General features: G+C 39.6%; 1 protein-coding gene across 2 annotated transcripts; it reads left to right on the top strand.

Annotated features, from left to right (window-relative positions):
* The first annotated feature begins 36592 nt into the window (after positions 1–36592).
* FERMT2 (FERM domain containing kindlin 2) lies at positions 36593–110829 on the top strand. 2 transcript variants are annotated; one of them, XM_068966595.1, is made up of 16 exons: positions 36593–36720; positions 37122–37287; positions 65575–65808; positions 80321–80455; positions 87090–87315; positions 87681–87783; positions 90158–90265; positions 93708–93842; positions 94539–94588; positions 95785–95909; positions 104310–104416; positions 104683–104904; positions 107425–107445; positions 108023–108147; positions 108474–108615; positions 109572–110829. In XM_068966595.1, exons 2-16 carry the CDS (start codon positions 37131–37133, stop codon positions 109743–109745), a joined length of 2064 nt encoding a protein of 687 aa, XP_068822696.1. In that variant the 5' UTR covers positions 36593–36720; positions 37122–37130; the 3' UTR covers positions 109746–110829. The 2 variants fall into 2 exon arrangements, with proteins under 2 accessions (XP_068822696.1, XP_068822695.1); XM_068966594.1 differs by lacking the exon at positions 107425–107445.
* The last annotated feature ends 33350 nt before the right edge of the window (positions 110830–144179 follow it).

The raw sequence follows: 144179 nt of genomic DNA on the forward strand, positions 1-144179 counted from the left end.
TGCCGCTCCTCAGGGCCACCTGGAAACTCCTGCGGCCCCCCTAAACCAGCCTGTTCACATCCCTTTCTGACAGGGGAGTGTGGAATTCTCCATCACGTGGAGGCGTACCACATGTGGGAATCTGTCTGGGAGCCATCCTGCAGGCCTCCTCCTGGTACCTTCACCACCCCTCACTGATCCTCACTGCATCTGGCCTCCATTTCCATTGTTGTAGATCAGGGTTTGTGGTTCTCACTTTTGGTTGCCTACTCAGTATCGTTTCCCATTGCCCTCCTTCTAGTAGAACATCAATTTTTTTCAGGCATCCCAAACACCCACACACAGCCCGGGAGTTCCCAGGGAAGATGGCTCCATCCTCTCTATTCTCAGTCAAGGAAAAGGCTATGGTTGGCCTAAACGCATTTCAATAGGAGTGACTTGAACTCCTTTACCTGTATTTAGTTAAGTAACCAAAGTTTGAGCCAAACAGCATGTGGCAATCTCTTTGGTGATGCTTACTGATCCAGGCAGGCAGGTGAACTAACGTGGCATCAGGACTTTCACGGCTCTCTCAGCTAGAGGATGTGAACAGGGAATCAGGTAGCCATAACTGCTGGGCAGCCACAGGGGGAACACAGTGGGGAGCAACCTTTAGATGAATCCTTAGGACAACAGCAAAGAGAGGCAGAAAAAATAGCACTGATGATACTGTCCAGCCTGACGTCTCTTTGGAGTTCCTATTACATGACTTAATGCATTTCCTTATTTTTTAAGCCAGTCTGAGTCAGACTTTCTATTACTTGTAGTCAAAAGCTTCCTAATCAGTACAGAATTAAAGAAGTTGCCTAAGTTGGTCAAAGACGTACCTTGTGTTTTTTATTGTTTTAGCTTTTCCACTTATTTTTGAAGATGTTCAAAAAACTAAAGAATCCGCCTGCCAATGCAGGTGATGCAAGAGATGCAGGTCCAATCCCTGGGTCGAGAAGGTCCCCTGGAGGAGGGCATGGCAACCCACTCCAGTATTCTTGCCTGGAGAATCCCCAGGGACAGAGGAGCCTGGCGGGCTACAGTCTGTGGGGCCCCAAAGAGTAGGACACAACTGAGTGACTGAACCGCAGAGCAGAGCAGTTCAAATTACCTTCATGAACTCGACTAGTTCAATCAGAATTGTAAACCATTAAAAAATATGATTAGCTTCAAAACACAGAGCAAAAGCATTGGCCAGGGAAAACTCAGCCTTGCAGTAATTGTCATACTCAAGGAAGCAGGGGCATCCTACAGTGTTACATATGGATAGGCCACATTGGACTTTCTTGCCGCATTTCTCTCTATGTGTCAGTCACCCACCACCAGGGGATGTGGCATGCTAGTGGCAGGAACTGGGTTCTCCTTGTCCAGTGGTCCAGTGTCTTAGTATAGTACCGTCAGCTTGGGAATGAGTGCCAAGCATGAGGCACTCCACATGTCAGAGTAATTCTGAAGGCCCTTAAGATATCCCAGGTACAAAAACTGAAATCAGAATACTAAAGAAGAGGTGCTCAGTAAAAACTTCTTTGAATTTTCAAAACCCATAGGCATGGTGGAGCGGAGGAAGAAATGTTAAATCTGTGTTTTCCTTCCTCAATTATTTGTTGTGTTGTGTGTGCTAAATTTGTTGTCTCTGAGTGGTCCTTTCTACTCTTTTTCTCCTAAAGAAAAGTAAAGAGCTTTTGTACTTCAAGGCCAGCATGGAGGATTGATGTAAATGAGTCCAGAGGAGGATGGGATAAGGCTCGGCTTGGAACTGGGCATTTCCCCAAACATGAGTGGCTGGGAATGGGCAGCTTTCGCAGTCTCCCAGGAAGTGACAGGGTAGGACTGCATTTGCACAATGTCTCAGATAAGGAATTGAGGGGATGCCTGCATCTCTGCAATAAGTTTACCCGTCAGCAGAGTGGACCACTCTGAAGAGCTACCAGGTTGGCGCAGATAAAATTGAGTGGATGACCCTGGAGGCCCAGCCCTTGACAGCTGGAGCAGGGAGTAGAAAGGACAACCTCAGTAATGTCAAGCGAATCTCGTTTCCTCTCACGGTTTGTGCATTTTGCATTTTAAGAAATCCTTTTCCACACATAGGTCGCAAGGATCCACATATATATTTTTTTTCTATTAGCTTCATGATAGCTTTGAAAATAAGTCTTTAACCTATTGGGAGCCAACACTCATTTATGTAATAGACAGGGATTCGGCTTAGTTTTTCTCGATACAGTGAGCAAGTTTTCCCATCTGATAAACAGTCCATCCTTTCCCATACATATGTTCCAATCTAAACACAGTTGTACCTCTGCGTTCTATCATTCTGTTCCAGTTATTCATTTTGTCTGTTCCTGTACCAGTACCATAATGTTTGAGTCATTATGGCTTAGTATTCTTAGTATTCCTAAATATTCCCTCTTTGCCTTTCTTTCTCAAAGCGGACGTCACTGAATCATGGACATGTCTCTTCAAATTCATTTTAGGATAAATTTACAGTGTTTCTCAGAAAACAAACAAACCCTGACATTTTGATAGAGATTAAATTTATGGATTAATTTGGAGAAAATCTGCATTCTCTTATTATGCCATTCTACTCATGAGTATGGAATACCTTTTCATCTATTCAGATCTTCTCTTATGTACTCTAATAGAGTTTAAAATTTTTTCTTATAGAGCTCTAGTATATTCTTTGTTAATTCCTAGATATTCTGATAGTCTCAGTTGCTACTGTGAAATATGTTATTTTTCCCATTATATATTTTCTAGTTGCTTACTGTTAGTATAAAGAAATGCTATTGACTTGTATCTCATCAATTATTTATACCTTACTGGAAACAAGTTCCATAGATTTTTCCCTGGGAGAGATTTTAGTCGGTAAAAGGGGGGAGGAAAAAGAGCATGAAGATACATGTGAGGACAAGAGGCTCTGCAAGAAGCCCAAAGGACAGGGAAGAGGCTGCCAGGTGCTTTGGAAAGCAATTTTATTGCTTTGTCTTTTTCCCTGCATTTTCATAGAATCATCCTAATTCTCGCAAACAGACCAGCCTCTTCACAATTGTGCCACTCTTTCCCCTAGTTCCACCATCAGAATCTATCTGGATTCCAGTTTCCTCTCAGCACCGTCACCACCACCTCTGTAGCCCAAGTCCTCTCCTCTAATCCAAGCGGTCACTTATGACGCTAACCTTCCAATGGGTCTCCCACATTTGACACTTTCCCTCTACGGTCTCTCCTATCAAGCCTGTCCTTTCACCATGTCACCCACCCGCTCATAACTCTGCACTCTGGATCCTCACCTCATTAGGTGCCCAATTAGAAGCCTGAGTGTTACTGTTGCTCATGAGACTCCATAGAGCTGGCCTCCCCGTCTGCTCTCTGACATTATCACCTACCATGCTCCCTCCTGCTCACTCTGTTCCAGCCACGTTCCAACTTGGCAAGCAAGCTGCAGCCTTGGGGCCTTAATGAATTACACTTTGCTGCATAACAAATTACCCCAACACTTAGCATCTTGAAATAACAAAGCTGTATTATTTCTCAGTTCTTGAGGGTCAGAAAGCCCAGAGTGGCTGAGCTGGGGGGTTCTGACTTAAAATCTCCGAAAAGGTTGCTGTCAAGCTTTCGTCTGTGGTTACAGCGTCAACTGAAGGTTGACCTGGGGAAGGATATATCAGTACTTCGAAGCTCACTCACGAGGTTGTTGACAAGCCTCAGGTCCTTGTGGATTTGGGGACTAAGGACTTCCTTTCCTCCTTGATGGCTGGCCAGACACAGCACTCAGTGTCTTGCCACGTGAGCCTCTCTGTAGAGCAGAGAGCAAGTTTCCTGGCAGCTCCCCAAGGAGAGTGATCTGAGAGAAATGAGCACCCAGAGTGGAAGCTGTAATCATTTTAAAAGCTAATCTCAGAAATAACACGCCATCAGTTCTGCCATATTCTATTTATTTCAAATCCAGCACACACTCCAGGAGAGGGGAGTCAAGCTCCACTTCTTAAAGAGTGCCAAGCATTGATGACATAGTTTTTATAACCATCACGAACTTTGCACCCATTCCATCTGCTCTGGGGTCTCACTGCAAGGCTGACTCCTCTCATTCAGGTCTCTGCTCATCAAAGAGACTTCTCGTTACCTTCCTGTCTAAAATAGCATTATTCTCTGTTCCCTTCCTCTGTATTTTTCATAGCCTTTATCATCTGACATATGAAGTTTTATTTGTTTATAATTTGTCTCCCCACTAGACTATTAGCTTGAGAAAGGTAGGAACTTGGCTTGGCTTGCTGTTGAATCCCAATACCCTAGAACTTTGACTGGCATATACTAAGCACTCAATAAATACTTGTAGGGCAAGAGGGGAGAAGGGAATCCCAGAAAGGGGGCCCCTGTCTTTAGTGTCTTCCTGTTGGAGACCTTGTTCAAGTCTGGAGCCAACTCTCCGACCCCTTTGGTCTGGAGGAATCCCAAGTGTCAGATGAAAGGTCAGAAATGTCCAAATCCATGGGATTTCCCTGGTGGTCCAGTGGTCCTGGTGGTCCTTGCAATGCAGGGGATGTGGATTCAATCCCTTGTTGGGGAACTAAGACCCCTCCTGCTGATTAGCAACTAAGCCCCTGCGCCATAACTGGAGAGTCTGTGGGACACAACAAAAGATCCCACAGGACGCGTGCCATGACTAAGACCAGACACAGCCAAATTATTTAATCAATCAACTTAAAAAATATCTTCTGGGGTGAGTTTTAACAAAATAAGAAAAAGACATGTCTAAGTCCTAACCTCTACTACCTATGAATGTGACTTTATTTGAAAATAAAGTCTCTACAGATGCAATTAAGTTAAAGATCTCAAGATGAGATCATTGTGGAGTTAGGGTGGGCCCTAAATTCGAAAGCTGGCATCCTTATAAGAGGAAAAGGGAAATCTGTAATACAAAGACACAAAGAGAAGAAGGCCAAGTGAAGACGGAGGCAGAGATTGTGTTTTTGCTGTGGTTAAACCAAGGAATGCCTGAAGCCACCAGAAGCCAGAAGGAATAAGGCAGGATTTTCCCCTGAGCCTTCCAAGGGAGTGCAGCTCTGCCAACATCTTAATTGCAGACATCAAGCCTCCAAAACCAAGGGAGAATGCATTTCTATTGTTTAAAGCTACCCAGTGTATGGTAATTTATTAAGGCAGCTCTAGGAAGCTAATACAGGATTTAAGCACTTTGAAACCCTCTCCTTGGGCCTCTGATTATAAGTGATTAAAAGAATCATCTCCAAGACACAGATAAAAATTAATGACTCAGATCAGTTTCCATAACTTACATGCCAGATAAAAACCCTTTAGAATCGTATTGGAGAAGGAAATGGCAACCCACTTCAGTATTCTTGCCTGGAAAATCCCATGGACAGAGGAGCCTGGTGCCATGGGGCTGCAAAGAGTCCGACAGGACTTGGCGACTGAGCAAAATCATATTGCTAACTACACATATAACTCTTTGAATACAACTTGCTTTACCTGTTAAGTTGCTTCAGTCATGTCCAACTCTGCAACCCTATGGACTGTAGCCTGCAAGGCTCCTCTGTCAATGGGATTCTCCAGGCAAGATTACTGAAGTGGGTTGCTGTGTCCTACTCCAGGGTATATTCCCAACCCAGGGACTGAACCCGTGTCTCCTGTGTCTCCTGCATTGGCAGGCAGACTCTTTACAACTATAGCCATCTGGGAAGCCCCAACTTGTTTACACATGCTCAGAAAGAAAGTGAAAGTGAAAGCTGCTCTGTTGTGTTTGACTCTGCGACCCATAGACTATACAGTCCATGGAATTCTCCAGGCCAGAATAGTGGAGTGGGTAGCCTTTCCCTTCTCCAATCCAGTGATCGAACCTAGGTCTCCCACATTGCAGGCAAATTCTTTACCAGCTGAACCACCAGGGAAGCCCAAGAATACTGGCATGGGTAGCTTATCCCTTCTCCAGCAGATCTGCCAGACCCAGGGATCCAACTGGGGTCTCCTGCATTGCAGGCAGATTCTTTAACAACTGAGCTATCAGGGAAGCATGTTCAGAATTCTCTCTAAATTCAGGATATACAAGAAATGGTATCATTTGATGTCTCTGCTGAAGGGGACAAGGATGGAGGAGCAAAGGCAGGAGGCAGACACTTTGAAGTAAATACCCTTTTGTGCTACTTGAGGTTTTATCTAGCACCTTCTTTTTTTTAACCTGCAAATGCACAATTAAGAAAAAAACAACAAAGCATTCCTATTGCTTCTATAAACTGCGATATAGTTTTCACAGAGGTATGTAAGAGTATCTTTTAGCCAACAACTGCTTAATCAAAAGCAAACATCTATCAATCTGTTCACTTGTTTATTTAAAAAAAAAAAAGAACTGCAACAGAAGCAGAGAATAGAATGGTGGTTACTAGGGACAGGGAGAAGGTGAAATTGGGAGATGTTGGTTGAAGGGTACATAGTTTCGATTTGTAAGATGAAAAATTTCTAGAGAATCCACTCTATAGTATAGTGCATATAGTTAATAATACTGTTCTGCATATTCCAGAACTTGTTAAGAAGGTAGATCTTGTATCAAATGTTCTTATCACAAAAACAGAGGCAAGGAGGAAGTGTTTAGAGTTGATGGTCATATTTCCAGCAGTGTTGATTGTGGTAATGGTTTCACAGCTGTACCCTTACTTTCAAACTCATCAAGGAGTACACAGCAAATATGTATGGCTTTCTTTTGTATGTCAAGCATTCTTCAATTTAAAAATATTTTTAAAAGGGGCTTCCCTGGTGGTCCAGTGGCTAAGACCCTGTTCTCTCAATGCAGGGGGCCCAAGTTCAATTCCCTGATCAGGGAACTAGATCCCACCTGCTGCAATGCAGGCAGATAAATTATTTTTAAAAAAATTTTAAAGGACTGTGATATTACTAATAACAGTTTGGCACACAGCAGTGAGAATATAGCAAAGGCGATGCTTTGTTACATTGCTACTGCCTGAAATCTGTTTACAAATCAAATTTGTCTCCTTCCCCTTACTTAACTTGTTTGTCTTAGCTTAGGATTGTCAGGGTATGCTTGCACCTTCTACAGTGTGGTTAGATCGAAGTGAGGGCACGCTGAATGATGGTTACCACTAGATTCTCTTTAAATAAAGAAAAGACAGGGACTTGCTGGCAGTCCAGCAGTTAAGACTCTGCACTTCCATCCCAGGCACAGCACCCCCCCAAAAAGATGGTAACCGCAGAACACAGGCCATTTTTTGGTGTTTGTTTGTTTGTTTTCCAAATAGAAAGGTGAGATAGGCTTACGTGTGAATGTTAACGTAAGGATAATGATTTTTATATCTGTCAATAAGTCAGTGTTTTGGGAGATCCAAGACAAAAAGGCACTCACTGATACTCACTTCTTTCTTTAATTCAAGTGTAGTGCCTGCATGTGCCTTGAAATGTATCAGAGGCTAAGGATAAAAGCAATAAGGCAGGGAATCTGCTCTCAAGATGGGGACAGACTTGTAACTGAGTGTGCATGACTCACAATGATGGGCTTAGTGTGCCCACAAGGAAGGGGTGAACTGCCATACCAGGGACCTTCATGGAGCTTCACAGGAGACTTAAGACAGTAAAAGTTACAGTTCAGTTCAGTTGTTCAGTCGCTCAGTCGTGTCTGACTCTTTGCGAACCCATGAATCACAGCACGCCAGGCCTCCCTGTTCATCACCATCTCCCGGAGTTCACTCAGACTCACGTCCATCAAGTCCGTGATGCCATCCAGCCATCTCATCCTGGGTCGTCCCCTTCTCCTCCTGCCCCCAATCTCTCCCAGCATCAGAGTCTTTTCCAATGAGTCAACTCTTCGCGTGAGGTGTCCAAAGTACTGGAGCTTCAGCTTTAGCATCATTCCTTCCAAAGAAATCCCAGGGTTGATCTCCTTCAGAATGGATTGGTTGGATCTCCTTGCAGTCCAAGGCACTCTCAAGAGCCTTCTCCAACACCACAGTTCAAACGCATCAATTCTTCGGTGCTCAGCCTTCTTCACAGTCCAACTCTCACATCCATACATGACCACAGGAAAAACCATAGCCTTGACTAGGCAGACCTTTGTTGGCAAAGTAATGTCTCTGCTTTTTAATATACTATCTAGGTTGGTCATAACTTTTCTTCCAAGGAGTCTTTTAATTTCATGGCTGCAGTCACCATCTGCACTGATTTTGGAGCCCAAAAAAATAAAGTCTGACACTGTTTCTACTGTTTCCCCATCTATTTCCCATGAAGTGATGGGACCAGATACCATAATCTTAGTTTTCTGAATGTTGAGCTTTAAGCCAACTTTTTCACTCTCCTCTTTCACTTTCATCAAGAGGCTTTTTAGCTCCTCTTCACTTTCTGCCATAAGGGTGGTGTCATCTGCATATCTGAGGTTATTGATATTTCTCCTGGCAATCTTGATTCCAGCTTGTGTTTCTTCCAGTCCAGCATTTCTCATGATGTACTCTGCATATAAGTTAAATAAGCAGGGTGACAATATACAGCCTTGACGTACTGCTTTTCCTGTTTGGAACCAGTCTGTTGTTCCATGTCCAGTTCTAACTGTTGCTTCCTGACCTGCATACAGATTTCTCAAGAGGCAGGTCAGGTGGTCTGGTATTCCCATCTCTTTCAGAATTTTCCACAGTTTATTGCAATCCACACAGTCAAAGGCTTTGGCATAGTCAATGAAGCAGAAATAGATGTTTTTCTGGAACTCTCTTGCTTTTTCGATGATCCCGCAGATGTTGGCAATTTGATCTCTGGTTCCTCTGCCTTTTCTAAAACCAGCTTGAACATCAGGGATTTCATCATTCATGTATTGCTGAAGTCTGGCTTGGAGAATTTCGAGCATTACTTTACTAGCATGTGAGATGAGTGCAATTGTGCGGTAGTTTGAGCATTCTTTGACATTGCCTTTCTTTGGAATTGGAATGAAAACTGACCTTTTCCAGTCCTGTGGCCACTGCTGAGTTTTGCAGCACTTTCACAGCATCATCTTTCAGGATTTGAAACAGCTCAACTGGAATTCCATCACCTCCACTAGCTTCGTTCGTAGTGATGCTTTCTAAGGCCCACTTGACTTCACATTCCAAGATATCTGGCTCTAGATTAGTGATCACACCATCATGATTATCTGGGTCATGAAGATCTTTTTTGTATAGTTCTTCTGTGTATTCTTGCCACCTCTTCTTAATATCTTCTGCTTCTGTTAGGTCCCTACCATTTCTGTCCTTTATCGAGCCCATCTTTGCATGAAATGTTCCCTTGGTATCTCTAATTTTCTTGAAGAGATCTCTAGTCTTTCCCATTCTGTTGTTTTCCTCTATTTCTTTGCATTGATCACTGAAAAAGGCTTTCTTATCTCTTCTTGCCATTCTTTGGAACTCTGCATTCAGATGCTTATATCTTTCCTTTTCTCCTTTGCTTTTCACCTCTCTTCTTTTCACAGCTATTTGTAAGGCCTCCCCAGACAGCCATTTTACTTTTTTGCATTTCTTTTCCATGAAAAGTCACAGAGATGATTAATTTTGTTAATGGCTCCGTAATGTGCGATATTTCTGTACAATAACTATAATCTTGGCCATCTAAACAGAATTGTTTTTTCCTCTTATTTTAGTAATGTCTGTGATTCTTGGCAGTGTATATTCCTGATGCACTCTTCAGTTCAGTTCAGTTCAGTCGCTCAGTCATGTCCGACTCTTTGGGACCCCATGAATCATAGCACGCCAGGCCTCCCTGTCCATCACCAACTCCCGGAGTTCACTCAGACTCATGTCCGTCAAGTCGATAATGCCATCCAGCCATCTCATCCTCTGTCTTTCCCTTCTCCTCCTGCCCCCAATCCCTCCCAGCATCAGGGTCTTTTCCAATGAGTCAACTCTTCACATGAGGTGGCCAAAGTATTAGAGTTTCAGCCTCAGCACCAGTCCTTCCAATAAACACCCAGGACTGGTCTCCTTTTGGATGGACTGGTTAGATCTCCTTGCAGTCCAAGGGACTCTCAAGAGTCTTCTCCAACACCACAGTTCAAATGCATCAATTCTTCAGCGCTCAGCTTTCTTCACAGTCCAACTCTCACATCTATACATGACCACTGGAGAAACCATAGCCTTGACTAGATGGACCTTTGCTGGCAAAGTAATATCTCTGCTTTTCAATATGCTATATAGGTTGGTCATAACTTTCCTTCCAAGCAGTAAGTGTCTTTTAATTTCATGGATGAAATCACCATCTGCAGTGATTTTGGAGCCTGAAAAAATAAAGTCTGACACTATTTCTACTGTTTCCACATCTATTTGCCATGAAGTGATGTGACCAGATGCCATGATCTTAGTTTTCTCAATGTTGAGGTTTAAGCCAACTTTTTCACTCTCCTCTCTCACTTTCATCAAGAGGCTTTTAAGCTCCTCTTCTCTTTCTGCCATAAGGGTGGTGTCAATCTGCATATCTGCTGCTAAGTCGCTTCAGTCGTGTCCGACTCTGTGTGACCCCATACGCGGCAGCCCACCAGGCTCCCTCATCCCTGGGATTCTCCAGGCAAGAACAATGGAGTGGGTTGCCATTTCCTTCTCCAATGCATGAAAGTGAAAGTGAAGTTGCTCAGTCGTGTCCGACTCCTAGTGACCCCATGGACTGCAGCCTACCAGGCTCCTCCATCCATGGGATGCATATCTGAGATTATTGATATTTCTCCCGGCAGTCTTGATTCCAGCTTGTGCTTCTTCCAGCCCAGCGTTTCTCATGATGTATCTGCATATAAGTTAAATAAGCTCTTAGCAAATTTCAAAGACTTCACTGGGTTCAATCATATACATCATGGGAGAATGATGACCATCCAACAAGAGGTATAAATTGGAAGCAGAGAGAGATTCCTCTGTAAGGAAGTAAAACTTAGGAGCTATACATTTTGCCATTAAAATCTGACATTGTTGGCTAATCGAGAAATGTACTGCACTACACTTTACGTTCTCACTGTTAAGAGCTACAGAGAAACTGTATAGAACCATTTTGAATAGTGGCGTTCTAGCAAGAGTTTAGTCTTGGTTTTACAATTTAAAATTTTAAAAGAATTTCTTAAATTAAAAATACTGTAGTACAGCAACTTCCCTCGTGATCCAGGGGTTAAGATGCAGAGGGCACAGGTTCGATCTCTGGTTGAGGACCTAAGATCCCATAGGCCATGCAGCACAGCCAAAAGATTTTTAAAAATTAGTATATTATAGTACAAACTTGGGAGAAAGCAATGGCAACCCACTCCAGTACTCTTGCCTGGAAAATCCCATGGATGGAAGAGCCTGGTAGGCTGCAGTCCATGGGGTTGCTAAGAGTCGGGCACAGCTGAGCAACTTCATTTTCACTTTTCACTTTCATACATTGGAGAAGGAAATGGCAACCCACTCCAGTATTCTTGCCTGGAGAATCCCGGGGACAGAGGAGCCTAGTGGGCTGCCGTCTATGGGGTCACACAGAGTCGGACACGACTGAAGCGACTTAGCAGCAGCAGCAGTACAAACTTAGTACAAACTAATTTTGTAAAAGGACTTCATTTCCATTTCATGGCTAAGAAGCTAGCCACTTTTCTTTTTGGGCATATGGTTGTACCACATGGCCCAGCTCCCCACTTACAAACAGGAGGAGCCCTGTGACTGTGCCCCAGCCAGTGGGAGGGGCTAAAGGGGTTGTGCCACAATCAGGCCTGGTCCATGAAACCCCATGCTCTTTGCCCCTTGCAGCTGGCTGGAATGCAGATGACCCGCCAGGAACATCGTGGAAGCCACCAGTTAAAGACTGGCTGCCCAAATGATACACAAGGAGGAGCCCTACTGACTCAGGCCGTTTACCCAGTCCTATTCTGAGAACAAGAAATCACTCCGTGGTATTTCAGTCATAATATATTTAGGGTCAGTTTGTTGCAATAGGTAGCCTTTTCTAAGTCATATACTTGCCTAGCAAAATTCTTCCCTTTTGCTTTTTTGGGGGAGGGAGGAGATGCACAAGATAGGACAAACAGGGAAATTTAATTATACTGCTTGTGCTGAGCCTCTGTCATTTGCCCCTTTAAACCCATGCTCCATCTTTCCATACCCTGCTTTCAGTCCCTGAAGACTGACCCACATCTCCGGGCCTCTGAGAGCCTGGGAGATGAGTGGGAGGGAGTGGAGGGAGGTCTTGCCCTGGTTTGCTCCCTGTGAGGTCCTGACCGAAGCTCTCTGCCGCTCCCAATCTGACTGTTTCCCATGACTATCTCACACTTCTGGATTCAAGCAGTGGCTCCCTGGCCTTGTCCACGTGGGCTTTGCGTTAGTCAGCTCAGCTTAGTCAGCTTCGGCTGCCATACGGAAATACCATGGACTGGGTGGCTTCAAAAACAGATATTTGTTTCTCACAGTCTGGAAATTGGAAAGTCTGAGATCAGGATGCCAGCATGGTCAACTTCTGGTGGAAGCCCACTTCCTGGCTTGCAGACAGCTGCCTTCTTGCCCTGTCCTCACATGGCAGTGGGGAGAGAGAGGGAGAGAGGGAGAGGAAGAGAGTAAGTCCTGTCCCTTCTCATAAGGGTAGTAATCCCACCATGAGGTCCCTACATGCATAATCTCATCTAAACCTAATTACCTCCCAAAGGCCCCACCTCTTGATGCCTGCACACTGGGGGTTAGGGGCTGCCTGGGGGAGTGGGGGGTGGGGGGATCACAGCGTTTAGTCCATAACAGGCCTAAGCATGTGTTGTCGGCCAGGTTGCTATGAGACCCAGGTCACTGTAGCATCCCTTGAACACACCTACCCTGCGCCCACACCTGTATGTTGCCCATCTGTAAACAAACCCTCCTAGAATCATCCTCCTTTGATTGTGCCATCTGTTTCCTGTTAGCACTCCGACTGAAACAATATTGTTTTGTTTTAACTTTCAAAGATGACAGTAATAAATACTGTACATATCACCAGAACCTAGTAAGGCAATGGTACGTTTTAGGACAATAACAATCACAAGCAGTAATTCACAGGCAAAGTATTCCATCTCCCCCTTCAGTATAGCAGAATTGTCTCCACAACCCAGCCCAAACCTAGTATGTCAGTTCCCTTAGCCTTTCTGCCAGAATTGAAACCCTTAGCCCAGCCTTCAAGGCCCTTCATTATCTGATCTCTTCTCTCCAGTGTTATCGATGGCTTTTCCTGCCCCCTTCTCCCTACTTCCTCATGCCCCAAGCCCTCCCTCTGAATCCCCTCCTGTCTTCCTCTTCACTTTGTGCCAGGTAGTCCTTTAAAACTCAGCTCACCTCTCTCCTGCTAAGGGAATCCTGACACCTAAACCCCCATCCCTCCCCATCTTCACACACACATCCCTTCCTAGGCTGAGAGACACTCATGTCCCTCTACCCCACACCACTTTATTTTCCTGTCCCCTGACTCCTGGATCATAATCCTTTTAAGGACTGGAGTTGACTGTTATTAATGTCTGTAAGCTCATAGTAGGTACTTTAAAATTTGTTGAATGCATGTCTCCAGTGGCTTTACACTTTTGTTAAAAGCCTGCATGTGAACTGGACTTCCCATAGGAGACCTGGATAAATCTGGGACCAAGATAGTTACATGTTCCTCTTCTATCCCCACTCACCTTCTGCAAGAGCTGGAGACTTGGGAGAAGAGTCTATTTCTCTCACAGCATTTCAGCACTCCCTCCTCCTCATGGAATGAAAACATAGCTCACCATCCTTGTCTTTAACGTGTCTGGCTCTTTCCAACCCCACGGACTGTAGCCCACCAGGCTTCTGTGTCCATGGAATTTTCCAGGCAAGAATGCTAGAGCAGGTTGCCATTTCCTCCTCCAGAGGATCTTCCCAACCTGGGGCTCAACCCACCTCTCCTGCATCTCCTGCATTGGCAGGCATGTTCTTTACCACCGCACCACCTGGGAAGCCCTTTAACTTGTTCAACTCACTGCAAATTCCATATGAATAGGACCTGAGTTTACTCAAGGTTTTACTCTTACACACTTCTAGGCATTTTTTTTTTAATTTAGATTTCTGAATAGGTAATACATTATTATTGGTCAAAACCAAAACATATACAAAGTTATATTTATAGCAAAATTTCTCCCCTCACTCACCCCATGTTTCCATGAACCCAGTTCATACCCTCCATATGTAACCACTCTTCTTAATTTCTTATATATACTTAGTTCCAGAGTTGTTTAGAGCACATACAAACAAATTTCAAATATACATTCTTATATTTCTCTCTTCTTTACCAAAGCATGACATACTTTTTTGAACTGTGGGGTTTTTTTAAACTTAATATGTTTTAGAAAACTTTCCTTACCTGTCCATAACTAGCTTCCTTGTTCTTTTGTACAGCTGCACAGTATTCCAGTGTGTGAATTTACTTAACTAAACCTTTATTGATAAACATTTGAATTGTTTCTAATCTTTCTTTGTAAGTAATGCCTATAGTGATGCAAATTTTAAATTTTTAAATTTACTTTTTAATTGAAATACAGTTGATTTACAATATTGTATTAGTTTCAGGTATACAGCAAAGGGGTTCATTTATATCTATGTATATATTCATATCCTTTAAAAATTTTTTCCATTATAGTTTATTCCAATATATTGAATATAGTTCCCTGTGCTATATAGTAAATCTTTGTTTACGTATTTTATATACAGTAGTGTGCATCTGTTAATCCCATACTCCCAATTTATCCCTCCCCCCCCTTCTCCTTTGGTAGCCATAAGTTTGTTTTCTAGGATAATGATGCATATCCAATCTTGATATGATGCTATATGATTCTATGTATAATTCTTTTTAACATTTTGACTTTATTCTTTATTTCAGAAACTTTTAATCTGTTGACCAATCAATACGTGACATTTGCTAAAGGGTAAATTAAGGCTAGACCACAAATCAATGACCTGAAAAAGTTGTTTAACTTTATGAGTTCATTTCTGGGCATTTATCCATAGAATGTTGGACGATATAGCAGAGTATGAGTTCATTTCAATGGAGCAGGCGGGTGGATGTGTAAACTTTGCAATTTCTGCCAAGGTCATTTGGACAAAGAAGCATTCTGGATTCCCCTTGGGAAAAACCCTCAATTGTTTTAGTACTTCTGATGATCAGTAATATTTTTAATATTTGTTGTTCAGTCACTCAGTCGTGTCCGACTCTTTGAGAAGCGACGGATGCGGCAGCCAGCCTTCCCTGCCCTTCACCATCTCCTGGGACTTGCTCAGACTCGTGTCCTTTGAGTTGGTGAAGCCATCCAGTCATCTTGTCCTCTCTCTTCCCTTTCTCCTCCTGCCTTCAATCTTTCCCAGCATCAGGGTCTTTTCTAATAACTCAGCTCCTCACATCAGGTGGTCAAAGTATTGGAGCTTCAGCATCAGTCCTTCCAATGAATATTCAGGGTTGATTTCCTTTAGCATGGACTGGTTTGATCTTCTTGCAGTCCAAGGGACTCTCAAGAGTCTTCTCCAGCACCACAGTTCAAAAGCATCAGTTCTTTGGTGTTCAGCCTTCTTTATGGTCCAACTCTCACAACTATACATGACTACTGGAAAAACTATAGCTTTGACTATATGGACTTTTGTCAGCAAAGTATTGTCTCTGCTTTTTAATATGCTGTCCAGTTTTGTCATAGCTTTTCTTTCAAGATGCAAGCATTTTTTAATTTCACGCCTGCAGTCACCATCTGTAGTGATTTTGGAGCCTAAAGAAATAAAGTCTGTCACTCTTTCCATTGTTTCCCCATCTCTTTGCCATGAAGTGATGGGACTTGGAATATTAATGTGCTGTATTCAGCAGAAGTTACAAGAAAGGGAAGGACTGAGCTTGTCCAACCACATCCAGGGCACCGTGAGCCCTTGAAGGAAAGCACGCTGCTTCAGGAGTGCACTCTGCCCTCTGCTTCAAGACCATGCTCATTCCAGAGGCTGAGAGGTCAGTTGTGGGTTCCTTGTCTGCTCCCCAGGACATGATGGGGATTCTGTATGTTTATCCTGCTGCTATACAGACGGGTGTCCCACTTGGCCACAAGGAATTCTGTCCAGCTGCCCCCTGGCAGGGTTGATTAGTGAGGCAAGCCTTTGGGCATGGTACATGCTGCATCTGCTAGAGGGCAGTGGTGGGCTGGAAGGGGCCAATAGACTATTACTAGGACTTACTAATGGCTTGTAAGAGCTCCTTTCCTCAAAGAGAAGGACTGTGGATCTTATGAAGCTGTTCAGTCTAAACAGTGTCTGGCCTTAGACCTAACCTCAAGATGAGACACGTTTTTCTTCAGGAAGGCTGGGCCTCTAGGCCCTCTGCCTAAACCAGCTGAGAACACTCAGTGGGGCCATGCCATCCTCTGCTAAACCTTGCTTTGGGGCCAAGAGACCTAAACCCCTCTAAAACAGTGAGATGCTCCATCTCCTGTATCTCTTTTATTAATTTATTTATTTTTGGCTGCCGTGAGTCTTTGTTGCATGCTTTGGGTTCTGGGGCGAACAGGCTCAGTAGTTGCAGCACACAGGCTTAGCTGCCCCATAGCATATATGATCTTAGTTCCCCGACCAAATATTGAACCTGCATCCCCTGCATTGGAAGACAGATTCTCAACCACTGGGCCACCAGGGAAGTCTCTTCCTGTATCTCTTTGCATGTGTATTTTATACTTTCCAAAGTGAAAGCCTTTTTTCTGAGAAAATAAATTTAAAAAAAATTTTACCGTCATCTTTTTCTTTCTGACAAAAGAAAAATGTGAAGATAAAATTAGAGGTCTAAATCAGAGAGAACTGTGGCTAAAAAACACAGGCTTAAAGCCTTTTTATGAATAGTTTTCACAAACCTTGCTTTTATTCTCACCATTAGCCTTCCTGACCCTTCAAAGTCTCTGGTAATGGTTTTTTATCTCTTTTATAGGTTTCTGGAACTTTCTCCAATTAACTCATTCCACCTCTTCCCATCTTATCATGTTGGAAACCCTAAATTGGATGAACTACTCTATTTCACTTCTGATATTTAGTGGGTAAAATTTTTAAATTATAGTATGGTTTTCGTGTGTGTTTATTTCCTGCCACAAGTCTTCAGTGAGCACTTATGAGTTCCTGTTCCAGTCATCTAGGGATGCATCAGTGAGCAAAACCAGTGAAATCATGCCTGTACCAATTTCTCCACTGAAGGGTGGGGTGGTAGATAAATGCTTTTTTTATGACCAATAGTTGAACACAGGTCAGTTTAGTAAACTGATTTCCAATTCTCAAGTTCAAATATGATCCTGAGAAAAAAGTGAGCCCCTCTGTTCACTATTTTCCTTTTTTTCTTTCTCCTTCAGTTTTCCCAGACATCTCTTTGACTTTCCCCCAATACACACACACACACACACACACACACACACACACACACCTATTTTTTAAAATCTCCTGCCTGAAAACTCATGCAATTAAGTGATTAATTAAGGTTTTGTATTGTGATGATGTTTCTACATTTCAGTTATCTATTGCTGTGTAATAAATAGCCCCGTGATATAGTGGCTTAAAATAATAGCCATTTTATTTGCTCAGGATTCTGTGGATCAGGAATTTGGGCTGGGCTCAGCTGGTGGTCCTGCTTCATATAACATTGTCTGGCTCACTCATGAGGTTACGTTCAGCTGGCAGTTTGGTCAGGGCTGGAGTGATCAAGATGTCTTCAGGATTCTCTCCATTGGTCTCTCTCCAGCAGAGCAGAGGGTTTCTTACGTGGCAGCTGGCTTCCAAGATGGAAGACCAGCCTTGAAAATTACATATCACTTCTGTCACATTTTATTGGTCAAAAGACATCTCAGAGCCAGCACAGATTCAAAGAGAGAGGAAACATATGCCACTCACTTATTGTTGGGGGAATAGCAAATTCACAATGCAAAAGAGCATGTGGGAGGGAAGATGTCATTACAGCCATCTTTGGAACATGAACTACTGTACAGATCTATTTTATGTTAGCTGGTAATCCACCAGAAACAACAGTTATAGTCAGTAGTAATGAATCAAGTATTAGTTTGTTTTCTCTCTGTGTGTCTGTCTGCTTTTTACTAACAGTATCTGAGCTATAAAGAATGACTTGAACAATAATCCTGGGTTTCATGAGTATCCATCAGTATTGTTATTAATAGCTCCTTTAGTTCCAAGGAAGCAATTCTGGCTAGCTTTGTTAGTCACTAAGTTGTGTCCAGCTCTTTTGCAACCCCACGGACTATGGCCCACAAGGCTCCTCTGTCCATGGAATTCTCCAACCAACAATATTGGAATGGGTTGCCAATTTACTTCTCAGGGGATCTTACTGACCCAGTGGACACTGCTGGCATGGGGTCTCACTGCAACCACACCTGTGACAAAGGCTTTCTCATGCTTCCAAGTCCTGAGTAAGAACAATCAATTGTCAAGTCTACCTGCTCCCTCATTGACCAGGAAGTGAGGAGAGGGTCCTTTCCCCCTTCAAAGGTTGGGGTTTAAAGTCAATAAAGTGTCCTGATCTGGCCTCTGCTACTTCTCTGACCTTCCTGTTCATTCTGCTGCAGCCTCAATGCAGAACACCAAGTATGCTCCTGCCTCAGGACCTTTGCACATGCCGTTTTCACGTCTAAAGTGCTCTTACCTAAGTATCTGCATGACTCTCTCTCACCTCATTCAAATCTTTACACAAACATCATCTTTTCATAAGGCCTTCCAATGGCCATTCTATCTAAAATTTAAGGCTTTTCCCCATATTTCCTATCCTCCATCGCTTTTTTTTTTTTTTTGCCTCTTAACATTATCTAACAAAGCACATGTATATATTCTCTTCCCTCTAGGATGTAAACTCCACAGAGGCAAGAATTTTAGTCTTTTTATTCAATATTATGTCCTCGGCATCTAGAATAGAGCCTGGAAAACATTAAGTGTTCAATAAACATGTCTTGCTTAAAATGAATGTAGAGCCAGTATCTACATAATCCCTTTAAAATTACTTTAAAACACATTTGTTGTAAGGTTGACAATGATTCTTCTTAGAGTTTAATCCTTCTACCAGTATATCTGCCTAGAATATGTTTTTCTCATTTTAATTTGTTAAAATGAAAATTTTTCTTAGGTTAAAAAATTGTTTAATTTATTGTTTCTTTTCCTTCAGCCAGGCTTATCCCTCTGCCTAAAAGGAAATTAGATGAGTTGGACAAGGATCATTTATTATAAAACCATACCTTATGCTTTGTTCACTTCTCAGTGCTTCCAAAGTGATATTTGGCCGATTTATTGCACTACTTTTCAGGATATTGCCTCAGGCTTAATACTTTTCAAAGTCATCTCCTTCATCCCTCATTCAGAAAGACATGAAGTTGGCCTTTTTCCCATTTTCAGAAATGTATTAGTCCTCAGGAGCTGCCGCAAGCAAAGCAGCACCACTGTGACCTTAACTAATTCATGATGTGTCCCAAGAGACAAAAGACCCCGCCCAGAGATTAGAATCCATTGATAGCGTCCAAGTAGTCATCAGTGAGTCAAAAACATGTACTGATTGCAAAGCAGTGCTAGCTCCTCCCTTTTCTGTGCTTTAATGTCCAGCCTTCTCATCAGCAGAGAAGTTCATCAAGCTCTGCCTCGTGCACACTTGTGCAAACTGGACGCAAAAGGGAGAGGATTCAGCTGGCTTTAACAAACACATTGTGACATCTCACATTTGTGTCCCTGGCACAGGGCCCAATTTCAATAGCCCTGTATCAGATGATAGCATATTTCCCTCTTTGTATAATTGATGAAGATAAACTCTCATTCATTCATTCACAGAACATGTTCAAATAAATGAAATGTTTCAATAAGTAGAATGGTCTCTATATCCACAAGGAGAAATCAATTTAAACAGATGAGTTTTGGGTGTTAGAAATGTTAATTTTTAAAACTACAGAAAATGACAACCATTACAACGAAACCCATATTCATTCCTATCAGCCAGAATTAGTGACCATTATTATTATTTTTTGTTTGTTTCCAGCCTTTAAAAAAAGGTCATGCAGTGCATGATAGAATAATATGACAGGGCTTAAAGTAAGTCAGTTCCTTACCCCTAGACCCCTAATCTTCTATTTCAAGGCAACCTCTACTGCAAATTTTTTGTATTTCCTTACAAAGATATTCTATGCACATAGAAGTGAAGTAAAGTGAAAGTCACTCAGTCTTGTCCAACTCTTTACGACCCCATGGACTCTATAGTCCATGGAATTCTCCAGGCCAGGATACTGCAGTGGGTAGCCTTTCCCTTCTCCAGGGGATCTTCCCAACCCAGGGATCGAACCCAGGTCTCCTGCACTGCAGGTGGATTCTTTACCAACTGAGCCACAAGGGAAGCCCATGCACATAGAAACTTATATGTAAATGTATTCTCCATTTTTCTTTTTTTTTTCCCACAAATGGAAGCTCATGATATACAATATTCTGTATCTTAATTTTTGCAAGCAATACATCTTGGAGACCTTTGAAACAAGAGAGTTGTAAGTCTAACATGAGAAAGTACTTTTTAACATCCATGATAATAAAATTTTGAAATAAGTCACTAAAATTGATAATATCAGTTTCAGCTCTCTCAAACCACTTCCGGCACCTCTGTCGTTGAGGATCCTGAGAAGCCAACTCTGAAACAGATTAATGTGCAGGAATTTCATTGGGAAGTGCTCTTGGAATTAATACCTATGGAAGAGAACAGAAGAGGGAACAAAGCAGAAATAAGCAGAGAGGAAGTTTGGGTTGCAATGCAGTTTCAGCTACGGCCTCGTGATTGCTTGGGGAGCTAAAGCTGGAATGATCCTTCCGAGTTGTCCTCAGTCAGGAAGGAGTCCAGGCTTTTAAACCTCTACATTAATCAGTCATGGGATGCAGATGGCCCCTAAAAGGTTGTGACCTTGGGCTACGCGGTCTTCCCAGCCAAGACAACTTCCAGGGAAGGCCAACAGCTAAGGGCTACCTGCCAGAGGCACTCCCAAAATAGGGGGGAATAAGTTCTTCATCCCTGAAGGGGAATCCAGGGAAAGCATCATAGTGTCTACTCTGCTTTTTAAAAGTTCTCTTTTTAAATATTCATTTATTATTTTTGGCTGTGCTGGGTCTTCATTGCAGCACGCAGGCCTTCTCTAGTTGTGGTAAACAGGGACTATTTTAGCTGTGGTGTGCCAGCTTCTCATTACTGTGGCTTCTCTTGTGAAGAGCACGTGCTCTAGGGCACATGTGCTCAGTAGGCTGTGCACAGCCTGCTGTGGGATCTTCCCAGATTAGGGATTGAACCTGTGTCCCTTGCACTGGCAGGTGTATTCTTAACCACTGGACCACCAAGGAAACCCAAACCTTCCTATTTTTAAGACTACATGTCAGTATTTAGGAGTGAAATTTCATAATAAATATAATTAACTTTCAAATGGCTCCAGAAAATATACTTGTGGGAATTGGAGAAAGAGATAAAGCAAATTTACAAAATGATAACAGCTAGTGAATCTAAGCAGAATATATGTGGGTATTCATAGTATTAATTTTTGCAATTTTCCTGTGGCGTTGGTGACACAGTATAAGAGGTTGCACCTGGAACCCAAATGCTGGAACCAGGTGACATAAGTTGTTAAAGGTGGATAACTATTTAAGGTCATTATTCTAGAGTCTCATGGTGACCCTCTCAGGTCTTCTCCCAACTTTCAGACCTCATTTTGGACAGGAAAGATTTTCCACCAACATAAACATGCCTTTAGTAAAGATAGTGGGGAGATTTGAGAACACACACTCTCTGCATATCACTGTAAAGAAAAGCATCCCAAACTTAAATAAAACAGAAAGTACTGTTTGCCCTTTCAATATTCTCCTAGAGCATTATTTCTAATAAGACTGCTTAACAAGCCTGATGGTCTAGGAAATGTAATTTTGTTTGGTTGGCCATTTACTGCTGATTCGAGCCTAGACTCTGTGAAGTTATATATTACCATAGAAAATTGATGATGATTTTTGCCCAATCAATCAATATAATAATCTCAAAGATCATGGTTTTACTCTTAGGACATCTACCAGTTTTGTATCTAATTTTGCCATCTTATTCCAGCATTCTTTTTTTAACCAATCCTATATATCAGCTTCCTAGATCCTCTTTGGATCAATTTCACCATCCTCCTATTCTTCATTAATAATTAAATAAATCTTTGACATATTGTGTATTTCTGTAAAAGTCTTGTTTTTGAATCTTATATTGCGACCTCCTCCAGACTGCTATCTCCTAGTTTTCTTTGGAAAAAAAAAAATATGTTTCTTTTGTTTATCACCATAAATTCTCTTAATAGAATTTATAGATCAGAATGCTTTTTTACACCAAGCCTTCAACTCTGTCTTGCATGGGATGACTCCAATGAAGTTTTCTTACCCATCATTCTCCTTGAGACATGTAACTTATTTCTCTCCCTGGAGTATTTTAAAGGATTAAAATTCCATTAGTCCTGCAAAAAAAAAAAAATCTATAAAGCCAATAAAATCAACTGCACAATTATATTACATGAAAATAAAATACCTAAAAATATAATACAAACAGCGACGTTAGAAGAGTAAATTATATGAGCAACAAAGAGTTGCCGTGGAGCTGTAGGAACAGGCTAGACTGTGCTGTTCTTTACATCCATCAACCCCGCTGCCTGGGCTGAGCTTTGTTCTCAGTGTCCAGTGTCACTGCCATGCCAGTTGTTAGTGTTAGTCACTCAACTGTGTCCAACTCTTTGCAACTCCATGGATCCTCTGTCCCTGGATCCCGCCAGGATCCAGGATCCCTGGAATGCCAGTTGTTAACTATTTTGGCTATCACTCTCGAATTAATACAACTGTAATAAGGTTATCTTTATTTTTGTCATCATTTAAAATCATGGTATGTTAGAGTTTAGAGGTGTTAGTCCCTTAAAGAAATAAAAATGAACTTACATGAAGTGACTATAATAGTCAAATTCTAAGAGGCAGAAAGTAAAACAGCTAGGGGATGTTGAGGGGATGGCAAGTTAGTGCTTCATGGGTACAGAGTTTCAATTTAGGAAGATGAAAAAGCTCTGGAGACAGATGGTGGTGCTGGTTGCAGGACAATGTGTATGTAGTTAATGCTACTAAATTGTACACTGAAAAATGGCTAAAATGGTAAATTTTATCTTATGCTATTTTACTACCAAAAAGTCACTACTAAAAATAGGTAATTTAAAAAAAAGAATCAGGGACTTCTTTGGTGGTTCAGTGACTAAGACTCCACATTCCCAATGCAGGGGGCCCAGGTTGGATCCTGGGTCAGGGAACTAGATCCCATGGGTTGCAGCTAAGACCCAGTGCAGCTAAATAAATAAATATTTGAAAACAAACAAACAGAAAGTCTTCTGATTATCTGTATCATTTTCTAAAAATTTAAATAAAATAATGAGACTACAAGTAGAAAATAAGTTCATATAGATGTGAGAAGGATAAAAAAAATGATAGGTGTTCAGAAAAAACAATAAAAACAAATGGTTGAGGGTATTAATTTCACTGAAGAGACTACAGAAACATTGTTGGTATCCTTATACCATATATAAAAATTGTATCTTCTCCCAGAGAGGAAATAACCTCCAAGAGAACAAGATGAAAGTTAGAAATTTGGGTTGATTACTGGAAACACTCCCTGTCTAGGAGATAAATATTGAATTATGAAATGGTCTCCTCAGGGAAATTGTGAAAGTCATCATCCAAAATATTAAAAATTAAATCAGATAAAACATCAGACAGGCCTAATGTAGGAAATGATCCTGTCCTAGTTTTGGGGAGACAGACTGGAAGACTTGTTGGGGCTTTTCTATTATTTATCTGAAAACTTCTGCCAAGCAGCAAAATCCATATGTTCAACTTAGGCATAAGCTCTGAAACTGCTATTCAGAGTTCCTGAAAAAAAAAAGCAGTATGTTAATAGAGACTGGAGACAGGGCTGTTGTTGTTCATTGGCAAAGTCATGTCCAACTCTTTGCAACCTCATGAACTACAGCACACTAGACCCCCCTGTCCTCCACTATTTTCTGGAGATTTTTCAGATTCACGTCCATTGAGTCGGTGATGCTACCTAACCATCTTCCCCTTTTGCCCTTCAATCTTTCCCAGCATCAGGGTCTTTTCCAGTGAGTTGGCTCTTTGCATCAGATGGCCAAAATATTGGAGCTTCAGCTTCAGCATCCACTGGAGTTCTATTTTGAATGTATTAAACTAGAGACCCAGGCATGCCCAGATCTTGCACTGCCGAGCATCCTTCATGCTTAGTTGGTTCAATCACACGAAAAGAAAAGAGCCAAATTCAAAGCAAAGTTCTGTTTCATTACCATCTGAGCCAGCACTTCATACTCCCACAGAGAGGGAGGGAGTCTCTGGCTGGATTGGAGAATGTGGCTTCTGCTTAAGGTTTCATTTCTTTCTTCCAAATAGGAGGAGACTGCACCTCTGGAGGGCATATAGAATGGAAGAGAGGAGGCACGGAGTCTGCCCCAAGTGGAGAAAGGCTACCACACAAAAGATACTGGAGATAGAGTCCAGCTTGGACAAACACTAAACTTGCCTGTTAATAAACCTCCCCAGCTAATAACGTGGGCTATAATCTACATATTAACAACTCTTCCCCTGTGGGCAAAGACCTAGGAGTTGTGGGGAGAAGGAAGATGTGTCCTTTCCCCATTTTCTCACACTCAAAAATAAATTATGTATGAGGGCCAATTCTCAGGAATGCAAAATTATTTAATATTGGAACGACTGATGTTGAAGCTGAGGCTCCAATACTTTGGCCATCTGATGCAAAGAGCCAACTCATTAGAAAAGACCCTGATGCTGGGAAAGACTGAAGGCAAAAGAAGAAGGGGACGACAGAGGATTAAATGATTGGATGGCATCACAGACTCAATGGACATGAGTTTGAGGAAACTCCGAGAGATAGTGAAGGACAGGCAAGCCTGGCATGCTGTAGTCCATGGGTTGCAAAGAATCGGACACAACTTAGTGCCTGAACAACAACAAATTCACATGTTCACCTCCTGTAGAATTGTGAATGCCAATAGTGTGTTAGTTGCTCAATCGTGTCTGACTGCAATCCCACGGACTGTAGTCTGCCAGGGTCCTCTGTCCATGGGATGCTCCAGGCAAGTATACTGGAGTGGAATGCCAGTGCTGCTAAGTCGCTTCAGTCGTGTCCGACTCTGTGCAACCCCATAGACGGCAGCCCACCAGGCTCCACCATCCCTGGGATTCTCCAGGCAAGAACACTGGAGTGTGTTGCCATTTCCTTCTCCAATGCATGAAAGTGAAAAGTGAAAGTGAAGTCGTTCAGTCACGTCTGACTCTTTGCGACCCCATGGACTGCAGTCTACCAGGCTCCTCTGTCCATGGGATTTTCCAGGCAAGAGTACTGGAAAGCCAATAGAAGCCTGCAATTAAAAGCCTTTATACTCTGATTCATGTTGAGGTTTGACAGAAAACAATAAAATTCTGTAAAGAAATTATTCTTCAATAAAAATTTTTTAAAAAAGCTTTTCTAGGCTTTGAGGATGGATGTCCAGAAATATTGTGACTTGAAATTTAAAGTCCTATCACAGAAGGAGTTGTTTCTATAGTCTGGAGGGCAAATATTTTGGATGGAAAGGAGATAAGATAAATTTGGATCAAATTAAGGGAGAGTCCTAGTATTATGTGGAAAATGTTATTTTCCTAAACATAAAATGAAAACATTGAAATTTATTAAAGGAAAGAGAAGGATACTAGAAGGAATGTAAAAGAAAAATATGTTGAAATGTAATGACAGAAAACCTTAGAATTTCTCAGCTAGACCTTCAGCAAGTTATGAGTGAAAACATACTATCCATTGGCTGTCATTCATTCAATAGATACCAATAGGTATCTATTGGTATCCACTGGTATCTATTTTTGTGCCAGGTACTGGCAGGTGTTGAGGATAAAACAGGGTGGAATAGACACTGTTCCTTCAAGGTAGGGATGGCATACATTAACCAAAGAATCATACAAATATCTAATTGTAAACTGTGAGCAGTGCTGTGATATGAAAGAAGAGGACTTAAAAACAGCCTGTAGCAGAGTAAACCAGTTTAGTCTGGGAATGAAGGAAAGCTTCCCTTACATGGGGTATTTGCACTGTGTATCTTAGTCTGCATTTTCTCAAATGCAGACCCTAAGACAAGGGTTTGGGCACAAGTAACTTATTTAAGAGTGAAAGAAAATTTCATGGGCAGGCTACAGTCATGGGGGTCACAAAGAGTCGGACATGACTTAGCAACCAAGCACGCACGTGTAACTTACTTAAGAGTGAATGAGTAGGTTAAGGAAGGAAAACTTTTCTATTAAAAAGGAAGGAAGGGCCAGGAAAATATGGTGTGACAGGAGGCAAGGGAAATGTTGCAAGGAGAAAGTGATGGCCAATGTTAAGAACTGCCAATAAATAAAGACGAGGGTTAAAAATGCCTTTTGAGTTTAGTGACATGGAGGCAATTCTGACAACATGAGCCACTTCAGTGAAGTAAGGAGGCAGACACAAGAATGAGATGGGTTCAGTAGTAGGAGAGTAGTAAGGAAAGGAAGACAAAATGTTCTCTGACTGGAGACAGTGAGCAGAGGACAGCCATTTAAGCCATCATTGTAAGGAGTTCCATTTTATTCTGAGCACAGTGGAAAGCTGTTGATGTTTCTAAGAGAAGAGTAAATCTTGTGATTTACAAATTTAGAGGATCATTCTAAGTACTCTGTATGAAATGGACTGGAGAGGGGAAGAGTGGAGAGACCACTTAGGAGGCTCTTAAGTAAATAACCCAACTGAGAAGCTGGTGGGCAGCCCCAGGATGGTGATGGTGAAGTTGTAGAGAGCTGGATGAATTCAGGATCTGTTTTACAGATGGATTTAGCATGTTCTTAGTCACTGGAGTAGTGGTGGTGAAGGAATGTGGAAAACCCAGCTTTTAGGCTCAGCAAATGGATGAATGATGGTGTCATTTACTGAGATGGGAAACTCTGCAGCGGGAATAGATATTGAAGGAAAGTCAGTGTCAATTGCACACATGAGTGTGCAATATTTTTTATGCATGAATGTCTAAGTCTGGAGCTCCAAGGACAGATCTGGGCTAGAGACGTGGAATCATCAGCATAGAGACAACATTTTAAGTCTCAAAGTAGAAGGTAGGTTAGAGAGAGAATGCATATAGAAAAGAAAAGAGGTCCCAGGTTGAATTTAGGGCTTGGCTAGAGGCTAAGGAGCCAGCAAGGGAGACTGAAAAAAGAAGACAGAAAGGTAGAATGAAAATAAGGAGATGGTGATTTCCAGAGTCCAAGAGGAGCAAGAAATCAGAAAGAGAGCAGACAGCATCTAATGCTGCTGAAAGTTTGAGTGAGAAGAAGATGGAAAAGGCACTGCATGTTTTGTAACAGAGAAGTCATGAGTGTCAGTGGAGAGGTGATCAGAGAGACTAATTTGAGGGTGAATTAAAAAGTAATTTAGACTCGAGGAAATAGATACGTTGCACATAAGTATCTCATATAAGTGGTTTTGTAGTCAAGGGGACCACAGCAGGATGGCTAGTGGAGGGATATATGTCATCAAGAAAGACTTTCTTCTTTCTTTAAATGAAAAATGGTAGAGGCATCCCAGGTGGCACAAGTGGTAAAGAACCCACCTACCAGTGCAAGAGACGCAAGAGACGGGTTCAATCCCTGGGTTGGGAAGATCCCCCGGAGTAGGAAACGGCAGCCCACTCCAGTATTCTTGCCTGGAGAATCCTATGGATAGAGGAGCCTGGCATGCTACAGTCCATAAGGTCGAAGAGTCCGACAAGACTGAGCAACTAAGCACAAAGCACAGCATGGAGTTGGTCTACATGGTGATGGCAATGATTTGAAGCAAGTGGAGAATTAGATGAAGCAGGAGAAACTGCTCATGCGGGAATAGTGTGGATATCTCCAAGAGCACAGTCCTAAAAAAAAATGAGATCCCAAAATGAAGAGTTTATATTTTCATAGATGCATTTTTTTTCCATTTGCTCACTAATTTCATAATGAAATTTATGTTGAATTTAATTCAACGGGGAGAAATATTTGCAGTGACACCTCCCAGGCACCAGGTGGTGATGTTCAGCTGTGGTCAAGTCTCTGTCACCTGAGCACCTGTTTAGGAACAAGTGGATAAAAACAATTTTGTCCTTCCAAGTTGAACTGAGTTGGCCTCACGGCAACTGGAATTGTGGGTGACTTTCTTGTTTGGCTCTTTTAGTGGAATTGCAGCTCCTAGTTTGGGAAGAATAGAGGGTTTATGCATTTGAAGAGAGCATTGTGATACAAAGCACAAAGGGGAGGGATCCTTCCTCCAAATGAGGTTGAGAGTCAGCAATTTACCTGCCACTAAAAACAGGGCGGAACTGGCTAGAGAGTAAATAACACTGAAAATCAGGGAGGAGCCTAGTGTGTTCATTAACAGGGAAACACTTATCAAGTGGGAGTTTTTGCTGTGTTGCAGGAATTGACTGCAGAAGGCAGCTGTGGGGGTTGACCTCCTGACCTGTAGCCTTCCAGTGACTTACACGTGACAGCTATACTGTCCTCAGGCCAGCTGACCCCCTGCAGCATCTCTGGAGCAGGCAAGTTGGCATCTGTGCTGCTACCACTGGTTTTCGCTTACAGGCCTCTGAATTTCTGTCCTTGTCGTACTGAAATAATCTCTTAATCACATCCTTCCTTTCTTACATCCTGGCCCCAATCTGACCTCCTGGGAGGGCGTCCATCCGAGTAGCACAATAACTCAGCCAGCCCCACCCTCTTCTTGACTAATTTAGACATTATTTATTTAAATAAGTTTATGCACCAATTTGCTGTATCCTGCCATGCGTTTCCGCTCTTATAAGGTGGTTAGAACCTTCCAAGAAACCAGTTCTATCCTTGCAAGTTTGTGAGTGTATTCTCTCTTGGCAAGGGCTGCTCCTATTCCCCCTGAAGCTTTGGTAATCCCAGATAATCCCAGAGGTAATTTGGTTTTGGTGTTAAGCAACCAGTTCCCTCTTATGTCTTCCATGGTCTTTATGAATGCTCAGGTCCTCTTTGTTTTGAAAAAGCATCTTTGCTCCTGTGGCACCTCCAAATTACCATCCTATTTCTTGCTTTCCTTTTATTGATAAACTTCCCTTTCTTTAACTGTCTGAACCCTGTCTTCAGTGGGTTAGCTGGAAAGTGATCTCTCCAAGGTGAGCAATGATTCTCACCAGACTCGTCTTCTTTTGGCAGTCTATTCTCCTGGACTTCTCGGCATCACTTGATACTGCTGACCACCTTTCCTTCTTGGAATGGCTTCTTTCTTTCTTTGTTTTGGTTGGCATGACACTGGACTAACTTGATTCTTTTCCCTACTCTGATCCTTTCTTCTCTGTTGCCTTAGACGTCTCTTCTTGCTTCCATCCTTGCAGAGCAGTTCCCCAAGGGTCAGTCTCATTGGGGAAGCTGAGACACTCATGCAGGCTTGCCTCAATGTTAATGATTTTTCTCTGTGTGATCTGATCCTCTCACAAGATTACTAGGCTTGTTTATCTAATTGTCCTCCAAGCGTTTACACTGGGATGTACAGTTCTCACCTCAAGTTCAATATTTCTTTAAAAAAAAAAAAAAAAGCTTCACATTTCCCTTGGTCCCTGAAATCAGCTCCTCCCAATTTTTCTTTTCCAGTTCAGTAACTCCACTGTTTTTTCTGATCACCCAATGGTAAAAACTTTGATGGTAAAATGGTAAAAAGCATTTATGATCTTCTATTTTCAAACCTGTTTTAAACCCTCTTGTTCCAAGTACCAACCATGTGATTTAGAACAAATTAGACAACCAGATAATCAGTTTGGCTATCAGTTAACTCACATTAAATAAGGATAATAAGAAAAACTCAAGGTTATTGTAAGGTACATGTAAAGTGTCCTGCACAGCACTTAGAACATCAAAAATGCACAAAAACTTTTGACACATTGAATTCTCTCCATCTCTCACCCCCTATAACTTACCTTACCAGCCAAAGACTTTCCCTTGCATATAAGTAATAAGCAAGCAAACTTCTGGACTTTAGTCTCTTGTTCTTCCATCATGCATATTTTTCTTGGATTAATCTCATTTGAACATTGCTTTCATGATGTTACCATTGTGAGCCAGTCTTTTAATGGCTCCCCATTCTCTTTCTCAGACTCTGAACTCACTAGTCAGCCTCACTCCATGGTCATTCTTCCCCAGTGCAACTCTGTGGCATTTCTTCCTTTCTTCTCTCTGTCCGGTGATCATGCCAGGCTCACTTTTGCCTCATGATTTCACATACCACAGCTCTGGATAGGCCTAACTCCATCTACTATTTCAGATCTGTTTAGATTTATCTTCAGAACACGTTCCCAAGACTCTCTTGACTCTTTCAGAGGCTAGGTTATCACAATCTTCAAAGTGGGTCTGTACTTCACAATTTAGTCATGACAGTAATAGAATTTTTATCACTCCTGATTTTTTAATGTCATTGTAAAATAATTTATTTTATTTTTGGCTGTGCTGGGCCTTCGTTGCTGCGTGGACTTTTCTCTGGGTACAGCAAGCACGGGTTACTCCCTAGCTGTGGTGCAGGGGCTTCTCATTGTGGTGGCTCTCAGGGACGCAGGCTTCAGTAGCTGTGGCGCATGGGCTCAGTAGTTGCAGTTCCTGGGCTCTAGAGCACAAGCTCAAAAGTTGCAGCTTACTTAGTTGCCCTAAGGCATGAGGGATCTTCTCTGATCAGGGATTGAACCTCTGTTTCCTGCATTGGTGGGCGGATTCTTTACCACTGAGCCACCAGAGAAGCCCCTCCCCTTTAATTTTTTAATGAATCACTAAGAAATACTTCTATATGAATATTAATAATAGTCAAAAGGTGGAAATAACCCAAATGTCTTTCATTTATCACTTGAAAGACATTTGGTTGTTTCTATCTTTTGGCTATTATTAATGTAGCTGGATCGTAAAGAAGGCAGAGCACCAAAGAATTGATGCCTTCAAACTATGGCGCTGGAGAACACAGCTGAGAGTCCCTTGGACAGCAAGGAGATCAAACCAGTCTTAAGGGAAATCAACCCTGGATACTCGCTGAAAGGACTGATACTGAAGCTGAAACTCCAGTATTATGTTCATCTGATGCAAACAGCTGACTCATTGGAAAAGTCCCTGATGCTGGGAAAGATTGAGGGCAGAAGGAGAAGAGGTCATCAGAGGATGAGATGGCTGGATGGCATCACCGATGCAATGGACGTGAGCTTGGGCAAACTTCAGGAAATGGTGGTGAACAGAGAGAACTGGCATGCTGCACAGTCCATGGGGTCGCAAAGAGTCGGACATGACTGGGTGACTGAACAAAAACAACAATCTTTGTATACAAGTAATTGTGTGGACATATGTTTCCAATTCTCCTGGGTATATATCTAGGAGCAGAATTGCTAGGTTTTATGGGAATTCCATATTTAACATTCTAAAGAACTGCCAAATCATTTTTCAAAACAGCTGACCATTTTGCATTCCCACCAGCAATGTGTGAGGGTTGTAATTTCTCCACATCTTAGCCAATACTTGTTACTGTCATCTTTTTTATTATATCATTTTAGTGGATGGAAAGTGTTACCACATTGCAGTTTTGATTAGCATTTCCCTGATGCTTAATAACGCTGAGCATCTCATTACATGCTTTTTGCCTATTTCTACATCTTCTTTGAACAACTGTCTACTCATATCATTTCCCCATTCTAAACTTAATATTATTCGGCTGTGTTAGGTCTTAGTTACCACCCTCAGGATCTTTGTGGTGTCACATGGGATCTCTCGTTGCATCTTTTGCTGTGGCATACAGGCTCTAGCTTGTGGGCTCAGTAGTAGGAGCATATGTGCTAAGCTGCTCTGCAGCACATGAGATGTTCGTTTCCTGACCAGGGATGAACTCAGGCACCCCTGCAGTAGAAGCACAGAGTCCTAACCACTGGACCGTCAGAGAATTCCCTCTTTTCACATTTTTAAAATGAAATTTAAAATTTTTTTATTTTATATTGGAGTATACCTGATTTACAATGCTGTGATAGTTTAAGGTGGGCAGAAAAGGGACCAGTCATAGATATACATATATCCATTCACCCTGAAATTCCCCTCCCATCTAGACTGCCACAAAACATTGAACAGAGTTCCCTGTGTTATACAGTAGGTCCTTGCTGGTTTTCCATTTTAAATAAAGCAGTGTGTTCATGTTGAAGACAAACCCCCTACCTAACCCTTCCCCACCTCTTTTCACATTTTTGTTACTGTCTTTGAAATACTGACATTTTTTATTTTGATAAAAACCCAGCTTAGTTTTTCTTTCATTGTTTTTGCTTTGAAGTCCTGTTTAAGAAGGCATTATTTAATCTATGGTGGCAAAGGTTTACTCCTATGCTTTCTTCTAAGAATTTTACTAATTTTTATAAATGGTATGAGGTCTAATTTAACTCTTTATGCATATGGATAGCCTTTCTGGTGTTTTAAATATTCTGCTATTAGAAACATGTTCCTTAAGAGCTTGTGACATGTGTTATGCATCTGCAGATGTGTCTCAGGGCCCTGCACTCTGCTAAGCACACAGTTAGCCACCTTGTTTGTACATGTGTGTGTGAACAGTTCATTTGTCTGTCAGAGGCAGAACATTTCACAAGATGATGTGATGTTTAAAACCTGTTGCCTAAGGATCAACCAGCATGATTTTCTACCAAATAGCTTTCTGTAATCTAGAGCAGTAAATACAAGAGTGTATTTCTGTCCCCTTGAAGTAGAGATTTCAATGTTATCTCAGAGGCTTTCTTTAGGTCTGTGTCAAAACAGCCCCACCCTGAAGCAAGTCTTCCTTGTTGCTCATTTTCCCAGACTTGAATACCACTTCTATCAAAAAAGTAGCCCCTGCAACCTTCCTTCCCATTATTAGTTCACACTCCATGCCCCTTGATTTCTACCTCCTTAGTAGCTTTCACAGGGAGCTCCATTTTTGGTAATCCCTGAGACAGAGAATTCTGCTCACCTGGTATTTGACAGGAATAATTCATTATCTTGCTGGCCTCAAATGGCATTTTTAAATGCATTTTAAAATACTTCTACACATTCCTACTCACACAAACCTTCCCTTATGTTCTTCTATCCCCCAACCTCTCTATATTTCTAACTCAGTGGTTATATTTGCTACAAACCTTTTAAGACTGTAAAACACAGTTTAAGTGGGCTCAGAGAAAAAGCTGAAGTCAACCTGCGGACTACCAAGTCAGAGGGCTGCATTTGACGGCAGATCTGTGAGGTATCATTTGGTCTAAACCTAAGCCCAGTGCTTGGTACCTTATTTGGATATTGCTGCTTTCAATGCTTGAGCTGTTCTTCCAAACACTGGAGTTCTCGGCTACTTTTCAGTATGATGTAAGTACCACAAGCATTGCATTGTCTTAAAGGTTCTAGTGGGGGATTTCAGATAAGATTCCACATCTGAACACACTGGGAAATGTTACGTGGAAGTAAACATTTAAGAAATGTATTTGAAGGTCTCACTCAATAATCGAGAAAAAAAATCCCCAGTTTCAGAGATTCAAGTCTGACTCCTCTTTAATCTTCAAAACAAGCAACAGCTTGAAACACTCAAAAAGAGGGCCTACAGGGACCAGCTGCACCCAACTCAGCCTAACTATTCCTCTAATAGTTCTTTTAGGGGGTCACTGCCTACCCTGTGCTTCCAGTTGGCTCGAACACCAACTGCTGAGTATCTGAAGCTAGTAAAGTCGCTTGTAAAGCTATAATTAAGCTGTTTCAATGCTAAGAAACGGGACTGATATTTGCAATATTAACACCCCACTCCCAGCTCTCCATCCTAATGTAGGAAACATTCACAGAAGTCAGCAGCAGTCAGAGTGGTAAGGCATTGTGGTGGGAGGCTGTTCAGAAAGTAACTCACTGGAGAGTTCGAAAAAGAGAACTAGAATGTGGAAACTGAGCACTGAAAGAGTTTCTGAGACACAACAGTTGGCTGAGACAAATTTGCCTGAAGGAAAGGGAATATTCAGAAAGGACGTGGATATTTTTGGTTCTACAAAGGCATGCTTAAGAAGTCATAGTAATTCAGAGCTTGCTGGAGCACTTGCAAAATTTGTTGAGGTACAATTCTCAGCCTCATTCCTGGCTCTATTTTAAGTCTCTAATCTTCCACTTCCCACGTCTTTTCCTTGTTGTTTTGTGCCCTTTATAATGTATGCTATCTCATAGTTTGTACATCATGATATATCTTTGGAGGATAAGGTGTAGAAATAAGCACATACATTTCCAAGCCAGGATTTCCCCCTAAAATGAAATATCTCCATGGGGACAGACATAGTGTTTCCTAGCCTTTTGAGTTGATTTGACCCTAGCATGTCTTTCGTTTTCTTTGTGCCAAGGTATTTGTAAATTTGTGGGCAAGACAAAGAACTTGAAGTCCCTGCTCTCAAAGAACTCATGTCTTATTTGGGGATATTTAAAAACACAAAAGGAACCCCCGAAGGTCCTGTCCAGGTGTCCAGCAGCTGCTCTATCAGTTGCGTCTATCACTGTGATGGTAATCCCATGCCCAGAGAAACTAAGATGCTGGATGTAATTAAAGGTGGTGACAGACAAGTCCTGAATGCAAAGCTTTGGAATTTTTAGAAAATAAAAAATTGAGAGGCAAAACAACCTCCCTTGATTCTAACACCCAGAGAGCTTGTTAACATTTTGGTGTATTTCCTTTCGCTCTTTTTTCTCTTAATAATTAGAACTAGATACGCTTGTGATTTTTTACAGTTGCATGTACAGTTCTGCATAGTTTCTTTTTTTACCCTAACAAGTTACTATTTTATTAAAAACATTTTCCTATTATATTTGCAACACCATAATTTAAATAAACATCACCTCCTCTCTGGGACGTTCATACTGCTTCCAAGTGAACTATTTAGAACCTCCATGAGAAGAAATGATTGGAGAGTGGAGAGTCTACAGACTCCGAGGCATCAATTTCTCCATGATGACTAGCTGAAAATACTGTAGTGGTTTTCCCTATTTTTGGTGCCAAACCTCTGGGATCTGACTAAACTTCGCTGCTTTTCTTTTACTCCTTTATGGGTCCCACCCCTTTCTTGAGGCCTCTAACCTCGTTTCCCAATAGTGTTGCTGAACACAGGATTATTTGCCTAGGGTGGGGGTGGGGATGTCCTCTTTGAAGAGTCTGACACAGTTCAAGAAGACTTGGAGGCTTTTAAAACCGGGGGTCTTTTATGGGATCTGGGATATCTTATCTGCGTCTTCCTGACCTAAATTCGTCGAGCCCTCTATTTGCCAGCGAGGCAGTTTTCCAGTAGCCGTTTTTGACTGGAGCCTTCTCGGTTGAGTGCGATAGTATAAGGGGGAAGTGGAAGTGAAGTGGGAAGCTGGAGGACCGTTCTCCATCACTGGTCAGTCTCAACAGGTAACATTCTTTAGTTCTTCCCGTACCTGCTGGCACCGGTTCAGAGCTATTAAAATTCCTTCAAGGTGTGCCTGAGGGTGGGGTAGACGGATGTCCAGCCATCTAAATAACTTAGTAGACTGGGATTGCTAAAATGCAAATAAAAATACACAAATACGTACACAGAGTCGAAAAGGCTGGAGAAAAGAGTTTCTGAATAAATCTCACTGCCCTGATTCCACCACACCCCCATCGCCCCGAACTACAGCATCGTGGACCTAAATGACTCACTTCGGGTTGCAGCTTCCGAATGGGTTAAGAGCGCAAGTAAACTCTTGGGAGTCCGGTAGGAGTTGCTGATTGTGCCGGACCTTGCTTGCAAAGCAACTTTGCGGTTCACCTCTCCGCTTTTTCTCATTCTTTTGTTGGATGTTCGCGGAGTTGGCTTGGGCATTTACTTTTTTTAAAGTTTCTACGTCCCCAATCCGCTGTCTTCAGCTCCCTGAGTGTGGCACTTCTCACCGCCCCGAGACTTTTGGGCTCGCTCCAGCCGTGGGGAGGGGGCGGGGGGACTTTGTTCCCCGAAAACGACCTTGCCCTGGGAATTTCCTGTGGCCATTTCTCATAGACGAGCCCCCTCCTCCGGCTGGAAGCCCGCTGCATGCCCTCCCGGAGCCAGAGACGCGAGCGTGGAAGGGAGCGCCCGGCGCCCTCCCGCACCCGGGTGGGAAGCAGCCGCGCTGTCCGGGCTCCCCCTCCTCAGGTCTCGCCGCCAAGAGCCCGGATGTTGGATTCAATCCCTACGCCGGGTGCTTCATTTCCATAAAAGGGCAGCGACTCGGCGGGGCCGAGATTGCTGCCGCCGCGGGCGCCCCCGCCTCCCCCGCACGGCTTGCCTCCGCGCCGCGGGCCACCCCTCCCCAGCCCGCGAGTTCGCGCGGCCTCGGCCCCGAGAGCGGTGGCGGGGGGCGGCGGGGGAGGGGCGAGGCGGCCGGACCCGCGGAGGGCGGCTCGGCGGGGCGGGGAGGAGGGAGCTGGTCTCGGACTGAGGGGGCGGGGAGAGAGGGGTGGAGCGCGGAGGGAGAGGCGAGGGGCCGCGACGGCTGGACTCCATTAGTCGCTCGGGCCAGGACGCAGCGTTTCGCCGGCTGAGGAGGGGACCCGACACCACCGCCGCTGCCGGGCGAGCCCCCGCTCCGCGCCTGTTGCTGCTCCAGTCTGGGCCGGGAGCGCAAGAAGCGCGCGGTGAGGGGCCGGGCCCGGCAGGGACTGGGGAAGCGCGGGTTGGGAGGAGGACCGTGGAGCCCGCGGACGGCCTCTCCCGGGCCTGGGTGCGGCCGGCAGGCAGGCAGGTGAAGCCCGCCGCGGTCCGCTAGGCGAGGGCCGCTAGGCTGGGGCCGCGCGGAACGGGCGGCGCCGTGTCCGCCGAGGGCCGCCGCGGGGCGGGAGCCGGGGTGGCCGCGGGAATGGGCGCGGGGCGCAGAGTCCTGCCGGCAGCTGGCCTCGCCGCCGGCTCTCCAGAATTCGTGCGGAAACCCTCGCGTTCTCCACCTTCTCTCACCCGCGGCTGACTCTGCGAGTTCGGTGGGATTTGCTTTCCTTTGGGGGAGTGACGCTGACGAGAGCCATTTCCTCCGTGCTCGCAGGAAGGAGCCATGGCTCTGGACGGGATAAGGATGCCAGATGGCTGCTATGCGGATGGGACGTGGGAACTGAGCGTTCATGTGACGGACCTGAACCGCGATGTCACCCTGAGAGTGACTGGGGAGGTGCACATTGGAGGGGTGATGCTCAAATTGGTGGAAAAACTCGGTGAGTAGCATCCCGGCCGCGTCAAAGTAACGACTTCTCAGACTGGGCGCGCGGGTGGGAAGGGGGGCACTTTAAGGCGGGAGGAGGGGTGGATTTTGGAAGTCTTGCTTGGCATCCCGCAAATGCTTTTTTTTCCTAATGTAAGACTCCCTTAATATTTAAAGAAGTAGGGTTTCCCCTTTTGCCTCTTTTTTTGTATTGCTACTCTGAAATTTTAATAATTTGGTGATTTCAGTCGAACTAGTACTCTTAATTGCGTAGGAAATAGAAAAAACTTAATTCTTAAAGGAAGTGAGAAGAGTGCGCAAGTGAAGGTTGGAGGGTTATATTACAGGGTTTGTGGTTATCAGTTCCTTACCTTCAGTGTACCTGAATGTTGGTGACGTTTGACATTGAGGATGATGCAAAATCTATATAAAATTAAATTCTGTTGAAAAATGTTCAACTTCTGGCGTTAATATGAAAGTTTTGTAGCAGTGCTACTACGTGATGGAGTATATTAAAATGTTCCAGTCATCCACTCTTAGAAGGGGTGGGGCAGTGTTTGACTGTCTATAATAGTCCGTGCTTTTAAGTTATTTCGAGCGTTGGATTTTATGTAAATAACAATCTAGTGAAAGAATTTTGTTTTAAAACGCAGATATTATTGACTGTAGATTGGCAATATTTGATTAGGTACAAATATATTGATTTAATACTGTTAAGTTGATTGATTTTAACACTGACTCACTCATACTAACATATCCAACAGTGTGAAGTGTAAGAAAATTTTTCAGTACACATTTGTGATGGATGAAACCATTTTCAGATGGCAGAATCAACTAAAACTATTCAGTAGATGCTTTTATTACAAGAGAAATGCTTGGAGGACTGTTCCTGAGTTTTAATGTGTCATTTGTTTGTAGTACAAGTTCTGATAAGTGTTGGCATTATCTTTTTAGGCTTTGTATGTGTGTCTTTTTAAAACACAGCAGTCCTTCTTCAGGCCACTCTGGAAAAGTAGAAAAACGGTTATTTATCAGGAAATGTATTTCTTATCAAGGATTAGTGTATACCTTCTGTATAAACTTAACGAAATTGTGCCCCAATGTAATTGCATTATAAGACAGCATTCATTTAGGTGGACCTTTTTTGGATCAGTGCAGGGAGTTTAATTATTGAAGGACCATAAAGAAGCTCCTTAGAGGGAAACCTCCTTAGGAATGCGCATTGTTTGACTCTCTGCGACAGAGCCCAGGAGGGAGTCCCCCTGCTTTGTAACCCTTTCAAAATTAGATTCTGCTGTGTGTTTACCTACATAACTGTTAGTTATCATTGTTCTTATCTGATTTGACTAAGTCAGTCACTGTGCAAAATATTTGAGTCTTTTTTGTCCAGCACTAGTAAGGGATTGTTTAAGGAAGAAAATATCAAATATAATTGTTTGTACTTCCTTTGTTTTCAAAGGGAGTAAGCATTTGCTTCAGAGATTGCTTTGTATATGACAAATGGGCCTTATTAATACACTGGTTTCAATAAGAGATATTATTGTGAAAAAGCTGTTGAAGGTGACTGAGAAAACTTGTAGTTCTTGAAAGCCAGGCTTTATCTAATGAATAAATAATGACTATGTTGCATTGATTGGAGCTGTTTATTATAGAATCACAGGTCTAAATAGAAATACAGAGAATAAAGTATTTGCAGACAGAACTGATGTTAATTTGCAGTGACTATAATGTTAATCTTTTAATGTTGATATATTTAAATTTTTTATGCAGTGAAAAGAAACCCAGTAAGGTAGGAAATGTATACATGAAAGCCTTACATCTTTCTTGAACTGAACAATATTGATCCTCTTAGATTTTGATTTTCAAGTAGAAAATGTTCTTTAGCGTAATTCTGACTTTCCCGTTTGGTAAAAGTAGGGCTTAGTGAATTTTTGCTCCTGGTTTTAGGATTAGATATTTTGAATGGCAAGCTATTTTGTTACCTATTGGCAAGTAAATAGAGGAGAAATTCTGGACAGCATTTTGACTTACAAATAAGGCTCGTCAGATTAGAAAAGAACTTTTTAATTCTTCAGAGTTGCCTAAAACTGGAATGGCCTACCTTCTGAAGCTGTAAGTTGTGTTACTGAAGATATTGGGCAGACTGGATGGTTACTTGTCAACAGCTGAAGTGGATCAAAGAAGCTTGCAGAGTTTAGATGAAAAGACATGGAGGTCATGGCACAGATCAGATGGTGCAGGGTCTCGTGTCTGAGGGGGTTGTAGAGCAGGGATGGACGGTTAGCAGAACCAGGCTGCTCTGCACTCGGAGCAGTTACGGTACCGAAGAACAGCCTTCACCTATGTTTTCAGACTCCACATGCCTTCTTATTTTCATCATAGTGTGTATGAATAAATATCAGAGCATTATGTTTTAAGGCTGTCTTGCACATAATCAGTGATAACAGTTATTTCTCTGGGATTGGTAGATTTTATGATGACTCCTTCCTTCAACATTGTGTTAAAAATTTTGTGTGTATGTGCACACATGAAATTTTCTGCGAAGAGTCTTAGCTTTCATTAGGTTTTTGAAGAGGTCTATGATCAAAGATTTGGCCCTTGAAAGTTAGCCTTATTTTGAAGGTACAGTGTTCATCCCAGACTCAGGCACTTTAATGAAGCAAGCTAAAAAAGTAAATAATGCTTCCAGCAACATCTTTATATTTAGAATTTTATAAAGAATTTGGGTGCTTCAGGTAAGGTCATTCAACCGTGATTCTTAGATTTATGACCTTAATTCAAAGATCTACGTGATCCCTTTTAAATTTTAGTACACAAGACATTTGTTATTCTGCTCAGATCTTTTAAAAGAAAATAGAGTGTACACCATGGAAAAGTGGGATTTAGGGAATTATATCCTGATGTCACAGAAACTTCTTGAATCTGTGACTTTAGGTTGGTACTAGACAAGTAATTTCCATATCAATCTTCCCAATGTTTATACCCCATTCTGAAAATGAAAAGTTATTACACTTGATTTTTTTAATCCATATTGAAAGCTTTAAGTAGAATTTTTAAAACTTACTTTACTGTTTGTTGAAAACAATTTTCAAAGCTAATAGTTTTTTTTTTTTTTAAGAAAAGAGTTAAAATATAAAATATCAAGGTTAAGGATTATAAAAATAAGATACCGGAGAATAAAATTATAAAAATAGTTGCATTTAAAAATAAACGTTGCAGGTAGGGAGGAGGCTCAGTTTTATGGGATTCCCTGATGTACCTTTGGAGATCACCAAGAAATATTAAAACTGTTCTACTCTGTAGAATTCAGAGCTTAGTTAAGTATTGAGGATTCAAAATGCCAAAAGATGCTTTGTTTCACTGCATAGCAAAAGGCTACTGTTTCTGGATGTAGCCTTTGGAAAGAAGTCATCCTCACTTTATTGTGTATCATGTTCTTGCTATAATAATGAAACAGAATACATTTATGTTGGAGTTGTGTGTTAGGATTAAGTTAAACTGTGAATTTAGCATATATGATGCCACCCGCCAAAGATTTTGGTTCAGATTACCTTAAAAATCCCTTAAAGTGATAAATGATGGTGAAGTATGGTTTCCATTCATTCATTCCATCTCATAGAATTATAAAATAGCTAGTTTTTCCTTCAGAAATTCCAAAAATAAATTTCTTTAGTTGGACCACAGATGAAGAAAGTGGCTTGCATTTGGGGCTTTGTTATACAAAAATACTTTAAATACTGGGATCAGAGCTTGGCGAGATGCACATGGGGAGAAACGCTTACTTTACTGGACAGCTCCCTTATACTCCTGCTTAGTGCTCCTTGGGGAGGGTGTGCTTATTTAGTGAAATGGTGTCTATGTTGTTGAAATCCTCAGTTTTTTTCCTCTGAGGGCTTATGATTGAATTCATGGAAGTGAAATGTCAGCATGATGCAGCGTCAGTGCATTCATAGTGGACTATATCAAGATAAAAATTTCTGAACATCTTTTGAAGTAGGGTGGGAGAAGCACTTCATGGTGAAATCATATATATTAGAATAAGTTGAATTTTAGTTAAATATGTACTGTCTTAGAGCAAGTTTACTCAGTATTTGCTGCTAAGTCACTTCAGTTGTGTCTGACTCTGTGCGACCCCATAGATGTCAGCCCACCAGGCTCCCCTGTCCCTGGGATTCTCCAGGCAAGAACACTGGAGTGGGTTGCCATTTCCTTCTCCAGTGCGTGAAAGTGAAGTCGCTCAGTCGTGTCCGACTCTTAGCAACCCCATGGACTGCAGCCTACCAGGCTCCTCCGTCCATAGGATTTTCCAGGCAAGAGTACTGGAGTGGGTTGCCATTGCCTTCTCCTTACTCAGTATTTAGAGTACTCTTAATGATCCATAAGAACTGGACATTGAATTTAATCTGTTTCTCAGCACATCTGAAGCTCTTTAAAAATAAAGGACACTATGTGAATTGTACTAAAATTCTCATAGCATGTAATAAAGTTCAAGCTATTCTTTGGATACATTATGGGTTGTTTGCTGCTGTGTTTTATACCCAGTTTTTAAAAAGTCAATAAATACTGTTTGATTCCAAGTAGAGTTAACTTATATTTATAGAGGCACTAAAAAGAATGTATCTTTTTTATTCAGTTTGTTAGAAAAGATAGTGTTGGAAATGTCTATTAGCTATTAAAAACAGAAAATTTGAAGTTTTGTTTCTTTTATCTTCAACTCTTTATTTTTTGTAATTTCAAACTTACACGTTCAAGAATGATAACTGAATACTATAATCTTCATTTAGATCATCTGTTAGCATTTTTCATTTGATTTCTCTGTGCACATACACACATACTTTTGGGAACCATTTGAGGAAGTTACACACATCATAACCCTCCATCTCTAAGTACTTAAAATATGTATCACCTAAGAACAAGGACTTTCTCTTTCATATTACATTACAGTTATCAAGTTCAGGAAATTAAACATTGATTTGATACTGTTGTCTAACATGCATCCAGATTCATATTTGGCAGTTGTTCCAGTATTGGCCTTTGTTTTTTTCCATCCAAGATCTCATTCTACATTTAGCTGTCAGTAAATTGCCTTCTTTACTTAGTTTCCTTTAATATACACAATCGCTACCAAGTTTAGGACCATAAGAGATTATGTAATATGTGGCTTATTAATATAACATTGAAATACATATAAAGTAATAGTACCTGTCTCCAGACTTCACAGCCATCCTATGGAATAGTTCCTTAGCATTTGTCTTTTCAAGACATTGTTTTACCTTTTTTTCACAATAAAATTGTTTATCAGTGTGAATTTCACTTCAGAATGATTGTAGGGTCTTCATACACCTTTATCTTTAAAACTTAGTTGTCTTCTTAGCTTACTATTGGATAAGGTATACAATATTTTTACACATCATTGGGTATAGGTTTCCATCATATTAGTTTTCTTTAGGCTAGTAGACACTAATAGATAAACAGAATAATAAATAATATTCTGGCTCTGCCACTTATTAGCTTGTGTGATCTTGGACAACTAATCTAATCTTCTAAGTGAGTTTTGGCATCTGTAAAATTCCAATTTTAAAAAACTTTCTCTTAGATCTTGGTGAGAAAAGAGATAATACATGCGAAAATGCATTATATGGACTATTTGTGCTATACGGATAAGAGTGGCTGTTTTCTCAGTGGCATTGAGAGTCCCTGAATATCCTGAAGTGGAGGCAGGGGTCGGGGAGGAACTCCTTTTAAAAGGAGTTCAGATGTAATCTAGACTGTTTAAAAGGTTCCAGCTTTAATCGTGGAGAATTACGCCACTCAGAAGAAGCCTAGTTTGGGACTGCTTTGTGCTCTCAACCCCCAACAGCTAGGAAAATAGCTATCATTCCACCCTTTCGCTCACTTCCAAGCATACATGCCTCTGTAATGTAGCAAAGAGCTATTTAACTACTGTTTTCATGAGATTTCTGAAATGGAGTGGACCAGTAAGTGGACAATGGTATTCCAGAGATTTGAAATATTTATAACCATGAAGCCCTCAGTAGTATGTTTTTTATTGATTTGTAACAAAGGAATGATATACCATTGTGTCTTGGCTTGTGAAAACATTGAGCCCATTTAGAAATTAATGGAAATGGTTTAAGAAAAAAGCTAATATGTGCAATATTTTTGTTTAGATAATTGTCTTACTGAAATAATTTAAAAATTATGCTGATGCCGTAGTATATTACAAAGTGGTATATATGCCCAGTGTGAGGTAAACAGATACTCTAAAAAAATATTTTAAGATAACTTTTTAATTGAGATATAATATTCTGCACTCATATTTGTGGTTACAAAGTCATATCTACTATAATTCTTTTGTAACAAATTTTTGCATAATTACTGCATTTTTTGCTTATTAATTTTTCTTAAAATCAGGCTTACTGAGGTATAATTTACATACAATAAAATTCATACTTTTTAGTATACTGTGCTGAGTTTTAGCAAATGCATGCAGTCATAAAACAACCACAGTCAAGACATAGAACTTTTCCAACACCCCAAAAACTTGTCTTTGTGTTTCTTTATAATGAGCCCACCCCTTCAACTCCAGCTCCTGAAAAACCACTGGATGTCTTTTCCAGAATGTCATATAAATGGAGCTTTGAGGGTGGATTCTTTCACTCTGGTGACTCAGCTAAAGAATCCCCCTGCAATCCAGGAGACATGGGTTTGATCTCTGGGTTGGGACGATCTCCTGGAAAAGAAAATGGTAACTCACTCCAGTATTCTTGCCTGGGAAATTCATGGATTGGGGAGCTATGCAGGCTACATACAGGTCATGAGGTCACAAAAGAATTGGATACAACTTAGCGACTAGTACATTTTAGTAGTGAAAGTGAAGTTGCTCAGTAGTGTTCGACTCTTTGCAACCCCATTGGCTGTAGCCTGTCAGGCTCCTCAGTCCATGGTATTTTCCAGGCAAGAGTACTGGAGTGGGTTGCCGTTTCCTTTTCCACCAGATCTTCCCGACCCAGGGATCAAACCTGGGTCTCCTGCATTGCGGGCAGACGCTTTACCGTCTGAGCCACCAGGGAAGCTCTTTACATTTTAGTAGTACATTTTATTTAAAAATAATTGTTCAGTTCAGTCGCTCAGTTGTGTCCGACTCTTTGCGACCCCATGAATCTCAGCACACCAGGCCTCCCTGTCCATCACCAACTCCCGGAGTTCACTCAGACTCACGTCCATCGAGTCAGTGATGCCATCCAGCCATCTCATTCTCTGTCATCCCCTTCTCCTCCTACCCCCAATCCCTCCCAGCGTCAGAGTCTTCTCCAGTGAGTCAACTCTTTGCATGAGGTGGCCAGAGTACTGGAGTTTCAGCTTTAGCATCATTCCCTCCAAAGAAATCCCAGGGCTGATCTCCTTCAGAATGGATTGGTTGGATCTCTTTGCAGTCCAAGGGACTCTCAAGAGTCTTCTCCAACACCGCAGTTCAGAAGCATCAATTCTTCGGCGCTCAGCCTTCTTCACAGTCCAACTCTCACATCCATACATGACCACTCGAAAAAAGCATAGCCTTGACTAGACGGACCTCAGTCGGCAAAGTAATGTCTCTGCTTTTGAATATACTATCTAGGTTGGTCATAACTTTTCTTCCAAGGAGTAAGCGTCTTTTAATTTCATGGCTGCAGTCACCATCTGCACTGATTTTGGAGCCCCAAAAAATAAAGTCAGCCACTGTTTCCCCATCTATTTCCCGTGAAGTGATGGGACCAGATGCTGTGATCTTAGTTTTCTCATTGTTGAGCTTTAAGTCAACTTTTTCACTCTTCTTTCAGTTTCATCAAGAGGCTTTTTAGCTCCTCTTCACTTTCTGCCATAAGGGTGGTGTCATCTGCATATCTGAGGTGATTGATATTTCTCCCAGCAATCTTGATTCTAGCTTGTGCTTCTTCCCGTCCAGCGTTTCTCATGATGTACTCTGCATAGAAGTTAAATAAGCAGGGTGACAATGTATAGCCTTGACGTCCTCCTTTTTTTATTTGGAACCAGTCTGTTGTTCCATGTCCAGTTCTAACTGTTGCTTCCTGACCTGCATACACATTTCTCAAGAGGCAGGTCAGGTGGTCTGGTATGCCCATCTCTTTCAGAATTTTCCACAGTTTATTGTGATCCACAGTGTCAAAGGCTTTGGCATAATCAATAAAGCAGAAATAGATGTTTAGCGTAATACATTTTAGATTCTTGTGTGTGAGTAGTTGTTTTTATTGTTCAGTTGTAGTTCATTTTATGAATGTGTACCACAGTTTGTCTGTCTACCAGTTGTTTCCAGTGTTTTCAGAGTACCACTGTTGTTTCTAGTTTGCGGAGATTTTATGAGAATTAACAATTGTTCCGAGTCCTCCAGTAGCATTTGGTATTGTCAGGTGTTTTTGGTTTTATTTTTGTTTAATTTTATTCAGTCTAATAAAGTATGTAATGATATCTTACGATGATTGTAAGTCACACTTAATGGGTATGATGGGAAGCTTTTTACAGGCTTATATGCCATGTGTATATCTTAGTAAATTGTCTTCATATCATTTGCTTATTTTTTTAATTGTTTGTTTTCTTGTTGAGTTTTAAGATTACTTAATAAATTCCAGATACAAGTACTTTATCTGATAGGTGTTTTGTAGTATTTTCTCCCAGTCTGTGGCTTGTCTTTTTATTTTCTTAACAGTATCTTTCAAAGAGCAAAACTTTTAAATTTTGAGGAAATCCAATTTTATCAGGTTTTTTCTGGATTGAACTTTTGAAAAATTGTCTTCCACAAGGGAATTGGTTAGTCAGAATTTGAAACTTTTTGCCCTATAAGTTGTATAGCTTCTGTTTATTTTTGTATGTTGAAAGGAGAAATACATGAAGTATAGTAGTGATCATGTATCAGAAGGGGAATAATTGCATCATATCAGTTTGAAATAATGTAATTACAACTTTTATGTGGTAAAATCTGAGCTATAAAATAATAGGCCAGTGAAAACTGATTTATCAGCAATCCATTAGAAGACCTAGATATTTTAGAACATTAGTCATAAAAATAGATCTGTAATAAAGCATCATTGAATAATTAAAATTTTAGGGTGTAATGTTATCAAAAGAATTAAGTCTGGATTATAATCCTGACCATGCTACTTAATAGCTTTGTGATTTTTAGAAAGTTTTTAAGTCAGAGTTTTCATGTTAAGGGTCTCAGTTTCCTTATCTGTACAGTATAGATAAAGACAGAAGCCTTCACTTAAGTTTGTTACCTTACCTTTGTAATGTTATTGGAAGTCTTTGAAAATTGTTCTTCAAATATAGTATCCTCTAAATAGTATCATTGTGTATAAAGGGTCATTATTTGAATCCTTCATTCTTTGCTTTTTGTCTGCCTTCCTTCATTGACAGTATTACACTATTTATTCATAGTGACTCAGAGTTATGTGTAGAATGTTGAAATTTTTATTTTCTGATATTTTTTCTCAGTTTCAGTAATTCTGCTTCTAAGTGAGTTAGTGTTCTTAAGAGAAGATGATAAGCGATAAACGGTTGAAATGAGAAGTTTACATTTAGATTTCCCTTCCTTTCATGATTCAGTCTGCAGACTCAATTATTTATTATTTAGTTGTACAGACCATCCAGTTTCAGTGGGTAACCCTTATACAGTGTTCAAGGTAACAGAGCCGATAACCTTCAGCCCAGAGGAGGTGACGTTTGCTTTGGAATCTGTAGTGAATCTTTTCTCAGATATTTACCTATCTTATTTTTATATTATGCTGTAACTAAAAGCTACATGAGGTATTTTAAAGATCAATTTTAAAGCCTCAGTGTAATGATGGTTTTGATATCTTTTCTTAATGGAGCATTCAAGGTTATGAATAAAACACCAGTGACGTGCTAGCATTATTGATTGCAGATGAAGATGTCTGTTGGATAAGTGCCTCCCAGTTTATTGTTCCTTAATGTAGTTCCTGAATTTCATAACCTTTGAAATTAAAAATAACTTGAAAAATGCAGACAGTTGCTGTATCAGTTTAAGCTTTTATGCAAGGTGTTGATGCAATCTGTTGCTGTGATAGAATGCCCTTGTTGTGGAGCATAGACTGTGGGAGGGCTTCCTAACTGTCATAATCCTGATTTTGCAGCCCTGTGGTGTGTGACCTAACCTGTCTGTGCCTCTGGTTGCTCATCTGCAAAATGGGAATAATAACAATGTCTTTATCCTAGGATTATTATAAGGACTCAGTTAATATATGTGAAGTATTTTAGAATAGCCTCTGTAAATGGAGCTATGTTGATGAAGTGTAGCTATATAAAATGTTCCCTTTTACCAAGCTAGAGAAATAATATTTTATAAAAGATCGGGAATGTGTCATTTATAAAGGTGAGCCAAATAGTACTGATTTATTCTCTGCCATATTAGGAATGTATTTTAACTTTATTGTGCTTACCTTTATCACTATGGGGTTTCCCTGGTGGCTCAGACGGTAAAGAATCTGCCTGTAATGCAGGAGATCTGTGTTCCATCCCTGGGTCAGGAGGATCCCCTGGAGAAAGGTGTACTGACTACCCACTTCAGTATTCTTGCCTGGATATGACAAAGATGGTTTAGAAGCAATAGATTTTATATTCCAACATATAGAAAATTATAGATAAACCATGCTTAAATGGAGGCTATTCCAATTTAATATTCTGGTTTAAGCAAATGCCTTTTTTAAAAGGTTAACTTTGTCAATGTTTTAAGGACTTAAGTCCAAGACATGGCCACTTAGAGTTGTATATGACCTTGGCATATTGTTTTAACCTTTCCTGATTATTAATCTCACTTAACCTTTGTTTACTTCCTTGCTTCTTAGAATTAATGTAAGAAGTAAGTATGATGTAAAAAGTATTGGGATGACCAAAAAGTTTGTTCAGGTCTTTTTCAAGAGATGGTACAAAAAAACCTGAATGAACCTTTTGGCCACACCAATATTAACAGAATCTTTGGTAATAAGTAGAATGCCTATATTAAGAGCTCAAAAAAAAATGTTACCCTCAGTTATCCTTCAAATACTATGTAAACCTAAAACAACAATTTGAATTGTGGGTTGAAATAGCCTGGTTTATTTTCATTGTATTTATGTAGTACTTAACCAAAACCCCTTCTTATTTTCTTGCTTTTTTAAGTTTTGTTTAATGGTTCTGAACTCTGGAATGTGTTCCCTGAGCTAAACTGCCTGGGTGGGAATACTGGCTTCCCTCCCTATAAGCTTTGTGACCCTGGGTCAAGTTATTTAGCTTTGTGGTGGCTTAGTCTCCTATAAATAAAATGAGGGTAATAATATATTTACCTCATATGAGTTGTTGTGAGGATTAAATGAATACATATGTGTAAAGGACACAGTGGTGTATAGTGAGTACTGTTAGGGAGATGGTTGTTGTTCAGTTGCTCAGTCTTGTCCAGCTCTTTATGACCCCATGGACTGCAGGATGCCAGGCTTCTCTGTCCTTCAGAGTGACTGTGGTTATTTTATTGAGGATCCTAATGGACGGCTAGGATATCTCACTTTTCCCTGATGAATTTGGGGAATAAGTGCCTTAAAAGAACTTAGACTAGGAAAGAGGGAATTTAGAGCAAGAGGAGACATTCACGTATAAATATTCCCACCCAAAGGTAGGTCTGTACATTAATTTTTTGTTTCAATAGGTTGAAGTGAAGTCGCTCAGTCGTGTCCGACTCTTTGTGACCCGGTGGACTGTAGCCTGCCAGGCTTCTCTGTCCATGGGATTCTCCGGGCAAGAATACTGGAGTGGGTTACCATTTCCTTCTCCAGGGGATCTTCCCGACCCAGGGATCAGAGCTGGGTCTCCCGAATTGGAGGCAGATGCTTTAACCTCTGAGCCACCAGGGAAGAGAGGCTTATAACATGTGGCATTTGTGAGGATCAAAGAGGTGGTAAACTTGACCCATCAGTTGTAGCAGCAAGCAAACATTTATGGAGGGCCACAATAAAGTGTGGAAAATTCTGAAATAGATGGAAATACCAGAGAACCTAACGTGCCTCTTGAGAAACCTATATGCAGGTCAGAAAGCAACAGTTAGAACTGGACATGAAACAACAGACTGGTTCCAAATAGGAAAAGGAGTACGTCAAGGCTGTATATTGTCACCCTGCTTATTTAACTTATACGTAGAGTACATCATGAGAAATGCTGGGCTGGAAGAAGCACAAGCTGGAATCAAGATTGCTGGGAAAAATATCAATAACCTCAGATATGCAGATGACACCACCCTTATGGCAGAAAGTGAAGAGGAACTCAAAAGCCTCTTGATGAAAGTGAAAGAGGAGAGTGAAAAAGTGGGCTTAAAGCTCCACATTCAGAAAACGAAGATCATAGCATCCGGTCCCATCACTTCATGGGAAATAGATGGAGAAACAGTGGAAACAGTGTCAGACTTTATTTTGGGGGGCTCCAAAATCACTGCAGATGGTGACTGCAGCCATGAAATTAAAAGACGCTTACTCCTTGGAAGAAAAGTTATGACCAACCTAGACAGCATATTCAAAAGCAGAGACATTACTTTGCCAACAAAGGTCCGTCTAGTCAAGGCTATGGTTTTTCCTGTGGTCGTGTATGGATGTGAGAGATGGACTGTGAAGAAAACTGAGTGCCGAAGAATTGATGCTTTTGAATTGTGGTGTTGGAGAAGACTCTTGAGAGTCCCTTGGACTGCAAGAAGATCCAACCAGTCCATTCTGAAGGAAATTAGCCCTGGGATTTCTTTGGAGGGAATGATGCTAAAGCTGAAACTCCAGTACTTTGGCCTCAGGCGAAGAGTTGACTCATTGGAAAAGACCCTGATGCTGGGAGGGATTGGGGGCAGGAGGAGAAGGGGATGACAGAGAATGAGATGGCTGGATGGCATCACTGACTCAATGGATGTGAGTCTGAGTGAGCTCCGGGAGTTGGTGATGGACAGGAGGCCTGGCGTGCAGCGATTCATGGGGTCGCAAAGAGTCGGACACGACTGAGCGACTGAACTGAAATGAACTGAAGCATTATATTAGGTAATGGGACATAGTCCCCACATAAAATCTGAACGACTTTCTAGTAAAAAAAAAAAAAAAAAAAGATTGCTTTGAATCGACAGTCTCAATGTGAAGCACCAAATATGTGGTTCAGGAAGATGGTGGAGATTTAGAAGCATGAGCCTAGATTGACTGACTTTATTTGAAGAGAGCCAGGGTGAAAAGTTTGGAAGAAAGGTATTCTGGATTGAAAGTTGTGATGTTTATGATGTATTAGAGACTAAGAGAAATAGAAAATATGATTATAGAGAGGAAAGATATCATTAAGTGAGGAAATGGTATTCTATTTTCTTCTGTTATTCCTTCATTCACCTACTTGCTTTTTTTTTTTTTTCACCTACTTACTTTAAATGAGAACCTACTGGAGTGCCAGCTACCATACTGCAAATGCCAGAGACAAGAAGTGTACAAAATTAACTTAATCCTTAGACTGATTTGACCTGCAGTCTTAGGGGCAAGATAATCTTTAAATAAGTAATTGCTATTATGTGATGAGTGTTATGATAATTAAAATAGTTATCAGAGAGTATATATACTAGGGAACCCAACCTAGTATATGGGGAAGGGTTTCTGGAGGAAATTACATTTAAATTGAGGGCCAGTGGTGTCCACCAGGCTCCTCTGTCCATGGGATTCTTCAGGCAAGAATACTGGAGTGGGTCGCCTTTTCCTTCTCCAGGGGATCTTCCTGACCCAGGGATCGAACCCAGGTTTCCCGCATTGTGGGCAGACGCCTTAACCTCTAAGCCACCAGGGAAGCTATGGAAAAAAAAATCTCTTGGAATCTAAGAGGCTTACTACTGCCTGTATCATATGTTACTGATATATATGAATATGATGTACTTCAAATTTGTAAAGATCTGATGTCTCTTTCCAGTTTAAAATCTGTTATTGGTATCTCACAGCTCTTACCCAATGGTGGAGTAGGAAAGAGCCAGGTGAGTGAGTGGCAGAAGATCTTAGGAAGGCGGTGTAGGATAAAAGAGCAGCAGATTGGGAGAACATGAGAAGTCGAGCATGAGAGCATGGGGGTGAGGGAAGGCTGCCATTTGAGGAACTGAGAGTCTGTGTTGATGGAGGAATGGTCCTGGGGAACCAGGGACTTGACAGGCTTAAGAAATAAGCAAATGCTTAAAGTGCATTGTAAACCAAATTTAAAAGATTTAGTGTTGTGGTAAGAGCTGTGAGATACCAATAACAGATTTTAAACTGGAAAGAGACATCAGATCTTTACAAATTTGAAGTACATCATATTCATATATATCAGTAACATATGATACAGGCAGTAGTAAGCCTCTTAGATTCCAAGAGATTTTTTTTTCCATAGCTTGTGCTGTAGTCCTGTATTAGAATTTGTTTCCATACTTCTTTTTTGAAGTATAGAATGAATAGCTAGTGCCTTTGACTAATTTCAAAAAACAAATCCAGTTTTAATACTCCATGAGTCAAACACTAACTGATAAATTCAGCCTTGATGTTACTCTTAGAATTTGTCAGATGTTGACATTGCATGGACTTTTGAGTCCAGTCTTCTAGGAACTAAGCCAAACTGAACCAAATTTGTAGTAAGCCTTTAGGATTGGATAGAAAGTTACCCACCCTCTGGAAATGAATAATTGACATGCCTTCTGTTTGTGTGCACTCTGTAATTGCACGCATGACTTAATGTCATCTGGTAAAACTTCTTAACTACTCGAATTAGTGTATTTTGTAATAGCAGATATTATGGCTATTTGAAATAGTATTCAATTGATACTGAAATTAATAAACATTATTTTGTGTTTGTGAGTAACTTCAGAAGGCGATTTGTAAACTTAGTTGATTGTGTTTTGCTTTGTAAACTTAGTTGATTGTGTTTTGCTTTGATGGGCAAATTCCTGAATTTTCAATCAAGTTAGCTATGTCAAAGAAATGTCAACTAGTCACTTGGTATCAGAAGTTTAGTTTCTAAATGTTTTTAATCACTGGTTGATGCATCTGTTTTAGTCACTCACTGAAATCTTAATGTAAAATAATAATTTTCTTATGCTAAAATTGAATGGAGTACTTTAATTGAAATATTTTGACAGTTTGAATGATATGTAAACTTTGAAATGGTTTACTGCTTCTACTAACAGAAGACAAACATTTTATTAAGAATAGGACATATCAAAATTTTGGAAACCATCAATATTTTGCACAGTTTCAACATACATGTTTTAGTTATCATGGTTTAGTTAACACCAGTTATCTAACAACATGGTTCATGTTTTAGTTACCACCATACTTTTGTTTAATTGCATAAAATACCAACTTTGCTTCTAACTCTTCAGTCTACAGTTCACTGTGTCAGTAATAGACGAGTACGTTTAAGAGTTTTCATGTTACTTGCATATTACAAATATTTATTGGTTTAATTCCATGTACAAGGCCCTGGGCTTTTTGCCTTTGAGGTCCAAGATAAATAAGACCAAAGACCCTTAATTGAGTGGAGGAAGGGAGTTACATAAAATCAATTATAATTGATTGGGATACATTATTCAGAATGCTAAGATGTACCTAACTGCTTTGGCAAGAGGGTTAGTAAAGACATAGAGATGGTAATATTTGGTTTTTATGTAGGATTTTGTCACCCTGATGAGAAGGAAAAAGAAAGGTATACAACCAAGGAGGCAAAAAACATCAGGGTGTTTCACAAACTAGGCCAGAACATGAGTTGTAGAACCTGGGGACAACTAAGCATCGAGGTGCACAGAAGGTTAGGATTTATATAACCCACTGAGAGGTTATAAAACACTTCAGCAACAGAGGGACTTGGAAAGTTAAGTAGAGAAGTAAAATTATCAAATTTGCATTTTAAAAAGTAACTCAGATAGTTTTGTAAAAAATGATATTATAGTTCAGACGAGATGTTGAGGACTTGAGCTAAAGCAATGTAATAAAAGGAAAGAAAGGGACACATTTAACAGCCGTTTGAGAAGTAAATTCCATAGTATTTGGATACAAAGAAAAACAAGGAGACATAAGTTCAGCCTTAGAGAAATATATTCAACAATTTTTTTTGAGGGGAGGCTCCAAAATCACTGCAGATGGTGACTGCAGCCATGAAATTAAAAGACACTTGCTCCTTGGAAGAAAAGTTATGACCAACCTAAACAGAATAATAAAAAGCAGAGACATTACTTTGCCAACAAAAGTCTGTATAGTCAAAGCTGTGATTTTTCCAGTAGTCATGTATGGATGTGACAGTTGAACTATAAAGAAAGCTGAGCGCCGAAAATTGATGCTTTTGAACTGGGGTGTTGGAGAAGACTCTGGAGAGAGTCCCTGGGACTGCAAGGAGATCAAACCAGTCCATCCTAAAGGAAATCAGTCCTGAATATTCATTGGAAAGACTGATGCTGAAGCTGAAACTCCAATCCTTTGGCCACCTGATGTGAAGAACTGACTCCTTAGGAAAGACCCTGATGCTGGGAAAGATTGAAGGCGGGAGGAGAAGGGGACGACAGAGGATGAGATGGTTGGATGGTGTCACCAACTCAATGGACGTGAGTTTGAGTAAACCCCAGGAGTTGGTGATGAGCAGGGAGGCCTGGCGTGCTGCAGTCTGGGGTCAGAGTCGGACATGACTAAGCAACTGAACTGAGATTAAAGATTTTAAAGGTTAGGTCAATATAATTAGTTTGTATCATCTTGGAGGGGCTTCCCAGGTGGCACTAGTAGTAAAGAACTCACTTGCCAGTGCAGGAGATGTAAGAGACACGGGTTTCATCCCTGGGTCAGGAAGATCCCCTGGAGAAGGGAATGGCAACCCAGTCCAGTATTCTTGTCTGGAGAAGCCCATGGACAGAGGAGCCTGTTGGACTACAGTCCATGGGGTATAAAGAGTTAAGCATGACTGAGTGGCTTAGCAAACACACATGATCTTGGTATGAAGGGAAAGTGTTAGTCGCTTAGTCGTGTCCAACTCTTTGCAAACCCATGGACTGTAGCCAGCCAGGCTCCTCTGTCTGGGATTTCCCAGGTAAGAACACTGGAGTGGGTTGCCATTTCCTCCTCCATGATCTTGGTAGTCTTCACTTAATTTGTTGAATGGATGGGGTGAGTGGGCAACAGTTACTGAGTTTTGGAATATTTACATGCGTCATTGCCAGTGTTTGCTGTTTTCATTTTATTGATTACTGAAAGTGTATGTCAGCTGAGTTAGCTCTGGGACTTTGTTAAAAGTAGTTTCTTTCTGTTTTTCATTGCTGCGGAAAATCAGGAATATACTTATTTCTAGTATACTAATAATCCTATTATAGTTACTTGAATTAAGTCATAGATCGTGTTGTACTGATGTAGTATAGAATGCACTGCTGAGAATCTCTTGGATGATTATTCTAGAGTAAAGGATGATTCTGGAAGGAGGGTTGCTCTTCTAGAATAAGATTAAAAATAACTGAGGAATTTACTTCTGGTCTCTCTAGAACAGTCTTAAGGAAGAGAAGAATGATTTAGAAGTTGTTTCAGTTATTTTTATGTGATACAGAATATTCATTTTATAATGTAATTTTATTTAATCTCTAATATAAAATAAGAAGTGGTTAGTTACATTATTTTTCTGAATTGCCTCTTTGCTGTTGATAATCAGTTTCTATTCTTCACTTGTTTAAACTCAGTTTAATTTTGTTCAATAGTATATGTATTCCTCAAATAATTAAATAGCTACCAGCCATAACCTTTTTGAATTTTATTGTCTATAGCTATCATTATTAAATCAGTTGAACATATACATAATATAAATATTCCTTCACATTTGGTGTTTTGAGAGTGAACTGATGAGTGACTTTGCAGTGTTGGCTGGTTCTAGGCACGACCTCCTGAAACCAGTCTTACTTGAATCACAATTTCCATGGTCCAGTTCTTATTATCTATTGAACATACATATATATATATCTTAGGATATATCTTGAATTGATTAGCTTCTTGGTGCCTGTGAAGACTGGGGTCCATTATATACAAATTGACGTTTCCAGTGTATGGATAGTATTGGAACAGAGAAATGGAGTGGTTTGAGTGAGTATTTCCCCGTAGTTCTTTGAGACCCTAATGAAAGAGCGGTCTCTGATGACAAGGTTTCTCTGCCTGGGGTTTGTTTCCCTTGGGCAGAGGTGAGTCAACATAAATTTAGACTGTGAACCCATTTCTTCATGCCAACTTCTTAGCTGAGATTTCAGTTAGGTGCCTATTAGAACTGGAATCTGACCTCTCTGCCCCTGAGGATCTGTAGAGCCTCAAGCAAGAACCTAACCCCACTGAACCTGGTTTCCTTATCTATAGGAAGAACTTAGATTGGGTTGATTCCTAAGGACTTTTTCAGTTCCCAGTTTATGTGGTCTTTGTAAGCCCTACTGTGATACTGGCAGGGAAAGGCACAAACTAATAAGCAAGTTGTTGAAAGATGCATGATGTCAGACTTAACGGAAAGTTAGTTGAAACTCCCACCAGAATTTTACTCGGCTCTTTCCCTTCAAGATGACTTGAAGTCTACCCTACGATAGTCCTGCTGCCAGTGCACGCCACTTTGCTCTGAGTTAGGAATGGCAGGTACCGTTTTAAGAAAAGGCAGGAATGAAATACAGCCTCCATATTTCACTTCTCAACACTCTCCAGTCCCTCTGGCAAGCCCTGGGGTATTTCCACTTCATTTAATAATCCCTTTACCTCCCTACCTATACTCCCTCTCAATTATAGTGCTTTCCTGGTGACTCAGACAGGAAAGAATCTGCCCCCAGTGCTGGGGACCTGGGTTCAATCCTTGGGTCGGGAAGATGCTCTGGAGAAGGGATCAAATTTACAATTCCTCTGTCCTTTGATTGTCTCATCTCTTGAAACAGGAATTGTGATAGCATTTACCACTTAGCATTTTTGTGAGGATTAAGTGAAAGTATGTTAAGTGCTACTGATACATGCTAAATGTTCAGAAACAAATCTTGGTGCTGTTGGTACCATCCATTTGATTTTCAAGCCAGGAACTTTCTAGCATTCCTCTTCACCTTCCAGCTGTCCTCTCTCATCTATAATCAGTATCAGTGAGACCTGTGATTCTAATTTAGACATATCCCTCACATTTGGCTCCTTTTTAGCTTCTGCCTTAGAAAAGGTCCTATTCCCAGAATATTGCAGTAAATTTCTTGTGCCAGGTTCTTTCTTTTTCTGATTCACTCTCTGTGATCCCATCATAATTACCTTCATAAAACCATCTGATTTAGAGCCACTCTTGTCTATAGAACAGTTACTCTTGGTATGTGTTAGAATTCCCACATTAAGACCCAGGTAAAACGTCCCCTTTTCTTCAGAGCCTAATCAGTCTTCCACGTTTAAAGTTATTTGCTCCTGTTGCATTTTGCTCTTTTATCTTTTTATCTCATTATATTTGTTTGCGTCCCTCATTTGAACAGCAAGAACCTCTAGGATGGGAATTCTGAGATAAGTGTACCTTAAGTATATATTCCCATGGCCTAGCTTAGTATCTGGCATATAGCAGGTCCTTGGAAAATGTTTATCGATTCATTTACTGGTTGTGTATCCAAAGAGCAACCCTTTGTCCAGTTTGCCTATTTCCTTTTTTGGAAGGCTGAGTGATTAAAAAGACAAGGACTTGAGAGTAGTTCTGTGTTTCAGGAATTGGTGAGGAAAGCAGAAGGTAAAGCTTTTCTATTGTGAGGAACTTTTTTTTTTTTTTTTAGCAAAAAAAGAAACCTTGGCCTAAGGCGATAAATCCTAGCTGGGAAAGAGGTAGGAGGCCAGTTAATTCCTACAGTATATGAAGGATGAGGAGGGAGTAGCCAAGTGTGCTACTTTTAGCAGGAGAGCTTCTCTCCCTCACCACTTAACACCTCCATTGTTTTTAAGCTTCTCTTCCCTCCAGCCCACACTGCAGATGCCTCTTAGCAGTTTTCCTTACATCTCTAGCTGAACATCAACCATATATTCTGCAAAAAGCCTTATGATATCAGTTTAGTGGAATATTTCTCATAGTATACTTTGGACTATTTTAGATTTGGGTAATAGTCTGATTTGGAATCTATTTATAATGTTTCCTTGTGGCAAATCTAAATTCTAAGACTCAAAAGAATTTTTTGAACATAATCATTGCATACTGTAAGGATTGTCTTGAGCAAAAGATAATGTAAGAAAGAAGAGGAAGTCAATATGGTTTGATTCCCCATGTCTTGGAGAATCTGTGCCACACTTAGTGTAGACATGTTTTAATTCTGAATTTGAAGAAGAAAAAATGAATTTTTAAACATAGAACTAAATAAATCTTAAATATTATTTTTCATGTTGCTTTAAGAGTAACTTCCTTGTTGTTTTCTTTTTTTTGTTGTTTCCCAGACTTTAAACTTTTTATTTTGTATTAGGGTATAGTCAGTGAACAATGTTGTGGTAGTTTCAGTGAACAGCAAAGGGACTCAGGCAACATATACATGTATCCATTCTATCCCAAACCTGCCTCGCGTCTAGTCTGGACATACCATTGAGCATGTGCTGTACGTTAGGTCTTTGTTGGTTATACCTTTTAAATATAGCGGTGTGTACATGACTATTCCACAAGTCCCTAATTATCCCTTCCCCCTGCAACCATAAGTTCATTTTCTAAGTCTGTGAGTCTCCTTCTATTTTGTAATAAGTTCATGTGATCATTTCTTTTTAGTTTTCACATGTAAAGGATGTCATATGATATTTCCCCTTCTCTTTCTGACTGACTTCACGCAGTATGGCAGTCTCTAGGTCTCTCCATGTTGTGGCAAATGGCATTCTTTCATTCTTTTTAATGGCTGAGTAATATTCCATAGTACACATGCACCACATCTTTATCCATTCCTCTGTCTATGGACATTTAGGTTGCTTCCATGTCTTGGCTACTGTAAATAGTGCTGCAGTGAACATTGGGGTTTTTCTCTGGATATATGCCCAGGAGCAGGATTGCAGGTCATATGTAGCTCTATTTTTAGTTAAGTTTTTTTTTTTTTTTTTTTAAGGAACTTCCATACTGTTTTCCGTAATGGTTGTGCCAATTTATATTCCCACCAACAGTGTAGAAGGTTTCCCTTCTCTCCAGAACCTCTCCAGCATTTGTTGTTTGTGGGTTTTTGATGATAGCTATCGCTATTCTGACCGGTGTGAGGTGATATCTCACTGTAGTTTTGATTTGTATTTCTCTAATAACGAGTGATAGTGAACATCTTTTCATGTGCCTATTGGCCATCTGTGTGTCCTCTTTGGAGGAATGTCTATTCAGGTCTTCTGCCCATTTTTTAGTGGGTTGTTTGTTCTGATGCTATTAAGTGTCATGAGCTGTTTCTCAATTTTGGAAACTAATCCCTTATTGGTCACATCATTTGCAAATATTTTCTCCCAATCTGTAGGTTGTCTTTTCATTTTGTTTATTGTTTCCTTTGCTGTACAAAGGCTTTTGAGTTTAGGTCTCATTTGTTTATTTTTGCTTTTATTTTCATTATTTTGGGAGAGAAATCAAAAAAGATGTTGCTGTGATTTATGTTAGAGAGTGTTCTGCCTATGATTTTCTCTGAGAGTTTTATAGTATCCAGTCTCACATTTAGGTCTTTAATCCATTTTGAGCTTATTTTTGTGTCTGGGGTTAAGGAATGATCTAATGCCATTTTTTTGCACGTGGCTGTCCAGTTTTCCCGGCACCATTTGATGAAGAGCCTGTCTTTCCAACATCATGTAGTTCTGCCTTTGTCATAGATTAATTGACCATAGGTGAATGGGCTTATTTCTGGGTTCTCTGTACTGTTCCATTGATCTATGTTTCTGTTGTTGGCCAGTACCATACTGTTTTGACGACTGTAGCTTTGTGGTATAGTCTGAAGTCAGGAAGCCAGATACCTCCAGCTCTGTTTTTCTTTTTCAAGATTGCTTTGGCTATTTGGGGTCTTTTGTGTCTCCATACAAATTTTGAGGGTTTTTTTTTTCTAGTTTTGTGAAAAATGCCATTGGTGCTTTGATAGGGATTGCATTGACTCTGTAGATTGAGTTGGTAGTATAGTCATTTTGACTGTTGATTCTTCCAGTCCATGAACATGGTATATCTCTCCATGTGTTTACGTCGTCTTCATTTTCTTTCATCCGCATCTTATAGTTTTCAGAGTACAAATCTTATGTCTTCTTAGGTAGGTTTATTCTGGGATTAATGTTTTCTTGATGTAATGAAGGATCTTTACAATTTTCAATATGAGGATTCATTTATCAAACGTGTGCCGGTCACCTGTGCAATGTGCTAGAAATATAATGGTGATCAAAATAGGCATTGTCCTTGTCTTCTCAGTGTTTAGTAGGAAATTAAGAAACCCCCCCCATCCCAGGAACAACAAACAAAATGAATGCACATTTTGATAAGTGATATTACAGTGTACTGAAATAGAGAATAAAAGAGGGACATAGGACACTGGAAGTCTTAGAATGGTTAAGAAAAACTTCTCTGAGACTGTGGAATTTAAAATTTGGGAGACAAGAGAAAACTAGACATTCAGAGAGTGGAGTGACACTTGCAAAGCCACCGAGGCAAAAAAAGCTTACTTACTAGACAGTTCTTGGAATAAAAAGAAGGTAGGTGTGGCCTTGGCACAGGAAGATAAGTATGGAAGAGTGGATGGGCTGTACTGGGTGAAAGTTTGTAGACTAAAAGTCATTTGGTTTTCATTCTCAGTGCAGTTGCAAGCTGTTAAAAGATTTTCAGCAGGGGGATTGACGTGAAAGTGTTAAATAGATCACTTTGGCTATCGCTAGAAAGTGCTGGATGGAATCATGGAGACTAGACAGGAGGCTCTTGGCAGTAATTGGTGTAAGAGATAATAATGATGACCTGAAATAGGATGGTGCCAATGGAGACTGAAGTGGAGATTTTGGGAAGTGGAGCTGAGGGGCTTGATGAATGTGCAGACTAGGGAAAGAGAATTCACTACTTTTAGCTTTCTAGCATGAGCAGCTTGGGTTGATTCTTAGGGCTATTTAGTAACAGTAGAACTAGGAGAAAATTGGATTAAGTTTTGAATATATTGGTCCTTCCTGAGTAGTTCAGATGGTAAAGAATCTGCCTACAATGCTGGAGACCTGGGTTCGATCCCTGGGTCGGGACGTGGCAACCACTCCAGTATCCTTGCCTGGAGAATTCCATGGACAGAGGAGCCTGGTGGGCTACAGTCCATGGAGTTGTGAAGAGTTGGACATGACTGAGTGGCCAACACACTTTGCATATATTAAGTTTGACATTCTTCTGAGACATGCTGGTGGAGATGTGGGGTAGTCAGTAGGATGTATAAACTGGTGCTCTAAGCAGAAGGGTAGGCTGGAGATAAAAACTAGGAAGGTAAGTGCATAGAGGCCATGTAAAGTCACAAGAATGGATGGGATACCTAGGAGCCAGAGTGAGGAGTGCGTGGTTTCTAGAAGGTAGGCATGGCAACAGAGCATGGGTAGCTGGGGTGTTTTCAGATAATTAGGAGGAGAGACGTTTCATCGTAACTCAAAGGCGGGAGACCCATACCGGCACAGATGCAAGAAGCTTTGTACATTTGGTTGGCCCTTAGGTGAAATAGTTTCAACCCGATGGCATCTCTATTTTCTGAAGTAGAATCCATGGTTGTCTGCTGAGGAGAAGGAGGGTACACAGGCATTTGAGAGGAGGGTTGGCAAGTTTGAGATGCAGTGGTGAACAGAAGAAACATGGTAGGATTGCCCAGCACTAGCTCTGATCCTGTTGGCCTTAAATTTATAATGTTTCAATCTGCCTGGGTTGAAATGAAGGAGCTATTACATTAAGATACACAGCTTTACATACACACACACACAATTTGTATAGTTAAGTATGTTTGAGGTGCGGTTAGCTCTACATTTGCCTTGGTGAATGATTCTCATCATCTTTCTCAGGATTTTCATCAGAGTGTAAAGTTGTTTTTGCTACTTCTGAATAGAATAAATATATTCTTGTGATATGTGTAGTGGAGCCAGCTGTGGGACATGACGTGTAGATATTAGCTTCAAAATAAGATACGCAGTGTAATACAGAGCCAAAACTAAAGAAAGATTTCCTAGTAAGTAGGAAAATGTTGTCTTGCATATTTAAGAGCGCTCAGTCAAGCCTCTAACAAGTTTTGAAATGACACTATGACTCAATGACTCTCTCTGGAGGGGCAGTCAAATTAAAGAAAGTTGGAAATGTGTTTTAAGTTTTACAGGATTATCACTATTTAAGTAATGTAAATAACTTTTGTTCTTAAAAACAAGACTGAAAGTACTTCTTGGACTTGCCATCCCCTTTCTGTTCATCTACCATCCATGATTCTACTCCCCAGTATAACAAAATGATCAGGAAAAGTTGTCTGTATTCCTTATTTCGACTTCCTCATTGGCCAGCCATTGTAATTCAAACTTTCATCCTGTCCACTCCCATGCTAACTTTTTGCATGGCCTCTGAATTTCACTCATGCTCAGCCCTACCCCTGCATTCTTCTAAATTATTTGATGACTTTGAAATAAAAAATCACTCCCCTGCTTAAAATCAAGTTTTAGACCCACACCCAAAGTGGTCTGGGCTGAGTCCAGGCATTACTCTATTTGAAAAGTTGCTCAGATAATTCTAATGCCAGGCAGGCTGAAAAACACTGCTCTAGTGGCTTCTCTCATACTCAGAAAGAGTAAAAGCTGAACAACCTTATGGTATACAGGGCTTCTGCCAAGCTCTCTGGTGTTTCACCTCTTCAATTTGAGTCATATTGGCTTTCTTCAAATATGTGGGAACTTTGTTCTTCTCATCACTGTATTTCTAGCACTAGAATATTGCTTTCTGGTAAATGTTCAGTAGATATTTGTGTAATTAATGAATATTTTACAGATACTGTTTGTTTCTTCTGTAGTAGTGATTCTCTTGTGGTTAGTGCTGATTAGGTCGCTGGCATTTTGAGTCTTCAGGAATGCTACCAAAATTATAGTATTGGAACAAACATCACAGGCTGATCATTCCGTCTTACTTATTTATGGCTGCTTTGGATCTTGGCTGTGGCATGCAGGGTCTTCATTGCATCACACAGATTTCTCTCTTGCACTGATAGCAGATTCTTAACCATTGGACTATAGTCCCTTCAACTATTCCATCTTCTAAAACTGATTGCTTTTTTCACTGTCAGAGTGCCCGCTTTTCTGTTTTTGTTTGCTGGTGTGTGCAGTGTTGACACTTCAGATCTTTCCTGGTGTCCCGTTTCTGTTTTTAGTTGGAGTAATTTTTCTTTCCTATATTGCTACTTACCCACTGTTTTCTGTTGGTAAAAAAGACTGATCTTACCACTGTTTCCAGTCAGTAAGAGAGTCTTTCTCTTTCTGTGGGTAAACAAACTGTTCATAGTGTTTCTAGTACATAATCTTTAGATTTCATGTCCTTCTCCCCCATGTTTATTCTTAACAGATGCAGGGGGACTATTGCTGTGGTGTAAAAAACCAAGGTGGAATTGATGGGGAGGTTTAGATTCTAAAGAGGAAGATCATAGGAAGTACTTGTTTCTGAGGTCAGCGTTTGAAGCCTAATTGATGCAAGGTTGAGATTTTATTGAATCTGGGCCTATGAAGTCTTTCTGTAAAAATCCCTGTAGTAAATATTTAGGGTTTGGTGAGTTAAGTGCTTGAGTGCAGGGTGGTCAGCCCCATGCATGGCAGCTGGGGAAATGCTGGGAATTTCGTGGCCCTAAGAGCAATCTTCAACCAACTGGATAGGTCCCCCAGCTTTCTCTTTCCTTAGGAGAAGAATTCTAAGTCATGTTTTATGTGATTCCTCAGAGGGGCTCTTGCAGGACTGAACTCCAGTTAACCACAGAAGTTAATGAGTTTTCTCCCACGTCTCACTTTTCCTAATCCCCTCAGGTATGCTTCCTGGGATCTCCCCCTCCCCCATCCCACCTCAGTATGCTACTTGCACCAGAGTTCTTATTTCAAGGTTGTCTTTTGATTTAAGACAAAGGAAGTCCAAATGACTTAAGTCAGTATTAACAAAATACTATTATTAGCAGCGTACAGCCTTTTCCTCTCTTCTCCCTGCCCTGGAAATACATGTTTTGGCTTCCTTAATGATTGACATTGGTAGCGGAAGTGAATGGGCTGAAAAAGAAAGTATTAGATATCAATCTACCATTTCTTCAATTCAGCTCAGCCTTACTCTGCAGTGGTTACTGTCATTCTTTACAAATGATCTTGATCTGTCTTCGGCTCTTTGTTCCTAAAGAATACAGTAAACCATCTGTAACATGTGAGACATTTACCTCATAGTATACAAAAAGGTCCCAGTCTTGGTTATCTGCTTGTGAGCCAGATTGGATTTACTGTTTCTAAAAGTTGATAAATTCTGTGGTGGAAAGTAATTTAAGAGACTAGGTACTATATATTGAATACATTTTGTCACAAGTAGTTGTAAAATATGTATTTCTGCAGCCAATCTTCAATAACATAATTGACAGGGCTTTCCCAAAACAAATACTGAAATTTCAAAATGCGGTAAAATCAGAAGTCCAGTTTTCCCATTAAAGTACTTACTCATTAAAATGTTTTTTTACTATCTGGGGGAATTGAAGGTCTTTTTCCCTCTTGTGATCTGTTTCTTCCATAATGAGGAGAATTATGTCAGTTACCTTTCACCATTATAGAAGGTGTTTCTAGGCTCATAGTGTGGTAATTTGATGTTTTACTATCTGAGGCTTTCAGGGAGACAAGTTGTGCTAAAAAAAGTTTCAGGTTTAGTATATACTTTTAAACTTATCTTCTTAAAATAGACCAGTTCTTTTTAAAACTGTATTAAAATGAGCTTTATATCAAATCATGATGATAGTTTTATTTTTCCTCGCTCTCTGGAAAGCTTGGTTTTGCTATGTTGTTGTTGTTTTAATATCCTGTTCCCCCTTTTTGGTTCTTAGTTCATCATATAATTGATCCCCACATTCTTTACTTTTATTGCTACTTTAATAACCAGCAGAAATTGGATTTTATTTGTAAATTTATTGCTATGATCTGCTGTATCTGGAGGTAGCCAAATCTTTTGTAAATTACATTTTCTTTATTTCAGTTCAGTTCAGTCGCTCAGTCGGGTCCAACTCTTTACAACCCCATGGATTGCAGCACACCAGGCCTCGCTGTCCATCACCAACTCCTGGAGTTCACTCACACTCACGTCCATCGAGTCAGTGATGCCATCCAGCCATCTCATCCTCTCGTCCCTTTCTCCTCCTGCCCCCAATCCCTCCCAGCTTCAGAGTCTTTTCCAATGAGTCAGCTCTTCGCATGAGGTGGCCAAAGTACTGGAGTTTCAGCTTCAGCATCATTCCTTGCAAAGAACACCCAGGACTGATCTCCTTTAGAATGGACTGGCTGGATATCCTTGCAGTCCAAGGGACTCTCAAGAGTCTTCTCCAACGCCCCAGTTCAAAAGCATCAGTTCTTCAGCACTCAGCTCTCTTTTATAGTCCAACTCTTTCTTTATTTAGTTTCTTTTAATTTAATTGTATATGAGTGTTAAATAGTTTAACGGGTATTAATGTTTCTTCTCTTTTTTTTATATTTTTTCTTGTGCCAAAATATATTGGGGGTGTGTGGTTGGAATGTAGTTTTTTTGTTTTTGTTTTCTCTCAAGTTAAGTGTTATTCATGGATGTTTTCTTTTCCAGGCTCCTCTTTACCTAAGATAGTGGTTTTTGTTCATTTTTGTTCCATCTTCTCACCACCCCTTAGCCTCAAGATGCTTCTGCAGCCTCATATGCCTCAGCTTTCTCACCAGCTTTATCATCAGAATATTGTCCATTGCTCAAAGCTGGGCTAAGAATCCACCAACTCCATCTCATTATTTATTCATCCTTTGGATTCCAATCCCCAGGGTCTTCCTTGTTCTCTGAATGCTTACAGAGAGTCCGTACTCTGTCATATGTGTGTCATACTTTGTCATGTGTGTGTCTACTTTAAGCATTATTAATTACCCTGTGTATTCTGCCTCTGCTGTCTTCTGTATTAGCTTTCAAGGGCAGAGTGTTTTCTCAGCTGTTTGGTATTTCTTTTAGTATTTCTTTAGTATTACTTACCACATAACAGGCACTTAGTATTTAACTAATTGTTCATATTAAATACCTAGTTACTTAGTTTTCTGCTTGTAATTTCTCTCAAGGCAGTCCTGCAGATTTTTAAGTGTTTTGTTTGTTTTTTTAATAGATGTAAAAAAAGATTGGTCTGACCATGCTCTGTGGTGGGAAAAGAAGAGAACTTGGCTTCTCAAGACGCATTGGACCTTGGATAAGTATGGCATTCAGGCAGATGCTAAGCTTCAGTTCACCCCCCAGCACAAGCTGCTCCGCCTGCAACTTCCCAACATGAAGTATGTGAAGGTGAAAGTGAATTTCTCTGATAGAGTCTTCAAAGCTGTTTCTGACATCTGTAAGACATTTAGTAAGTACTATATCAATTCTTCATGAAATTATGAGTTTTATGATATGTATATGGCTGGCATTGAGTTCATCTCAAAGAGTAGGGATTGGGGTGAGCAAGCTGTGCTTGTTTATATGTGAAATTATTACTTTATTCTTTAACGTTTTTATATTTAAGATGAAGAAATGCTGAGTTAAACTAAAACAGGAGTCTAGTAGAGCTCTTTCCTTTTTAGAAGTGTATTGTATATTTATTATTATTAAATACCTCCTTCTGATGACTTTATTTTTATGGAAAGGAGAAGTGAACAGGCATTATTTTCTGAGGAATGTAGGTTTGGAAGTGTTTCAGTGCAAATCAGTATTTGCATTGATTCAGGCAGATTGTGTCACTTCCTTCACTGAAGGGCTGACACAGTTCCTAAGGAAATGACCACGTGTGTTGGCATCCTTCCTTAACCAGTCTACGCTTTGACCACTCTTGTAGCAGTTCTGTTTATGTTTTCTGAAATGAGACGTGGATTACATTTGGTTGACCCAGTTCTGTCATATGACAGGAAGTATTTAACCATCAGAGAAAATCTGAATCATTATCTTCATTAGTACATAATTCTGTTGTATCGTAGATTTGGGGGAAATACAGGACAGTACTGTTTTGATCTAATAACTCAAATTATAAGGTTTTTTTATGTTTAATGGAATTTCTAAGAAGAAAAATAAAAATACAGAAAAATACTAAGACTTATGTAACATTCACCTAAATTTCACTAGAATTAATAGTTGATGTTTTGTCATTTTGCTAACCTTTTAAAGTCAAATAATATAGGTAAAGTTCTTGATTCGTATTCTTGTCTAATTTCTCTTTATAAAGCAGCTACTGTCATAAGGTTAGTGTGTATTTTTCCAGTACTTTTGAAAATACATAAATACACATACATGCACATATACATATTCATATCTGTGAGTGTATATACTCAAAAAATATGTTACTGTAGTTGTACAGTATCTTACATTATTTTGTACATGTGTGGTGGAATTTCTCTTTTGTGTTTGTGTAAAAGTAGAAGGTAGAATTGTTTTGTTTTAAGTGTATACATGATTCATTTCGGATACTGTCAAATTGCACTCCCAAGTGGTTGTACGGGTTTACATTCCAACTTGCAGTGTGTGAAAACCCATTGCCCAAAGCCATCACTAACACTTGAGTGTTGTCAGTTTTTAGTGTTTGTTTCTCTGAGTGAAAAAAATTTTAGTTTATAAAGATAACTATGTTTTTATGTCTTAACTGGCCGTTTCAGTTTCTTTTTAGAATTGCTTGTTTATATCACTTATCAATTTTTTTAAATTAATAAACTTTTTTTAGAGTAGTTTTAGGTTCACAGCAAGATGGAGCAGAAAGTACAGAGTGTTCCTGTTTACTCTCATTCCCACACATACAACCTCCCCACTGTCAACACTCCACACCAGCATGGGACATTTGTTACAGTAAACCTTCATTGACACATCATTATGACCCAGACTCCATGGTGTGCATTAGGGTTTACTCTTGATATTGTATAGTCCACAAGTTTGGAGAAATGTATAACCATTATTATAATACCATACAGAATAGTTTTACTGTTCTCTAAATCAGTGCTCTGCCTTTCCATCCCTCCACTACCAACCCATGGCAACAGTTCATCTCTCTACTGTCTCCGTAATTCTGCTTTTTACAGAATGTCGTACAATTGGAATCATATATAGCTTTTTCAGATTATCTTTTGCTTAGTAATACAGATTTAAGTTTCCTTCATGTCCTTTGATGGCTTGATAACTCATTTTTTTTAAAGCGCTGAATAATATCCCATTGTCTGGATGTGCCAGTTACTTTCCACATCTGCTGACAGATATCTTTGTTGTTTCCAAGTTTTGCAACTATAATAAGGTGCTGTAAATATTTATGTGCAGATTTATTTGTGAACATGTGTCTTTTACTCCTTTGGGTAGATTCTAAGGCGAATGGTTGTTGGACCACATGGTAGGAAAATGCTTAGTTTTGTGGGAAACTGCTAAACTGTCTTCCAAAGTAGCTATGTCATGTTGTGTTCACATTCAGTAGTGAATGAGAGTTTTCATTGCTCTAATCCTCACCAGCATTTGGTGTTGTCAGTGTTCTTGATTGTGGACATTCTGATAGATGTGTAGTGGCTTAGCACTGTTATAATTTTGCATTTTAATGATGACATATAATGTTGGACATATTTTTATATGTTCATTCGCCACCTGTATATCTTTGGTGAGGTGTCTGTTTAAAAGTCTGTGCCCTATTTTTTAGTCAAGCTTTTTGTTTTTTTTTTACTGTTATATTTTAATAGTTATTTGTATACTTTGGGTAACAATCCTTTGTCAGATATGACTTGCAAATATTTTATCCTGGTCAGTGGCTTATCTTTTCTTTTTCTTTGGCAGTTTCTTTCACAGAGCAGAAATTTTTAATTTTTATAAAGTCTAGCTTATCAGTTATTTCTTTAATGGTATGGTGTATAATTATTTTTTATAAATACATTATTGAATTTGATTTGCTAATAGTATATTAAATATTTTTGCATTTATGTTCATTAGAAATATTGTTCTATAGTTTTCTTGCCATGTCTTTGTTTGATTTTAGTATTAAAAGTAATGCTAGCCTCATAGAATGAATTAGGAAGTATTTCCTCTGCTTCTGTCTTCTGAAAGAGATTGTAGAGTATTAGTATAATTTCTTCCTCAAAGGTCAAGGAGGAAAGCTCCTTGACATGGGTTTTGGCAGTGATTTTTTGGATATAGCATCTAAAGCACAGGCAGAAATAAACAGGTGGGATTATATTACACAACAAAATTTCTATGCAGCAAAAGAAATGATCAGCAAAATGAAGTATAATCTATGGAATAGGAAAAAATATCTGCAATCCATATATCTTATAAGGAGTTATTATCTAAAATATATAAAGAGCTCAATATCAAAATCCCCCAAATAACTCAATTTTTAAAATGGGCAAAAGACCTGAATAGACATTTTCCAAAGGAGTTTTACAAATGGTCAACGAGGTACGTGAAAATGTGTACATCACTGCTGATCATTAGGGAAATACAAATTAAAACCACAGGAGACACAGCTTATTTGTTAGAATTCAGTTCAGTTGCTCAGTCGTGTCCGACTCTGTGACCCCATGGACTACAAGCACGCCAGGCTTCCCTGTCCATCACCAGCTCCTGGAGCTTGCTCAAACTCATGTCCATCGAGTTGGTGATGTTAGTCTTATTAGAATGGCTATCATCAGAAAGACAAGTGATAACGTGCTGGCAAGGATGTAGAGAAAAGAGAACCCTTGGGCACTCTTAGTGGGACTGTAAATTGGTGTAGCCACTATGGAAAACTGTGGAGGTTCCTCAAAAAACTAAAAGTAGACTCTCCCATATGACCCAGCAGTTCCACTTCTGGGAACATAGCCGAAGGAAATTAAAACATTGGGTCAGAGCAGTAACCGCACCCCCATGTTCATAGCAGCATTATTTATAATAGCCAAGACATGCAAACAAGGTCAAAAGGTGCAAGATAAGTTAAGCACTCGGTGATGTGGTATATGCATGTTGACGAGAGTTAACACTACTGTATGGTTTATTTGGAATTTGTTAAGAGAGTAAATCCTAAGTTCTTAAAACAAGGGAAATACTGTGGTGATCAGTATATGTAAGTTCACAGTATGTGTAAGTCAAGTCATTATGCTACACCTTAAACTTACACAGTGTTGTGTGACATACCTGAGATACGTCAGGCATACCTCAATAGAACTAGAAAAAATGTTTGGTAGAATTTAAGTGAACCTGTCTGGCCCTAGTGCTTTCTGTTTTAGAAGGTTATTATTGATTCAATTTTTTAATAGGTATAGGCTTACTCAGATTGTCTCTTTTCTTGTGTGACTTTTGGCAGACTACTTTCTTAGTTTTTTATTTGGTAAGAATTTTCTTGGTTTTCTTTTGTTACATAAGAAAATGCTCCTGTGTAGTGATTAAATGAGGTTCTTTGTTATATTTTACTTTCCTTTTTTTAAAGAAACCCTTCTGGCAAAGGCATGCCAAGTTCTTTTATATATAAGGTGAGTTCTGACATGCAGGCTTTACAAGTGAAGAGCCTTATTAAGAGTAAATGAAAAGTTCATTTGTGTCGTTTTTTTAGATTCCACTTGTAAGTGATACATGAATATTTCTCCTTGTCTGACTTTACTTCATATTCTGATGTGTCCTGGCATAGTTTTAAGTTTATTCTGTTTTTATTGTAATTCTTAAATTTATGGGTTTATAGTTATCAGATTTGTGTAATTTTCAACCATTAGTTCTTCAGATAATTTTTGGTGTCCCTTCCCACACTTGCTATCATTTCATATATGCTAGAGCAATTGTTATTCTTCTGGAAGTTGCTGATGTTCTCCTTTTTTTGGTCTTTATTCTCAGTTTCATCTTGGAAAGTGTTCATTGCTATCTTCAAATTCATTGATCTTCTGTTAATCCCATCCAGTGTTCATTTCAGATGTAGTTTTCATCACTAGAAGTTTGGTTTTGGCCTTTTAAAAATACATAACGTTTAATTTTTTTCTTTATTTTTATGCCTTTCCATTCTTAAACATGTGGAGTGTACTTACAATAGCCATTTTCATATCTTTGATTACTGATTCTATAATTGTTTTTATCATCAATTCTATAATTGATTATATAATCTGTTACACCCCCCTTCAGCTTTACTCCTGATAATGGGTTGTATTTTCCTGCCTCTTTTTTGCCTGGTAATTTCTGTTTGAATGTTAGAGTCTGTTAATTTTACACTTTTGGCTGGATTTCTTTGTGTATTCCTTTAAGTAATGTTGGGGTTTTGTTTTTTTTTTTCTGCCAGATTTTTCAGTCAGATTACCTGGAATCAGTTGGATCCTTTTGATACTTGCTTTTAAACGTTAAGGGCAAGTCCATTAATCTGGAGCTAATTTTCTTCTGGGGATTCTTCTCAATATCCAGTGTATTAGGAAAACTTTCCCTCACAGGTACACAGATCCGTATTCACCCAGATTCCAGAGGATAACTGCAGATCTCCAGAGCCCTCTTCTCTCTGGTACTCTGACCCACAAATTCTAGTCATCTTGGCCTCCCTGGGTTCCATCTCAGATGTCTGAACTCAGCAAGACCTGACTCTGTTTGCCCCCTCCCCACCCTGAACTACTTCAAGACAGTAAGCTGGTATACCCAAAGAGCTCATTGTGTTTTTCTCTCCTCTCCTGTTCTCCTTGTTGTCTAATATCTGAAAAACTTTCTTTCCTGTTCCTTTATTGTTTACATAAAGCAGGAGTGTAAATCACATTCTTACTACTCTGTCTTGTTGTTAGTTGTTAAGTCGTGTCCAACTCTTTGCAGCCCCATGGACTGCAGCACACCAGGCTTCCCTGTCCTCCACTGTCCCCTGGAGTTTGCTCAAATTCATGTCCATTGAGTTGATGATGCCATCCAACCGTCTCATCCTCTCTGTTGCCCCCTTCTCCTCCTGCCTTCAGTCTCACCCAGCATCAGGGTCTTTTCTAATGAGTCAGCTCTTTGCATCAGGTGGCCAAAGTATTGGAGCTTCAGCTTCAGCATCAGTCCTTCCAGTGAATATTCAGGGTTGATTTCTTTAGGATTGACTGGTTTGATCTCCTTGTTAGCTTCTAGAGGCCTCCTGAATTCCTTGACTTGTGACCTTCCTCCTTTTTCAGAGTCAGCAACAGCAAGTCCAGCTCTTCTTACTTCTCAAGTCTATGTGATTTCTCCTGTCTTATCTCTCCTCTTCTTCCTTCTGCTTTTCTTTTCTGTTAGACTTCTTGTGATTGCTTTGGACCCACTGAGAGAATTCAGGATAATCTCCCTAAAATCAGTTGATCAGTAACCTTAATTCCATTGCAAAGACTCTTCACGGCAGTTGCTAGATTAGTGTATGATTGTATAACCAGGAGCAAGAATTTTAAGGGGCTGTCTCGAGAATTCTGCCTGCCACAGATTCCTTTCTATAATGTCTATCAGTCGCTGATTGTCCATTCATACAGATACCTGATAAGAAGCTCTAGTTGAATGGGGTTTAGCTTGTTTAGCTTGTCCCTCTAAGGGGTATTTAGACATTGAGCAAGCCTTTTCAAATGTCAGTATCTAAAGGATCTTTTCTCTAGGGCTTTTCAGATTTTCCTCCAAGGAATCCTAAACGGTGTGTATCTGAGGGGTAGGTGTAATTCAGTATGGGACAGGATTCATTTTTCTTGTCTCTTTTTGGAGCACATGATCATGCTTGATGTTTAGCATAGTGAGTCCATGTGTTTCCCATTGGAATCTCCTGCAGACACCTTGATTTTCTGTTTACTAAATATTTGCTTGTCTCCCATCTGGCTTTTATCTCAACATTTTTCTGATGTTGCTGATCTGATGTTTTTCTCCTGTTTTGTCCTTTTAGGTTCATATTTTATTTCTTTACATTTTGGTATGATTTTTGGAAAACAGTGAATGTAAATGCAAGAACTCAACCTACATGTTTAACTGGAAACTCTTAAGAAAATTCTGCTTTTAAACAAAATTTGTTTTATTATTTTACCAGAGTACCCTTCTCCACTCCTTTATTTCCCATTTCCTCAGCCCCATAATTTTTGAGATACATATGCACTATGTATATTACATAATTATATAGGTAATTTATGTTACCTGTCTTCCACTAGACTTGTACTCTACTTGATAACATTGATTTTGAACATTGGATTTTATTGCTGTATAGTTTATCATTTTGTTATAAATAGATCCTGGATCACTGTTTTGTGTAGTGACTCATAAATGCTACTATCTCTTTATTATTGAACTGTAATTTAGCATAAAGGAAAGGCAGCATTGTATTTTGGTATGCCCATTTTAAAGATTTTACATCTCATAGGCCTGTAAGTGTATTTTATTTTAATCTAAGCCTTATTTAATTATTTGTGTTCTTCATCAAGCCCACTCGTACACATGTGATTCGGATTGCTAAATTCACTAGTTTAATTTCTTCCTGATGTAAGACACAGAGTAAATACATAAGTCCTAAGTTCCTTTATCATTATAATAGTATCATATATGGATTTACTATTTTTGGTTATTGCTGTAATGAAATGAAAATCACTTACTCACAGACGTCATGTGTAGCCAGCAGCTACCTTGCTGCATATAGAACTGCCTATCGTTAGAGAAATAAGATGTCGTTCTCCTCTTCCTACCCTTTCCCTTAGCTGCAAGGTCTCAAGAAAAAGTTGGAATCAAAATTACCTCTAGAGATTTAAAGTTGAGATATGATTGACACATAAATGTAAACATCAGGTGTACACCATAATGCTTCCGTATTTATATGTATTGTGACATGATCATCACAATAAGTTAACATCCATCACTAGAACTTTTATAAAACAAGCTGTTGGAGGCCCTGAGTCACTAAGAGTATTATCTGGGGGTGTGACCTAAACATTTGTTTTTAATATAATTACTTTTACATCACAAGCAGTTCTCACGGGCACAGACAGTTAGGAGCTGCTTCATCTGCCTATGAGCGAAAAGCTAGTTAACAGTTAACAGTACTCATTTTTCTAAAAATGTTCATAGCTGGTTTGTGAGCTGACAGGAAATGGCCCGTGAACAAAAATCTCAAAGGATGAATCATGTAGTGCAGTGATTTTCAAGAAGAAAGGACATACCAGAAATTTAGGAGGCGTTTTGCTTGCTTTCGTCTCTCCCACCAAACTTGGTAATGGTAAACTGTGGTAGAAGCAGGTCATATCTCTCAGGCGTGATTAGTTTTATGTCCTATGTACTTTTTAGATTTTTCACCCTGTACCAGTTTATGATTTGCTTTGGAGAAGTGAATGGGTGGAGAGACAGATTACCACCACCACCCTGCCCCCACTTAATACTGAAGTAGAGGAGACAAGTGATTATTCAGAAGCTTGGAATTTTCTAATGTCTATTTACTCTCAGCATGGCAGTGGTGGCATTTAGAGTTGAGGGTATGCTGAGAACTGAAAGTACAATCCATAAATCATTAGATCTCTTAGCATGCTAAATCTTGTTCCTTTTAAAAGTATTCTAGGAAATGATGATTCAGTTCTGTTAATTAGATAAATATGGCTCAAAAGACATACTTGAAATCATCTTCTGAATTTCTGAATCTACATAGCACAACTTAACACTACTGATTCAAATCCCCAAAATTACTTTCAAGGATAAATGGGTTACCTTTGTTATGGAATTGTGTCCTTGGGCTCTTTAATCAATAGAAATTGAAAAGAGGAATTCAGGCACGGCTTCACTGGGACTCATGGTATCCCAAAGCAAAAACAGGTAACAAGTCCCCTCGCTCATTCTCTGAGGGAGGGTGGGCTGGTTCCTTAAGTGGGGATCTGGTGGGAGCAGATCTGTGGGTTGGGCTGGAGGGCTGGTTAGATGATCTGCCCGCCCCTTGGTGCTGGGTGCGGGGATCATGCTCAGTACCCTACTTCAGCTCCCAGCATCTGCAAAATGAAAGTTGGATTGAGGCCTTTTTGTATCTTATTGTTCATAATTCCCCTGATTGCACATGCATGCAGTTGTTCTTAGTTCCTTATAAGTTCTTTGTTGCTTGAGGAGACATTTGTCCAGGTGCAAGCACTATGGTAAAGGGTCCCAGGTCCTAGGTCCCAGCCCTATCTCAACTTGAATATACAAGACTGAAGAAAATCTTTGATTTTTAATTTTATGACTTTAGCTAAAGAAGTCACTGTATTACTTTTAACTTTAAAAAGACCTGCCTGGAAGCTTAAGTGACAGAATTTAAGGAACAAACATTTATTTTTAATATCATCTCTGCTGTTTAGTACCTAAGATGTTCACCTACTCTTTGGTAAAGTATTTGTTCAGAACAGTTTTACTGCTAATTCCATGTTCATGTTTCAGAAAAGTATTCACCCCAAAATAGCATGTAAGTACAAAACAAAAACCTAATGTATACCAGAGTGTTCCTAATAGTAAACTATAATAACCAACAGAGAAACAACAAAAAATAATCCATTTAGTTATTGAAAGATTTTGATTTCTTTTTTAAACATGGTTCAAGGTGTAAATAAGTAAAAAAGAAAGTTCAGTGTGGTTTTCAGTGGTATCTACCATGTTAACTTTTATATGCAAATTAACTTTGATCTGAAGAAAGTGAAAGTCACTCAGTTGTGTCCGACTTTTTGCAACCCCATGGACTCTACAGTCCATGGAATTCTCCAGGCCAGAATACCATGGAGAATAGGGTGGCTGTTCCCTTCTCCAGGGGGTCTTCCCAACCCAGGGATGGAACCCAGGTCTACCTCATTGCAGGTGGATTCTTGTACCAGCTGAGCTACCAGGGAAGCCCTGATTTGAAGAAATCTAGCAGAATGCAGTGGCACCCCACTCCAGTACTCTTGCCTGGAAAATCCCGTGGACGGAGGAGCCTGGTGGGCTGCAGTCCATGGGGTCACTACGAGTCAGGCACGACTGAGCAACTTCACTTTCACTTTTCACTTTCATGCATTGAAGAAGGACATGGCAACCCACTCCAGTGTTCTTGTCTGGAGAATCCCAGGGACGTGGGAGCTTCTGGGCTGCTGTCTATGGGGTCGCACAGAGTCAGACACGACTGAAGCGACTTAGTAGTAGCAGCAGCAATAGAAAAATGAGCAAAGGAAGGAATAATATAAATAGCTAAAAACCCATGGGGAAGTGTAGATCATCACTAATAATCAAAGAAATGTAAATTAAAACAAGGAGATAAGCATACTGTTTTAAAAATAAAGCTTTAAAAAAATAATACATGTGCCCATGTTGCTACATTTTGGCCTTAAAATTCATTTAACCTTTGATCCAGTAATTTATTCCAGTGAATTTCTAAAGAAATAAAACGTGAAAAAGTAGATACATATTGATGTTTTTAGAACCGTTATTTATAATGGGCACAGTATTGGAAGAATGGGCACAGTTTTATACATCTGTTAGAATCACTGAATCACATAGTCATATTCCATTTTTCACAAACAGGGTTTAAATATCTTAATACTTTCTTGTAATTTCCAAATGTATACCATAATTGTATATTTTTTAAAATTAGAAAAAAACATTAATAGCTAATACTTATGAAGTAGTTATTGTGTGTCAGGCCCTGTGCAATCATTGAATTTTCATAAACACCTCCTGTGGTGGTAGTTTCATTTACATTTGAGGAAACTTGGATGCTAGTAGGCTAATTAGTAGCTTTCCCAAGTCATGCAGCTAATAGTGCAGCTGAGATGTGAATCCAGGTAGTTTGGCTGTGTGCTTCTGCCTCAAGTTGTGCATCATCAACTCTGCAGCAGTGTGGCCAATCCTAGTTCTAGTTTTCCTCCAGATAAAAAGCTTCCAGAGTTCCTAATACTGGGTGGAGTTCCTAATACACAGTGGAGACTGTGGGTTTCTGAAAGTACAGATTACCTACTGTCAAACTCTGATCCAGTGACTTAGCAGTCTGCAGCATTACAAGTTAGGCAGGGACTTGGATTTCATTGTCTGTTCTCCTCATACTGACAGATGGTGTAGATGGCACCAAACACTCCAAGAACACAGCAAGCACTTTTCCTTTCCGCTGCTTTTTTTCTTGGCTTTCCCTCTCTTTACATTTTATTTTTTAATTAACTTTATTTTTGTATAATTGATGTACAATAAACTGTACTCATTTAAAGTGTACAGTTGAATGAGTTTGACACGTGTTTCCATCTCTGAAACTATTAATACTACAATCAGGATATAGAACATTTCCATTAACTATCAAACTCTAACAGTCACTGATCTGCTTTGTCACTGTAGATTTGCTGTCATTTTCTGGAGTGTTGTGAATGAAATCATGCAGTACATACCCTTTTCTAATTGGTTTCTTCTACTTAGATAATAATTTTGAGATGCATTCATGTTATTGAATATATCAGTAGTTCTGTGTTGTTGTTTTTTTTACTGATGACTTGTATTACATTCTAAGAGTAGTGTTCCATTGATATGAAAATATAACATATTCTTCTACCTGTGTTATTTCTAGTTTTGAGTTTTGTGACTAAAACTATTATAAATATGCTTTTCATTTTCTTAAATAAGAGTGGAGTATCTAACTTTATAAAGAACATGTTTAACTTTATAAAGAACTACCAAGGTGTTTTCAAAATTTTTCATTTCACATTCCCAGCAACTGAGTATGAGAGTTCCACTTTCTCTCCATCCTTACCAACACTGGATATTATCAGTCTTACTCATGTTGGCCACTCTGATGGGTGTATTTGTCTCTTGTGGTTTTAATTTTGCAGTTTGTGACCATTAATGTTGAGCATCTTTGCATATGCTTCTTGGCTATTCTTATGTATTCTGTGGTGAAATGCTTATCCAAATCTTTAGCCCACTGATCTGCTTATTATTAAATTGTATGGGTTCTTTATATATTTTGGATACAAGTCTTTTGTCAGATATACATAATATATTATGTGAATATTTTGTCCCAGTATACAGCTTGCCTTTTTGTTTTCACAACAGTTTTTTTTTTTTTCTTGTAGTAAAGGGCAGGGGTTTTTTTGTTTGTTTTTTAATGAGGGGTATGGATATCCTATCTAAGAAATATTTGTTTACTTAAATTTTCTTTAGGTCTATGATGTGCTCAGTTTCTCAGTCATCTCCAACTCTGCAACTCCATGGACTATAGCCCACTAGGCTCTTCTGTCCGTGGGATTTTTTTAGACAAGAATGCTGGAGTGGGTTGCCATTTACTCCTCCAGGGGATCTTCTGAATCCAGGAATCAGACCCTTGTCTCCTACCATGGCAGGCAGATTCTTTGCCACTGTGCCACCTGGGAAGCCCAGGCCTATGATACATGAAATTAATTTTTGCCTATTGCATTAGATGAGGGCTCATGTTCTTTTTGAAAAATACATGAATCTCTTATTTAGCACTGTTTATTGAAGAGATTTAAAAAAGCAAGAGAGTTCCAAAAAACCATCTTTCTGCTTTATTGATGACACCAAAGCCTTTGACTGTGGATCACAACAAACTGTGGAAAATTCTTAAAGCAATGGGATTGCCAGACCATCTTACCTGCCTTCTGAGAAATCTGTATGCAGGTCAAGAAGCAGCTATTAGAACTGGACATGGAACAACAGACTGGTTCCAAATCGGGAAAGGAGTATGTCAAGGCTGTATATTGTCACCCTGCTTATTTAACTTCTGTGCAGAGCGTATTATGAGAAATGCCAGGCTGGATGAAGCACAAGCTGGAATCAAGATTGCCGGGGGAAATATCAATAGTCTCAGATACACAGGTGACACCACCCTTATGGCAGAAAGCAAAGAACTGAAGAAACTGATGAAAATGAAAGAGAAGAGTGAAAAAGTTGGCTTAAAACTCAACATTCAGAAAACTAGGATCATGGTATCTGGTGCTGTCACTTCATGGCAAATAGATGGGGAAACAGTGACAGACTTTATTTGGGAGGGGGTCTCCAAAATCACTGCAGATGATGATTGCAGCCATGAAATTAAAAGACGCTTACGCCTTGGAAGAAAAGCCAAGACCAACCTAGACAGCATATTAAAAAGCAAAGAGATTACTTTGCCAACAGCGGTCCGTCTAGTCAAAGCTATGGTTTTTCCAGTAGTCATGTATGGATGTGAGAGTTGGACCATAAAGAAAGCTGAGCACCGAAGAATTGATGTTTTTGAACTGTGGTGTTGGAGAAGAGTCTGAGAGTCCCTTGGACTACAAGGAGATCCAACCAGTACATCCTAAAGGAAGTCAGTACTGAATAATCATTGGAAGGACTGATGCTGAAGACACTAAGTCATGTCCGACTGTTTTGCAACCCCATGGACTGTAGGCTGTGAGGCTCTACAGTGGCCACCTGATGCAAAGAACTGACTCATTGGAAAAGATCCTGATGTTGGGAAAGATTGAAGGTAGGAGGAGAACGGGGACAGCAGAGGATGAGATGGTTGGATGGCATCACCGACTCAATGGACAAGAGTTTGAGCAAGCTCTGGGAGTTGATGATGGACAGGGAGGCCTGGTGTGCTGCAGTCCATGGGTCGCAAAGAGTTGGACGCGACTGAGCGACTGAACTGAATTAAGAGATTTCCCTTTTCCTTTGAATTGCCATAGCACCTTTGTCCAAAATAATTGGCTGTGTCTGGATTTGTTTCTGGGTCCTCTCTTCTAATCCGTTCATTTATATGTCTTATCAGTTGGCCAGTAATTGCACAGTTTTAATTGCTATGGATTTATGATGTCTTAAAATCAGGTAGTTTAGGTCTTCCAGCTTTATTCTTTTTCAAAATTGCTTTCACTATTATAAAATTTATAAGGAAATGAGAACAATTCTACAGTCAAATTGTTCAGAAGAGTAAACTGGAATTTGGATTAGAATTTCGTCGAATCTTTAGCTCAGTTTGGGAGGAACTGACTTAACTTGGGATTCCCTGGTGGCTCAGTGGTAAAGACTCTGCCTGCCAATGCAGGAGAGGCAGGTTTGATCCCGAAGTGTAGAAGATCCCTTGGGGAAGAAAATGGCAATCTACTGCAGTATTCTTGCCTGGGAAATCCCATGGACAGAGGAGCCTCGAAGACTACAGTCCATGGGGTCAAAAAAGAGTTGAACATGACTTAGTGTCTAAACAACATCACTGACTTTTTACTCATTCCTGCTATTTATGGACATGGTATATAATATGTAATATATATAAACTTATTTGGGTCATTTTAAATTCTTTTTGTGTAGCCATTTTGTTTCTTACGTATTTTTTGTTTTTTTAAAAACCCACTTGGTGATTTTCTTTTTTTTTTTTTTTTGATGGGCGACAACTTTATACTCCTAGCTATCACTAACTGTACAATTAGAGACACGGAATTGTAGAAGAGCAGACAGCAGACATAGGAAAATATCAATCTTCATTATTTTGCCCATTTTTCATTATGTGTACACATCAGGTTCTTCACATGAAAATGAATAGAATAAACTCAGAAACTTGTACATTTGGTATCAAGGTAGGAAAGTTTGAGTTGATTAAAATTTTGAGATTTGATAATGGTATGAAAATATTTTCTTTACATTTACTTCATATATCTAGTATAACTTATATACAGAATGAAGCAACCATATAATATAAACCTTAATTCCATAGAGTTTTGATTTAAAATATATATAAATAAAAGCTCTATTATTTTCTTTCTGTACCATAGTATTATCTTTCTACTAGGTAACGACATTTATTGGATAGTTACGAATTAAGTGTGTTTTGGTATATTGTTTTTAAAAGTGTCATATTTTCGTGTTTTGCATGGTGTTAGTATCTGGCAAAATACAAACATGCACAGAAAGAAATTACAAGTTCTTGTTTTGAAATGGATTCATAGATTTACCAAATGTAATAATGTGTTTAAATTTTCCATTATCCCAGTAAAATAATGTTTTTTTCTTAATTGTAACAGACATCAGACACCCTGAAGAGCTTTCTCTATTGAAAAAACCCAGAGATCCAACAAAGAAAAAAAAGAAAAAGCTAGATGACCAATCTGAAGATGAGGCACTTGAACTAGAGGGGCCTCTTATCACTCCTGGATCAGGTGAGTCTTTGACTAAGCATGGGTTCAGTATGAGAACCATGAGAGCTGTATGCGTGCATGGGTGTGTGTATGTGTGTGTTTGTGTGTATTTGAAATATAGTTGATTTACAATATTGTCCTATGTGTGTGTGTGTGTGTGTGTGTGTGTATTTGAAATACAGTTGATTTACAATATTGTGCTAGTTTCAGGAATTGCAGCACAATGGTTCATTGATTCATTCATACACAGTGATTCATATCTACATACTTTTTCAGGTTCTTTTCCCTTATAGGTTATTAAAAAATATTGAGTACAATTCCGTGTGCTGTACAGTAGGTCTTCCTGTGTGTTTGATATCAGTATAGATGGACTAAATAGTCTGGAGAGTGGTCAGGTTAAAGAACGCTCTCCTTCTGCATCTTTTCCCCCAATCTTTACATCATCACAGGAGTCTGTCACGTGCAGATCATCGTGTCAGATGTTAGTAGTTGAATCAGTGAAAAGAAGAGCTGGTTCTGTGCTCAGGAAAAGTCAAAAGGAGACAGTACCTTAACTTGCCTCAGTTCTCGGCATTGCGGAAATTGGAGGGTTTTTTTAGCATTTAGTTCCATTTTGGGTGTATTTTGTGGGAACCACCACTAATTTAGTTAAGACATTATTACTTCTATCAGGTTACTTAAAACATCTATGCTTTGCACACGCTAATCTCTTAGTGCCTCTCTTGTTTCTTGAAGACGCTTTCTCAGATTTCCTTCCGTTACCTCCCCAACCTGAATTAGGTATCCTGCTGTTATAAGTCACCAGACATTTCTGTATTTGGTATAATTTTATGTGTTCTACCCTAATAATTGTGAGGTCCTACATGAAGAGACTGTTCCTTACCTTTCTGTTACTAGGACCTAACAGCATATGGCATACAGTAGGAACATGGGCAGTGTCTGTTGAGAAGTTAGATGATTAATCAATTAGGTTACATGGTTCTTTGGTTCCTGAAAATTGGTTTCCCTTGTTTCCATTGGCTGCACATTTATAAATCCATTTCTTAGGATAGATCTCAGAAGCAAATAAATAAACTAATTTTACTAATTCAGTCCATTCCTGTTTTTGAAAATTCTGGGGTGATGATGATGGTAATGAAAATAAACAGTGAACACAGACTTATGTATGCCCAGAGCTATTTCACACACTTTACCCATGGAAACTCATTTAATTCTCACTACAACCCATCAAAGTGGATTATGTTATTATTCACATATAAGGATGAAAATATTACAGCACAGTAAGATTCAGTTCAGTCGCTCAATCATGTCTGACTCTTTGCTAACAGTAAGGTTAGGAGCCATAAAAAAGGCTAAGCACCAAAGAATTGATGCTTTCCAATTGTGGTGCTGGAGAAAACTCTTGAGAGGTAACCCTTGGACTATAAGGAGAGCAAACCAGTTGATCCTAAAGGAAATCAATCCTGAATGTTCATTAGAAGGACTAATGCTGAACCTCCAATACTCTGGCCATGTGATGCGAAGAGCCGACTCACTGGAAAAGACCCTGATACTGGGAAAGACTGAAGGCAGGAGAAGAGGGAGGCCAAGGATGAGATGGATAGACAGCATCATCAACTCAGTGGACATGAATTTGAGCAAACTCTGGGAGATAGTGAAGGACAAGGAAACCTGGCGTGCTACAGTCCATGGGGTTGCAAAGAGTCAGACATAGTGACTGAACAACAAAGATTAGGAACATCTAAGGTCACATATCTTGTAACCTTTATGTCACTGCTCCTGTACTGATTACATCTCGGAGCTACCAAGAATTAAGATAGTCCTTACTCTTAAGTAATTTATAGGCCAGTGGGAAACCATAGTTACTGTATTTAAGGAGGTAATACATAAATGTTAAATGAATATTATAGAAATAATGTTGTAGGAATTCAGAAGACAAAACAATTCCAAGTAGGGTGTATTCAGTTTTCAGGTTGGGGAAGTAAGTTTGTGAATTGGCTAGGATTCCAGTGGCTAGGATTTTGATAGGAAGAATAGGTGATCCAAGTAGAAAGAATTATATTAACAAAGAACATCCTGGCAAAAGAAAAGTACAAGATGTGTAAATAAACCATTTGAGCCAGTTCATGGGGGATAAACCTCCAAGGAACTTTTGGATCACACTGGAGGGTATTTAATGTCAGACTGAGGAATATAGGCTAGTGCACTGGTTTCTGAATATGGTACAAAATGAACAAATCATTACTTAGAAAGAATATCAAATTTAATTCCAGTAAAATGTGGAGGAGGGAATGAGGGGAAAGAGTAGTGGTAGAGCCTATAGACTAAGGAAGTCAAAGAGAGTAAAAAGAAGGTGTCTGTCATTAGAATCCGATTAAAGTCTGATTTAGACTTGATGGTTTATATAGATGAAGCCATGTGACAGGAGACAATCTCTGCTTTCAGTTTTTGGTTTTTTATTTTTTTTAGTTTAAATGAAAACTCAATTCTTAAGATGAAGAACTACATGGAAAGGTATATTTATGGGATGATTTTAGAGTGGTTGAAATTGGGCAGGATTGGTCTTAGAACTGCAAGGAAGAGCTTTTATATAGTCCTTTAAGAAAAGACAAAACATAAAAGATAATGAATTAAGACAAGGGAAAGCTACAAATATTTTAGAGTAAGTAACTGTGGGTTTCTTTTCTTTCTTGTTTTAAATTGAGGTGTTACATACAGTAAAATGAACAGATTTTAAATTATAGATGAATATTTGCCGATACATACAACTTGTCACTACCCAAAACTAAGTATGGCATGTAACATGATACCAAGACCCCAGAAGGCCTCTTGCATGCCTTTTCCTGTGCCTCTCTCACCACAGAATAGGCTGGTTGGGCTGGTTCTTGAACCTCATGTGAATGGAATCATACACTGTGTGTGCTCTCTTGTCTGTGAAGTGACTGTTTTCAGTTGAAGGATTTTTTTTAATAGGTTTAGTTGTCTACATCCAAACAGTTTAAAAACATTTGAGGAGTTGATGTGAAATGCTAAGAAAGTACACAAAGATAGTGAAATGAGAGGACTGATTATCTATAGAGAAGTCCCATACACATGAAAAGTAATGAGATTAATTTTTAAAAGAAATACTAAATATCAAGTTTGCCTGCTTTTATGATTTGTCGGTCTTATTAGTCAATGTTTGGACCAAAGGCTGACAGATTTGACCAGTTGCATATTATGTTCATACAAATAGCAACAGGTCTGTACATCTCAGCTTATGACGTCTTCTGGGGGTCAGACACTGTGCCCAGTGCTACACAGAGGTTCCTGTACCGCAGGGTGTGGTAAGGAATAGGCGTAATTTTCATTCTACTGAGGCAGAAACAGGCTCAGTTTCCTTTAGTGCCTATGTGCTTCCTGTATTATGAGCATCTATGTGAGCATGGTTAACAATTATATATTTATGTGTTTGCATATTTTCATTTCATCCTTACACAACATCTGTGATTTTGGTGGCATTATCCCCACTTTACTTACAAGGAAAGAACATTACAAGGGTTAGGTAATTTGCCCAAGGTCACAAAGCTAATCAGAGACACAGCTAGGATTCTAGTCCAGATTGGTCTGGGTCTAGCACTCATATATCAAACCATTATGTAACATCATTTCTCCAGTTTTTAATATTTAAAGGTGAATACTTTGTGAAATATTGGTGTGTGAATTATACTTCAACAAAGCTTTTTTATTTAATGTTTCAAAAGGTAAAGGATCATGAGTGAATTAGCAATTCTCTTACTTTAGTCAGATGCTTACACAGAAATATGATAAAATTCCGAGTGTTTACATACCTTGTTTACAGGCTGTGCTCAGGTGACACGCTCTCTAGTGCTTTGCCACTTGCTGGCTGTAACTAGGTAAATATCTATTCTCCAAGTACCTGTGAGGAGGGAACCATTTAAAGTAGCATGATCCCATGTCTGGGGGAAACAATTTTTCCATGTAAGAATTAACTTTACTGTTTAGTACTGATTTACAGATATCTAAAGATTTACTATGGAAGTAGAAAATTACTTCATTAAGAACTTTTCTAGGAAATCTTAAAGGCAGCTCGACAAAGGAAAAGTCAGGGTCCTAAGGTAATCGAGAAAGTCAGGAAAATCACCATGCAGGATGCCATTGTTCCTGACTAGAATTTGCCATTTTAAACATCAAAGCATTTTTTAAAAACTACTCTTTAATTATAAAAGTAATGAGTTTTTAATATTTATAGTAGGTGGCCCATACTGTCGTGCTTGTTAAAGTCTTTGTTTCTCACCCTTAATAGTTTTTAAGTTATCATTCTGTGGTGTTCAGCAAACTCATATATTTTGTTGCTGAGTACATATGCTACCTCATCTTAGACTTTATTAGTTTTCTGCTTCAAATATGGTTTAAATTGGGCAATCAGGAATACAGGCTGGTTGAGATTGTCACTGAACTGGGACTTAAAAGGAATTTAAAATGCACATACCCTCTGACCTAGCAGTGCTGCTAGAATTGGGAAATAAGTACAAAAATGTTTATTGGAATGCACTGTCTGACGTAGCAGTGGTGATATCAGTAATAAAACTCTAAAATGAATAAATGCACACATTTATTAATTTTATATATTCAATGCACACATTGGGAACGGCTTAAATAAGTTATGGTACCTGGGAGGCAGTATGTTTAGCTGCAGTTGAGTCAGACTGCTGATTTATAGCTTGGCTCTGCAACTTAATAGTTCTTGACATTGGACAAACATATGAACTTCTCTGTGCCTCAGTCTGCTCCTCTCAAATGACGACATATGAGCTATTACTGTAGGCTGCCTAACAACAAATAGGAAAATGAAGTGAAAGTATGGAATGTAGATTATACAAAGTGTAGGTAAATAAGAAGGAAGGGAATCGATTGAATGGCTGATTCTATTAGGTGTTCCGTAACGTAGGGGAATATATTTTGTTATAGAAACTTCATAAAGAAGTTTCATTTCCACACCTTTTTTACATGTATAGTCTCTATAGCAGAATTATCCTTTGCACAATTGAGCTGGAGTATTGTTCTCAGCCCTTTTATAAGTAACTCTTTCACAAAATGCCCTTGTATTTTAAGGTTCTTTGCTTTACGACTAAATATTCCAGTTTTTTTCCTCAAAGGTTAAAAGGGAACATTACAGCCTTTGTTTCTTCACATTCTACATGTTCGCATTCTACAAATTGTTTTAGTATTCATTGGGAGAACACATTTAGAGGTATCAAATCAGATAACCCTGTGGTTAGTAAAAGGTTTTTTTTGTTTGGTTTTTTAATTTTTTTGCTTTATGTTCTCTTGCTAGACTCTGTCTTGACAACTTTAAATATCTCTAGCCTTACCATCACTTTTTCATGGGTAGTTGTTTCTATCATTCTGTGTTTATGGGTAGTGTATAGTTAGAGATGACAGGAAAGAAATTCCTAAGCATATTCCCAAGTTAGGTAAGGAAAACAGCTATTTCATTAACAGCATCCATTTAACAATGTGACACCCATTTACACATTTTCTTTTTAAAAATTGTTACTACAGGATAAAATATATTAACAGAGTTGGAACTTTGAAGGGGATGTGCTTTTGCTTAATGTAATTCTGAATTTTTTTTTAAAGTCTTAATCAAATCTCAGTTTTTGTAGTTTAAATGACAGAGAATAGATCATCAGTGGACTAATTCAAAACAAAATTTTTTTTAATGTAGCCTCTTTTTTTAAAAGAAGTATTTTAAAAAATGTATGCCTGCCCTTTAACACTAAAGAAGCTGAAGATTAAAAAGATAATATCTCTGTAACTTCAGGGGATTAAATATAAAATGCACTTTTGTTAGCCTCTTTCTAGGGCAAAATTTATATATCCTTTTGCTTCAATATTTTATTTGTAACTGTTGGAGCCAGTTCAACTATTCATTGAGAAAACAACAACATAAAATTATTATCTTAATTTATGTGAATTTATTCAGTTACATTGAGCTGTCTTAAAACAGGGTATGGTGATTTCAGAGGGTGATAAATATACATGTTTGTCACTAAACACATGCCAAGAGCACAACCTCATTGTTTTGAGTTGAACAGAAGCTCATTTTAGGTTATAGCTTCTAAGGTTCTTTATTCTTAAATTCACTTAAAATATTTATTTCAGTTTATGATTCACAGTTAGGAAAATCTGTTTTCCTTTTCCCATTTTCTTTTCATTTTCATTCTTTGTTTCTGTCTTCTATTGTTGCCTTTCCTTTACCTTCTGAACTCCTTTCTTTCCTTTTCTATAGGCACTGATGTTCTTTACATTGGCCCTCTGAAAGGTGAGCCTTGGCACAATTAAAAAAACAAAAGTGCTGGTCTGTCTGCTTCAGCAATATCCTTAACTTATTCTAATTCTCTTGAACTGTTTTCCCTAGAATTTCTACCAACTTAATTATATTTTTGACCTTATTGTTACATGTTCTTAATGCTATTCAAGTAAAGTTAATTTCATGTGTTTCTAAGAGGTAAAATAATGTACTAAAGCTTTCCCTTCCAAAACGAAGTTTGTGTTTTACAGTGTGTTTTACATCATTATAGCATGTATTACTGAAAACTAAGATAACTATCCTTCATACTTACTACCTGTTTTTCACATTATTTATTAGGAACTATATATTCAAGCCCAGGACTTTATAGTAAAACAATGACCCCTACTTACGATGCTCATGATGGAAGCCCCTTGTCACCAACTTCTGCTTGGTTTGGTGACAGTGCTTTGTCAGAAGGCAACCCTGGTATACTTGCTGTCAGTCAGCCGATAACATCACCAGAAATCTTGGCGAAAATGTTCAAACCTCAAGCCCTTCTTGACAAAGCAAAAATCAACCAAGGGTAAGTTTTTGTTTTATTTGTTACTGTTTTTTTGCTATTATAAATTACAAGGTTTTTTTTTAACTGAAGCATAGTTGATTTACAGTATCGTGTTTCAGTTGTGCAGCACAGCAGTTCAGTTTCATATATATGCATGTGTGTGTGTCTGTATGTACAACTGAATACAGTTGTGCAATAGGTCCTTGTTGGTTGTCTTATTTTATAAATAGTAGTGTGCATATGTTAATCCTAGCCCCCTAATTTATCCCTCCCAACCAAGGGTAAGTTTCAAAATATAGATACAATTTAAGAATTTCTTTATCTACATAGAGGTAGAAAATTAATTCTGTCTTGCTTTGTTCCACTGTGTTTGTTAATTTGTCCAGGTGGCTTGATTCCTCAAGATCTCTCATGGAACAAGATGTGAAGGAAAATGAGGCCTTGCTGCTCCGATTCAAGTATTACAGCTTTTTTGATTTGAATCCAAAGGTACCGAGGGTTTAGAGGGATCTATTTTTGTTTTTCTTTGTTTCTTGGAAGTTGGTGGGTTAAGGAATTGCTTGGATATGGATAGCAAGTCTTGAATATAATACTAGAAGCTCAAAACTTTGGACACAATTGCCAGTATTTTAAAGAAGTCTATTGTTTTAGTAGGTTAGAAGCATAATTAAACCCTTTCTTTTTGTTAAGATAATTGAATTGTTGGTTGATTTGTATTTTTTAACTTTCTTTTATATTGAAATATAGTTGGTTAACTATGTTGTGGTAGTTTCAGGTGTATAACGAAGTAATTCAGTTATACATGTATCTGTTCTTTTTCAAATTCTTTTCCCATTTAGGTTGTTAGGTAATATTGAGCAGAGTTCTTTGTGCTGTATAGTAGGTCCTTCTTGGTTATAACTTCTAAATACAGCAGTGTGTACATGTCAATCCCTAACTATTCTTTCTGCCACTCTTCCCCACTGGTAACCATAAGTTTGTTCTGTAAGGCTGTCTGTTTCTGTTTTGTAAGTTCTTTGTATCATTTCTTTTTAGAATCTGCTTATAAGCAATATCATACCATACTTTTCTTTCTCTGTCTGACTTACCACTCAGTATGACAATCTCGGTTTCCTCCATGTTGCTGCAGATAGCGTTATTTCATTCTTTTTTTAAAAAAAGATTTATGTATTTTATTTTAGTTTTGGCTGCGCTGGGTCTTTGTTGCTGTGCGTGGGCTATCTCTAGTTGTGGCGCACAGGCTTCTCTGATTGCAGAGCACAGGCTCTAGAGCGCATGAACTCAGTAGTTGTGGTGCACAGGCTTAGTTGCTCTGCAGTTTGTGGGATCTTCTGGACCAGGGATTGAACTGGGGTCCCCAGCATTACAGGGCATATTCTTAACCACTGGATCACCAGGGAAACCCTGTTTTATTCTTTTTAATGACTTCGTAATATTCCATTGTATATATGTGTGCCACATCCTCTTTATCCATTCCTCTGCTGATGGATGTTAGGTTGCTTCCATGTGTTGGCCTCTGTTGGTGGATATTAGGTTGCTTCCATGTCTTGGCTATTGTAAGCAGTGCTGCACCTGCAATGAACATAAGCTTGCATGTATCCTTTTTGACCATGTTTTTCTGTGGATATATGCCCAGGAGTGGGATTGTGGGATCATATGGTAGCTCCATCTTTAGTTTTTTAAGGAATCTCCACACTGTGTTCCATGGTTTGTATTTACTACAGAGTTGGTAACGTTAGTTTATCTTTTTTAATATCTCACTTCAACTCTACTTTAGGTAGAAGAAAAGTTTTCTGAAAGATTACCTATTCAGTTACTTTCAGATTTCTAATTACATGTGCCAGATGTTGCTTTAAAAAAATTCTTTAAAAAAAAAAAATTCTAAAAAAAAAAAAATTCTTTTTAAGTCTACATTTCTCTCAGTTTCACAGCCAAACATTGTTATATGTTTTTACTGTCAAGTGGTTGTCATCATCTCTGCTACTGAAATACTGTGCTTTTCTGATAAGATGTAAATTTGCTATAAAATCTGAAGTGTTTCCCCCAGAAAATACATGACACAGATTTGGATCTTTTGCTTTTGTATCATCCTTGTGGGTGGGGGGACTTCTCTTGTCTGCCTCTCATACTTTTCATGTCTAGATTGTAGCCTAGATTTTAATGTATGTATTTATCATCTTAAATTATGTGCTTAAATAATACTTTGTACAACACTAAAATATATATAGAATTTTAAAAAATCATTTTAATTCTTTTATAGGCTTTATCATACCTAATTTTGGTAAACCCAAAGTTTTCTGGGAACACAGTTACATTTGCATGGGGTAGGAAGGGGCTATGCATTTTATTACTATTCTAAGATATATTACTACTAGTTTTTATTAATATAACTGGATAATTCAGTAACACTTAGGTCTTTTCCACAAATGTGTGTGTGCCCTTTATTTTGAATTTTTAAAATAATTATTGTTTCCAAGGACCTGCTACTTTGTCTGGGTATGCATTTCCACAGTAAGCAAGTGTTCCCTGAAATAATTAATATACTCTGTGATTATGACATGTTAGTGTAAGTTGCAAAACAATACTGAAAAGCAGTCAGTGCTGCCTTACTTTAATGTCTTCAAGTTAAATTCCTTTTGTTAAGGCCTAGTGTACCTAATGGTTATTACCCTGGAAAATAACATACACAATCTACTCTTAATACTGAATATGTAAAAATCTTTTGGCATATTTTAATGCCATTTTTAATGAAAAATTAGAGATGGCGTATATAGATATATATAACCCTAAGGGTAGCTTTTTTCCTTATTGTTAATGTTAAAGGTAACATATTACAAAAGAATTGTGTCTCTTTTTGCTGCAGTATGATGCAATCAGAATCAATCAGCTTTATGAGCAGGCCAAATGGGCTATTCTCTTGGAAGAAATTGAATGCACCGAAGAAGAAATGATGATGTTTGCAGCCTTGCAGGTAGTGAAGAGTATTGGTAAATTGGACTTTAAAGGGGAATGGGTAGGGGATTATTTACATGGTAAAGTGGCATAGTAATTCCAATAGTATTTTTATATAATGTTTTATTTTTCGCTGTGTAGAAAGTGAATAGACACTTAGAAGGCAAAATATGTGAATTTAATTTTTTTTGTCTTATGTAAGAGTTTAGTGGCATACTTAAATAGTTACTTTTCTATATCCTCCAACCCCCAGATCTATATTAGCTTAAAACTATCCAGTTTTCCCCTGGAAATAAAATCCATATTAAAAATCAGATTTCTGAAATGAAGCCTTGCATAACTTCATAGATAACTGGGAATGGTAATATTTGTAAAATGGGCTATGGCAGAAATTAATACTTTTTAAGATAATAAAATTTTAATAGAATAGTAAAACTAAACATAAATAAGTGTTTAGAATGGCAATTCCTTAAGAAGCAAGTAACTAACATTAAACTAGTATTTTTCCAGATGTGGATCTTGCATACTACCTATTTCAGAATTACAGTAGGGCTTACTAAGAAATTAATGTCCACTGATCTCCCCTCTGGTAAAGTAATATTAGGACGGCACCCACAGTTCCACATTCTTAGAGACACTGAGGTCTGACTGACCACTAGATTAATCTTTCTAGATGAATCATTTCAGCTATCTGAGTGTTCTCGGATTATGGTGGAAATCCATTTTCACGTAAAGTTCTGATTAAGTTGATGTTCTTTGAGTTCTATAAGCAAAAAGAACATTTAGTTTTGAATGTCTTTTACTTTAACAGTGATTTAATTCTTCATTAGAACACAAATAAAAATGCTCTCCATCTTCGATATTCTTTTATGTACCCAGAAAAGTTTCTCAGTTAAGACTCACAACGTTGTTTTTTCGAGAGGAAGAACAGTTCATTTCTTCTCTGTTTATATTCTAAAAGAGGGAAACCAAAATGCACCCCAGATGGAAAATGAATGACAGATGAATTAGTGTAATTATTTATTTTCTAGAGACTTGCTTAATCAGTTAAGACTCTTCTTTATGTCTCTGGATCATTAAGGCTACCTGAAGAATTTCTTGAATTAAACTCTGGAACAGTTTTTGGACAATATCTCACTTGGTTACAGCATTGTCTCTACATTTTTCCCACTTAGAGTAAGGGCTTTTAATTCTCCAGTGAAAATTTTGCTGATGACAAAGTAATAAGAAAACTTGTAAAATGTATATGGAGAAAACCACAACTTTTCTTATATATTATTTCATTTTTTAAAAAAAGCCAACAGTTATATGCAGTGCCCAGCACACAGTAGGTATTCAAAAAGTAGTTATTGAATGAGTGTACACATAGTCATATTGTCACAGAAATGGGACTATTCTGCAACTTTCCCCAGCTCCCACCCCATCCAGTGAACATTAGATATTCCATTTCGATTCAGTAGAAAAACACTTCAGAATGCTGGATTTTAATTCATGGAGACTGAATGCCCCAAAGCGTAGCTTTTCCTGGACCATTTTAGAATCTAGATTCAGTGAGAGAAATTTGGACTACAAATCCCCTGAGTTGTTAGAAGCCTTCCCAGAGACTGACCCAAAGCCTCTTGGAAGCCATCCAGCACAAGAAGAGGAAAACTCAGAAAATATGGCAAGGAGATGCCTAGTATTTTTTATTTTAGACATAGGCTGCACCCTGAACTATTCTCTTATTAGAGCTTCTGGTTCCTTGTGTAATAAATCTACAATAGTAAAAAGAAACAGAGTACTTCAGAGTAAGAAGTTGTGGATTTTGAAAAGTTAGAAAAGTTAGTAACACTATTTTTTAAGCATTTAGGTCCAATCATGTATTGTAACATATAACAGCTGCCCCATGCACATTTGAAAGCAAAGCTGGATTTTATGACCTGTCCCATTCACAGCCAGGATTTCTCCAGTATAACTCATAAGGACCTTCTGCATCAGATTCATCTAAGGCACTTAGCAGCCTGGGGCCCAGGCTGGACTCCAGATTTGCTGAGTCAGAATCTCTGAGAGTGAACCTAAGCATCTCTATGTTTAACCAGCTCTCCATATGCTTCTTATTATATTCTGATATTTGAGACCACTGCCTGAGAGCCTCAACCTACCTCCTTCTCCATGGTTTGTGAATATGAAAGTTTCTACCATTATAAGGATCTCATTTCAGCACAACTGAAGATACAGCCAGAGAGTAGTTATTGTTAGTTGCTAAGTTTGTGACCCCATGGACTGTATCCCAACTGTAGTCCATAGACTATAGCCCAGCTGTAGTCCTCTGTCCATGGCATTTCTCAGGCAAGAATACAGGAGTGGGTTGCCATTTCCTTCTCCAGGGGATCTTCCCAACCCAGGGGTCGAACCTGTGTCTCCTCCATTGGCAGGCGGGTTCTTTACTACCGAGCCACGAGGGACCATAGCTAGTGACTAGTCATTATTAATTCACTAAATCTTAAAATAGAGGAACCTATTGGCCTCTATTAGTTAATTAGATAATTGGCCTCAGCATTAGTTTACTAATTGTTCCCATGAACAGATTGTATTTGGTGAATTAACCCTTAAGAAATATGGATTGCTACTTATTTTGTGCTCTGAAAGATAAATGATTTAAGTGATGCTTAACTTTGTATAAAACCTCTTTTAAGTTTAGCATCAGAATCTAATCATTAATATTTGTTCTAAACCATTTATCTAAGTGTGTTTAAAATCATGACTAGTTCTACACCCAAAGATTTTGTTATATACATATAGGAGGACTTATCACTACTCATTATGTATGTACATATATGTATATGTGAGTATTCATGTGTGTCAGGGTGGTGTATGTATTCACATATAAACATGTTTATTCTTATGTATAAATGACAATGTAAGTTAGGTTTTCAGCATTGAATTGAAGATGGGGGGTAGGTAGTGGAACTTTAGTTTTCAACATAATAGCGATAACTAACTTCCCGCTGCAGGGTAATAGTACCAACAGTAGTAAGTAGTAATAGTAGTAAGATAAGGTAACCAGTGTTAATGCATTTATTCAGACCTTATGCATATTCTGTTCATTCATCCAGTACCTGTTGCTTCGAGCTTGCGTGCTAGACGTGGAATACTGCAGCGGGGATGGGACACTTAAAAGTCACTGCTCGTGTAGAGTTCAGTGGACGAGGTGTTAACTCTGAATCCTAGGGATTCCTAAACTGAATTCATTTGTGTTTGTCAAAAAAATCCTCTTTGTTTGAGTAAAGATTTATTAGCAGGTTTAGGACACTGATTTCAGGTGCCATGCCCATCATTTTTCTATCCTTCTAATTCTTGGGAAACTTTTAGCCTTTCAGATTAGGTGACAAAAGGCATTCAATATAGATACAGATAATAATCTCACTTTAAAATTCATAGTTAGAAAAATCATTTAAATAAAATGTCACTTCTGATTTTAGTATCATATCAATAAGCTGTCAATCATGACGTCAGAGAATCATCTGAACAACAGCGACAAAGAAGTTGATGAAGTTGATGCTGCCCTTTCAGACCTGGAGATTACTTTGGAAGGGGGAAAAACATCAACAATTTTGGTAGGGTGAATCTTTTGCCTATTAATTTAGTCTGATGCTTATACCTTTTTTTGGAACTAGGTTTTCATGAAGTGTTTGGGACATATAGAGAAATATTTAATGGTTTAGAGAATACATAGATTTTCCAGAAATTTTCAGGGAAGTTTTTTACATTAATACTGTTTAGTCTCTAGTGCTTCCAACACAGTAGAGAGAGATCTTCTGCCAGTACAGTCTACACTTTCTCTTACAAGTAGTGGGAGAACATTTCTGCAGAGGAAGAGTTAACTTCAAGCCATGGTAAAATCCGTTTATTGATCTCCAAATTTAAAATACTAGGAAAAGAAGAGGAAATAGGTCTCAGTAAAATTTTTAAATGCTTAGATTTTAGTTATTACAGAAGAAACACTATTCTCAGGACTGTTAAGAGTCAGAAAATTTCTGTATGCAGCTATAAACAGTTTTAGTCATATTAGAATCAACACTACATTCTTGTGGATTGTCTAAATTGCTGTATTGATCAAATTTTTAATAGCTTTTTATGCCATTTGAAAATGCCTTTGTACCCTACGACCATGTATATACCTTTAAAATCTTTATAATCTGTAATTTATGTAATTTTCCTTGTTTATTGAACAAGCTGGTTCTTAATATCAGATGCTAAACAGTTTCAAATTTTTTAAAAGTGAGAAAAAAATATTTTCATTCTTTTCCTAGGGTGACATCACTTCCATTCCTGAACTTGCTGACTATATTAAAGTTTTCAAGTAAGTACAAAAGAGAAGGAATTCCAAATATTAGTAAATAAATGTCAGTTTTATAGTCACGTTCACATTCTTGAAATTTATGTCACTGGCAAATGCATTTCTAAAAGCATTTGCCAGTTATTATGAACACTAAATTATAATGCGGAAAAATTTTACCTTTACAAAATTAAAATTTCTGTACTTATTAAGTTGTTTTATCTGATAAACATTTTACTTAAGGCAGGGAGGAGATTGTGTAACTTAGATGGATTGCATCATGCAAATTCTGAAACATACGGTTCATATAAAGCATTTTGTCTGGGTGAAAGCAGTATATAATGAACTGTTACTTTCAGTGGTTATTTCCTTGTTCAGAGCTCCAGAACTCATTGGATTCTATTCATTTGTTCATGGGATATTTTACAACAAGATTCCAGAGTATCTTATCTAGATTTTTAAAAGGTTGGTATAGTCATACTCCACAGAATCAAGAGAGTTAGGCATTAAGACAGAAAGAGGAAAGGAGGTGATGTGGAATATAAGCTCTGGAATAAACCATTTATTGTAGCTGAAGATAAAACAGCTCCACATAGTAACATTTCTAAGCTACTGACCTGATTCAGATGCTGCTCCCTACCTCCACTTTGTTTTCCTTTTACCCACCTTTTTCATCTGCCTACACTTTTCCTAATCCTCTCCTCATGCTTCATGTTTGGCATTGGAGTGGCAAGTGAAAGTCACCACTGCAGTACATCCCTAGAGATAAGCACTTCACGCACTTTAGACTTGCCAGGCAAACTTGCCTGTTTAGAGAGGCTCTGGAAGCAGCCCTGCGGACACCACGAACCTGCAGGTACTTAGAGGACCCAGGAACCTTCCAGTTATTTACATTTCCTTCACTTTTACTTTCCTGTCCTTTCCATGTGACCTGCTAGTGATCAGGACAGCTACAACTGACAGAAATACAGGAATATTATCCTTAGGGTCTTTCTCTGCTCACTCACTGTAATATCTCCTGAGCAGATTGAGAAGAAGGGGAGAATCCAATAACAGCAACACTAAATATAACACACAAGATGAAAGGGGACTGAACTCAGCATATATAAAACTTGGCCTCAGACTTTTAACATTGTGAGATTTTGCTGCTAAAACATAGCATTGATAAAGTTATTTCAAAAGTGTTTTTTGTCCCCCTTCTAATTCTGTTCGACGCATAGGCCAAAAAAGCTGACTCTGAAAGGTTATAAGCAGTATTGGTGTACCTTTAAAGATACATCTATTTCTTGTTATAAGAGCAAAGAAGAATCCAGTGGCACACCAGCTCATCAGATGAACCTAAGAGGTAAGGAAAGCCTTGGAATGACCGTATTGATGGTAGAATATCTATTAGCTAATATTCACTAAACTTCATTTTGCTGGAGGATAAAGCTTTTAGCAGTTCCTTTTGCTCCTTTAGGTACTTTTTTAAGTTCAGTATTCAGTTTCCCATGAATATTTGGTTCTGATCTCTGTGCAGGCCTCACATGAAGGCTGTGCTTCTACTTTTATCCCAAGTAAATCTGTGGCGTCCCTTTTCTGTTCTTCAGCGTGAGGATGTGTAGGTTTTCTCATTCTGCAGGAGCTGCCCGCATATCTGTTTCAGACTCTGCCTCATTCTCATCTCTGCTATAGTTCCCTCCCAGTTTTCGCTGCTGTCTCCCTTCATCATCAGCATCCCGCTCCTCTTCCTCACCTTAACAGGTAACCAGCTGGTTCAGTTCAAGTCCCCAGTCTCTTGACTTTCTGACTCACCAGTGGGTTAGCCACTGCAGGGTTTTAACTGAGTTCTTCCCCTTTCCCAACACGTCTCGCCTGCACAATTTTGTTGTCTTCGACACTGCTCTCATGCTGGCTCCCGGGGCAGCCCCAGGGGCTCTCTGAGGCTCCCTCCTAGCTGACAGCCTAAATCTCGTTGGTTTCCTCTTACCTCTATAGATCCACAGCTATCTCAGAACAGGGGCTAGTATTTGAGCACACGTTGCTGCACCTGTTCCCACAGTCCTGTGGCCTGGACTGAGTCTGGCTGAGGGCTCAGAGCTGCTGGCTTGGGTCTTTTTTCCCCCATTCAGGTCTGTGGAGTTACAGCTTCATTTGAGTTTTAGTGACTTCTGTTTGTTCTTCACACTGCTTCTTCACCTCTTTCAAAAACCTGTTGGACGCATTGGTTCAGGTGGAGGAGCATTTCCTCTCCTGGCTGGCCTGGTTCTTCTGCAGCTGGAGGATGTCTTGCTGCCCCTTGCTCTGATTCTCTCTACACAGCCTTCAGCTATGCTTGCAGATTGCTCCTGAGCCCCTTACTGCAGAGATGCTACTTAAAGCTGCCAACTCATTTCTAGTTTAGACACCACTTCCTCTAGGAAGCCGTACCCCTGAGAACTGCTCTCCTACAGGCTCACACAGAACTCACCGCACCCTTGGTCCCCAGCATGTGTGCCGAAGGATGCAGTACACATTGGCTTCTCACTGTTCATGCTCCTTTTACTGGCCTTCCCTTATAGCAGAGGCTGGAAGACTAAAGGACATTTTCCAGACTCATTTCCAGTGAGACTGAGATTCCAATCAGATGCATTCTTGCATTCCAGTCAGATGAATTCCCAACTGAGTTAAGGGGTTGTAGAGGCAATTAGGAAAGGATTTAAGTGTTTCCGGGCTCTGGGGTTAACATCTGTAGATCTGTATTCTTTATTTTTTTTAGTACATTGTGTATTAGAATATTTTTAGTATATTTCAGCAAAATGTCCAAATCTCTACCCTGTCTCTACTCTGCCTAGTAGTCATCTGTGAACTATTGCTTTATAGTTACATGTGTGTGTGCTAAGTTGTGTCCAATTCTTTGCAACCCTATGGAGTGTAGCCCACCAGGCTCTTCTGTCCACGGGCTTCTCCAGGCACGAATACTGGAGTGGGTTGCCCTGCCCTCCTCCAGGGGATCTTCCCTACCCAGGGATTAAACCCACATCTCTTATATCTCCTATATTGGCAGGCGGGTTCTTTACCACTAGTACCACCTGTGAAGCCCATTTATAGTTACATACATTTTAATAAGGGGCTTCCCTCATAGCTCAGTTGGTAAATCATCTACCTCCAATGCAGGAGACCCGGGTTCGATTTCTGGGTTGGGGAGATTCCCTGGAGAAGGAAATGGCAACCCACTCCAGTATTCTTGCCTGGGGAATCCCATGGACAAAGGAGCCTGCTAGGCTACAGCCCACAGGATCTCAAGAGTCGGACACAGCTTAGCAACTAAACTACCACCACAACCACCACATTTAATAAATAGAAAAACCTCTGCTCTCAGGTAGAAGATTGCTATGCCCATGTGTTGAAATTCTGTAGCTTTCCTAAAACTTCTAGTTAGACTCACTGCCTTTCTCCCTAGGTCAGGAGTTTAACTTTTGGATCTTTACCATTATTTGTTACTCTCAGAATACATTGCAGCTGTCCTCTTGCTTCCCTTCCAAGCTGCCCAGGATCCACTCCGATTATCCACTGTTGATTTAGAGGCTTAATCTGTCTTCTGGACCCTATCTTCTCTGTCCCTGTTACATCCTTATTCTTCTCTGTATTGACTGAGAAGTTAAGTCCTAGATGGAGAACAGTTTACAGGGTGTCCTAATCCGACTTCTCCCACGTCTTTCCAGAGGAGTACTTTTCCAGCACATCACACTGGTGAGGGTAACACTAGCCTAAGAATCAAATGGCCTAGGTTCTGCTCTGCCACAAAACAAGCCCTGTGATTTTGGAAAAATAACTGTCAGGACCTTAGTATCTTCCTCTGAGTAATGAGAGTGTTGGACTAGATGCTCTCTAAGGCCCCTAAGATAATTAAAATGTACAGTTCTAAAAAATGCAGGTCAGCAGATGCGGACTGGTCACCCATGCCACCTACTGTGCCAGACACTAGAGTCATGGATCGAGGACAGGTTATAGTCACATCCCTAAGATGTCAGAGAATGTCAGGAAATAAACAGCTACAATTTGGGCAATAGTAGTACTTTAAAAAGTAAGCAGTAGGTCAAAGGAACAAAGAGGTAAGGATGCTGTACCAATCTTCAGTGATTTTGGAGAGAATTAGGGGAAGCTTAATAGGGGAAATAACACTGGAATTAAGATCCCAAAAAGAAAATTGCAGTCCATGAAAGGAAGGAAGAGAGTTGGTAAAAGAGACTGATGTGCAAAATTGCGTGGGGAAAATCATCAGCAGTCAAGCGGGGGGTGGGTGAGGGGGCATACTTATGGAGTTGAAGTGGAGAGGATGAATCCTTCCCTAATAGCTGCTGAATCCATTCCTTCTAACAAGAAAGGTGACAGCAGGAGTTAGAGGATAAAGTTGTTAAGGAGATTGTTTTCTAAACTGGTAGCAATGAAGTGACACTGAAGGATTATGAATACGATAAGATTCATCATCCTTACATTGGCTGCAATGTAGAAGAGTAATTTTAGAGTAGTGATACTGATCCAGGTTATGCTTATCAGCATGGGTGGGCAAAGGGCACAACTTTGTTAGATTCTCAGGACATTCAGTCAACAGACTGAATGATTAACCTGGGAGAAGTGACTTGAAACAGTGACTGGGAAAGTGACTTGATCCTGGCTTGTACAGTTGGGTGGATAGGGTAATACTGAGATTGAGAACATATAAGAGCAGAGTTTGGGGAAGAAGATGAGCTAAATTTAATTGGGTTATTTTAAATTTGAGGTGCCGGTGGTGTATCTTTTTGGAGCATGGGTAAGATCCATGCTGCAGATACTGATGTGGTAGCAGTGAGTATTAATAGTAGATGAAGCCTTTGTAGTAGTTGTCTGTAATATGAAAAGGCTGAGAGCAGAACCCTGCAGGATACCAATGTTTAAGGGACAGGGCAGATTGGAGGAGGTGGAATTTGCAAGGGAAATAAACAACAACAAAATATCTAGGAAGACCATGGAAATGAGCTATGATAGAAGTTAAAGGACAGAGTAGTCAATAGTATCAAATGCTTCAGAAAAGTAAGATTAAGCTTCCATAAGATTTAGCCACATGGAGGTGGTTTGTGGCCTCTATTAAGAACAGATTCAGCAGATTTCAGTGGGCTTTTATACATGGGAGCCAAAGTACAATCACTGAGATGGGAAACAAAGATAGCTTTTTGATGAACCTCATCTGTGACAGGCAAGGAGGAAAGAAGGCAGTAATAGAAGAGAGAGGCCTAAATGGAGAGGTGTCTTATGGTTTAAGATGGGAGACTCAAGGAAGTTAAATGCTGATGGAACTGTCATGTAGAAAGGCAGGGAGGTGGGAGGACAGGATCTTTGTGATGGAACAAGGTAGGAAACTCTGCCTACTTGGATAGGAGAGATACCGTTTCCTCTGTGTGGAACTGAGGGTGGCCAGGTTTATCTGCTTTGGTGGCAGGAAGTTGGGGGACCTCATTTCTGATGGCTTTCATGTTCTTGGAAAAATAACAGGTGAGGTTGTTCTCTAAGAGTAGCCTAGGAGGCCTGAGAAGATGTGAAATAAAGATTATTGAGGATGTCAGCACAGAAGGGTTGCAAGTGTTAAGGGGCAGATTGATGTTGGGAATCTACATGTTTCTAGTGAGACTTACCTTCTCAGTTTTGTGATGTTTTTTCCCCCCCATCTTAGAGTGCTCAGCAGCCAGAGCATAGGCAAGTAAGAGGTAGGTGGTTGGGTTGAGCCAGGATTAAGGTTTTGCGAAGTGTGTATAATGGAAAGATGGTGAGTCTGGAGAGTTGGAGGTGACAGCTAGTGAAGCAGGGTCCAGGCTGGACTGCAGAGAAAAGGTGGAAACATGGAGCCAATGGGGAGAGAGTTGTGGGATCTCCCAAAGTTATGATTGGGTCTCCCAAAGATTTTGAGGGGATTTAGAATTGAAGAAGGATACATCTCTTTGTTTTAACTTTGCAGGTTAAACACATTGCCACACAACTTCCTGAGTGTTTGTAATGATTGTGTAGGAGTTACATGTGATAGCTATTAATGTGAAGTAAATATTCTAAAAAGAAAGAAAGAGGGAGGTAAAGTTCATCAAATTCGTGATTGAAGTTAATTCTGGAGAGGAGAGGATCTCTCCTTTATCTAAAATGTTTTGTTTCTTTCATTTGCTATTTAAAACATGTATTTGATGAGGGGAAAAAAATACAGTTTAAACATTTGTTCAGATACATAGAAGCTTATTATCTTGTTGCTTGTACTTGCTTTGTCAGGAGAAGTTGCTTCCGTTCAGGGACAAAGGCAACAACAGCAGGCCCTGCTAACAAGTTTACATTCTTCCCCACAGAGTCTGCACAATGGTCTTAACACGCACTGAGGGTGACATGAACTAAGTACTAACAATTGGAATACTCTTTAGGAAGCTTTGACATAATCATTATCTTACTGATCCTCATAGCATCACTGTGAGATAGAGCTTAAAGTCAGGGAATTTGGGCATAAGTAAATATGATATGCTTATTAAGTGGTCAAGAAAGGTCTGGAACCCCAGTCTGTCTGCTTACAGAGCTCTTCTTCACTATTTTATACTGATTGCTAATTTAGGCTGACCATTGCCCCATTATCTGTCTGGGTATACATTCAGTAAATCTCTTTTCTCTCCTATAAAGCCATAAACTAATGGTTAACAGAGTTGATTACAGGGATTTTTTACAGTCCATCAGTTCAGTTCAGTCGCTCAGTCGTGTCCGACTCTTTGCGACCCCATGAATCGCAGCACACCAGGCCTCCCTGTCCATCACCATCTCCTGGAGCTCACTTAGACTCACATCCATCGAGTCTGTGATGCCATCCAGCCATATCATCCTGGGTCGTCCCCTTCTCCTCCTGCCCCCAATTCCTCCCAGCATCAGAGTCTTTTCCAGTGAGTCAACTCTTCGCATGAGGTGGCCAAAGTACTGGAGCTTCAGCTTTAGCATCATTCCTTCCAAAGAAATCCCAGGGTTGATCTCCTTCAGAATGGACTGGTTGGATGTCCTTGCAGTCCAAGGGATTCTCAAGAGTCTTCTCCAACACCACAGTTCAAACGCATCAATTCTTCGGTGCTCAGCCTTCTTCATAGTCCAGCTCTCACGTCCATACATGACCACTGGAAAAACCATAGCCTTGACTAGGACCTTAGTCGGCAAAGTAATGTCTCTGCTTTTGAATATACTATCTAGGTTGGTCATAACTTTTCTTCCAAGGAGTAAGCGTCTTTTAATTTCATGGCTGCAGTCACCATCTGCAGCAATTTTGGAGCCCCAAAAAATAAAGTCTGACAGTGTTTCTACTGTTTCCGCATCTATATCCCATGAAGTGATGAGACCAGATGCCATGATCTTCGTTTTCTGAATGTTGAGCTTTAAGCCAACTTTTTCATTCTCCTCTTTCACTTTCATCAAGAGGCTTTTTAGCTCCTCTTTACTTTCTGCCGTAAGGGTGGTGTCATCTGCATATCTGAGGTTATTGATATTTCTCCCAGCAATCTTGATTCCAGCTTGTGTTTCTTCCAGTCCAGCGTTTCTCATGATGTACTCTGCATAGAAGTTAAATAAGCAGGGTGACAATATACAGCCTTGACGTACTCCTTTTCCTATTTGGAACCAGTCTGTTGTTCCATGTCCAGTTCTAACTGTTGCTTCCTGACCTGCATACAGATTTCTCAAGAGGCAGGTTAGGTGGTCTGGTATTCCTATCTCTTTCAGAATTTTCCACAGTTCATTGTGATCCACACAGTCAAAGGCTTTGGCATAGTCAATAAGGCAGAAATAGATGTTTTTCTGGAACTCTCTTCCTTTTTCCATAATCCAGCAGATGTTGGCAATCTGATCTCTGGCTCCTCTGCCTTTTCTAAAACCAGCTTGAACATCAGGGAGTTCACGGTTCACGTATTGCTGAAGTCTGGCTTGGATAATTTTGAGCATGACTTTATTAGCATGTGAGATGAGTGCTATTGTCCGGTAGTTTGAGCATTCTTTTGCATTGCCTTTCTTTGGAATTGGAATGAAAACTGACCTTTTCCAGTCCTGTGGCCACTGCTGAGTTTTCCAATTTGCTGGCATATTGAGTGCAGCACTTTCACAGCATCATCTCTCAGGATTTGAAATAGCTCTACTGGAATTCCATCACCTCCGCTAGCTTTGTTCATAGTGATGCTTTCTAAGGCCCACTTGACTTCACATTCCAAGATGTCTGGCTCTAGATTAGTGATCACATCATCATGATTATCTGGGTCGTGAAGATCTTTTTTGTATAGTTCTTCTGTGTATTCTTGCCACCTCTTCTTAATATCTTCTGCTTCTGTTAGGTCCAGACCATTTCTGTCCTTTATCAAGCCGATCTTTGCATGAAATTTTCCCTTGGTATCTCTAATTTTCTTGAAGAGATCTCTAGTCTTTCCCATTCTGTTGTTTTCCTCTATTTCTTTGCATTGATCGCTGAAGAAGGCTTTCTTATCTCTTCTTGCTGTTCTTTGGAACTCTGCATTCAGATGCCTATATCTTTCCTTTTCTCCTTTGCTTTTTACCTCTCTTCTTTTCACAGCTATTTGTAAGGCCTCCCCAGACAGCCATTTTGCTTTTTTGCATTTCTTTTCCATGGGGATGGTCTTGATCCCTGTCTCCTGTATAATGTCACGAACCTCATTCCATAGTTCATCAGGCACTCTATCTATCAGATCTAGACCCTTAAATCTATTTCTCACTTCCACTGTATAATCATAAGGGATTTGATTTAGGTCATACCTGAATGGTCTAGCGGTTTTCCCTACTTTCTTCAATTTAAGTCTGAATTTGGCAATAAGGAGTTCATGATCTGAGCCACAGTCAGGTCCCGGTCTTGTTTTTGCTGACTGTATATAGCTTCTCCATCTTTGGCTGCAAAAAATATAATCAATCTGATTTCGGTGTTGACCATCTGGTGATGTCCATGTGTACAGTCCATAAATGTACGTATTCCTGAAAACTTGCCAGTAAAGTGAAATTCTGCATGCCCTTATTTTCTTACTGACTTCCCAAGTATATAAGTTTATATTACCTTCTGTGTCAGATGGGCTCCTAAAATTTTGTGCAAATCAGGAGAGCCTGTGCTCCCCGCCCCCTGCAGCCTGTGCCATTAGTCATCCTTGCACTGGTGATTGGAGGGCAGAGCAGCTGAGTGCGCGAGCACTGGGGCCCTGAGGAGGCCCTCATACAAGACTCTAGCTCACACTGGCTGGTTCCCCACACATGTGCCTTTCTTGAAAGGCATCATAAAGTCATTTATTCTGACCAGAACACACTTTAGAATTTTATTATGGAAAGATATTTAGAAACTTAGCAAAAGTTTCTGTACATTTAGAAACTTAGCAAAAAAGAAAACCCTGATAACTTAAGATTCAAAGAACTGAATGATATTAAAATAATAATATGTGAAACTTGTGGGAATAGAGTACAAGTTTTCTTTGTATAATATCCTTTTAATAGAACTCTTTCCTTCTCTTCTCAGTCAAGTTTTAAGAAATGTGAGGACCACAAACTGTGCAGTTACATCTCTTGTATATTAGGTCTGAGTTGAGTCTTTGCTCCACCCCCAACGAAATTACTGAACATAAAGAATTCCCTGATTTGTAGATTGCATGACAGCAAAATCAGCATGTTAAGATACCATAAAATGGGAACTGCCTGTATTGGCTTGGGATTTCTTAAGTCTAAATTTAACCATTTTAATTTTTTTTTTTTTTAACTACAGGGTGTGAAGTTACCCCAGATGTGAATATTTCAGGCCAAAAATTTAATATTAAACTCCTCATTCCGGTTGCAGAGGGCATGAATGAAATCTGGCTTCGTTGTGACAATGTAAGTTTTCTGATTAAAAATAAACCTCAATTTGGGGGATGTCCCTGGTGGGTCCAGTGGTTAAGACTCTGTGCTCCCAATACGCGGGTCATGGGTTCAATCTCCTGGTCAGGGAACTAAGATTCCACATGAACAGTGCAGCCAAAAAATAAAAAGTAAACCTAGGTTTTCTTTGCTTCCTTAGTGAGTTGACCATTCATTCTTATGTTTTATACTCAAGGATTTATCATGTGATAGATTCCAAACCTCAGTATTTCTTTTCACAGGAAAAACAGTATGCACACTGGATGGCAGCCTGCAGATTGGCCTCCAAAGGCAAGACCATGGCAGACAGTTCTTACAACTTAGAAGTTCAAAATATTCTTTCCTTTCTGAAGATGCAGCATTTAAATCCAGATCCTCAGTTAGTACCAGAGCAGATCACAACTGATATAAATCCTGAATGTCTGGTGTCCCCTCGCTATCTAAAAAAGTACAAGAACAAGCAGGTAAACAGTTCTCTACATATACTTTAGTTTCCCCTCTTAAACACTGCTCTTTAGTCTTAATTGGTACTCTTAATTTTGTATCAGGTGGTTAAAATATAAGGGAAAAACAGCTTTCAGTCAGTTTAAATTGGTCATTTAAGAAAAATCATTATTTTAATAGGAAAGACAATGAAGTAGAGCAGGTGGGAGCATATTTACTCTAAACCACCTGAGGAAATCACTATGCTCACAGGATATTCTTTTCAGGGGATTGAATATGGTCTTACTGCTTTGTGTTCCACAGTTCATGCCATTTTATTCCTTAAATAAAGTAAGTCTGATACAGAGCACAGCCAGCATTTCCCAGCCAAATCTCTGAAGACTCTTTTTGCTGTCAAAATGGACCTTTCCAGCTTTGGAAATAAACTTTACGTGGTTTATAGTCCATGTTTACCATTGTCTTTTCTTAACATTAGCAGTCAAAACGTAAGCCAGATTTGCATACTGTGACAACATTTGGTAAATTTTCACTGAAATTCACTGCTTTTGTTCCCTCTGTTTAGAATTCCTTTTCTGGAAATGACTACCATAAAAGGATTGCTATTTAGGAAAATGGTTCTTCGGTCCAACACAAAAGGTTCTTTGCCAGGGGAGTTTCACTTGGGATAGCCCCCAGTATTCTCGATACCCAGCATCATGCCATAAAAGGAAAAAGGCTCCAATTTAGGAAGGGAGTGAAGAAGAACTTTGAAATAAATACTTCATTTTTATCTAGTTTCATTTTTATTTTTGTTAAGGAGTAATTTTAAAACATTACTGGAAAGGCCCAATGATATACCCAGAACACTTGTTAATTCTTAACCTTAAATACAGTGTTTATCATATGGGTCTGAAATCCCTTAGCTGGAAATGTTCAAAAGTTTTAATCACCAAGTATTTGTCTTTTAAGTTGCAGAAGTTGTGTAAGCTACATGGAAATTGTTTATCCCGTAGTCATATGATGTGGGAGTAGTGAGGAATGGAGGAAATGCCCTTGGAGCTGTGTGGAATGTAGATTGTAAGTTAACAAGGGAAAGTGAATCGAGTACTAATTTCATTTTTTAATTCTTAGGTTAGTTCATTTTAAAGCTATTTATAAAGAGACTTGTTTCTAAAAGTGGATTTATTTGCCTTCAAAGTCAGTGAATAGTTTCAAATCTAAGCAGTTTACCATTTCACTATTCAGATATTAGGAATAAAAGATCTCAAATTATAATTGTGAAGATTGCCAAATGTTAGTTTAGCTGTCAGACAGGTACTGAATTGTTTTCCCAGAAGCCTTTAAAATGATAGGTTTAGCTGTAAAAAGATACATCTTTTGGTGAGTTCTTGACTACAAGTCAACTGAAGATTCTCTTCAAGACAAAGAATGTGTGGCTGTCCTTAACTGACAGGACGGTAGTATGTATGTGGTCTGAGATTAAGGAGCTTTCTAGCCTTGTCTTCCACATTGTCCTCTTATCAAATGCACATTTATTTTGAATTCTCCTTTCCCTAACCAGGAGGTTGAGTCAAGTATTGCCCTGACACCTAGTTAAGAGCTGATAAGCAGGAGTTTAGTTGCTATTGTGTGTCATGTACTGTACTGTTTGTTGGACTTAGTGGCTCAGTAATTGGATTTGTTAAACTGTATAATCCAGTGGCATTTAGGAGTCAGGTAGGTCTAGGCTGTGCAGGCTATGGGGTCATTCAGCCCTACCAGGGCATAAAGTCTTCAGGCGCATATAGCCTTTGTTACAATCTATTTTAATTCCCCAAGACTATCTATTAAACTTGCTATGGATATTTTTTTCATAACTATGACTCCCAAACTGGATTTTTACATTTTAGAGGAAAGAATTATTCTTCGTTTTATTCATGTTAATCCAAATTGAAATGAACTGATATATTTGTAGCCACCACTCCTAGTGTAGTGTATGGCATATTTTTATTTTCCCTTCCAGGAAAAAGGATGCAAAAAAAAGATGGTAATTGAGGGGTTTGCTTTTCTTCTGTAAATAAAGAAACAGTATGGTCACTGCACTTATTTAATGCCTTCAACTATTTTCTGAAAAGCTGTGCATGGATCATATTATTTGACTCAATATAAGACAAGATTAAAGGCTTTTGAATATTAATTTTCTTTTTTATCTTGCTACTAAAATAATTAGCTTTACCCTAATCAGTAAGACCTGGTACGTGAAGGGGAAAAGGTTATTTGCATTTTAAATTTTCTCCCTACAAATTTCTACCCTTAATTTTAAGTAACACTTAACAATCTAAAATAATGTGGAGTGTTTCTCAGTATTCTAAATGGAAAGAATCGCTGCTTTCTCATTTTCATTTTCATGCTTGCATTTACTTTGCTTGGTTTCCACCTAAAGTCATTTTTTTGCATGGTTTTTGGCTGGAATTTTGGTTTGCAGGTTACCGCAACTTTTTCTTTGCTTCATTGCCATTTTTTCTGATTGCCTTTTTTTTCTTTCTGCTTCCTTTTTCTTTTCCTCGCATTGCCATCTACAGCCAGGCTATATAAGAGATTTGGTAAGTTCTCCATATTTAAAAAAAAGAAAGAATTAAAAATATTTAAGCCCTAGCTACAGTCTCCCCTCATGAATTAATTTCCCTCTACTCTTTGAGCAGATAGGCATCCCAAAGTGAGTAAACTTAAAAACTAACCTTTCTAATTACTCCTTTAGAAAAATTTTAAAACCATTGCAGTGATTTCTAGTGCTAGAAACCTGTATGGCAGGCACTCGTTCTGATCAGATATCTTGGTACTGAACTTAAAACCCATCGTGTATATGAGGATTAGAACTTGTGTTATCATATGTCTGTGTACTTGAATAAGTCTCAACAATTATATATACCTACTAGTACTTATTCTTTCTTGACATACGGAACTAAAATTAAGAAAAACTATATATTGAAGTTTAGTTTGGAAAGTCATTAGTTTACTAAAATTCCCAAATGTATTTTCAGATATTTTCTAATTTCATCTCTCCCAGTACATAATTTTGGGGCATGGGGCACATAATTCAGTGTTTTAATCTTTTTTTGTCTTGATTCTACCATAAAAGAATAATATCTAATAGTAAATATGATGTTTACTCACGTTTAGATAACGGCAAGAATCTTGGAGGCCCATCAGAATGTAGCTCAGATGAGTTTAATTGAAGCCAAGATGAGGTTTATTCAAGCTTGGCAATCATTACCAGAATTCGGCATCACACACTTTATTGCAAGGTCAGTGGTTCTACTCAGCACCGATGTGTAAACCTCAGTCTGTGCCTTCTTACTTAATTGACTTCATGTAATTAGAAATTAAACATTTAAAGCTACCTACTGAGACCCATTAACCTATTACACAGTAAAATTTAAAGAATGTTGGAATGTATTTTCTATGCTTATAATTTTTTCACCAAAAATTTAAAGTGATTTCATTTCTCTTTTTACTCAGGCAAGAATAGCACTTTAAGAGTTAAAAAGTACATATCTTCAAGAAAAACAGACCAACATGTCCCCCTACCACCCCTCTTTTAAAACATGTATTTATGTTTTTAATTCTGTAGGTTCCAAGGGGGCAAAAAAGAAGAACTTATTGGAATTGCATACAATAGACTGATTAGGATGGATGCCAGCACGGGAGATGCAATTAAAACCTGGCGTTTCAGTAACATGAAACAGTGGAATGTAAACTGGGAAATAAAAATGGTAAGCTGTAACCATCCTGCTTGAACACATACACATAGTCGATCTGCTAAAAATGAATTAATTAAGAAGAAAAGGCCCTATAAATGTTTAAGATTCTTTGTGCCATTTCCTCTTAAAGTATAAAACATGCTTGGTTGTTCATTTCCTACTTGCCTATTTTATAAGTAGCCCAGATACTTCTAAGAGCGTAATATGTTACAATATTGGCTAATCTTTCAGGTTGTCTTTCTGTAATGAATTTATCCCTTTCCACTCACAAATAGCAGCTGCTCTTTAGTGAATGCCTGCTTTGTGCCAAGCAGGATACTAGATGTTTTACATCTGTACCCTATTTCTAAACATTACCCCAGCCCTGCAGGGTAGGTGGATTATCCCCACTGTACAAATGAAGACCATTGTTGTCCATGACTGCACACTGAGAATTCGGATTCAAACTGGGATACTTCGGGCTCTAAAGCCTGGCACACCATGCTACCCCTCGCCTTGGAGTATATGACTCTCACTTAAACAGAATATTTTCCTAATAAGTCCTTTGTTTTAGGGTCATTGGATTTGTTGTACTGATTTCAATTACTTCATAGAATCTTGTATTTCTGAAATATTCAAACATGAAACCTAAAGGTTAAATAGCTAAACACAGGAAATAGGTTTTTTCCCAGGACTTGAAGGGAGACACTCATTAATTGAATCACCAGAGACCTTTTGGGAACTTAATGACCTAAGCCTCTTGCATTCAGCCTTCCTTTTCAGAACAAGAAAAAAGGAGGAGAGGAAGGGCTAGTAAACTTCTGCTTATGCTTTTGGACTTGAAGGCATTATTAGTTTAGGATTAAAAAAAAATTTTTGAGGACCAGCAAGTATTTTATGATCAGGACAGACCTTAAGTATAGTGGCCTCACTTGGACCCAGCCGTCTGGACTTCTGCAGGGACTGATGGTTCTCTGTCTTTGTTCTAGGTCACTGTAGAGTTTGCAGATGAAGTACGGTTGTCCTTCATTTGCACTGAAGTAGATTGCAAAGTGGTTCATGAATTCATTGGTGGCTACATATTTCTCTCAACACGTGCAAAAGACCAAAATGAGAGTTTAGATGAAGAGATGTTCTACAAACTTACCAGTGGTTGGGTGTGAACAGAAATGCTGTGTAATGAAACTCCATGGCCATAACAGTTATTTAACTTTAAAAGCTGTTGTTTGTTATATGCTGCTTAATAAAGTAAGCTTGAAATTCATTATTTTATCATGAAAACTTTTTTGCCTTACCAGACCAGTTAATATGTGCACTAACAAGCACGACTATTAATCTGCTATCATGATACAATGTATGGACTTGAATGTGGCACATGTTCCTTAGAGCCAGGAATTGAAACTGAAGTAGTGGGTAAGTTAGGAACAAAACATCACTGATTCAAGCTAGCCAAACTGTAAGAAACTCAAGCCATCTACTTTAAAGCTATCCAGGGCTTAAACTATATGAAGTCTATTTATCATGTTTAATGCATGTGTTGTAATGTATGTTTAATTTGACCTCATAATTTTTCAAATATCATACTTTTGGTAGCCATCTGTCATCCGTTTCCCCCCCAACCCCAAAATAAATTAGGCCTACAAAAGGTGCCTGGTATTTAATAATGTCATTGTTTGATCTTGAAGGAAAATGCTATTAGTCGTTATGCCTGGTTTTTGTCCTTGAATAAGCATGTATGTATATTGTCTTGTGTTTTTATTTTTACACCATATTGTATTACAACACTTTTAGTATTCACCAGCATATTCACTGTCTGCCTAAAATATGCAACTTTTGCATTACAATATGAAGTAAAGGTCTATGAAGTATGCATTTTGTGTAACTAATGTACAAACACAAATTTTATAAAATTGTACAGTTTTTTAAAAATCTACTCACAACTAGCAAATGGCTTAGATGTAGCATCTTTGCATTAATTAAATGCTCTTTAAAATATAATTAATGTGCAGTTTTAATATCTGCTAAATTAAGGATGACTTCATTATAGTCATGATTTGCCGCAATGTCCTTAACTCTAATGCCTGGACTGGCCGTGTTCTAGTCTGTTGCGCTGTTACAACCTGCATTGGTGCTAGTCAGAAAATTCCTAGCTCACATAGCCCAAAAGGGTGCCAGGGAGGGGTAGATTACCAGTATTGTTCAATAATCCATGGTTTAAAGACTGTATAAATACATTTTATTTTAAATAAAAGCAAAATCTTTTATTTAATGTTTCTTTTGTACTTCTTGTTTTTACTGTTCACATGACATGAGCTGTGTAGACATGAACTTTCGCTTTTGTAAACGCTGTACCTGCAGCTTGTGAGAACAGTGTGCTTAGTATTCTGCAGTGTCACCAGACAGGTGTACTTAATCTCGAAGGTGAAGTCTTCCACTTCAGGTGAAACCCCTCATTTTTCCTACTACTTGAGGATGAACTGTAAAATATTTATGTTAGAAATGTAGCTATAAATAGAAATATGACAGATGAACTGACGCTGCTGGCTTGAGCAGAACTGATTTTAAACAGCAAAACGACTCAGTTTAAGAAAACACATTTTTTAAATGAATTTACTCTGTATTGTTACTGCTATCGCATCATCACTCAGACTCAAAACTTCAGTTCTGGACTTTCTCCTTTACCCCTTGCAAAATTAATAAGGCCAAGCCCTGGTGATACTCGCTCGTGCAGCCCAGTGCCTTTCTTCTATCTCTGCTCTCACTGTCCCCTGAATGCAGATCTTTGGCCTATGTCACATTCTCCATGGCTCTTCTTTGTACTCTAAGGCCAGGTCGTAACAAGCCTTGCTCAAAAATTTAAGAGCTCCTTCCCATTAAAATAAAAAAAAAAGTAAAAATATGTTCCCATTCCTCCTCTTAAGTACAGGTCATCAACTTATACTGTCACTTGCTAAAAGCCCCAAATACATTTAGTCTATGGCACACACCTGCGTCCTTGCTGGTCCCACGGGCCTCCCCACAAGGGAGAATAGCCTCTGTGCTGATTGTTCAGCCTCTGGTGGCCCTTCTGCCCTCCCAGGGATTTTGAGATTAGTTTAGCCCCAACACAGCACCAGGCTGTATTTCAGCTCTAGTAACTCCTGGTTGCTCACAGCATAAAATCTAATGGTCAATGGGTCCCCATTTCAAACGCTCAGAGGTCTTCTGTGGCCTGTTCCCCAGCTCAAACTGGGCGACTGCAGACACACTGCCCTCACCCATCTCCATTCATTGCCCAAACCTTCTAGTTGCCACCTGTTCACATCTGAGCTTTCTAGCATTTTAGAAATTTTAGAAAGAGGTCAAATGTTCTTTCATCCACTAGTACTTCCAACTTTCCTTGTAGCCAAACATTAACTCCTTTGAACTGCCACTGAATTTGGTCCTTTTTGGAACTTAAGAGCAGTCATCCTTATTAGGATTGAGTATATCCTATTGCCCCTAATAAATTATTATTTAAATTATTACTTTTTTGAGGACTGGATCTGAGCATTGTGGTTTCTACCTAGAATCTATTAACATATATTTGTTTATTGAATATAGTGATGGTTGTTACAACTTGGAACTTTTCAGCCTCAGTTTAATATGGAGAAAATACTTTTTGGATACTCTCTGCACTAAGAGGCATGCTAAGTGCTTTCACATACATTATCTCTTCTAAAAGTGTCAGTCACTTGGTCATGTCCAACTCTTTGCAACCCCACAGACTATAGCCTTCCAGACTCATCTGTCCGTGGAATTCTCCAGGCAAGAAAACTGGAGTGGGTTGCCATGACCTCCACCAGGGGATCTTCCTGACCCAGGGATAGAACCTAGGTCTCGTGGACTGCAAGCAGATTCTTCACCATCTGAGCCACCAGGAAAGCCCTTTTTAAAAGATTCATGCAACTCTCCCTCCTCATTTTGTAGATGAAGCTCAGTGAAGCCAAGTAACCTGTTTGAAGTCACATGGCTATAACTGACAAATGGCAAGGCAGAGGTAGAAGTGGAACCCTGATTTCCATCTCCCTATCCAGTGGTACTTAATGAATCCTGGGGAGCCCTATTGATGGTGGTCCCTACAGAGATGACAGCAGTCAATGAAAAAAACACCGCAGGACCTCCAGACACAGCTTCTGGTTTCTGCTCAGTAACTCATTTTCAGGTAGACACGAAGGCACAGGGGACAAGAGACTAAGCTCTCTTGCAACTCGTTCTCTTACAACAGCAGTTTAAAGACCAGCTGGAAGGCCCTGATGCAGTTGGTCACTAATCTTCACTTGGTACAAATAATTTTTTATGCAACCTCGAACTTCGAAAGTCAAGGACTTAAAGACATGGACTTGTTTTTCCCCAGGCATTACAGAGGGATAATTTGCAAAACTGTAAGGTATTTACAGTGTACACTGTGGTGATTTGATCTACATCCAGAAGGATGTAGATCATACACTCTACACATCACCACCTCAGAGACACGAACTTTGTGGAAGGAAAGCCACTTGGCAGTTCTTGGCCAGTGTTGAGATAGTGCTTATTTCATTCTGTATTCCATAGTTTTGTTCTTTATTATGTTAAAAGTCTTATTGAGGTGCTTTTAATCATTTATCAGTGATGTAGTGGGATCAGACCAATCTGGGTTCCTGGCCTTTAATTTATCTGGGAGATAACTGCACAGAGTTAAAGAAAATGTTTCAAGTACACAACAATTTACCTACATAAAATGTAGTAGTTTCCCAGTAAAATATTAGTGTTTTTTTTTTTTTTAACTCAAAACTTCTTTGATACTCTGGAATGCATGCTTATCTTATACTTTTCTCAATTGTTTCTACCCCATACAATTGTTTGAAAAGGGCTGCTGCTGTGTTTGACCATCAATCAAAACATGGTAACATACTCACTGCTCTGATAATTCAGAAAATAAGAACAGGACTTTCTGAGATCCATCCCTCTGTGACATAGTATCATCACTGATACTTCTTGAATGCCTCTCCACCCATGACCTTGCACAGCTGCTGCCTATCTATGCTCTGCTTTATTCTAAAAATGCAGATGCTGGTTCCAGATAATCCTGCCTCCCCCCCTCCCAAAATGTTTTTGTGGCTACTGTAGCTGTTCCCTCTTTTAGTGGCTATAAAGTTGCAAAGGAAAGGCAGGGATGAACTGACTTGCTCTGTGGGGAGTGTAGGCCTAATAGACATGTACAATAATAAGTGGATTCAATTCTTACTCTGCTGATAAAGTTCCTGTCATCTCCACACAGAGCTGCCCAGGAAGAAGTTGTTTACTGAAAGCTCTGTGCTCTTCAGCAAATTAACTGTGTCTTTATCTGTTTGAACTGCTTTGGTCTGGCAGGTCAAGAATGGGGGAGGGAGGTGGCAGAGAGTGACAGGAAATGGGAAACTGTCAATCTGGGTAAGAGGAATGGATCTCTCCCAGTGGATGGCAGAGCCACCCAGAACAGGAAACAGGGTAGCAAAAAAGCCTTATCTGGTGACCTGATTTCCCACTGTGCTGATTCCTCTCTTGCTTTCTCTGCTTTATTTAATAAACAATACTAAGTTTCCCAGGCTGAGTGTGTACATTAAAATTCTCTATTTATTCTCTTAGTAAACAGTTATCAGCACACACACAGACACACACTCACCTAGTTGAGTTTCTCTTTTGATGTCTGTGCCTTGGCCTGCATATTACTAAAAATTACAAGCACTTAAAATAATTTGAGACCAGTATTTCATGAGATCTAATTATAATCTCATGTGGCTTCACTGGCCAAGCATTATCTCTTACTACTCGGGGAAATGGTCCAAGTTCAATGTTAATTAAATTTGTGATAAAAACACCACAACCAACCAGACAGGTTTAGCATACCTGTATAAGTATGGTTTGCAGATATTGGACAATTTAAAAAAAAAAAAAAAAAACAACTTTTTTGAGCATAAATTCTCATCTCAAATCCAAATTTTATGAACTTAATTTTTATGACCAAGTAAAATTCAAGTAAACACATTAACTGTCAGGTTTACTGATCAGAACATCTAAACCTTGTTTCTGTTTTCCTTGCCTAATTATAAATTCAGTGAGCACTTAGAAGGAATATTTAGAAAACAGCATGTTTTCTATTCCAGGAGCACAAAGGGCCAAGAATACCCAAGACACTCCTAGAGAACAACAGGTATGGCCTTTCAGACAGCAAGAAGTCTTATAACTACAGTCCTATCTAACACTAGACAGAAAGTGTCACATTGGCACAGAGATCCCAAATAGACCCCAGAAGCAAACATGCCCACATAGGGAAACAATTTCCAAGAGCCAGCCTTGCAGATCAGTGTGAAATAGAAGGACTTCCCACCAAGCATTGCTGGTGTTTAGGGAAGGAATTTGGACCACTGACCTCATCTGTGTATGTAGTAGTCGAGGTCAATTCCAAATGGATTAAATATTTAAATAGGGAATGGGAAAGCATGTAACTGTTAAAAGATAAGAGATCATTCAGTGAGGAAAGATTTTTGTGTATTAAGACACAAAAAGTACAAACCGGCTACATTAAGATGAAAAGTAAGATATTACGAAGTATAAAAAGGCACACTGGACCAGGTATTTTCAACACATGGTTGACAGAGGATTACCATCTGGAATATAAATACACATGAGTACTGATGAAGCCAAAAGAAAAACGGACAGGTGATAGCTGTCCATTCTCTGGTGGCTCAGTGGTAGAGAATCCACCTGCCAGTGCAAGAGACACAGATTCCATCCCAGATCCAGAAAAATCCCACATGCCATGAAGCAACTAAGCCCGTGCACCACAACTATTGAGCCTGTGCTCTAGAGCCTGGGAGCCGCAACTACTGAAGCTCATGAGCCCTAAAGCCCATGCTCCCCAACAGGAGAAGCCATTGCAGTGAGAAACCCATGCTCTGCAACTAGAGAGTAGCCCCCGCTCACTGCAACTAGAGAAAAGCCCATGCAGCAAAAGACCCAACATAGCCAAAGATAAATAAATTATTTTTAAAAACTGGACAGAACACTGGAATGGGTACTTCACAAAAGAGGAAAGCTGAGTGGCCAATCAATCTACCAAAAAAAAAAATCTGTTCAACTCTACTAGTATTCTAGAAAATGGAGGAAAAAACAAATTGGTTGTATTTAAATACAATTAAAATACAGCTTCACATGTACCACACTGGCAAAATTTTCAAAGTCTGACAATATCAAGTATTGGCCAGGATGTAAAATAACCGGAATACTTGTTGGTGGGAGTATAAACTGGAACAGAGCCTGCACAAACACTTTGAGATCACCTGGTAATATGGAACGATGTATCCTCTAAGCCAGCAATTCTACTCCTAAGTATGTGCAGAACCTGGAGAAATTCGCATGTGCAAACCAGGAGACGCACATGCAAGTTACACATTGCAGAACTACTTATAATAGCAAAACAGGAGAAATCAAACGTCCATCACAGTAGAATGGGTAAAATATAACGCAGTCATAAAATGGTGAATACATTCCAATACACAAAACAACAGAGATTAATCTCAACCTAATGAATCAAAAATTTAGTTTGTAGAATACATAGTATGATTCAAGTTTTAAAATGTGCAAGATGTTTTAACATGAAAAATGGAAGCAAGTGAGTCTTGCTCTTGACAGCTGACACTCTGTCTTTCTGATAGACTTTCCTGGGTCTGAACTAGATCAGCACATGGTGGCCCCTCCTGCCAAGTGAACCTCTAGTTGGTTGACTGTTGGGCCACCCTGGTTTATGAATGGAGTTAATGAGCCCAAGGTCAGGGGTTCAGTCCGCATGTGGCCCAGTTGGCTTTGCTCTGTTTCATGCTCACAGGAGGCACCATTGTTCTGTAAACATGCAGGCTGAGTCACATGAGAGACCAATGAGCAGACCAAGAACAGATCAATCAGTTCAAGCAGGAAATCAACATTAAGCTCAAGGCTCTGGTCAATATACAAATACCAGCATTTGTGAAGAGACCTATTAAACCAGCCAGGTCCTAGGAGAGGAATCAGGTTAACTTACTTGACACTGTCCCTTGTTGTCCCTACTTTAGTATTAAGTTGTGTCCTTGAAATCCAGCTTTCTACAGGTGCTGACTTTATAAGACAGCAATTCTGAACAGAAGGTTGATTCTCAAGAAATTAGGCTCTTATGATTGGAAAGTGCTTTATAAATATCTGGTCAGGAAGGCAACAAGATAGGAATGAAGATAGAAGCCACTGCTTACGTAAGCAGGGCAGTCTTGAAAATACCTGGGATCTATTTTGATTTGTTGTTTTTAAAATGTTCCTATTCATACAGAAAGTACCAGAGTAAGGAATGATTATAGGTAAATAAAACTGATAGAAGGCTTTTTTAAAAATAATGGCTCAGTGAGACTACTTCAGTGCTGCTTATTTGAGGATAGAAAAGGACACATAGAATCATGGACTAAACAAGATACGTATCAAGTGTTCTTTCAAGGGTATATTTGGGAAAGCCAAAATATGACTGCGTTATATTTTACCCATTCTACTGTGATGGACGTTTGATTTCTCCTGTTTTGCTGTTATAAGGGGGTGACGACACCAGTTGATCTGTACCAATGGCGGAGAAAAGGAAGCTTCAAAAGTAGGTTCAACAGGGAAGAAACTTACTTGAACAAAGAACAGGCAGCAAATACTGAAGACTGTTATGAGGTCATCTTTGTCACTCAGGTTCGACTTTTATTTCTAAATGTTATACTCAAGAAATTATTCAAAGTTTGTATAATCAGCCTATATGTCTTTACAGAAGGTTTGGAAACGCCTCAGTTTCAAAAGCAGCCCGAATGTCTTGGCCCTAAATAGGTTATGCTTCCTTCTGATTGGATTTCAGTCTCATTTCAGTTCTCCAAGTACTTGCCATCTGGCAGTAGTTTAGAAACTTCCTTTTGCTTTCTCATAAATTTTGTTGAAAGCAACCACATAATGAAGAGTAAATGCCTTCTACTTATCCTTAGCAGGAAGCCGGAACTGAGTTCCTTGCAACGCCCTATCCAGGCCTGGTTGCACTGTGTAGATGGAGGCCTACACTGTGAGCCTGACTCCTTTCACATGCCCAGAATTCCTCCTATGAAGATCTTTAAAGAGGGGACTGGACAGATGTTTTCTTTCATCTTCACTGGTTAAGATAAATCTGTGGAATGCAGAAGTTTTATAGGGTTCTTTGTTTGTTTGTTTGTATTTTTAGGCAAACAAAATGAATTTTAAATGTTTCTTCTAGTCCCAAGAACTGCCTGAGATCAAATTATGTTGATTTTTAAGCAAAAATGACTTCTAACCTACGAGATGTGATTATAAACCTTGCCCTTGATTTATATTCCGAGATACTGCACTAAGAAGTTCTATTCCATAAAAGCCTGGGTCACAGTATTTTGCAACCTGTTAGGCAACTATTTAAAAGGGGGTATGTGTGTGTAATAACTGATTGGTACATTATTAATTGAAATCTGTCTCTAAGTAACAGGTCACAAATTACTGAAGGCCAGTCAGCTCATTTTGTTCCAAGAATCTATAAATTCAGATGAGTTCCTCAGTGAGGCAGGTAAAGCCACATGGTTGACTAGTCTTTTGAAAAAGGGAGAAATTTTCTTGGTCATCTGAAAACCAAAGTAGATTCCTAAAACTGAAGCTGGAGAAGTAGAAGGCTGTTAACTTAAAAAAAAAAATCAGGAAGAAAGTACTATATTAAGTGACATAGGGTCCAGAGATGAAGAGACTGTAATAATCATGGAAGATAGCACAGGAGATTTGGTACCTGTCACATGACTGTTTACAACTAAATGTCAAGCCAGCGATGGCGGTGCTAAGCGCTCATGAGGCAGAGAAGCCCACGAGCCAGAGAAGGCCACGGGTCAGAGCAGCCCAGTAGCAATGCCTGAACATGGGGACACTGGTGGGGCCTTGAAGGACATGGAGACAGACTAGGGGGTGCAGGGGTGGGGGAAGTGGGGCAGCCCTGGAAGCAAGAGGGTTGGAAGCAAAGTTCCAGGTTACTGAGAAAAATCCCAATCCTGACATGAAAAAATGGTAGGTGCTTCATAAATACGTGTGAAACCCTAAAAGATTTTAAAAAAAAGAAAATGATTAAAATACTCAGAGAAATCGGTGGAGTAATGTGGTGTTTGAATTATTCAAATGAAGCTAAATTTAGACACCTGTTTCAGAAGTACAGATGGGGAAACCAGAATGTGAGGGAGACAAGCCCTTCAAAATCATCCTGAAGAAACACGGAAAATAATAAACACATGTAAAGCATCAACTATAACCTTAGCATAAATATCTATATTTTCAAAAAGCAGTGGAGGGACAAAGATGAGAAGGCAACAAGAGCAACAAAGGAGGTCTTATAAAAACACAACATAAAGGATAGCACACTGAAGCTTCCAAAACAAGATGTCCTGGAGAAGACCCCTGGGAAGGCCAACATGCATCTGAAAAGATGGCCCTCGCGTTTCAGGCTGAGAAGGGAGATGGGAGATGGCGGAAACAGACCAGAGCATGTGAGTGTCCTCAGGGATCCAGGGCAGGAGGGAATCACAGGCCGTGGAGCGTGGGAACCTCCCTGCTTCACGTGAGTGTGTGGGAACTCTGACCATGAGCAGACGGGCCGAATTCTGTTTTTCTACAAGTGGTAGTGCTAAGAGAAACTTCTGTGAAGGGATCTGAAAAGACTGTCACCACAAATAAATCTTCAAAGAGAGTTCTTTCTGGCAAATTCCATCGAGGTCCTTTAAAGAAGAATGACACCAAACCCCAACTGTTTGTAAAACAAGAAAAAGAGTGGGAACCCATGAGTCTCAGAGACACTTTCCCTGACAATCCTCTGTGTCCCCCCAAGACCCTCCTTATTCACTGAGTCCCAGCCTTAGAAATGAGAGGTGCTCCGTTATGCCTCCCCAGTGCCATGGACTAGGAAAAACAAGGTGCTCGAAACATTTTCCCTGAATGAATGAGGTTAGGAATTCCAAACAAAAGGGAAAGATTTCTTTTAACAATGTGAAGGCTGGGAGGTATCAGTTGCTAACGAAAGATACTCAGAAGGAAGTGTATTCCAGGCCTGAGGGTGAATATGGTTATATACTTGTTTGTTTTTTTTTTTTATTAGCCAGCTGGAGATTATTTATTTTACTATTTTTAGGTCCAAAAATCTTAGCCTTCTCTTCCCTACCACTAGCTATTTTGAAGTTACAAAATAGAGCCAATTAGAATACTGGCCCCAGCAAAATATCCCAGAGACAGGTGCTCTCAAAACAAAAAAAATAAATAAAATTTTAAAAGTAAACATTTCACATTATATGCATGCATCAAAATATCAAGCTTAAACTTACACAGTTTTTATCTGTCAGTTATGCCTAAATAAGGATAGACAAAAAAGAAATAAAAATAAATAGTATTATAAAAAAAAAGCAAACAAAAAAAGATTTGGGGGTTGTTTATCATTTCATGCTAGGAATTTGAAGCCAATCTGATGGAGATAAAATTAAGGTATTAACTTCCAAGTTCACTGCAAGGGCAGGAGCCCTTTTCTAATTTCTTTTCAGCCAAACCTTCCCCAGTGGGATCTCATCGCGTCGATTCTCCAAATATCAGAGACAGTCACACTGGAATTAAACAGAAAAGTTTTTTCAAAGACAAATACAAATAATTTTTTAAAATGTGATCTCTGCCCCATTTTCTTTCCACTAATAATAACTAACATTTGTTGAGCAAGAACTTGGCCAAGCACTTTACACATACTTCATCTCATTTAAACCTCACAAAACCCTATGATGGATCAGAACTATGGGGAAATTAAGGAGTTTTTCAAAGCCACAGAGCTAATAAATGGTTCCAAAGCTTGTAATCTTCAACCACCATTCTCCCTCATTAATATGGATAATTGGACGTTGCCTAGAAAAGGGCAACAACCAGAACAGACCATGATCCATCCATCAATTCACTTTTTAAATTTTATGCTCAGTCCTGTCTGACCCTTTGTGACCCTATGGACTGCAGCCCACCAGGCTCCTCTGTCCATGGGATTATCCCAGCAAGAATACTGAAGTGGGTTGCCATTCCCTTCTCCAGGGGAATTTTCCTGACCCAGGGGTCGAATTTGCATCTCCTGCATTTGCAGGTGAATTCTTTACCACTGAGCCACCTGGGACGCCCTTTAAGTTTTATACACACTTTTAAAACTTTTTACTATGGAAAAATGCAAACATATATAAAGAAAACAGTGTAATGAACTCCCATGTATCCATCACATGAACTTAACAATTACCAAATTCCTATCATTCTTGTATCCCCTTTACCTCTTCCTATTCCTCATGCAATTATTATGTTCTTGCAGGTTTTTGAGGTAAAAAGCATACATACACTGACATGCATGAATCTCTGCTGTACAGCCTGACAAATGGATGCACACCTGTAATCCACATTCCTCATACAATTCAGAACATTTTTGTCTCCCTGGAAAGGGCCTCCATGTCTTCCCAGTCCTCAGAGGCAACCACTGTTCTGTTGTTTTTCTAAACTTAGTTTTTCTTCTTCTAGAATTTCTATAAAAGGAATCACACAGCATGTCCTCTTGTGTCTGGCTTTTTGAGATTTATCCAAAGTTGTTGGATATATCACAGGCTCATTGTTTGTATGACCACACCACAATTTGTCTATCCATTCTCCTACTGAGGCACATGTGGGATGTTTCCATTCTCAAGCTATTATGAATAAAGCTACTGTGAACATTCTTATACAAGTCTTTTTGTGAACATGTGTTCCATTTCTCTCCAGGAGTGGAATTTCCAAGTCAAAGGGTAGGTGTATGTTTGATTTTTATCTGAAACTACTAGGCCTTTTTCCAAAGTGGACATACTCTCTTTATATTTCCACTAGCAATTGACGGGTGCTGCATATAGACTCATCGACATGTGATGTTGTCAGTCTTTTAAATTTTAGCCATTCTAATGCGTGTATCTATGCCCCAACCAGTAATGCTGAAGAAGCTGAAGTTGAACAGTTCTATGAAGACCTACAAGACCTTCTAGAACTAGCACCCAAAAAAGATGTCCTTTTCATTATAGGGGACTAGAATGCAAAAGTAGGAAGTCAAGAAACACCTGGAGTAACAGGCAAATTTGGCCTTGGAGTACAGAATGAAGCAGGGCAAAGGCTAATAGAGTTCTGCCAAGAATATGCACTGGTCATAGCAAACACCCTCTTCCAACAACACAAGAAAAGACTCTACACATGGACATCACCAGATGGTCAACACCAAAATCAGATTGATTATATTCTTTGCAGCCAAAGATGGAGAAACTCTATACAGCAAAAATAAGACCAGGAGCTGACTGTGGCTCAGATCACGAACTCCTTATTGCCAAATTCAGACTGAAATTGAAGAAAGTGGAGAAAACCACTAGACCATTCAGGTATGACCTAAATCAAATCCCTTATAACTATACAGTGGAAGTGACAAAGAAATTTAAGGGACTAGATCTGATAGGCAGAGTGCCTGATGAACTATGGATGGAGGTTCATGACATTGTACAGGAGACAGGAATCAAGACCATCCCCAAGAAAAAGACATGCAAAAAAGCAAAATGGCTGTCTGGGGAGGCCTTACAAATAGCTGTGAAAAGAAGAGAAGTGAAAAGCAAAAGAGAAAAGGAAAGATATACCCATTTGAATACAGAGTTCCAAAGAATAGCAAGGAGAGATAAGAAAGCCTTCTTCAGCAATCAATGCAAACAGAGGAAAACAATAGAATGGGAAAGACTAGAGATCTCTTCAAGAAAATTAGAGATACCAAGGGAACATTTCATGAAAAGATGGACTCGATAAAGGACAGAAATGGTATGGACCTAACAGAAGCAGACGATATTAAGAAGAGGTGGCAAGAATACACAGAAGAACTGTACAAAAAAGATCTTCATGACCCAGACAATCATGATGATGTGATCATTCACCTAGAGCCAAACATCCTGGAATGTAAGTCAAGTGGGCCTTAGGAAGCATCACTACGAACAAAGCTAATGGAGGTGATGGAATTCCAGTTGAGCTATTTCAAATCCTGAAAGATGATGCTGTGAAAGTGCTGCACTCAATATGCCAGCAAATTTGGAAAACTCAGCAATGGCCACAGGACTGGAAAAGGTCTGTTTCATTCCAATCCCAAAGAAAGGCAATGGCAAAGAATGTTCAAACTACTGTACAATTGCACTCATCTCACCCGCTAGTAAAGTAATGCTTAAAATTCTCCAAGCCAGGCTTCAGCAATATGTGAACCATGAACTTCCAGATGTTCCAGCCGGTTTTCGAAAAGGCAGAGGAACCAGAGATCAAATTGCCAACATCCGCTGGATCATGGAAAAAGGAAGAGAGTTCCAGAAAAACATCTATTTCTGCTTTATTGACTATGCCAAAGCCTTTGACTGTGTGGATCACAATAAACTGTGGAAGATTCTGAAAGAGATGGGAATACCAGACCACCTGACCTGCGTCTTTCTTGAGAAACCTATATGCAGGTCAGGAAGCAACAGTTAGAACTGGACATGGAACAACAGACTGGTTCCAAATAGGAAAAGGAGTACGTCAAGGGTGTATATTGTCACCCTGCTTATTTAACTTCTATGCAGAGTCCATCATGAGAAACGCTAGGCTGGAGGAAGCACTAGCTGGAATCAGGATTGCCGGGAGGAATATCAATAACCTCAGATATGCAGATGACACCACCCTTATAGCAGAAAGTGAAGAAGAACTAAAGAGCCTCTTGATGAAAGTGAAAGAGGAGAGTGAAAAAATTGGCTTAAAGCTCAACATTCAGAAAACAAAGATCATGGCATCCAGTCACATCACTTCATGGCAAATAGATGGGGAAACTGTGGCAACAATGGCTGATTTTATTTTTCTGGGCTCCAAAATCAGTGCAGATGGTGATTGCAGCCATGAAATTAAAAGACGCTTACTCTTTGGAAGGAAAATTATGACCAACCTAGACAGCATATTGAAAAGCAGAGACATTACTTTGCCAACAAAGGTCTGTCTAGTCAAGGCTATGGTTTTTCCAGTGGTCATGTATGGATGTGAGAGTTGAACGGTGAAGAAAGCTGAGCACCAAAGAATTGATGCTTTTGAACTGTGTTGTTGGAGAAGACTCTTGAGAGTCCCTTGGACTGCAAGGAGATCCAACCAGTCCATCCTAAAGGAGATCAGTCCTGGGTGTTCATTGGAAGGACTGATGTTGAAGCTGAAACTTCAATACTTTGGCCAGCTGATGTGAAGAGCTGACTCGTTTGAAAAGACCTTGATGCTAGGAAAGACTGAGGGCAGAAGAAGAGTGTTGTAGCCACGCATTCCAGGAAACAAACTTACTCAGAAGGACAGTGCAGATAGTGGAGTGCAGTTTATTACACCGGCGCGCCCAAGGCAGAGTCTCCTCTTAGCCAAGGACCCTGACCAGCATTTGTGAAAATCTTTTATACCCCATGTGTACGTGTCTGAACCCACCACTCCAAATTCCTTGAGACTTACATAAACCAAGGAAAATACAATCCCAATAACCCCATGATTCACGTGCTATGTGCTCATGTGCTCAAACAGTCAAACAATTAGCCAATAATCAATAAACCTGAGGTTACACTCCAATAGATACAGAAAAACTTACGGCCCATCTGGAGGAAGGGGTGATTAGTGTATGTTTTCTCTTAGGTGATGAGTAACCTAGGTATGATCTTCAAGGTTCCCTGGTCTGGAGGGGGTCTTATCCTTCTGTTGTTGTTTTCACAGGCACTAAATACAGAGTTGAGTCCATTGGAAAGGTGGCTGAGCATGATCAGCATGAACAGGCCTAAGATGGACTCCAGGCCCTATGAATTCCTTCTTCAAGGGGACAACAGAGGATGAGATGGTTGGATGGCATCACCAAATCAATGAACATGGGTTTGGGTGGACTCCAGGAGTTGTTGATGGACAGGGAGGCCTGGCGTGCTGCAATTCATGGGGTCGCAAATAGTCGGACATGACTGAGCGACTGAACTGAACTGAACTGAACTGAATGGGTGTATAGTCTCAGTTCATTGTGGTTTTAATTTGCATTTCTCTGATGACTAATGATGTTGAGCATCTTTCCATGTGTTTGCTGACCATTCATCTATCTTCCTTTGTGAAGTATGTGTTTACAATTTCTGTCCATCTTTTTAAAACTGGTTTGTCTTGGGGGCTTTCAAAAAGTAGCTCAGTGGTAAAGAACCCACCTGTCAACTCAGGAGACACAGGTTCAATCCCTGGTCTGGGAAAATCCCACATGCCATAGAGCAACTAAGCCCATGTGCCACAACTATTGAGCCTGTGCTCTAGAGCCTGGGAGCCACAACTGCTGAGCCCACGTGCTGTAACTACTGAAGCCCGCGTCCCCGAGAGTCCATGCTCAGCACCAAGAAAAGTCACCACAATGAGAAGCCCCAGGAGCCCCTGCTCACTGCAACTAGAGAAAAAGTCCATGCAGCAACAAAGACCCAGCACAAACAAAGATAAGTGAATAAGTAAATTAATTAAAAATGGGTTGTCTTTCGCTTCATGATAGGAAGGACTGAATCGTCTCATAGATGCCACCCTGATGTGCACATGGCTGCTGGGGAGGGCGGAGATGGACACCCCTGCTCTTTGCGTGTGTGTGCATGTGTGTGCGTGTGTGTGTGTGTGTGTGTGTGTGTGTGTCCCAGGAGGCTAACCATGCACTGGTTCTGCTGCTTCCTGCCTCTCCCCTGCTCCCAACTCTCTGCATTCCTCTGTGTCTCCCTTCTACCCTTTGGTGCTTGGGTGGTCCCGCTCCAGGCTTCCTTTTCAAGGGGAAGCTGAGAGAAGGACCAGAATGAGTGAGTCTGAAATATTAGCAGTGTCTGCAATAATTCACAACTCAATAAATGCTGATGAGGTTAAAAGAAAAACTGGGTCATCTTTATTACTGAATTGTGGAGTTCTTTACATCTTTGGGATACAAATCCTTTACTAGATAAACATTTGCCACTGCCTACTTCCAGGCCATAGATGTTTATTTATTTTCTTTACTGTATTTCTAATAAACAGAAATATTTCATTTTGAAGAAGTCTAATTCATAATTTTTTTCTTTTATGGTTATTGCTTTCTGAGTCCTATTAGAATAGTTGTCTCCCCCCACCTCATGAATGTTTACTGTTCTCTTTCTAAAGCTTTATAGTTTTAGCTTTTATATTTATGTTAAGGATCCATCTTAAATTAAGCCTGTAAATGCTGTGAGGTACTGGTTGAGATTCACTTTTCTTTACACGAGGATACCCAGTTATTCTGCACCCTTGGTTGAAAACACTATTGTTCCCCCACTGAATTATCTTAACTCTTTGAAAAAAGTCAACTGACCACATCAAAACATTATTCTGGCAAGTCTAGGTCCTTTGCATTTCTGTGTAGATTTTATAATTATCTTGTCAATTTTGATATTAAAAAGCCTGCTGAGATTATACTGAATCTCTACAGTTACTTTGGAGAGAACTGACATTTTACCAATATTGAGTCTTCCAATCAATAATATGGTATCTCTTCCCATTAATTGCAATATTTTTTTTTTTGCAAGACTGAGTCACTATTTATCTAACAGAAACAAAGCTATTTTCTTTAAAGCAGCTTGAATCTCCAATCCTTTGGCCACCTGATGAGAAGAGCTGACTCACTCGAAAAGACCTTGATGCTGGGAAAAATTGAGGGGAAGAGGTGAAGGGGGTGATAGAGGATGAGATGGTTAGATGGTACCACTGGCTCAATGGACATGAGTTTGAGCAAACTCTGGGAGATAGTGAAGGACTGGGAAGCCTGGCGTGCTGCAGTCCATGGGTTGCCAAGAGTTGGATACTTAGCGACTGAACAACAACAACTGAGACATAACTGATGCATTAAAAACACCCTGCACATGTTTAATGTTGGAATCTGATGAGTCTGGACATATGTATACACCCATGATACCACACTGGACTCTTTTTAAGAGAAAAAAAGTGTTATCACAAAAATCTTATTCCAAGGTTAAAAGTTCTTTATATTCTGTTCTACCCTACACAAAAGCTTTCTAATTATTGTATTACTTTAGTCAGAGATTACCTCAAATAATAGTAATAATTTCAAATAGGGAAAAAATGAGTTCCCCAAAATGTAAATAAAGGAAATATGTAAGAGCTAATCAAACAAAATGTGTACTACTGAAACAAGTATATCTTTGTTCAGTGTATATATATGTGTGTGTTTGTGTGTGTGTTTGCAGTTGATAAGGGGATGGTCACATAGTCTACCTGAAAGTAGGGGAAATCAGTCACACAATTTGAGGACCTGAAGTGTTATACAAGGCGTCTCTGGTGTCTCAGTTGGTAAAGAATCTTCCTGCAATGCAGGAAACCCGGGTTTGATCCCTGGGTCAGGAAGATCCCCTGGAGAAGGGGATGGCAATTCACTCCAGTATTCTTGCCTGGATAATTCCACGGACAGAGGAGTCTGACAGGCTACAGTCTTTGGGGTCACAAAGATTCAGACACAACTAAGCGATTAACACACACACACAAAGTGTTGGACAACTTAAGTCGGAAAAAAAAGATGCTGACAAAAAGATAATGGAAAGTGGAAGTCCTAGCTGATGGCACAAGATAGCCTTTTTTGTTGACAGTCAAGTGTGATTTGTTAAAGAAAAAAAGTCTTGATGGGGCTGGAGTGCTTTGTGATATCCTGCACTCTAGTGGTACAAATCAACTCTCTTGTAACAGAACAAAGACTGAGAAGTGAGAGATAAGTAGTTCTTCAGTTCAGTTCAGTTCAGTTCAGTCGCTCAGTCATGTTCGACTCTTTGTGACTCCATGAACTGCAGTACGCCAGGCCTCCCTATCCATCACCAGCTCCTGGAACTTGTTCAAACTCATGTCCATCAAGTCGGTGATGCCATCCAACCATCTCATTCTCTGTCATCCCCTTTTCCTCCTGCCTTCAGTCTTTCCCAGCATCAGAGTCTTTTCCAATGAGTCAGTTCTTCATATCATGTGGTCAAAGTATTGGAGTTTCAGCTTCAGCATCAGTTCTTTCCAATGAATATTCAGGATTGATTGCCTATAGGATTGACTGGCTTGATCTCCTTGCAGTTCAAGGGACTCTCTAAGCAGTTCTTAACTCCCTGCTAAGGGTGTAACATTGGCAGCAGTTTCTATGGGACTAAGACTCAGCAAAGGTCAAGTTTTATGTGGCCAAATTAATTAGACTAATAAAGCATTAATGCAATTTTGAATGTGATCTAGATACATCTTTCCCTTTGTGAATAAAAAGTGCTTTATAGATAACCAAACCAAACTGTAAAACTACTTTTCTCTACTGTATAGTAAGGCGTTTGCAGAATAAAATGTCAGTCTTTAATAATTAAAAAATCATTCTAATTCTCAAAACGTATGAATGAAACTTTTAAAATACCCAGTCCTCACCAGAGGTACACCAGCATCAACAATGTAGTCTACATTTTAAATATCTATTATATAAATATGTGCAATCATTTCAAATTACAATTATTACAAAATCAGGACAAATCCCCAAGAAAGTTGTGTGCTTGTGTGTATGATTTGGAGGTGGAGGGTGAGAGTCACAGAAACATTAACTGTCCCATAGCCCCCATTTCTCTATTAGATGTTCTTCAACACTGCACTCTTCATTTGTCCCTTAGAAGAAGGATTAGATAGACAACACCAAAAGAAATGTCTCTAGGCCTGCAGGAAAATGTGCTACTGCTTTAAAATAACCACAAATGGGCCGGGCCTTGGCTCTGCACATCCCAGGGTTACTCACACTTACTTCCACAGCCCCTCCCTGGCACAGCTGTGGAGTAGGCAAAATTTATCTTTAGATTCTCCTACTTCCCCGTCTGGGCCATGGCACTCTTTCTGGGTCCATACATGATGCTTGATAACTCATGCTGCCCAGGGTGACAACACACCCAGGCCTTCCTGCCTTGAAAGGCAGCTTTGTCCTTAAAATAGTATTTCTCCCTCTCCTTCTACTTTGCCCCAATCCTCAAATCAAGTTAAAGTTAAAATTCTCATCTTCTCAGTAATCAACTGGAAAGAAAGCAATATTGTAAATGAATTCACTCTGGTATGTAACGAATATTTTATATACCTCCCATGTGCACTGGCATTGTAAAGTTTGTTAAGCTAAAGGAATGTGTTCCTTAGAAGGAAAGTTCAGTCTGTAGAACATCAAACAGAGAAAATTTGGAGCAATCTGGGTTTCCCCAAGCCATCCAAGTACCATTAGACTGGCAGAGTTTTGTCAGACTTAATAGAGGTAGTCGCTACCCCCAGTGACTCTCAAGCAAAGGGCTTGTGAAAAACTGGCAGACGGATAATTTTTGAAAACCTATGAAAAAGTGAAATGCAAATCTAAAAGAACTGACTGACTGGAAGAACTGTCACTGGAAAAGACCCTGATGCTGAGAAAGACTGAAGGAGGAGAAGGGAATGACAAAGGATGAGATGGCTGGATGTTTTCACTGACTTGATGAACATGAGTTTGAGCAAGCTCCAGGAGCTGGTGGTGGACAGGGAAGCCTGGCGTGCTGCAGTTCATGGGGTCGCAAAGGGTTGGACACAACTGAGTGACTGAACTAAACTGACTGAAATCTAAAAGATGAGATGCAATTCTAACAGTTTCCCCTTCTCAGTGTAAAATAAAACTGAATAATCCACAAGGGTGCCAAGACCATTCAATGGGAAAAGGGCAGTCTTTTCAACAAATGGTGCTTGGAAACAAATAACCACAAGCAACAGAATGAAACTGGACCCCTACCTTACACTATACATAAAAATTAACTCAAGATAGGTCCTAAATGTGAGAGCTAAACATTATAAAACTCTTGGAAGAGAGCATAGGAGAGAAAAGCTTCATGACACTGGATTTTGGCAATGAATTCTTAGATATGCCATCTAAGCACAGACCACAAATTGTCGGGGGAGTGTGTAATTTCCTCGGTTCTGTCTTGCCACAGCAAAAATCTGAAGCAATAGACAGTGGTGTTATAGCTCAGTTTTATTAGGAAAAGCAAAGGATAGTACCCCCTTGATAGTACACCCTCAAGGAGTCAGGGCAGGCCGACCCAAAAGACAAGAGAAGAGAGGCCTCAATCCTTCTAGGCTTCCTCTTTTTCTACATTTGTCTCCTCCCCCTGGGCCTGCCCTATGTAAACTGGGCTAGCCAGGAGGGCTGTTTGTTTTCCCTGAAGTCCTCGCTCTGGTCCTCGGACCTTCCTTTGTTCTATTTTTGCAGGCTTTTCCCTGCTTTGTCTTTTAGCCACCGCCATTTTGGACTCCTTTTTCCCTATTCTAACTACCCATCAAAATGAAAAGTAAGTTGGAGCTTGTCAAAATCCAAGACTTTTCTGTATCATAGGATACAATTAACAGAATGAAAAGGCAATCTACAGAATGGGAAAAATATTTGCAAATCACATATTTGATAAGAGATTAGTATCCAGAATATATATATAAATAAATCCTACAACTCAACAACAAAAAGACAAATGACTCAATTTAAAAATGAGCAAAGGATCTGAATAGACATTTCTCCAAAGAAGATACACAAATGGCCACTGTCACATGAAAAGATGTTTAACATCATTAATTAGAAGGGAAATCAAAATGCAAGTCAAAACCACAATGAGATGCAACGTCATACCCATTAGGAATGCTATATACAAGAAAACAGAAGACAAGTGTTGGCGAGGATATGGAGAATTTGGGATTCTTGTATTGGTGGTGGGAATATAAACCTGGCGTAGCCACTGTGGAGAACAGTATGACAGTTTCTCAACAGTGAAAAGTACAAGCACAGGACACTGGCCCCAGACAGCCAAGGTGCGTATCAAAGGAGTGATTTCAGCGAGCATAAACACTTGCATCTTCCCATACATAGAAAAGTGCTAAATTCATTAACTTGAGATATTTGGTTTTGTTACCGAGTCCAAGCTCACTCTGTTCACTGCAAGATAGGCCAACGAATCCGAGAAAGGAGGTATTGAGGCAAGTAAGTAACTTTAATCGGGGAACAGGCAGACCGAGAAGATGGCAGGCTAGCACCTCAAAATAGCCATTTTATTGGGATCTGGATGCCAGGTTCTTTTATAGATCAGAGAGAAAGAAGCAATGAGAAACTAAAGTCAAAAGGCAGAACAGAGAGGGAGATGCAGTGGGGAAGTAAAGTGAAACGGTCCTCAGTCTTGCAAAAATCTCCAAGGGAATGTCCAGCCTTCAAAGTTCAGTTCAGTTGCTCAGTCATGTCCGACTTTTTGCGACCCCATGAACCGCAGCACGTCAGACCTCCCTGTCCATCACCAACTGCTGGAGTCCACCCAAACCCATGTCCATCGAGTCAGTGATATCATCCAACCATCTCATCCTCTGTCGTTCCCTTCTCTTCCTGCCCTTAATCTTTCCCAGCATTAGGGTCTTTTCCAATGAGTCAGCTCTTTGCATCAGGTGGCCAAAGTATTGGAGTCTCAGCTTCAACATCAGTCCTTCCAATGAAAATCCAGGAATGATCTCCTTTAGGATGAACTGGGTATGTTAATCTCTTCTATTCACAGGTGGGCAGGGACAAAGGATCTCTCCACGAGCTGAACAAAGGCACTTTCGTTTACAGTCAAGCGGAGGGGCAGGGTCCTCCAGGCAAGCCATTGAGTATGATTACAGTAATAAAAGCAAGTCAAAGAAACAGTTTCCAACACGGAGTCAGAATAGGCTTCCTCCCTGCACCAGTTCTCTTTATTTGACAGTAATTTTTTTAAGTCAGACTATCTGGTCTTTGTTGCAAAAACTCCTCCATGTCCTCAATATCTTTACCCTATATCTTACCTGCTCTGAGGCTGTGTCCCTGGCTTAAGTCCTTAGTTTTGATCACCAAATAAAACATAACTCTCAACTGTAAAAAAAAAAAAAAAAGTAGAATTACCAAATGATCTAGTATATACACAAGACTTGAAAGCAGGGACACAAACAGATAATTGTACACCCATGTTCATAGCAGTATTACTCAAAATAGCCAACTGGTAGAAGTAACCCAAGTGTCTGCTGACAGAAAAATCAATAAACAAAATATGATATATACATGCATTGGAATATTACTCAGTCTTAAAAAGGAAGAGAATTCTGATACATACTACAACTTGGATGAAAAGAGACAATATGTTAAATGAAGTAAGAAATAAGCTAGTCACAAAAGGACAAATACTGCATGATTCCACTCACATGAGATAGAAGGACTCACAGAGGACAGAAACACATAGACCCAGAAAGTAGAATGATGTTTGCCCAGGACTAAGGGGAGGCAGAGGATGGGGAATTAGTGTTTAATGGATACAGAGTTTCAGTTTGGGATAACAGAAAACTTTGGGAAATGGATAGCGATGAATATGAATAGACTTTAATGCTACTGAATTGTACACTCAGAAAGGGTTGAAATGATAAATTTATTCAGTGTATTCTATGTATATTTTACCTCATTTAAAAAAAATGGAATAAGCTTTACTTGACAAGCTCAAGTTTATAATCTAAAATTGTGTTTCCAATATTTTAAATATATAAACTAATAAAAGTGATCTGATATTATTTCGCCAGAATCGAGCAGGCCATCAATTAAGTCCAATGTAAAAATATTGTGTCCAATGTGAAATACATGACCTGAATTAGAAAGAAAGAAGGAAGAAAAGGAGGGAATGAGGGAAACAAAGGGAGGAAGAAGGAAAGGACAACTTCGGTGATCGTCAGTGTTCGCCAGCACTCTAGTCTTTTCCTACCTCCTGATCCCCTAGGAGTCAGGCATATGTCTGGCTTGTAAGCTGTGACAGATGATCGCTTCTGGGTCACTTCTGGTGGCCAGCCTTAAGAGCTGAGGTGTGATTCCCCATGCCGTTTCCTCAGCTGAGGCCGGCAGCTCTGCTCCAGATGGCAAGGGTGCATCCCTGACCGAGAGCATATCAAACCCGGCTCGTGCCAACCCACCAAGCACATTTTGTGTGAGTGAGAAATAAACCTTAACAGTTTTAAATGATAAAAAAGCAGGGGTTGTGTGTTACTACAACATAACGTAGCCTGTGGGCTTCCCCAGTGGCTCAGACGGTAAAGAATCTGCCTGCAATGCAGGAGACCCACATTCCATCCCTGGGTGTTGAAAATCCCCTGGAGAAGGGAATGGCAACCCACTTCAGTATTCTTACCTGGAGAATCCCATGGACAGAGGAACCTGGGAGGCTGCAGTCCATGGGATCACAAAGAATTGGACATGACTGAGCGACTAACACAATGTAGCCTGACCTGAATGACAGAAAAAAAGAGGATGTCTTTTGCAGTGGGATGATAGCTGCTTTAGCTTCTTTCTTATCTTTTTTGTATTTCTAATTTTTAAATTAATTTTTAAAATCAATTTTGTTCTCTCCTACAAATGGGTGTGTTTTTTGTAATAAGGAAATAATCTAAAAAATTTTATTTTTAAGTTGATCTGATTCTTCCATTTTGACTCTGGAACATAGAACTAAAAACTCCTAAGTCTCCCTGGATCCAGTTTAACAACAAATTGCTTGGCTGCACTGGGTGAAGATGGTGCATAGTGGGCAGAGGCCTGGAAGCTGTCAGGCCCCTGAAAATCATCGGCCCACCCTCTGATCCTGCTGGCCCAGAAGGGAAGTCCCTGGGCTTTGCAGAGCAATCCAGTGTCTATTACCTGCCAAGCAGAAGTCTGAGAAGGGCCTTTTCCCTCTCAGATAAATGGTACCAGAGCCCCTATGCCCCTCGCTGCAGTGGAAAGAACAATTTACCACACAAGACAAAGCTGCTCTCCACCAGCCTCAGCCCTCATCCTTGCTGGGATCAAGTTCCTCATTTCCCAACTATGACATTTGTGTCCTTGACCTGCCTTCAGCAAGAATCCTGTCAAGTCGGTTTAGTAAGTCTCCCCACCTTTGAAGTCTCTCTCCTCTCAGTAATTTTCCATCTAGCTCCCTCTGCTCTTTGGCTATAATCCCCAGTTGTCTATTGTATTTGGAGTTGAATTTCGGCTCTCTTCCCTGCTGCAACGCTCCAACTTACAACAGCCCTGGAAAAGCTTTCCTTACTGTTTAGACAAGTGTTATTCTTTCTTTAACACAAGAGTCATTCTTTCTTTAACACAACAGCAAGAATTTTGGAACTTAAAAATATTTTAGCATTTTAAAGGCAGTAATCCCATGGAGCAGGGGAGAGTTCAAAGCTACGGGCAAAATAACCAATAATTTACCCAATCATCTAACTGTGTTCTGGTAATTAAAACCCAACAGTGGCTGAGCCCGTAGGTTCATAACTTTCTAAAATCAAGAAAATTTAATGCTCACATCCGAGGTCTCCCGAGAGAATGGAAAAGAAATTATTCATGGTGATTTAAAAAGCAGTGCCTGGGGCTTAAAATACTGTTGCAGGCGCTCGAATCCCTAGATCCATTTACTATGTCCACCAATCCACCTCTACCCACCTCCAGCACCTACCCTTGCTGCTCCTGTCGTGAATTGAAAATCAGTTACCCCCTTCCCTCCCACTCTGTTGAATCCTCAGACCCAGCCCTTGGTTCCTCAGGGCCGTGGCACTGGGCAGAGTTGGCAGCCTCGTCTGGGAAACCGGAGGCAGCTGCTGACGCTAGAGGTAACGCGGGATGCTGGGGCAACACAAGCCTGCTGCTCAGCAGAGAAAACGCCCAAGACGTTGGCGTGTGTCTGTCTGCATGACTCACTGGAGGAGCTGTCTCTCTGGGAGGAAGTGGGGAGCCGCCTCTCAGAATTCCATTTAGGTACATTAAGGGGTGGAATACCACTTGAAGAAGCTGGAAGCCAGAACTTATCCCAGGGCACACGACTGCTTGTGCACTGAGCCAAATGGGTACAGACGCATTCAGAAGGAAACAATTTATTCTCTTTACATGATGAGAAAGGCATTCCAGGGAACTGTGGGTGGCTCTCACAAACAGAAAATAACTACCTTTGCTTGCACCATACATAACCTTCTGGGTAGCACGTAAGGCAAAATGGCTTAGAGATGAGTCTGGAAACCTTTGATTCATCATAGATGCTTTACCCTTAGTATAGGCAGATCTTTCTTAGCCCCAAGGCTATTCTGGTTTCCAGAGCAAGGGGTGTTGGCTAAATTTGATAACTGAGCCATTTGTCTTAATGAACTTGATTACTAACTTCCTGACCTTGGTTATAGGCCCCCAAATTAGTTGGTCTCTGAATGAGAATGGTATTCAGTTTTTTTAAATGGCCATCATTTTATTCATTAAGTTTTATAAACAAAACAAACAAAAAGTTTTCTTTTTCACTAAACTAATATCTACAGTGGGGGCGGATTTCTGGCTGATAATTAGCTGTTAATCACCTAAACATGTACAACCCTCCCCAGTCTGCGTCATCACCCATCAAATTTTAATGTTTCTCCTGTTTTTAAAAAAATAGTTACTTTCATTGGTCACAAGAATATATTTTTAAATAAATTCTCTATTTTAAAAAAATCTAAAAATTCGGAAATTTACTTGTGCTTCCATTCTATTTGCCAATGACATTTTTCTAAAGTATGACAAGAACCAGCTCTGTATTCATCTGCAGCAAGAATCATGCCAAGACAGCGAGTCAGCCAAAGTGAGGAAATTACATGACTTCCATTTTTGGACAAGAAGGTACCATGACAGCAATTTTAACTACATGACATTGAATAAAAATGTATTTCAAAGCCAAGAGCTCTCTCTCAGTTATCTACATTACATCATGTGATTCTTTGTTCCCAATTAACTGTTTAATGTTGTCTGTCTTTATATATCTAATGGGTTTTTCCCCATCAAATAATATTTTCAGATGAATAGTAATTTAATCAAATGTTCCCCTCCGGTTAAAAAAAAAAAGAAAGAAAGAAAAAAGCTGGAGCTTGTTATGGGCTAAATCTAGCTTAATTGTATTAGTTTTTTTTAAGTAAAATATATTAAATAAAGCTGAAGAGAACATATTTTGGAAAAGCCTGTTCTGAGAGACTTCAATGCCTTCTCATTAATTTTTTTTTAAACTCAGGCCCTTAGTTTTCTCTTATGAGTTAATTAACTGAAAACCAGATCTAGTTCTAATTCCCAAACCCAGCTCTAATTGAGAATAAGCTTTAGTCATAGGACCTCAGACACAAAGTCTGTCTTACCCACTGACTATGCCCAGGGCAGAGAAAACCTTGATTAGGAAAGTGTAATAGGGAGAGCAATGGGACATGAAGTGATTCAAGCAGGCATCCCTAGGGTGTGTGTTTCATATTTAGAATTCTGTGTGATCCTAATGATGTTCTAGGAGGAAAACTGCATCCTAAATTCATTTATCTCTGACCCTGAGTTTTGCTAAAACTAGCATTAGCTAAGCAATCAATTTCCATGGAAGTTTTGCATTAAAATGGATGGTTCCTATGTCATACATGACAAAGAAATGCTGTGGAAATGTTCCAGATTAGAGAGTCATGATAACTTGATCCTACAGTAAAGAAAAAAAAAATGCTTTAAGCTTTTGCACAGCAAAGGAAACCATAAAGAAAAAGAAAAGATAATCCATAGAATGGGAGAAAATATTTGCAAATAATGGAACCGGCAAGGGATTAGTCTCCAAAATACACAAACAGCTCATACAACTTAATATCGAAAAAACAAACAACCCAATCAAAAAATGGGCAGAAGACCTAAATAGACATTTCTCCAAAGACATATAGAGAATCAATAAGCACATGAAAAAAATGCTCAACTTCACTAATTTAGAGAAATGCAAATCAAAACTGCAATGAGATATCACCTCACACTGGTCAGAACGGCCATCATCAAAAAGTCTACAAATAATAAATGCTGTATGTGTAGAGAAAAGGAACCCTCCTACACTGCTGGTGGGAATGAAAATTGGTGAAGCCACTATGGAAAAGAATATAGAATTTCCTTAAAAAAGTAGTTACTATATGATCCAGTCACCCCACTTCTGGGCATATATCTAGACAAAACTTTAATTCAAAAAGATACATGCACCCTAGTGTTCTTGGCAGTACTATTTACTACTGCCAAGACAATGAAGCAATAAAAGTGTCCATCAACAGATGAATGGATAAAGAAGATATGATATGTATATATACAGTGGAGTGTTATTCAGCTATAAAAACGGATTAAATAATGCCATTCACAGCAACATGGATGGACCTAGAGATTATCACATTAAGTAAAAAAAGTCAGACAAATTATATGATAATTTGTGAGTCGAAACATAGTTTTATGCCTAGCATCATTGTAGTTGCCTCAGTGAAATATTTTGAGAAATACTCTTCATTCATGGTATAGATTCATGAAGAAGCTAAATAGCATTAATCCTTTATGCTAACAACTGGGAGTTTAAACCTCCTGTGAATCATACGTGACAACTACATACACCAACATGATTTGTTAGTATTATATCAATATTTTTAGTCTTATTGTATTTCAACTAAAAATATCAATATATAATTGTACATGAAGTCAAGACAGAAAATCAATCCAAACACGAAATATTCCATCCTTTGAGAAAGAAAGTGAATGAAAAATCTATATGTTTTGCCTTATGCTATTTTACGTATTATGTCTTGAAGTATTTTATTCACCACATCCAACTGAGTGATTAACAAATGTTTCAGAGAAGAAAGGATCATTTCTCTTTAACAATGAGTAGTTCAACTCCTTTCAAAGCAAATACTGGACATTAATAACTATATAAGGCAAAGTTTATTATTAATAGTTATATTACTTATTTATTAGTTTGACACACTTACTCGATCTGTTACTACATTCATTTATAATCTCCACATATCTCTCCAGAAATTCGGAAATAACAGTCTATTTGTGAGCAGGATGTGTCATAAGCAGCTTCTATGATAAAACAAAAAGGTATCTATCAGACTGTCTCCTACAAGGAATAGTAACTGTAATTCTTATGGTAGTAAACATTGAAAGTCTTAGGTTATTTTTCTAAGTGAGAGTTACAGCGATACAACTAATTGCTGATATCACAACTGGCCATGTATTTATGTACTTAACAGGAGAGGCAATCCTGGCCAAATAAGTAGTAGCCTTCATGAAATTAGTTATTGTCATTATAGCCATTTTTCTTCAATTTGTAGTGTCATTTGCTGTTTTATTCAAGATTGCATATTCTTCCTGTTAATAAGGCTCTGTCCCATAACACATAGTGACCCACTAAACCGATGTGTATCATGTAGCAAATCCCAGTCACTTGATGCAAAGAACTGACTCATTGGAAAAGACCCTGATGCTGGGAAAGACTGAAAGTGGGAGGAGAAGGGGATGACAGAGGATGAGATGGTTGGATGGCATCACTGACTCGATGGACATGAGTTTGAGTAAACTTCAGGAGTTGGTGATGGACAGGGAGGCTTGTGTGCTGCAGTCCTTGGGGTCACAGAGTCAGACACGACTGAGCGACTGAACTGAACTGTGAGACCATGAAAACGCAATGATTTTATTATGCTTGTGTGTATGACAGGAGATCTGAGAAGGCACTTTTGAAGGCTATTTCATACCAGTTGTTCTCATTTTTATCGACTTTTTAAAGGTTTAACCACTCAGGTGTTGCTTCTGCACTTGTACTAGGCAGTTGCGTTTTCCTTCCAATCCCAAAGAAAGGCAATGCCAAAGAATGCTCAAACTACCACACAATTGCACTCATCTCACAGGCTAGTAAAGTAATGCTCAAAATTCTCCAAGCCAGGCTTCGGCAATACGTGAACCGTGAACTTCCTGATGTTCAAACTGGTTTCAGGAAAGGCAGAGGAACCAGAGATCAAATTACCAACACCCACTGGATCATGGAAAAAGGAAGAGAGTTCCAGAAAAACATCTATTTCTGCTTTATTGACTATGCCAAAGCCTTTGACTGTGTGGATCGCAATAAACTGTGGAAAATTCTGAAAGAGATGGGAATACCAGACCACTTGACCTGCCTCTTGAGAAATCTGTATGCAGGTCAGGAAGCAACAGTTAGAACTGGACATGGAACAACAGACTGGTTCCAAACATGAAAAGGAGTACGTCAAGGCTGTATATTATCACCCTGCTTATTTAACTTATATGCAGAGTACATCATGAGAAATGCAGGGCTGGAAGAAACACAAGCTGGAATCAAGATTGCTGGGAGAAATATCAGATATGCAGATGACACTACCCTTATGGCAGAAAGTGAAGAGGAGCTAAAAAGCCTCTTGATGAAAGTGAAAGTGGAGAGTGAAAAAGTTGGCTTAAAGCTCAACATTCAGAAAACGAAGACTATGGCATCTGGTCCCATCACTTCATGGGAAAGAGATTGGGAAACAGTGGAAACAGTGTCAGACTTTATTTTTTTGTGCTCCAAAATCACTGCAGATGGTGACTGCAGCCATGAAATTAAAAGATGCTTACTCCTTGGAAGAAAAGTTATGACCAACCTAGATAGCATATTCAAAAGCAGAGACATTACTTTGCGGACTAAAGTCCGTCTAGTCAAGGCTATGGTTTTTCCTGTGGTCACGTATGGATGTGAGAGTTGGACTGTGAAGAAGGCTGAGCGCCGAAGCATTGATGCTTTTGAACTATGGTGTTGGAGAAGACTCTTGAGAGTCCCTTGGGCTGCAAAGAACCAACCAGTCCATTCTGAAGGAGATCAGCCCTGGGATTTCTTTGGAAGGAATGATGCTAAAGCTGAAGCTCCAGTACTTTGGCCACCTCATGTGAAGAGTTGACTCATTGGAAAAGACTCTGATGCTGGGAGGGATTGGGGTCAGGAGGAGAAGGGGACGACCGAGGATGAGATGGCTGGATGGCATCACGGACTCAATGGACGTGAGTCTGAGTGAACTCCGGGAGCTGGCGATGGACAGGGAGGCCTGGTGTGCTGCGATTCATGGGGTCATAAAGAGTCGAACAGGACTGAGCGACTGAACTGACTGAACTGAACATGCCCTTTCTCCCTAAGTGCAGTAGAAGTAATTACCGCCTCCCAACATCTCTGTCTTCTGTCCTTGAGAGTACATATTGTTTAAGCTCACCACAGAATGGTAGATGGAAATTATCAGAATATCCTTCAAACCCATTTTATTGCAGTCTCTGCAGGAGGTTACACTCCTGAAAGCCTCAGGATACTACAAAGTGGCTTTTACAATGTCAGATGGAGGACCAAGCTCAACACTCGTGATAGCCACAGGCTTCCATGGTCTGTACATGATCACCAGCTTTGCTTTCAAAGTCATCAGCTTATTATACCAACTCAAATTTCACTGTATTTCTTATCATCATTTTATCTTTGATGGTTTTTAGGTGTATTATGGCTTTTCTTATACATCTACACTTATTGATGAGGGTCTTATTTTAGTAATAGTTATTAAAATTGACTTCTAGTTAGTTTCGTTAGAATAGAGAAAGAATGATCAACTTTATATTATTAGCATTATTTATTACTATATTATTAGTTTTATTATTTGTATTCATCACATTCTAAGTTTCTGAATTAAGCATTCAGAAAAAATCAGGTCCTTTTGAATGTCCATTTAGAAACATAGCAATGTTATTACATAAAATTGTTTACAGTGTCCATTATATTTCTCCTGTTTGATGTAGAAATGGCCTTTCTTTTGTTTCTACTGCTAGCATTCCAAGGGAAAAACAATAACAATAGTAATCATAGCTCCAATTGTAATTTTACTGTTAGCAGGACATACAGCATACAAGTGAACACAGAAAAGGTTAGCGTGGACCAAATATGAAAATTAGTTTAAAGTAAAATATATAATGTTGAATTATTACAGTAGGATTAAATTTATAGTTAAGTTCCTTTAGTATAGACAAGAATTATTCTATCATTTCAGTTTCCTTTGTAGGGGTGTTAATGTACAGATTCCAGTTAATATCCTCTACACTATGACTTGAGTGAATAATATCCTTATTCATTAGACCAACTTTATTAATTTTTAAGTCATGTCACTCAAGGTATTTTAATACCCATTGTGTTAATATATTTGTAATTTGTGCAATTGCATAAGTTGCATTCATTCAGGCAATAGTATCAAACAGTTATGGCATTAATTATGTATACAAACCTTTCTCTCTCCACACGTCCCAGCCTCAGTGGGTGCAGGGCTTGGGACAAGGGGGGCCTGGTATTTCCAGATCCTTCCAGGAGCAAGTTGTTGAATGCAAGTGGATTCTGCCTGATAACATCATCGAAACACGCAGGTAACATGGCATTTAGTCTCGCATAGTAACTGCTTGCAAATAGAAATACCCATCAGTGTTTAAATTCCCAAGGGACTTTCAAATAACTAGCTCATTCCCAGTGAAAAATCATCCTTTTGTCTTTAACTACAAACTGGTTCTAATGGTTCTAATGTAAAATTAAAGGTTAAGGACAGACACAGCAGACTCACCCCAAGAAAAGCAGCTCCAGGGAGTTCCTTTGTGGTTTTTCCCGTGCTTCCGCTGCAGGGGCACCAGTTTGATCCCTGGTTGGGGAACTAAGATCCCACAATCCCTATGGCGACACCAATAAATAAGTAAATATAAATAAAACTAGAAAAACAGCTTTCTAAAAAAGAAGAAAAGAAAAGCAGTTCAGGACACAAATCATAGTTGGTAAATCAAACTGGTGTGGAGTGGAAGCCTGAACCGCCTGTGTTCCTACAGTAGTGCCTCATGGGACCATGCGATGCCTGGGGTTTGCAGCAAGCTCTACTGGCTACATGTTTTGTGGGCTCTTAGGGGAGCACAAGCCTGAATCCCCCTCGACAGAAGAGGCTCGAGCTGCCTTGGGCCACCCCTGCAGCTAAACTCCAGCGAGCGACCCAGGGTTAGGCCGACTAACCTTAGGCCACATAACCCTAACCCAGGGTGATGTGTGAAGGGATACTATACCCCACTCTGAAAGCCATCCCTGCAGCTGAGGGGAGCAGAAGCAATCTTTTCCAAGATACTTACAGTGATTTTTGTAGGTATATTATATTCTGAGATATAACTGTAAGTTGTTTAAAAGAGCCATCTCTGCCAACAACTTCTTAAATGTATTTATTAAATAGTCACTGGTCACCAAGACTTTAATCTGTAAAGGTGGAGATTAGGGAAAAAAATAAAGTGGGGGGCTCTTTTATGATTGAATATCTGTTACAGATTTTATATATATATATATATATATCCTAAGAAAACATTCTCTAAGATATATTTTGTCTGGATAAAAGGAAAGCATTAGAATCAGTTTGTGGTTGCATTTACAATGCATCTTAAATTATTTTCTGGAGGAGAAGAAATGGATTTACTTTAGAATTTCCTTTGCTGTGCAAATGCTGTTAAAGTTAATTAGGTACAATTTGTTTATTCTTGTTTTATTTTTGGTTACTGTAAAAGTAGATCCAAAAAGAACTTGCTGTGATTTCCATCAAAGGGTGTTCTCCCTGTGTTTTCCTCAAGAGTTTTATAGTACCCATTCTTAGGTTTAGATCTTTAAACTGTTGGGAGTTTAATTTTGTGTGTGGTATTAGGGAGTATTCTAATTTCACTGTTCTTTTCATTGTTTAAGAAAGCTCCACTCTATCCTCCAGAGGGGCTGTTCACAATTTACACTACCGGCATCAGTGTAGGAGGGCTCCTTTTTCTCCACACGTCTCCAGCATTTATCCTTTGTAGGGTTTTTGCCAATGGCCACTTTGACCAGTGTATCGTGATTCCATGGTGTAGCTTTGGTTTGCATTTCTGTAATATTTAGAGATGCTGACGTCTTTTCATGTGATTTTGTAAAAGGGTGTGAGTGAAATGTGTCTCTTGAAATTGGCTTCTTGAATTTCTTCAGTGTATTGGATTTTTTGGCGATGACCATGCCTAGGACATTTCTTGAGGGCAGGTGAATTTTACTTAGATTCCCTAAGGTCTTGTGAATATTAAATGTCCATCAGCACACCTTTTCAGGGCTTCCCTGGTGGTTCAGATGGCAAACAATATGGCTGCAATGTCAGAGACCTGGGTTCGATCCCAGGGTCAGGAAAATTCCCTGGAGAATGGATACCCACTCCAGTATTCTTGCCTGAGAAACCCCATGGACCCAGGAGCCTGGCAGGCTACAGTCCACAGGGTCGCAAAGAGTCAGACACGACTGAGCCACAAACACACCTTAAAAATTGCTATTGCAGAAAATGGCCACAAGGCGACAGCATTTCTTCATGCCCCACTTATACTCTATAATTTCATTTTTATTGTTCTTGTGTAGCTGTTGTGTCCGGCATCCCACTCTAGTACTCGCCTGGAAAATCCATGGACGGAGGAGCCTGGTGGGCTGCAGTCCTTGGGGTCGCCAAGAGTCGGGCACGGCTAAGCGACTTCACTTTTACTTTTCACTTTCATGCATTGGAGAAGGAAATGGCAACCCACTCCAGTGTTCTTGCCTGGAGAATCCCAGGGACGGTGGAGCCTGGTGGGCTCCCATCTATGGGGTCGCACAGAGTCGGACACGACTGAAGCGACTTAGCAGTAGCAGTTCTTTGCAACCCCATGGACTTCAGTACACCAGGCTTCCCCGTCCTTCACTAAATCCCAGAGTTTGCACAAACTCATGTCCATTGAGTTGGTGATGTTATCCAACCATCTCGCCCCCTTCTCTTCCTGCCCTCAATCATTCCCAGCATCAGGGTCTTTTCCAGTGAGTCAGCTCTTTGCATCTGGTGCCAAAATATTGGAGCTTCAGCATCAGTCCTTCCAGTGAATATTCAGTGTTGATTTCCTTTAGGATTGACTGGTTTTATCTCTTTGCCATCCAGTTCAGTTCAGTTCCGTTGCTCAGTCGTGTCCGACTCATTGTGACCCCATGAACTGTAGCACGTCAGGCTTCCCTGTTCATCACCAACTCCCGGAGCTTGTTCAAATTCATGTCCATCAAGTCGGTGATGCCATCCAGCCATCTCATCCTCTGTCGTCCCCTTCTCCTCCTGCCTTCAATCTTTCCCAGCATCAGGGTCTTTTCCAATGAGTCAGTTCTTTGCAGCAGGTGGCCAAAGTATTGGAGTTTCAGCTCCAGCATCAGTTCTTTCAAAGAATATTGTTTTCAAGTTGTTGTTATCGGAAATGACCACAAGGGGGCAGCATTTCTTCCTGCCCAACTCTGATTGCTTATGCAACCAGAGCCTGAGGGAAAGCCTTGCTCTGGGATTGTCAGTTTTAGCGAATGGTGTAAGAAGTATTTATCTCTTGATTTCTTCCCCCTTAACCTTTATTTCCTGGACACATGCTAATTCCTGCAACTTCACTCTACGGAGGGTGATGTCATCCATAGGTGGGGTGATCTCAAAGAAGGAGGCTGATGTTGGGATCCCCACCACCAGGAGTCTTGGAGCCCAGGGGATTTTTCAAAGCTCTTTCATCCCAGAAGTTCCAACATCCTTTGGGGTCAATAGGCTTGGCTTAGCTGCAGGAGGACACCCCCCTCCACTTCCGG

Source organism: Capricornis sumatraensis, chromosome 2, assembly GCF_032405125.1.
Source record: "Capricornis sumatraensis isolate serow.1 chromosome 2, serow.2, whole genome shotgun sequence".
NCBI classification, from domain to species: Eukaryota; Metazoa; Chordata; class Mammalia; order Artiodactyla; family Bovidae; genus Capricornis; species Capricornis sumatraensis.

Excerpts from the sequence above, each read along its gene's own strand:
- FERMT2 (XM_068966595.1), top strand. The coding sequence starts at position 37,131 with ATGGCTCTGGACGGGATAAGGATGCCAGATGGCTGCTATGCGGATGGG. Across the intron at positions 87,784-90,157 it reads TTTTTGATTTGAATCCAAAG|TATGATGCAATCAGAATCAA; the intron begins GTACCGAGGGTT and ends TTTTTGCTGCAG. Across the intron at positions 108,148-108,473 it reads ATCACACACTTTATTGCAAG|GTTCCAAGGGGGCAAAAAAG; the intron begins GTCAGTGGTTCT and ends TTAATTCTGTAG.